At 39.0% G+C, this 140,666-nt stretch overlaps 13 protein-coding genes, 1 long non-coding RNA gene, 1 other non-coding gene and 1 pseudogene across 17 annotated transcripts; 5 read left to right on the forward strand and 11 right to left on the reverse strand.

The window, feature by feature from the left end:
* Positions 1–8,063: 8,063 nt before the first annotated feature.
* Positions 8,064–10,640, reverse strand: LOC122643840 (G-type lectin S-receptor-like serine/threonine-protein kinase LECRK2). Its single transcript, XM_043837415.1, has one exon. It carries the CDS (start codon positions 10,638–10,640, stop codon positions 8,199–8,201), a length of 2,442 nt encoding a protein of 813 aa, XP_043693350.1. The 3' UTR covers positions 8,064–8,198.
* Positions 10,641–12,913: 2,273 nt separating this feature from the next.
* On the reverse strand, positions 12,914–14,197 carry LOC122643841 (G-type lectin S-receptor-like serine/threonine-protein kinase RLK1). The gene is made up of 4 exons (XM_043837416.1): positions 14,146–14,197; positions 13,944–14,033; positions 13,705–13,813; positions 12,914–13,594 (listed from the first exon to the last, which is right to left on the reverse strand). Exons 1-4 carry the CDS (start codon positions 14,195–14,197, stop codon positions 12,916–12,918), a joined length of 930 nt encoding a protein of 309 aa, XP_043693351.1. The 3' UTR covers positions 12,914–12,915.
* Positions 14,198–16,614: 2,417 nt separating this feature from the next.
* Positions 16,615–18,207, reverse strand: LOC122642122 (3-oxoacyl-[acyl-carrier-protein] reductase FabG-like). Its single transcript, XM_043835540.1, has 3 exons — positions 17,830–18,207; positions 17,025–17,254; positions 16,615–16,924 (listed from the first exon to the last, which is right to left on the reverse strand). Exons 1-3 carry the CDS (start codon positions 18,191–18,193, stop codon positions 16,646–16,648), a joined length of 873 nt encoding a protein of 290 aa, XP_043691475.1. The 5' UTR covers positions 18,194–18,207; the 3' UTR covers positions 16,615–16,645.
* Positions 18,208–19,777: 1,570 nt separating this feature from the next.
* On the reverse strand, positions 19,778–23,331 carry LOC122642121 (3-oxoacyl-[acyl-carrier-protein] reductase FabG-like). Its single transcript, XM_043835539.1, has 3 exons — positions 22,885–23,331; positions 20,869–21,098; positions 19,778–20,114 (listed from the first exon to the last, which is right to left on the reverse strand). The coding sequence occupies exons 1-3, from the start codon at positions 23,285–23,287 to the stop codon at positions 19,836–19,838; spliced, it is 912 nt and encodes a 303-aa protein (XP_043691474.1). The 5' UTR covers positions 23,288–23,331; the 3' UTR covers positions 19,778–19,835.
* A 3,750-nt stretch (positions 23,332–27,081) lies between these two features.
* Positions 27,082–27,153, reverse strand: TRNAT-CGU. Its single transcript has one exon. It is a non-coding gene; the product is annotated as a tRNA-Thr (tRNA).
* A 986-nt stretch (positions 27,154–28,139) lies between these two features.
* LOC122642866 lies at positions 28,140–28,777 on the forward strand. Its single transcript, XM_043836469.1, has one exon. It carries the CDS (start codon positions 28,163–28,165, stop codon positions 28,754–28,756), a length of 594 nt encoding a protein of 197 aa, XP_043692404.1. The 5' UTR covers positions 28,140–28,162; the 3' UTR covers positions 28,757–28,777.
* A 2,537-nt stretch (positions 28,778–31,314) lies between these two features.
* On the forward strand, positions 31,315–36,722 carry LOC122643842 (probable serine/threonine-protein kinase DDB_G0280111). Its single transcript, XM_043837417.1, has 8 exons — positions 31,315–31,353; positions 33,620–34,105; positions 34,644–34,809; positions 34,903–34,953; positions 35,052–35,234; positions 35,369–35,465; positions 35,568–36,343; positions 36,450–36,722. Exons 2-8 carry the CDS (start codon positions 33,642–33,644, stop codon positions 36,720–36,722), a joined length of 2,010 nt encoding a protein of 669 aa, XP_043693352.1. The 5' UTR covers positions 31,315–31,353; positions 33,620–33,641.
* Positions 36,723–43,620: 6,898 nt separating this feature from the next.
* LOC122642480 (protein adenylyltransferase SelO-like) lies at positions 43,621–54,263 on the reverse strand. The gene is made up of 8 exons (XM_043835979.1): positions 53,839–54,263; positions 49,215–49,324; positions 48,804–48,860; positions 48,387–48,686; positions 47,532–47,779; positions 46,829–47,135; positions 46,462–46,735; positions 43,621–44,163 (listed from the first exon to the last, which is right to left on the reverse strand). Exons 1-8 carry the CDS (start codon positions 54,208–54,210, stop codon positions 43,909–43,911), a joined length of 1,923 nt encoding a protein of 640 aa, XP_043691914.1. The 5' UTR covers positions 54,211–54,263; the 3' UTR covers positions 43,621–43,908.
* Positions 54,264–71,533: 17,270 nt separating this feature from the next.
* On the forward strand, positions 71,534–88,604 carry LOC122642065 (protein EMSY-LIKE 3-like). Of its 3 annotated transcripts, none has more exons than XM_043835470.1 (10): positions 71,534–71,924; positions 78,893–79,098; positions 79,201–79,310; positions 79,431–79,683; positions 79,774–80,001; positions 80,084–80,152; positions 87,127–87,372; positions 87,460–87,528; positions 87,618–87,678; positions 88,172–88,604. In XM_043835470.1, the coding sequence occupies exons 1-10, from the start codon at positions 71,897–71,899 to the stop codon at positions 88,384–88,386; spliced, it is 1,485 nt and encodes a 494-aa protein (XP_043691405.1). In that variant the 5' UTR covers positions 71,534–71,896; the 3' UTR covers positions 88,387–88,604. The 3 variants fall into 3 exon arrangements, with proteins under 3 accessions (XP_043691405.1, XP_043691404.1, XP_043691406.1); XM_043835469.1 differs by having other exon boundaries at positions 71,535–71,924; positions 87,618–87,681; XM_043835471.1 differs by lacking the exons at positions 87,460–87,528; positions 87,618–87,678; positions 88,172–88,604 and having other exon boundaries at positions 71,536–71,924; positions 87,108–87,294.
* Positions 88,605–88,846: 242 nt separating this feature from the next.
* On the reverse strand, positions 88,847–96,105 carry LOC122642066. The gene is made up of 2 exons (XM_043835472.1): positions 95,734–96,105; positions 88,847–89,280 (listed from the first exon to the last, which is right to left on the reverse strand). Exons 1-2 carry the CDS (start codon positions 96,080–96,082, stop codon positions 88,958–88,960), a joined length of 672 nt encoding a protein of 223 aa, XP_043691407.1. The 5' UTR covers positions 96,083–96,105; the 3' UTR covers positions 88,847–88,957.
* Positions 96,106–97,838: 1,733 nt separating this feature from the next.
* Positions 97,839–100,560, reverse strand: LOC122643843 (zeaxanthin epoxidase, chloroplastic-like). The gene is made up of 8 exons (XM_043837418.1): positions 100,120–100,560; positions 99,692–99,854; positions 99,529–99,603; positions 99,349–99,449; positions 99,132–99,248; positions 98,822–99,032; positions 98,379–98,470; positions 97,839–98,037 (listed from the first exon to the last, which is right to left on the reverse strand). The coding sequence occupies exons 1-8, from the start codon at positions 100,539–100,541 to the stop codon at positions 97,839–97,841; spliced, it is 1,380 nt and encodes a 459-aa protein (XP_043693353.1). The 5' UTR covers positions 100,542–100,560.
* A 3,615-nt stretch (positions 100,561–104,175) lies between these two features.
* LOC122642854 (titin) lies at positions 104,176–107,715 on the reverse strand. Its single transcript, XM_043836453.1, has 3 exons — positions 107,196–107,715; positions 106,265–106,994; positions 104,176–105,367 (listed from the first exon to the last, which is right to left on the reverse strand). Exons 1-3 carry the CDS (start codon positions 107,543–107,545, stop codon positions 104,222–104,224), a joined length of 2,226 nt encoding a protein of 741 aa, XP_043692388.1. The 5' UTR covers positions 107,546–107,715; the 3' UTR covers positions 104,176–104,221.
* Positions 107,716–112,925: 5,210 nt separating this feature from the next.
* LOC122641385 lies at positions 112,926–114,205 on the reverse strand (annotated as a pseudogene).
* A 1,362-nt stretch (positions 114,206–115,567) lies between these two features.
* Positions 115,568–125,986, reverse strand: LOC122643124 (enoyl-[acyl-carrier-protein] reductase [NADH], chloroplastic-like). Its single transcript, XM_043836768.1, has 12 exons — positions 125,669–125,986; positions 119,004–119,113; positions 118,843–118,898; positions 118,659–118,743; positions 118,515–118,562; positions 117,724–117,798; positions 117,533–117,644; positions 117,346–117,397; positions 117,194–117,245; positions 117,049–117,106; positions 115,964–116,062; positions 115,568–115,876 (listed from the first exon to the last, which is right to left on the reverse strand). Exons 1-12 carry the CDS (start codon positions 125,943–125,945, stop codon positions 115,725–115,727), a joined length of 1,176 nt encoding a protein of 391 aa, XP_043692703.1. The 5' UTR covers positions 125,946–125,986; the 3' UTR covers positions 115,568–115,724.
* A 2,444-nt stretch (positions 125,987–128,430) lies between these two features.
* On the forward strand, positions 128,431–128,994 carry LOC122641457. Its single transcript, XR_006329907.1, has 2 exons — positions 128,431–128,556; positions 128,798–128,994. It is a non-coding gene; the product is annotated as an uncharacterized LOC122641457 (long non-coding RNA).
* Positions 128,995–131,811: 2,817 nt separating this feature from the next.
* On the forward strand, positions 131,812–138,746 carry LOC122642659 (zinc finger CCCH domain-containing protein 14-like). Its single transcript, XM_043836199.1, has 3 exons — positions 131,812–132,111; positions 133,227–133,287; positions 137,817–138,746. The coding sequence occupies exons 1-3, from the start codon at positions 132,027–132,029 to the stop codon at positions 138,574–138,576; spliced, it is 906 nt and encodes a 301-aa protein (XP_043692134.1). The 5' UTR covers positions 131,812–132,026; the 3' UTR covers positions 138,577–138,746.
* Positions 138,747–140,666: the final 1,920 nt, after the last annotated feature.

Consider the following 140,666-nt stretch of genomic DNA (forward strand, 5'->3'; position numbering starts at 1 on the left):
CCCTCTCTGTCGCCGATTGAGAGCCTACCATCACCTATCAGAGATGGATCCTTAACTCGGATTAAGATCCCACAAGCGGCGTACATCGATCAATTGGGCAAACTGAGGTTCTCCCTTTTAGGAAGGATGAACTTTCATTTCACCTCCATGGATAGAGTACGAGAGGCTGCACAATTCTGGGGGTTGAAGGAGGGGGTCTATCTGAAATCTCTAGGGAAGGGATTCATCCTTTTTAGGTTCCTTAATGAAGAGGACATGATGATGGTCTGGCATCGAAGTCCTATTCGCGTTGACAGCCAAGTGCTAAGATTCCAGCAATGGAAGAAAGATTTCATGGTAGAGGAGTAATCTATCACACATAGATTAACTTGGATCCGCCTTCCTAACCTGCCTCAAGAATACTGGCACGAAGGGATTCTGCTATCCATTGCGAAGGCAGTAGGTAGGCCCATTGCCATTGATAGAAGAACGAAGGAGTCGCACTATGGGCACTTTGCGAGAGTTTGCGTTGATGTGGATGACTCTTTCCCTCGAGTAGAGGAGGTCTATGTGGAACGCGAACAAGAGGGTTCAAGCGAGATGTATGTGTTTAAGCAGGAAGTGATCTATGAAGACCCACTGGCTCAGTGTGCGATATGTCGAAGATATGGGCATCGGATGGATGCGTGTACTATAGGAGAGAAGGTGCAGGATACAGCAACAGAGATCCCAGGAGCCACCTACATTGACTCTAATGGCCCTCTACTCCATCGAAAGCAGAGGTGGAGGGTCAAGCCTGCTCCGACAGGGGCTGGTACGGCCCCGGAGGCTGAGAAGGAGGGAGAGTCCAATAGGGACTGGGTTCTGCATGAGAGTCCTAATGTTAACCAAATTGCTATTACGCTACAACAGGAGCCATACAAGGACTCTTCTCCACGTGTTGAGTTAGAGGGATCATCTAACCATAACTTAGATAATTTAGATGATGATGCTGACGTGGAGCATGTGATTGAGAATGGGACTTTTTTAAATGCCACTAATCTGATCCAAGCTCTCCCACCTTGTGTCGTAGTGAATGAAGGCTCTCCTATCTCGGTTACCAGCAGAGATGGGGATAGGACAGCTGTGGTGATGCATAACGGGTCGATCCAAGAGGAGGAGGAAGCAAGCAGAGCTCCATTCACCGAAGTTACAAGGCGCAAAATCTCAAGAGAGAAGCACATTGAACAAGGCAATATTATCGATGGAACCCGGCATAGAGGCAAACATAATGAAGAGATTGGAGCAGTCACTAGCAGGTTGAGGGCTCAGCAGCAGGGCGCATCTGATATGCGCCTCTCACAAAATGGTTCTCAGTGATAATGAGGTTCCTCTTTTAGAACATTAGAGGGGTTGGAAACCCAAGAGCAAAAGCACATGTGCGACAGATTGTGAGTGAACACAAGCCAGATTTTTTATGCATTGTGGAGCCAAAAATTGAGGTAATTGGGTGTCCAAGGAGGTTCCTCTCTTCGTTAGGAATGCAGACCGACGTATTGACAAATTCACGCAGGGAGGGCTGCCCCAACATATGGTTCCTATGGAAGGAAGGGCTGGCTAAACCGAGTGTAATATTGGAATCTGGACAGCAAATCACCCTACAAGTGGAAATTAACAGAGTTAAGAGTGTGATCTCAGTGGTCCATGCCAGTTGCTTGCGAGCGATGCGCAGGCAATTGTGGGAAGATCTGGTGTCTCTAGCAGGGATGAATTGCCCTTGGTTAGTAGTTGGTGACTTCAACGCCTACCTTTATGCGTCAGACAAAAGAGGGCCTGGCAGGTTTAATTTGGGTTTGGCAGAGGAATTTGCTGCGATGGTTGATATGGCTTCTTTAATTCCGATCCCTTCTATGGGTAACAAGTCCACTTGGACCAATAACAGACGAGTAGGGAACGTCCAAGCAATTCTTGACCGCAGCTTTTGTAATGATGCTTGGTGGCAACACTATGTGGGTTGCGTACAAAGGGTCCTAGTGCAAGGGTCGTCTGACCATTCTCCCCTATTAGTCTTTAGTGAGATGCCACCTCGGCCTTCCAATGCCTCATTTCGCATGCAAAGATTTTGGGCTGAGCATGAGGAGTTCTGCACTGTGGTGAGAAACTCTTGGAATGCACCTATTTCAGGTACCCCTCTTTATGTAGTAGCTCAAAAATTAAAGAGGCTCAAAGGCCCGCTGAGAGTTTGGGCTAAAGGGGTGTTTCTGCAAATAGATCATGAAGTTCTTCGCACCAAAAATTGCATCGAAGCTCTTCAAGAGCAAATTGACTTGGAAGGATTTTTTGAAGACTTGTTTGATAGTGAGTTGCAAGCCAGAATTGAGTATAACAACACTATTGACCTGTAGGAGAAATTATGGAGTGAGAAGGCGAGAAATAAGTGGCTTAAACTGGGAGATAGATGCACGAGATATTTCCATGCCTCCACGAAGTCAAGGCGAGTTCGAAGCACTATTAGGGAGATAGTAAGGGATGATGGAACGAGTCTAGAAGACGCCAGAGAGATTGGTGATCACATAGTGTTCCATTTTGAGAATTTTTTTAAAATGGAAGCTGCATCGAGTGAGCCAGATTTATTTTCAACCATTCCTAATATTATCTCAGATTTGGATAATGCAATGCTCTCTAAGATTCCATTGCATAAGGAGATCAAAGCGGCGGTGTTCGACTTGGATCCCAACAGTGCCCCAGGTCCAGATGGGTTCCCAGGTACTTTCTTTAGGACTTGCTGGGATTTGATTGGCAGGGATGTGTGCAGAGGAGTACAGAGTTTCTTCAAGGAGGGAGTGGTCACAAAAGGGGTGAATTGTAATTTCATGTGCTTGATTCCTAAGGTCGATGGAGAGAACAGAGTGGGGCAATTTTGCCCACTTTGCCTTGGGAATTTTTTCTTTAAAGTCTTCCCGAAAATTATGGCAATTAGACTATCTTCAATACTGTATAAGCTGATCTCTCCTGAACAAGGCGCGTTCCAGAAGGGCAAGGTGATTATTGAAAATATTGGTGTGGCCTCTGAACTTACAAATATGATGGAGATTAAATGCAGGGGGGGAGGATTGGGAATGAAGTTAGACATCCAAAAGGCTTTTGACACTCTTGAATGGAGGTTTCTGTTTGATGTTATGGGCGCGTTTGGTTTTGATCAACGCTGGATTCACTGGGTGCATCAGATTCTACAATCCACTAGAATATCAATCTTGATTAATGGTGGACCGAAAGGGTTATTTGGCATGGAAAGGGGCTTGCGATAGGGTGATCCGCTATCTCCTCTCTTATTTATATTATCTGAGGAAATTTTATGTAGAGGTCTCAATGTGATGTGAGACAGAGGATGGCTTAAACTGTTGAACGGTCCTAGACAGGTATCTACTCCCTCACATCTACTTTATGCCGATGACTTATTTATTTTTATGAAGGCAGAAATTGCAAGCGTGAAATGAGTCAGGCTGTTCTTGGAGGCTTATGGACGATATTTAGGCCAAGTGGTAAATCTTGTGAAAAGCAAGGTGTTCATGGGGCGCATTACAAGCACAAGGAAACAACGGATACAGTCAGTGTTGCAAATTTCAGTGTGCTCATTCCCAACAAAATATTTGGGAGTGATCTTTAAAAGAGGCAGAGTGCAGCGAGATTTAATTCTTCCTCTCATGGACCAGTTCAAGAAGCGCCTAGCAGCGTGGAAGCGACGACTGCTTTCGATGGCAGGACGCATAGAGCTTGTATGGTCAGTGATGGGCAGCATTCCAGTGCATAACTTCTCTGTTTATCTTTGGCTTGTGAGTGCGATAGAGGTGATGGAAAGATGGATACGCAATTTCATATGGTCAGGAGAACTATACCGCTCCAAGGCGATCACGGTGCATTGGGACAACTTGTGTAAGCTGAAAGATGAGGGTGGGCTTGGTATTAGACTGCTGCGGGACCTAAACCTGCCACTGATCGCAAAGCTGGCGTGGACAATAAATTCAGACAATTCGGCTTTTACAAGTTTTCTGAGGGGGAGGTTTGTGAGGAAAGATGGGAAATTAAAACAACCAACAGGGACGTCTACGTTTCTGCCAGGCATTCGGAAAGTGTGGGACTTTATTAAATCAGCAGAGCGATGGGTGGTAGGAGATGGAAACTCAATCAATTTTTGGTATGACAAATGGATTGAGGAGCAAAACATAGCGGACTTGCTGCAGCCCAGGGTGATTACTCGCTCCTTAGAAGCAAAAATCTTAGATTTTGTGGAGGATAATCAATTATCTCTGTCGGCAATAGGTGATAATGGTCTTAAAGCATTTTCAACAAAATCCAAAATCTGAATATTAAGCCTTCGGATAGGGCGGACATGCGATATTGGGCTCATTCTGTAAATGGGAAATTCACGGTAAAGGCGGCTTAGGAGGAACTCAGAAGGAAGACGCCTAAGCCTGTTTGGTATGGGATGGTCTGGAATAGGGATTTGCATCCTCGAGCCTCAGTTTTTGGATGGAGGTTGGCATATGATGCACTGCCTACAGACAATAAAATAATTGGTAGGAAGATACCGCTGGTATCCAGATGTGAGTTGTGCTTTCAGGCATGTGAAATGAGCCAACATCTATTCATTGATTGTGCTTTTTCAAGCCATATATAGAGAGAAGTTTCATTTCTGTTTAATATTACTTGGAGCGGATTCCCATCAATGGAGTTACTATTCTCATGGTGGCGAAGAAAGGCCAGCATTGTTCCCCTACCGAAAGTATGGAAGACTCTCCTCATTATTGTAAGCCAACAAATCTGGATGGAACGCAACAGGCGTCGATACGATAACCACAGAAGAACTCCATCACAGGTTACAAAGATGTGTTTTAGAGAGGTCAAGTATTGTACTCGATTGCAGGGGGTCATTATTAACTCGATCGTTGAGCTTGTATTAGCCAAACGACTGCAGTGTGTAATCTCCAGGACCCCTGCAAGGAAGATCATTGAGGTGTTTTGGAGGCATCCCCCCCCCCCCCCAGGGTGGTGGAAACTAAATATTGACGGGTCATCTTTGGGTAACCCAGGCCAGGACTGATAGGAGCAGGAGGCATCTTTAGAGACCAGCAGAGTATTGTAAGATGTTTTGCAGTTTTTATGGGACTGGGGACCAACTACATGGCAGAATTGGGGGCCTTCTTCACTGGAGTTAAGCACGCTCAAGACCTAAACATTGATAAATTGTGGATTGAAAGTGATTCAGCAGCACTGGTTTCAGTGGTCCTGAATAGATCGTTCCCATGGCGATTCATGCAAGAATGGTGGAATGTCTTAACCTACCTTGAAGCAGTTCAATGGAGAATCACTCATTGCTTCCGTGAAGCTAATTCGACAGCAGACACTCTAGCGAACCATGCGGCAAAGGGAAGGACATCTCTAAGTTGGGATTCGGCTCCAAGTTTCATTGTACAGGTGGTGAGCTGGGAAGCTCAAGGAAGATCACATTACAAATTCACATAGGGTGATGTTTTGCATTTAGTTCCAGTCACTGTACATATCTTACATTATATTCATTAATACAAATTGCTGACCTTTAGCAAAAAATGAAGAGAAAGAAAGACGCAATTAATCTTCCCTTCAAATGGGCTAGCTTTTAACGCAACGTATGGAATGGAATGGTGGTTGATTTTGACTCTTAAATTATCTTTGAACAGCTTCAACTTGAATTTTAGGGTTCACATGTAATCTAGTCGATCGGTCTACTCCCATACCCAATTCCCATTTTCACATGGTCTGCGTTTGCTATCTTTCTACTTGGTGGTGTTTCCTACGCCCTCTCACAAGGCACCGTGAGATGACACCTCTGCCCCCTGGGTAGATACTCAGACATGCTCACCCTTTGGCCCCGACGCTTGTGTAGAGACCATGCGACCAAGTAGAGATCTCTTGCCCATATGTTTTGGCCACTTTACTTCTTTCATTTTCCACTATTTTGATTGCATCGTTCATGGAATCTTGGCCGATGAGGGTAGTAATAGTATAGCTTGGTAAACAAATCGAATCGGATACAAAACAAATTTGAATTTGATCTCAATTTGTATATATTTGACAAAGAACTAATCAAATTAAGATAATACATTTGTCAAACGAATTCAGATACAAATATTACCATATCCGTATCGAATTCGATCCGTTTACCTTACTAATAATTGTATCATTTCATATGTATATTTCAAAAATGTGCATAACAATGACACTTTTTAATAATGGCATAATTATATATTACTTTCAAATAATTTTTGAAAATCTTTTTATACCTCTATTTTAAAGAACTTTAAAAATAAGTCAAAAGAGCATTTAAAAGAATGTGTCAAGTTCTAAATACACTTATAGAGATGTCATTTCGAAACTCCCTTTTGCAAAAAAAAAAAAAAAAGAAGGAAAATCTCAATAACAAGTCAATGGGCAGAACAATGAAATCAAGTTGGAATACAGTGGAATGTGAAACCCAACGATCCAGTCTCAAAAACCCACGAATCGGCCATTCCAAAGTGGCCAGAATATGGATTGATCACAGTTGATTCGATCTAGGATTTTAAACTCGGAATTGCATATTGAATCGGTCTCTACCGATTTCAGTCCGGAACGAATCGATCCAAAAACCCTAGAATCAACCCTCAAATATGCTAACCTAATGATCGAGTCTCAAAAACCCTAGACTTAGCCTTTCTAGAACTATCGGAATCGGGATTCATGGCCAATTCCAATCCAAGTCAACCAATTTGACCAAAGATTTTAAACTTGGAATCAATTATCAAATCATGTATCAGAATCAGGAACGGTCACAACTAATTCCAACCTGAATCAACCGACTCGACCAAGGATCCCATCGACAGGGACCGATTCAATCTCCGATTATGAGTTTAAAATCCTTGGTCAAATCGGTTGATTCAAATCAGAATTGGCTTTGACCGATCCTAATTTTAGTCGTTTTAGAACTGTCAATTCTAGGGTTTCAGGGACTTATCATTGGACTTTTAAGATTTGAGGCCGAATATAGGGTCTTTGGGACCAAATCTGATTGATTCTGATTCGATCTCCGATTTTGAGTTTTAAATCCTGGGACAAATTTGCTAATTCAAATCAGAATTAGCCGTGAATGATCTCGATTTCAAATAGTCTGGAACGACAAATTTTAGGATTGTTGGGATTGTATTGCTAAGTTCTCAGATTTATAAACTAATTCTAGAGTTTGATACAACATCTTATTTCGAGTCACAACCGAGTGAGTCATTAGAGTGACTTATGTAGAATCAAATTAAAATGGTTTGGTTATGATTTCAAGATTGGGAAGTTAAATGTAATACTTTTTGTTTAGGGTTTCTATATTGGCAATCTCGAACCAAAGTAGATCTTTGATCGAATCGGCCTGTGCGCGTTTGTTTTGTTATTGGTCTTTACAATTCATAATTGGTTGGTGGGAGTAAGAACTCTATTTGGTTGCATGTGTAGTGTATATTCCACGCAATCGCTTTTAAAACCATTGGATTAGGATATTTTGGTAACTATCACTGGATCTAAAGTAAACATTAATTTAATAATTAAAAACTAAAATGAGGTAAATTTTGAATCAAACATATATAATATTCGCATAAAAAAAGAATTTGATTTAAAAGGTCACCAATATGGTGGGACCCACATCAGCTGCCTGCTGCCCTTTCTTCTTCGTCGCCATGAACACCACCGCCCCCAATCCCTTCTTCCTCCCAACCACCGCCCCACCCTTTGCCACACTACCCAAGCCCCTGTTTTTCCTTTGCTGTTTCCGTGAAAACTCTTCGTAGATCTGTAGATGATTCCATAAGTAATTACTTCTCCTTCTCGTGTTCTTACTAGTTTAATTTTGTTATTTCTCTCCATTAACTTATATCTTCTTCTTGTTTTATCTTTTTTCTGATCGCAACTCTCATGCCACTGAAAGAGGGAATGAAGATCAATAAAGAGAAGAACAAACTCTCTTTAAGCTTTCGGAATAGAGTATAAAGGTTGACAAGTTTTTTGAGAAAAACTCACAAAAATTACAAACTAATACAATAAATGCTAATACTAAGATAAACTTGATTACAAAATAGATATCAAAATTACAAACTAATACAATAAATGCTACATAAATGATGAAGCAACGAAATTAAGAGGAGTTGTGAGACATTACTTGGATGAAGAAAAAGAGAATTGTTTTAAGTTCCAACAGCTGAGATGAAAAGATAAGGGTGTGGGGGAATAGAACCTTCAACAATTCCTTCCAGCATCGGTACAACCTTCTTCAATGTGGGTCTTAGTGACGGCTCTTCTTGGATACACCAAATTGCTACCTTCAATAGCCTCTCTAGCTTTCCTATATCATTCATTGCTTCCATATCATTCTCCACCAGAGCATCTAGCCTTCCTTCTCGATAGCAATCATCGGCCCAATCAGTCAGAATTGCTCTCTCATCATCACCCATTTCCAGTTCAACACTTTTCCGACAACAGATGATCTCCATTAACATGACACCAAAGCTATACACATCTACCTTAACTGTGATAGGCATGTGCCTGAACCACTCAGGTGCAACATAGCCTTTGGTCCCTCTAATGGCTGTGCGAGTTCGACTCTGATCATTCATCAAAAGCTTGGCCAATCCAAAGTCAGAAATCCTTGCTGTATAACAGTCATCGAGAAGTATGTTTTGAGGCTTTATATCGCAGTGGATGATCGGGATGCTACAGTCTTCATGCAAATACATAAGACCTCTTGCAATACCGAATGCAATCTGGGTTCTTTGGTTCCAATCTGGCCTTGGAGATCCAAAAAGGAAGCTTGCTAAACTGCCATTGCTCATGAACTCATAGACCAGGAGCCTGTGCTGTCCTTCCTCACAAAATCCAACCAATTTGACCAGATTCTTATGATGGGTCTGGCCAATCGCTCTCAATTCAGTCTTAAACTCCTTATCTCCCTCTTGTACAACTTTGTCTAACTTTTTTACAGCTACAAGTTTAGAATCCAAACCCAAAACCCCTTTATAGACAACACCAAAAGCTCCCCTTCCCAGCTCTTCCTTGAATCCATCTGTAGCTTCCTCCAGGTCTTTGTAAGTAAAAGAATGCAGATTTGTTTCAAAAGAAGTTGGTTTTGGTACCTTGTCTTCTTTTAGTTTTTTATAATGCATCAAAACCCCCATAAAAATTGCAGCTAGAAAAATTAAATTGAAAAATATCGAGCTACCTAATAGCACAGCTGCAACAACACTGAACAAACCTTGATCTTTCTCCTTTCCATCAGGATTTGACCCAGGATTTACTGGAACTAAAGGAGGATTACCTGCTGAGACTTTGAGGAGAACCTTCGCCCTGTTATCACTGTTCTGTCTCCCATTTCTAACCGGTAGGCCCTTCTTCCAACAGTGCTCATAATTGAAGGCGGCCATGGCACATTGACAATCATACAAGCAAGAGTATTGGCACTCTGCTTCAGTATAAGGTGTCAACGTTTGATAGTCTGCTGAATTCGGCCAATCTGTGTTAAGCAACTCGTCCATCCTATACAAAATCTCAGGGGATTCTCCTGATCCATTTTCATAGCATCCTTGTTGTATGAAGTCAGGTTTGCAGCCACTCAATGTATTGTTTGGATCAATCAACTTATATTGAGTTGGGCATTCACAAACAGGTCGATTTTGCACAAGCTTGCAGATTCCATTATAACCGCAAGTCCCTTCGCCCACATTTGGACTACTAGAAGAACATATGTCAGCAGGAATAGACCAGATGATGGACCAACTTTCATAGCCATTGCTGCTGTTCGAAGAGGACTTTGGACGAGTATATTGCGTGAAAACACCATTAAAATCAATGGTTGCTCTGTGGTAATGGGTTTTGGTCGAAGGTATGCTCCCATTTGTGAGGTCCCATGATGTGATTCCATTTCTGCTTTGAATATGAATGGTAGCTGTACTCTCATCGAAGACAATTTGATAACCAGAACCAGAAGTGTTGCGTACATAATAAGACGCATAAGCATAATTTGTTGGTAATGCTACAGTATTCATAACGAGATTACCATCAGTAAGCAGGCGGAGCTGGAACCTTCCTTTGGAGTAATTGGTTGGTTGTCGAGAAGAAAGCATGCTACCCAGTTCTAATATCTGGGTAGGGAGAATGGTGTCACTTGGGTTTTTGAAGCTCTCCCATATATGAACAGAGTTGCTATCCACAAGCACAAAGTTGCCAGTGTCAAGCATTGCAGCATAGGTGACGACACCAAGAATGGATTGAGCCCTCCATATTTCTTCTCCTTGAGGGTTGTTAAGCTCTAGGCCACCATTAATGGTAAGCTGAACTTTTGACCCTCTAGGTGCTGGTTTATCTCCATTTGCATACCAAACTATAGTCTTCTCAAGTATTTTCTCATACCAGATGGCAAGCAAGAAGGCATCATCCGGATTGTTGATAGCTTGGAACCCAAACGCAAATTCACCTGAAGGAGAAAGCCATGAAGAGATTCTACCCCCGGCAGAGAGAGATTCTCCCAAGCTCACATTACTGTAAATTTGAGATGAGACAGAAAGGGGGTGAAAAGGAAGAAGAAGAAGAAGAAGAAGCGAGAGGGAGAAAAGTAAACCAAGATTGACAAACATTGCATGAGATGAGATGAGATGTTTGGGTAACTAGCGAGACGAAGGGAAACATGAAAGCAATTAAAAAAACTGAGCTGAGAGCAGCTTTTATAAAATAAATAAGAATCATAAGAACTTAGAGTAAAAAAACAAAAACAAAAGAATCAGTTGGAATTTTTATCCTCTCCAGTTCTTTAATCTGGCAGTTCTATTTTTACTGTGCGACATGTGGCATAAAATAATTGTGAGTTTGATGAAATGGTGCAAAGCAATCTCCACCACACGATTTTTTTATGCCACGCGCGTATCGCACAGTGAAGGTAGAACTGCCAGGAACTGTCAGATTATAGAATTGGAGAGGGTAAAAATCCTACAATAAGTGAGAGTGAGAGACACGCCCTTTTGTGTCTCACGTTTCTCTAAATCTACTATCGAGTAATTACCTTGAAAGTATGGTAGGAATTATATCTTATTTTTTATTGTTCTAATTTTATTTTTTTTTCTTTAAATCATTATCTCTTTTTTTTTAATTAGGAGTGACCTCTATTAGTGCATTTGGCATTTGTTTGAAATCTTTTTTTTTTATTATTTCAAAAGAGTATTAATTTGAAGGGTAGAATTAGATTTTAAAATTGTTTTGAAATCATAGTTTAAATATTAAATAGATTGAGTTGGCATGGAGAAAAGGTAGGAATGTAAAATCAAACTCTTTGTCTCATTTTCTCTTTTATTCTCACACAGCAATCAGATCAGATGCTTTTAAGTGTGAAAACTATGACTTTGTTGGGCTTTCGGTGCTTCAATGATCACGGGAGAGGTCTCAAGGACAGCCAAATAATTCTAAGGGAAATAAAATTCAAATGACAACTTTACCTTTCACATGATCTAAGTGGTGGTTTTAGCCAAGTTTGTTTTTTTTTACCTGAATATTACCTGAGACCCAAGACAGCCCCTGAGATTTTAATACAAAGGGGGGATATTCCTGCCTAACCCCAAGCCCAAATGAGAACAATCCACACAGGACTAAGCACACAAACACTCAAAGCAAAAGCTCACTCCCAAGCCCAAAGAGAAACCAAGTTACTGTACCACGACAAGGCCGTGGAGAAGGGGTCCTTGGTGGTTTCCGCATGTGGGTTTGATTCGATTCCAGCGCAACTGGGTTTGATGTTCAATTCCAGGCAATGGGAACAACCGTCAGTACCGTATAGTGTGATCTTATGAGTAATAACTTCAAAGTTCATGTTTGACAACATTGGTGATCAAATTTGGTGTGTTATGGAGAATCTCAGTTATCTCGGAGCTTGCAGCGAATTATTCGACAAGACCCGATGGGTTTTCTTGTGTTAAGGAAATAAGTTGTATTTTGTTTTTTGAGAATCGGGATGTGAGATTAGGGGCTGGCCCGGGTCCCAGTGAATAATCGGGATTAAGAAAAAAAAAACCATTGGTGATCATATTTAGTTTGTCACAAGGTCACACTTCCATTCCATATCACAGGTATAAAAGATCCACAGTCATTTCATTGGTCAAATTTCGATCTCAAATAAGTATAGGGAAAAAACCTCCCATAAAATTAAGAAAATTACAATTAGCCGGAATTTGAGCAGTAAGATTGGTGTGGGTCCTTTATGCCATGTGGCAAGGAGGTCCTCCATCATATGGCCCACCCTACATCCATGTGGCAGGGAAGTGTGAACGCTTGACATGCCAAGTGTAACTAAAATAAGTAATTATCTTTTCAAGATGAACTAGTGAAAGTAGACAAGGCTCTATATTAACACAACACCAAACCTCTTAATCAAATTCAGGGATCCAATGGCATATTTTTAAAGTCTCCTCTGGACTTATTTGATGATCCTATACTTGCAGATGAAGACCTTAATTAATGGTAATCTAACTAGCAATGTTGAAGGATTTCTTGAGACTTGTAAGATTCAAGCATACAACATTTTTTCAAAAAAATTGCATTAGTTAGTTTCCCCTGTTTCCCCTGATTCTTTCAATGAAGTTGCCTGTGTCATGAGAAATAAAAGAAATTGAAAGAATAACTTCTACACTGTAAGAAGCCCTAAAATGTTAAAGCTCAATCCTCTCCTTGGGATACAAAGTTAAAACTCACAAAAAGTATGGTATATATTGGGTTGTAGTCTCAAAACTAAGATAAACTTGGTTACAAAATAGATATCTAAATAACAGAGTCATACAATAAATGCTACATAAGTGATTAAGCACATAAAGAGGAGTTCTGTGACATTACTTATTGGATAGAGAAAAGAGAATTGTTTTTTAAGTTTCAACAACTGAGATGAAAAGATAAGGGTGTGGCGGCATAGAAACTTGAACAATTCCTTCCAGCATCTGTACAACCTTCCTCATAGTGGGTCTCACTCAGTGATGGCTCTTCTTGAATACACCAAATTGCTACCTTCAATAGCCTCTCTAGCCTTCCAATATCATTCATTGCTTCCATATCATTTTCCACCAGAGCATCTAGCCTTCCTTCTCGACAGCAATCATAAACCCAATCGGTCAGAATTGCTCTCTCGTCATCACCACCCATTTCTAGTTCAACACTTTTCCGACAACAGATGATCTCCATTAACATGACACCAAAGCTATACACATCTACCTTAACTGTGATAGGCATGTGCCTGAACCATTCAGGTGAAACATAGCCTTTGGTCCCTCTAATGGCCGTGTTAGTTCGACTCTGATCAGTCATCAAGAGCTTGGCCAATCCAAAGTCAGAAATCCTTGTTGTATAAGAGTCGTCGAGAAGTATGTTTTGAGGCTTTATATCGCAGTGGATGATCTGGACACTGCACTCTTCATGCAAATACATAAGCCCTCTTGCAATACCGAATGCAATCTGGGTTCGCTGGTTCCAATCTGGCCTTGGAGATCCAAAAAGGAAGCTTGCTAAACTGCCATTGCTCATGAACTCGTAGACCAATTCAAGAGCCTGTGTTGTCCTTCCTCACAGAATCCAACCAATTTGACCAGATTCTTATGATGGTTCTGGCTAATCGCTCTCAATTCAGTCTTAAACTCCTTATCTCCCTCTTGTACAACTTTGTCTAACTTTTTTACAGCTACAAGTTTAGAATCCAAACCCAAGACCCCTTTATAGACAACACTAAAAGCTCCCCTTCCCAGCTCTTCCTTGAATCCATCTGTAGCTTCCTCCAGGTCTTTGTAAGTAAAAGAATGCAGATTTGTTTCAAAAGAACTGCTTGGTGTTTTTTTTTTGGTACCTTTTCTCCTTTTAGTTTTTTATGGTACACCAAAATCCCCCATAGAAATTGCAGCTAGAAAAATTACCTAATAGCACAGCTGCAACAACACTGAACAAACCTGCTTTATCTTTCTGATCCTCTCCATTAGGATTTGACCCACCAAGATTATTATAACCTAGTGGAATTGAAGGAGGATGGGGATTTCTCTGGGAATTATCACCTTTTAAGACTTTGAGGAAAGACTTCACAAGTACATCACTCTTATGCCCAGTTCTTCCATTTCTAACCGGTAGGCTCTTCTTCCAACAGTTCCCGTCTCTCAAGCTGGCAATTGCACATCGACAATCATGCAAGCAAGCATCTTTGCTTCTTCTTCAGTAGAAGGTGTCAGCCTTTGATAGTCAGCTGAATCAGGCCAATCTGATCAATTTTCATGGCATCCTTGTAGTATGAAGTCAGGTTTGCAGCCACTCAATGTATTGTTTGGATCAACCAACTTATATTGATTTGGGCAAACACAAACAGATCGATTTAGCACAATCTTGCAAATGCTGTTAACTCCGCAAATCCCTTCTCCCAAGCTCACATTACTGTAAATTTGAGATGAGACAGAAATGGGGTGAAGAGGAAGAAGAAGAAGAAGAAGCGAGAGGGAGAAAAGAAATCCAAGATTGACAAACATTGCATGAGTTGTTTGGGTAACTCTGCTGCAGCATCGAAGGGAACATGAAAGCAATTTAAAAACAGAGCTGACTCGGTGAGAGACACGCCGTCTCGTTTCTCTCAATTTACTATCGTAATTACCTTGAAAGTTTGGTAGGTAGTCAAGGAGACGGGAAACACGAAGAAGGAAGCCAAGTAGAAATCACTCGCCCTTGGAATTAAAATCTTCTTCAATTCTTTATGTTTGACTGATAAAAATGGAAAAGATAAAAAACAAGTGGAAAATTTGTACTTGTTTCTAATAAATTATTATGAATGTCACAGTTTGGTTATATGACGTGAAAAATTTTTCATAAACTCGTTAGATGCATTTATTTCCGTCTGTGGAGATGGTATGCCTTCTTTTTTCTATTGTATTCATTTTCAAAGTCCTATCAATTTGATATTATGCATGAAAAAATTATTTTTGAGCCTATCTCTCCTCTTTTCCTATTTCTTTTTTTTTCCCATGAAATCCCACCCCATGGCTATTTCCTCTCTCCCCCACTAAATCTCATTCTACTACAAAATGCATATTTCATTTCCTTTTCTTTCTTTTCTTTTTCTTGTCAACCCAACCCACGACATATAGGATCCACCCTCACAAGTTTCCCATCCCTTTTTATCCGTCAAACAAATGGGGACCTAAAAGTGTAAAGTGGTTTAATTTGGGACCGAAAGCTCAACAACACGAGGAAGATGCTAAATCTAATGGTGCCGAGGTCGATTGACCCATTGTTTCTTTCTTCTCGAGGAGCTCTGCACTATTGGTTCTTTCTCAGTTGTTGATGTTTACCCTTATTTTGGGCCTTTGGGTTTTACTTTTTAAACTGGTCAATAAAAGTCATTAATTATCACAATAAGAAAGCCTGGACTCACTCACCACAGATCATACATAGTGTACAAGTCAAGGTGATTAAAAAATTGTTGAAGAGAAAGAAAGAAAGATGCCATTAATCTTCCCCCGTCAAGTGGGCCAGCTTTTAATGCAACGTATGGAATGGGAGTGGTGGTTGATTGCGAGTCTTAAATTAACTTTGAACAGCTTTAACTCTAACTTCAACTCTACTCTCAGACCCAATTCCCATTTCCACGTGGTCTGCTGTCTTCTATGCGTAGTTTGTGATTCCTTATAATACTGTCTGTTTGTTTTGGACACTTTACTTCTTTCATTCTCCACTATTTTGACTGCATCGTTCATGAAATCTCTGCCAACGAGGGTAGTATAGCTGAGTTCGGTTCCCCAGTACAGGTGAACGTACATGTGAGAGCTAACCATCTGTTCTATTTTTGTTATTTACAAGAGGAGGAGAGGTTTTAATAAAAACAAAATTAAAATGTGATTAACTCTGAGATGTACGTTCACCAGTGGTACGTGCAGATGATCCATTCTCAGTATAGCTTGGTAAACAAATCGTATCAGATAATATCCGGATAACTGATTACATGGAGTTATTTATTAATATTTCTAATTCTATATCCTGCTCTAATCATGTGGGCCCTATGTGCATGCCATATTGTTCCCCCCCCCCCTTCCATACTGGCATCTTGGGAACCCTCTTCCAAGGTTTTAATACCCAACAAGTGAGCTGATAGAGTCTATAAAGATTCGTGGTGGTGCTTGGTGTTCCCATCATGTAATTGAATCAGACCTCTCTTCTACATTTAGGTTTTAATCACCATAAGCTACCTAAGAGTCCTCCTTCTTAATCCAAGCCCTAATTAGCAAACCCAAATCTGAATTATCTTTATGTTTAAATTCTTGGGTTAGGTTTGGGGCGAGAATTGTTAAATGTAAGGTTGGATTAGAGTCTGACAACTACCGGGTTGTCCAGTCATTTCCGTCCAATTTATTATTAAACCTATGTATCACTTGGTATCAGAGCCCTCTGTCGGTCCTCCCTTGCATTATCTTTCCCCGTGTTACATGCGAAGAGAGTATTAAAAGTAGCCTCCGTCCTCCTCCAACATACGAGGGAATGTTAAGAATAATCCCACATCAGTGAATCAAGAACCAAGTCAATAAAATTTATTTATTTATTTTTGTTTTTGAGAGAGAAAGGGAGGGGAGGGAGAAACTCAGTACTAGAGGGAAGAGAAAATGGGAAAACCAGGTAAAGTGTTCCCTGAGTCAACAATAAACACATTGCCTGAGACATAACTGGAGGATTCATGGATCAAAAATCGAATAAGTGATGTCAATGCTGGATCAATTGTGCCAAATTTTCTTAGAGGTACAGTCCTTAAAGCCACATTGTTAAGCCAATCTTTCTGCAAAAGCCCTTGTGTGATTTCTGACTTGAATAATCCAGGAGCTATTGCATTCACTCTTATCTTGAGTGGCCCTAACTCTATTGCCATGATCTGTCCAAAACAAGAAATAAAAAAAAAATTCATCTTTTTGCCCTTTCAATCTAACAGATCTCAAATACTACAATCTAGGTTTGAAATAGAAGTAACTTACCTTGGTCATGGAAATTAGGCCAGCCTTCGATGCAACATAGGCAGTACCTCCAGGTAACTCCCCACGCTGGATTCCGCCGATAGATGTAATAAATACAACTGATCCTTTCAGGCCATTTTTGCGAATACGCCGGCCGACAGCCTTTGTTACTAGCCAGGAACCTGTTAGGTTAGTTTTGATAGTACTATTCCATTCCTCTTCAGACAAATCCAATGGGGAATTCACAGTACCTACTAAATCCATCCATAAATGGATATTAGATGTTAACCACACCACACACCACACACCACACACCACAATAAATTGAAAAATATATATATAGTAACACAAACACCCCTGTTTTGTTGGGCTGGATCCTCCAACTCCCGCCACGGTAGTCAATGAGGCCCACATGGTTAGGTGAGGAAAGAGCAATATACGATGATGTGTGGGAATCTTTATTTCCATTATTTTTTTAAAAGTTTGGTATGATATCTCATTCAAGAAAAACAATATTCTACTTTCAAGCATGGAATTAAATCTCGGCATCATGTCGGCCACCTAATACCGATACTGAGTCGATAATCAGAATAAAGATTTGATACGACCTTACACGGGCGATTCGATATCAATATCAGTATCAGTATCGAACCCGATACCATGATTTAAATCAATGTTTTCAAGTGATAGAGAGGATCTGTGGGCCTTAGGCCCACATCATAGCCCATATTGACTTTCCTGTCATGAACACATTACGTCCTCACGCACATGGTCATCTCAAACTCCAGGAATCCACGAGAGAGAGAGAGAGAGAGGCGGTGTTTACCTCTAACGCCGGCGGAGTTGACTAAGGCATCGATCCGGCCAAAGGCTTCCCAGGCAATCTGCACAGACGCGTCGATTACAGCCTCTGCAGCGCTTAAGTCGAGCTCTACCGCAACAGCTCTAATTTCTGCAGATGAAGTATTCGACTTTTGGTTGATTTGGTCACAGAGAGACTTTAATCGATCTTTTCTACGAGCGGCGGCGATAACATTGCAACCTGCCATGGCAAGATTCAAGCAGAACTCATGCCCCAGCCCCGAAGATGCCCCCGTCACCATCACTACGTTCCCATCCAACCTATTCCATTGCTCCATATTTCTCTCTTCTCCTCCTCCTTCTCCTCCTCCTTCTCCTTCATCCCCCATTCTTTCTTTGATTCAAATCCTATTGGCCCTCTACCAGTATACCTGAATATTTATTGTAACCAAATTGGGGTGTTAAGTAGTAATTTTACTTTTTGGCTTTTTTAAATTAATATATTATTTTTCCAGTGATGGCAAATCTTGTCATTTTATCATATAAATACTATATTTTTTTATCTTACACCTTATATTAATTTTATATTAAATAAATTTTTAAAAATAATAAAAATAAGGAATAATATTGTTTTTTGACTATGACCTTCGTTTGTCCATGCATGACTCACGTCAACTAAGATTAAAGACTAATAATAATGGACCGAATTTTCCTCCACCCACGTATCCCATTCAAAGAGGGGTGGAAGAAGACAGAAATGAACTTAGGATTGTGGGTGAACGGTCGGAAAACTTTATCCAATAATTTATACTACTACGACGTCCTTTTCTTTTTTGAAAAAATGTCAGTAACGTTCATTATTTCTAGCTTCTACACCTACCAAGCTATCTATGTTATAATTTGTCTTTACAGAACCTAACTACCAAGTTGGTGATGACGACACAGATTATGGCTACATATGGAGTCCAACAACTACGTGGACCACTAAGAGAATCTACATTTATTGGACCATGTTTTGGTAATTTTCTCTACCATACTATTAGGTTAAAGTTTGGCACGAGCCCGAACCCAAGCCCAAGCCCAAGCCCGAGCCCGCCCAAGTCTGCTCTAAGCCCGACTGGGATTGGAATGAACTTTTTAGCTTATGAGTTGGGCCAGGGCTGCGATTCCCAACCTTGGGGTTGGGCTGGGCCGGGACTGAGGCCTCGATCTAAACCCGGTCTGGTCTAAACTGACTTATATATATATATAAATGCCAACCTAGCCCAACCCACCCTTAACCAGGGTCAATTAGAGTTGGGTTGGAAAGGACATTGTACGGATTAGTAATGTGTCAAATTTCCAATTTTAATTCAATTAAACAACCTTATATGTATTGGCATGCATCCCTCTCTATATCCACGCACATCTATAATAGTACTCTAACCATTACTGTGTTCTCCCATATGATTGGATTTTTCAAAGCTCTACTACACAAGGGTGTACGAAATGACTGCCACACTCCTGATTATTTCCATCTTTCCAAGAGGTGCAATGGTTATTATGTGCGTCCCTGTGTCTGGGAGCAAGAGTGGCATGCGGTGCGCAACCAGGTGGCGTCCTTTCTCCCAATACATTTTTAGAAACTTCTAAACTTTGACCAAAGGTTCTGAGCTCTTGATACGACCCACCTTATTGTGCCACATGTAAGGTAATATAATAATTCCAATTATTGGATAGAGAGGGCAATCTAAGATGGCTAAATGTCAAATTTCATGTTCAAATACTTGGTGTTCTTCGAATTAAACTCTTTTATGTAATGGGATGTCAATAATACTGAAAAAAGAGAAAAATGCCACCTACGCTCAAACACATGGGTGGCAAAATAACCGTCCTGATCCCCATATTAGATGTTTGGGCGTATGCTCCCATTGGTCCCCGTGGTGGCGTAAGGGCCACGCAACCATGCCATTGCATAAATAGCAAAATAAGCATCAAGATACCAAGTTAATGAAATTTAACTTTATTTGAGAGAGAGAGAGAGAGAGAGGACTAAAGGGAGGAGAAAATGGGGACACCCGGTAGGGTGTTCCCTGAGTCAACAATAAATACATTGCCTGAGACATAGCTAGAGGAGTCATGAATCAAATATCGAATAAGAGATGTCAAAGCTGGGTCAATTGTGCCAAATTTTCCTAAAGGAATAGTCTTTAAAGCCACAGTGTCGAGCCAATCTTTCTGCATAAGTCCCTCTGTGATCTCCGACTTAAATAACCCAGGAGCTATTGAGTTCACTCTTATCTTGAGCTGCCCCAACTCTATAGCCATGATCTGTCGAAACAAAAACATTTCTGTTCTTTCAATCCACCAGATCTCAATGACACATAACTATAGTTTATTTGTCTAGAACGTAATTAGTTACAATTTAGAAATGGAAAAAAAAGAAAAAACGAATTTTCCCCATTAACTGTTTGGTTGTTTAAACAATTATAATTGGGTGGAAAGTGTTATGTGAAAAATAGCCTGACAGTCAGATTGAAAATGAAGTGGGAGATAAATCACTACCATTATTTCTACTTATTAAATTTAGGCTGTGTTTGGCATGCATTCTGGGTCAATTTCGCATTCTCGAATCATAAACATAGTTGTTTTTATCGTCCAATAATGTAAAATTGACCCAGAATGATATGCTTGTGAGTTCATTTCCATATTAGATAGGGGTGTCAAGTTTCAGACTAAACTGGTCGGACCGGATCGATCAAAACTATTGGTTCATGCCAAATCGAACCTTTATCAGTTTGGTTTCATTTGACAATTTATGAAACCAGTAAAAATTGAAACTGAACTGAACCCAAAAAAACCTATAAAAAATAGAAAAAACTAAAGCATACCGGTAACAACCCGATAAGAGATCGTTAAGGCAACCCAAATTATATATCATCCCGAAACCTGATTAACCCAATTAAAAGGATCGAACCGATCGATTGACACCCCTAAATTTATAGACTAACCATATATAAATTTCTTGAATGGACTACCCAAAACAAATTATGTTGCATGCATGATGAAATGGTAGCTAATTTACCTTGGTCATGGCGTTTAGACCAGCCTTTGCGGCTCCATAGGCAATACCTCCTGGTAGCTCTCCACGCTGAGTACCACTGATGGAAGAAATAAATATAACTGATCCTTCCAAACCATTTTCACGGAATCGACGACACACTGATTTGGTTACTAGCCAGGAACCTGTCAGGTCGGTTCTAATAGTATTATTCCATTCCTCTTCAGACAAATCTAACGAGGAACTCACAGTACCTAATACATGCATAAATTGGAGATTAATTGGATGTTAAGAAAGCTAGCCACCGCAATAAAAGTGAAGTTAAAGGGCAAAAAAAGAAGATAAAATAGAGGAATTGTGTGATTATCAAAAGAAAATTTATGTAATATTTAAAAGGGAAGGGATTCATGCACCTTCATATGAATCCCATCAAAGCTTCGATCAAATAGGGGGATTGTTTGGGTATTTCGATGGCCGCATGTTCTCATTCAAAGGGTTTGTGCACGGCCTTGCACCATGCACGGTCATACACAAAACCTTTGACCATATACATAAAACTAGGTGTAATATTATATAATCAGATTGAATTTAAATTTGAATCACTCAATATCCATTGGATTATCAAATGGGATCAGATCAGGCCAAGTTTGATTACACCTGGATCCAACCCGTCCATAACCCTCCTGCATACTGCTAAGTACTAATATTCCTCCACCCAACCCCAAGGGGCAAGGTAGTTAGCAAGGGACGAGGCCTAAGGAAGTTGAAGGTCCTGAGTTTGACTCTGCCTCCTCCCTTGGGGCCACCTGCCTAAGAGGAAACTCCAATGTGAACATGGTGGCATGGCCCTAGTATCTCCCAATTGGTATGTGTTGCAGGGTCGTGCATCAGCCCTGGGGGATTTAGTCGGCCAAAGGCTGGATACCTCCTGTAACCCAAAAAAAAAAAAGCATTCCTCACCCACTGTCCAATTTTTTTTTTCTTACCACTATCGAGGGAGGGGAGAGGCCTTTTTCTAGGACAAATATGCAATTAGGAGAGTCGATCCCTTGACCTCCTAAGGGGCATCCGCTTCAACTGGCAAGCCTACATCCAACCGAATTAGCGATTGTTTGCAATCCTCAATCTCACATAATGAGATGCAAGAGGGCATGAGAAAGAATAATAATGCATTCCAGATGGGACTTTTCCCCAATAACAAGTTGTCCACAAAATATTAGTTTTTACCCAAATATGGAAAACCCTAACAACCGATTGGGAATGGAGCATGATTTATTCCCTCTAGTTCTCTATCCGGTCTAGTTCCTCAATTCCCTTAACAAGGGGGCCACAATGACCACCCTACACCCTTGTCCGAACACTCTGCTTGGGTGAGGCGCACCTCCCCTTATTAGAAGGACTGGGATCTGGCCCAAGCAAGGAGTTAGAGAAGATAATTTTTCGAGAAGTTGTCCCTTAAGGCTAAAACATTCTTTCTCATGCCCTCTCACATAATGATATGAGATGTGAGAGGGCATGAGAAAGAATCAACACTCCAACCCACGTGGGAAAACCCTAACACGTGGTTGGGAACAGCTAAGATCTTGTGTCACCCTTTAGCACTTCCCCACAATCCAAGTATAAGCGTGTACATACAGTGATCCTTCTAACGAACACCCCTTTGTTACCCCAAAAAAAAATCTCTTTCTTAAAGAATTAGGTTATAGAATGCATTCTATATCCAAAACATATTCCCGGAATACATATCAAACTCAGCCTTGCCGTGTCATCAGTATAAGAAAAAGACTGAATAGTCCTCCTCAGCTACAAATTGTAATTTATTATAGCCTACCATAAAAAAAAGTGTGACCCGATCCATTTTGCAGAATGTATCATTTGTGTCATAACAGTATTCATCACGACTAGTTTATGAAAATTGGAATCTTATTAAAATTTAAAACATAAAGAAACAGTAGTAGTAGATCTATGTAACAAAAGGCAAGAATTCATCAGAAATTCATACGAGAGAGATCCGATCTAGAGAGGGAGATGAAGGTTTACCTCTGACTCCGGCAGAGTTAATTAAGGCATCGATCCGGCCAAACGCATCCCAGGCAATATGCACAGACGCGTCTATTGCAGGTCCAGCGGAGCATACGTCGAGCTCTACCGCAACAGCTCTGATTTCTGCGAAGGCTTTGGATTTGGAATCCTCCGATGAAGACGAAGAAGCTGAAGCTGAAGCATTAATATTCGAATTTTTCAGTTTCATTTGATTGATTTCGTCACAGAGAGATTTCAATCGATCCTTCCTCCGAGCGACGGCGAGAATGTTGCAGCCTGCCATAGCGAGATTCAAGCAGAATTCTCGCCCTAGTCCGGAAGAAGCTCCCGTTACCATCACAACCTTTCCTTCTAATCGATTCCATAGCTCCAGATTTCTCGCCCCTCCGTTGTCTGTCATTCCTTCGATTCTTCTGCTTGATTCTAAACCGATTTCTTTTATCCAAATCCTACCGAGAGCTCCAAGCCAAGTAGGCAACGAACGACCTCTGTTGCCGAATAATAAATAAATATCTGGAGAGTTTCGGTGGGTTCGGCCCTCTACACAACAAATCTTCACTGTTTCATTAATTCTATCTATTTTATATTTTGTTTTCTATCCGTCTTATGCGACTAAAGGACCCGAAGACGATTCATTGATCAAAGCATTCCCATCATCAGAGGATATGATGAGGTCAGGGAATACGTTCCCCCTGATGTGGCAGTTCCCTTCGGATCTGGCTTTCTCCGGATCAGGATCGTCTCTAGGGAGCAGGGAACGCCCAGGACATTGTCAGTCGTTGGGCTGTACCACACACATCTCTAGGCATGCACCGAGATGTGTGCGGCACAGCTCAACTGTTGGATGCCCCCTGGTAGCACCTTGGGCGCACGCCTCCCTGGAGACGAGCTAAATTCCTTTCCTCCAGCCATGGTGCCTTTGAAATGACCCAAACACCCCTCTTTTGGCTTGGTTAGATTCTTCGGCTTCCACCACGATCGGAGGAGAGCTGAATTGAACCAATACGGTCCAATCCAAATCGAAATTGTCCAAGACCAATCCTGATCTCGATACCAAACACTAAAACCTTGCATACAAGTGAAAGTCTAGGTACAAGTTTCTTCCATAGTTTGATTGTTAGGTGACATTGACATTTACTCTAATGACATGCTTGTAAGGGTGTCAAAATCAAATTGAAACCGTTTACCAAAATCGAATCAAACCGTTTAAATTGAAACCGCTAGACCGTTTAGTTAAATGGTCCGGTTATGGTTTTAGAAATGACACCATTTATTTAACCGATTTAATTCGGTATAGACCGATTAATCCAATCGTTTCAAACCGTGTAATCCAATTAAAACCGATTATAACCAAACCGTTTAACCGTTTAAAAACCTCAGTTTCAAGAGAGCTATTGATTCGTACTCTTATGTACTTCTGGGTCTCTGCATTTTGAAGCTCTAACCATGGCTTCCGTTGTTCCTATTTCATTCTTAATTTTTATATTTGTCTTCCTTAATAGTTATATACACTGCCAAAGGCCCCCATTTTCTATTAAAAAATGCAGCAGGTAACCAGTGTAAATTAGACTTAGTAAATGGTTTATAAAACCATCTAGTAACCGTCTAATGCGAAACCGTGTAAAACAGTTGAAAAACCATTTAACCGAAACCGTTTATTAAATGGTCCAGGTTTTGATTATGAGACCGTTTAGTTAAACGATCTGATTACGATTTCTACCCTCAAGTAGTCAAAAATCAAATCAACCCGTTTAACACCCTTACTTGTAAGTATGTTTTGGTGTGTTTCATGAATTCTTGGTATTCTAGCAAATAAATGTTGGTGCTCGAAATCCGCTATCCTATACGGTGGGAAATTACGGTGGCATAGAATTTGAAGAGGTAGGGAGAATTAGGTAAGCATAAAGTATGGCAACTACTTTGGACTCAGCTGAGCCACCAATATCTTCATTCTAGAGAACGTGGGAGGGAAAACAACTCCTTTGTCAACATGACAACATGTAGTTGGGCGTTCTTATTCAGTTAAAAGTAAGAGTTAAGGTTTGATTTGGTATGCTTTCTATTTTCAATTTCATAAGATGACTTCTATTTAAGAAATTTTTGTATTTTATTTTAGCGAAATAGAAATTTTTTTGGTGGAAGTGAAATAGAAATTTTGAAATAGCTAAGAACTTGTTTTAATTTTTAAATTGAATTTGATTTCACTCTTACTCTTTAATAAACACATGGTTAATTTTATGGGCAAAGTAGTAATTTAATATTAAAAATTACACATCACCTTTCTTTTTCTCCTTAAGGTCTCACCACCACCACTATCCCGATTCCCGTCACCTCCACCACCACCATCACCATCCTCTCCCAAAGAAATACAAGAAAATTTATTCTTGAAGCATTTCAGATTGATGCAATCAAAATAATTTCAATTTCTTAATAAAAAAATGCGTGGCCTGCGTCCAGACACATGGGCAACCTGTCCAGGGGGCAGGGTGATCATTATGCCCACCACCATGTGCCTGGGCACAGGCTGTGCTGCGGTACAGAGAACAGCGTCCCTAAAAAAATTTATTTGTTGAAAATCAATCTAAAATTGAAATGATAACCATACCAAATCTGCACCGGTGAAGAAAAAATCTCACCACTATTGGTTTTTTTTTTGGGAGAAAGTTCTCTGTCCGGGAGTGTGGCCTAGGCCAGCACTCCCATGAGTCCATCTCTCTCCTCCTTATTTGAAAAGACACTTCTACCCTCTTATTTTAAGGAGGAGAAAGATAGACACATGGGAGTGCTAGCGTAGGCCACACTCCCGGACAGAAAACTGCTTCCCATTTTTTTTTTAGGTAAGACCAATATCGGTTATTTGACCCTTTGATTGGACTTGAGAAGGGTGAATGTTTCATTATAACTCCCATCCCATCCCGTTCTTTTAATATGAAGTCAAAAATACCCTTTCTCATCCAACCAAGTGAATGAGTGATCAACTCTTGTTAGGGTTTGAAAAATTGAATACAGCCAATATGATACCGATATTAATATGTATCGGATATAGCCAATATGATACCAATACTTAAGTGAACACGTTCCATCTTCGTTCAATACCGATACATATTGGATGCAACCAATATGATACTGATACCTAAGTCGACACATTCCGGCCATGCAAAATGACCATCTCCAACCAGGGTTTCAAAAAATTAGTGAATTGGATCGGAAGTTGTCCGATTCATATCAGAATCAGAGATTCCCTTGATTTCTGCCATTCAGGCCGATTATAGGATTATTCAGACCGATCTGAATCGGGAATCCCTGATTCCCATCATCGAATGTAAATGGATATTCGTAAATCCGTATTCGATCCGCGTTCGTATCCGTTTACGAGAATCCGAATCCGTCCGAAACTAATCGGATACGAATATGATAATCCCCCTATCCGATCGATTATTATCCGATTCGTTTAGCAGTCTGACGGTAATAAAATATCTGAAATATAACTTTGTGTTTGTCTATCCTTTTAAGTTACCTTATTGGATTTTGTTATCTTATTTTTATAAATTTATAAGTTAAGATAATGTGATTCTTTTTCTAGATTTGCCATTGGTTTATATATATTGTTTTATGCAATGTGATACATGGAATTACATATCTATTAAAAAATCAAAAGTAAAAAATGTAAAAGAATAAAAGACTAAGAAGAGTAGAAGAAATAATAGTTACTGAACTCTCAAGTTTCAATCCTAACCCTCTCATAAAAATGGTAAATATATCAACGAATAGTCAAAAAATCGTATTCGATCGGTATTCATATCCATTTAGGAGAACATGTATTCAAAAAATCACTAATCGAAAATTATCCGAATCCGTCCAAAAACCGATAGGTTATTATTCGAATCCGTCCAAAAACCGATAGGTTATTATTCGAATCCGTCCGAATATAATCGGATATTAATATGATAATGCCACTATCCGACCGAATTCGTTCCGCTTACATCCCTATCGATTCTTGATTTTAAACCCTGCCTCCCACGCTACACTATCATCAAGAAAACTCTTTCAAAACAATTTAACGGGAGAAATATGGAAGGACTTAAGGAGGGAGGGCTCTCATTGAACGAGGAGTACTGGAGTAGTATTATCATTTATATCCAAAAAAAAAAATTGTATTATCATATATAAATTTTCCCCCACAAAAAAAAAAGGAGCTCCCAGCGAGGATCGAACTCGCGACCTTTCGCTTACGAAGCGAACGCACTACCACTATGCTATGGAAGCTTTTGTTCCTAATTACAAAATTTTTTACTTTGATTTTGTCATTCTGCCCCCTGGAAGGTCTGAATGACTTCGGTTCTGGAATCTGCACTCCCAATAAAACGTTGGACAGGTTTGGATTAGGTTGACTTAACCGCTTACGCCGTGGGTTTTGGTTGGGCCGGATAATCCAATCCGAAGCCAGCCTGATTAAGGAAGGCTTGATTTTGGTCTAATTTGGTTTTTTTTCTTTCTGGTTTTCAGTTTTGTATCGATTTCGGTTTTGTTTGATTAATTCGGTTGGTCTGATTTTCAATCAGTTTCATGATTTGGTTCGATTTGATTCAAATTTGAATTTGGGATTTTTTTGTTAACTATGAAGGAAAGTTTAAGGGGCATTTTGGATATGGACATTAGATAACTAGCAGTGTAGCATCTCACCAATCTGATTCTGGCTTTTTAAACCTTTGGTCTTGATCGTTGAGCATGAAAACTCAACATCACGCACCAAGCCAAACAGGGCCCAAGCCCAGTTACACAGTAAAGCTTGACCTGGTCCAAATTGGCCTGATATGCAGCTTCCATTGGGGCCCACTGTTTCATTTATTTATAACCTTTATCTTGTCTCTGTTTTTGCTGCATTTCCAGGCCTCATTGGATCTTACCCGTTTCAGTGTCCAGTCTATACTCCTTACTTTTACCCGACACAACCCGACCAAATATAAAAATGGCATCTTTACTCATTTAAATAAAAAAATTGCTTGATGCCTTCAAGTCTTCAACCAAACAAAGCCTTGGGTTTGTGACGTTTGTCAGTTTAAACTTTAAAGCACTAGGCCTTGTCATGTGAGGAACACCAGTAGGTGATGAGCAGAGTTTGTACAGTGTACACAAGAAAGAAAGCTTTGAACAAGTCCATAAGGTCATCAATGGTGATTTGGCCAAAACCCAATGGCAATTTAGTAACCTGACCCTTTAAATAGAGAGAGTCATTTGAGCAGGAACACTACCTTTGTACCTTGTACAGAAAAAAATGGTTGGCCCATCATATCTAAAACCTCTCCAATTTCTTAACCATCTCTCTGTGAAGACCCTTTCATTCCCAGACCCAAATTCCATGAAAATCAAAACTCTGATTCACTCTCATATCTTCAGACATTTTTGCAGACTTGTCTGTGCAGTAACCAAAGTCAAGTCCAAGCTCATTCAACTGCTCAAGGAGAACAGACCTGACTACTACATTGAAAGCATCAATAAGAGTATAAAGAACAAGAAGAAGATGAAGAAGCTGTTTGGTTCAATTGAAGCACACTATAGCTGGTGTTCTTCACATGTAAGACCCATGCCTATGCCTGTGACTGAGCCTTCTATGGATGGGTTCAATGCTAGTCATGCCTACTATGATTCAACATGGGACTCAGTTTGTGAAGAAGGAATGGAGTCACAACTATCAGGTTACCTCAATTGGCTTGAAGAAAAGGTCCCTGAGAGTTCAGCAGTTGATTTTGAGGTCGATGAGATTGATCGACTCGCCGCCAAGTTTATTGCGAATTGTCATGAGAAGTTTAGGTTAGAGAAGCAAGAGTCTTACAGGAGATACCAGGAAATGATGGCTAGAAGCATTTGACTGTGTGAGAGGGAATACTCTGTTTCAGAAATTGGTTATAGGTTGGGTTTGATGGGTCATGGAATTGGGTTTTTCTTTACTTCTTTTCATATTATCTTTCCCCTTGATGGCTTTGGAAGAACTGTAGTTATGGGTCACTGGAAAATGCAGATTTTCAAGTACAATTGTTGAATGATCTTCCAAGGCCCTTCAGTGAATTACTTGAACTTAACAATTCTTCTTCTTCTTCAATGACATCAAACATTATAAAATCTTTTCAGTTTACGCATTCTAATCATTTGTTTTCTCAGCTTTTAAGCCATAGAAACTTTAAGCATCATGGTTGTTAACAAATAATGTTGGTGTATGGTGGTTTTCAATTTTGCCCCACAAATCATTTCATGACTTTTTACCTTTTAGTCTCTCTCTCTCTCTCTCACACACACACATATACACAAACACACAAACACAGTGTGCAAAGATTAGAACTCACAGATGCTTATTTAATCACAAAGTTATTTCCTTTTTGTTCATATGAAATTCAAATTTGAAACCGAAAAAGGGAACTCTTTAGAATAAGGGAAGTTTGCCAATTGATGATGTCACTCACATAATCAAGGCATGCATTATGAGGTATCATACATACATAAGAGTAACTGCTCCCTCATGTCATCCTTGGTTACATATTTAGGTGATTGGGACCAATAATACATTTATACTTGATCAAGGCATGATCAAATGAGGAAATTGTCTCCATTCTCAGTTTCTTAGTTCAATAATTATCATATGAAGTGGTTGTATAAGCTAAGCAACCCCCCCCCTCCCCTTTAAAACACTCATTGAGTACAATTGTATATGTGAACATGATATCTTGAGATTGTATAAGCAAATCTTGAGGAAGAATCACATGTTACGATTGGATCAAGTAGTTGAAAAATCCCCCTCGGATCAAATATGATTTCTTCAGGGTCTCAAAATTATATGGAGAAAGTTTTTCTTCACCCACGGTGAAGGGTTCACCCACAAATCTAAGGTCATCATTACTCTCCTTATATGTTAAAAATCCAAAATACCCTTCACCGTTCCTGACACCCATCTGAAGTCCAATGATGGTTATAGGTGAAGGAATTCCTACTTCACCGTGGCTTAAGTTTGGAGAAATGTATTAATAATCATCTAAGATGATTTGATTCTTTTAATTTGGGAGGACCCTTAACAAGGAAGGCAGATCCAATGGAATATGATATAAAAAAACTAGAGCCTTTAAGTTGGGTAATAGTTATCCTTTAACTACTGAGAGCAGAAGTTAATCTAGTTATGGAGGGTAGACCAGTCAATAATGCTTTTTGGAAATTGTATGAAGGTGGAGAGACACTAAAGATGCTTCTTTTATTTCTCCCAGTGTTTCTTGTGTGTTTTTTATGTTTTTTACTTTATTCCCAACTTCTTTTGCTGCTTTTATGGGAGAGAAATGAAGCTTTATTAGAAGGCAACAGGGTTCCTTTGGTCTCTTTGTTCCTCATTTATGATTTACTTTATCATAAAGTGACTGAGTGAAGCTTCTTGATAGGGTTTTTATTCTTACCCAGATGGATTTTGGTCTCATCCTTGGTTGGTACTTGCTGTGTCTTTAAAATTTGAAAGTTAAATTTTGACAGAGATGCCAGATGCTACCTTTGGCATCTTATGTTTGAGTTCAGATGGAACCACAAAATTCATACACAATATGCATATAGTACCTGTACTTGGAAACACTCATTTGATGCCTCTACGGACACAGGAGCATATAAAATTACCGTTCTACCCTCTATAAAACAAATTTCACATCTATGTCAATGCCCCTATGTGTGTTCTCGTTGACCCCCATGTTGATGTAGGCGTTATACGACCAGACAACAATCTCTTGCCCATTAATTAATATGTGGTTAATCACTAATGACTTCCTATGTCGCCCTATGTATATGGCTCGACGAGTGCACTCAAATGTGTGGAAGTTTTGAATTAAGGCTTAAGTTTTTCTCCACCCACGGTGAAAAGAGAATCCCTTTACCAATGGTGATGTGATGCTATGATTGGAGTCTAAGTTTATCATTAACTCCCAACTCCCTATTGTTTATGGAAAGACCTTCTTTAGTCCAATCAAAGATTCAAATGGGGTGGATAAAGAGATTAGCTCTTTGCCATGTGTAGAGAGAAACCGGGTCTTTTGCTCAGATCACCACCTAAATTTCGGCATTTCTATGGGTGATGAATGATATAAAACGAACATGGGCAGGCCCATTCGGATCGAATCGATCCCATATGGAAACTAGGGTTTATGGGTTTTTTAATCGATTTCCATCGATTTTGGATCGATTCTGATTCGATCCGGATCGGATCCCGATTCCGGGTTTGTAATCCTTGTACCTGGCCTCTGGGATTTCGGCAAATGCCTCCCTTGTCCTCCTTTCTCTCCTTCATCACAAACTCACAAAGCTGCGAATCAGAAGCTCAATGAAGAACTGAAAAGATTGACGTTTAGATATAGTAAAGACTTGGATCTTGTCCATATACCAAGTATCTGAGCTTCAATGGCGTTATTTTAGTTGCTGCACTTGCCGATTCATCGAATCCTACAGGTACTGATTCTATTTTTTTCTTCTCTTCTTGCAAGATTTTGGCACCAAATTCGTCCAAAGACGAAGATCAGAAATTTGGTTGGAATTTTGCACCGTCCACCCCCCACCCCTCTTTTTCCTCAGCTTATGTGGATTACATTTTTCTTTAGATTGGTCGTCTTGATAATAGCGGGAAAGGATTATCTGTTTCGTATTTCTTAAGCGAGGATTTCAATACCTCTTTGTTGTGATTCCTTGATGAACTTTAAAGGATTATAGTCATTATACTGTATTATAAATCTGTAAATAGCTCAATTTTAGGCTTCATTTTTTTGATACTATGGCAAAAATCTGATCCTAAAGTTACACTGGAAGCTTGATCTCCTTTCTATAAATGAAAGCTCAATTGTTAATTGCAGCTATATCCATTATTATGAAATTTGCGTTTTTTAACATGCATGAATGAGAAAATATCAGGAGAGGATTTCTGGATGTAGGAAGCGGAGATTAGTCATGGAGATATAATTTGTACATAAGTACATAATTGGATGTGTTACGGGTAGGATGTCTTGTATTCTGTCGTTAAAAGTTCGTAGGGCCCGAGGGCTTGATGCCCAGAAATTTGTATCTCTCTGTTTCCCAATAAATCTTTGCGATGGGGGGCTGTTAGGGTTACTGGAATTTCTTTGTAAACACAGGCGTGAGGAAGAGAGCTTGTATAGCCCTTTCTTTATTGTTAGTGAAAATTGCTCTCATCTCTTTGTGGACGTAGGCATCTTGCCAAACCACGTAAATCCTTGTGTTGTGGTTGCATCTGATTGTTTCTCCTTTCTGTTAATTGTGTATTCTGGATCATGAATAGGTTTGGTGGGGGATGGGTATGATAAACCCTAGGTTCAAGTTAAACATCCCTCTTACAAGATCCCAAGTAAACCCAAATAAAAAAGCCAATCTTTTCAGATGAAGATCAAACTCTGGCAATCACTCACAAACAATTAGAATAGATAATTCTCAGAATACAGAAGAGATCCAAAGGTTGGATTAAGCACAATTAAAGAATACTCAAATCTGAAACCAAAATTCAGGAAATAGTAGAAAATCAATTACTCAGATCAGCCTCTATTTATGGTCGAGTGACACTGGGATGGATGATTCAATCCCCAAAATCTGGATCAAATCTACTATTCAGATTTAAAGTAATTAAGGAATCTTCAGGTCTGAATTTAAAATAGGACTGAATCAGGAGAATCTCAGGAAATCAGATCAGAAGGTCTTGAATGCCCCAAAAGTTGGTGTAGATCTGATGGTCAGATCTCACACAGATGGGGTCTTAAATTTGACCGAAAATTGCTCTAAAACAGAACATCCGCAGGTAATAAACCAAAATTGTTTTTTTATAGATCAATACCAACAGAACAATAGGATTATTAGTAGATTGTTGAAGGCTGAATTAGCATAAAACAGGGACCCAAACACAGATCAGCTATATCAGTTAAGGAACTAGAACTGCTTACTTGCAGAGAAAACAGAGAATAGAAAGAAGATAGACAACTATGGCTTTCTACCAAGAACAAGGATCAAAATCTCAGTGGCTTCCAAGGATCTCCCACCCTCTACTGAATCTCACAACACTCCATTGAAACAAAGCTCAATTCTATTAATCATAAAATCATATGGAGCCAATGGATCTTACAAGCTATTTATAAGAAAATAAATAACAATCCTAATCTGACTAGGAAAGTAATATCCTAATTCCTAATAGCAACATAACTCAAATAGGAAACATATTTCTGAAAGGAAATAGCTCAGGCACAGGTGTGAGAGTTTAAAACAGACTAGATAACTAAAAGTAAAAGACTAACTGAACTAATGAACTAAATCCTGTAGTCCTATCCTTCTACCCATATTTTAGTCTCATTGCAATGAAAACACATGGGGTAGGCCCAAAACATACATAACCAAACCTAAGGCTTATTTCTAATAAAATAAGCCCATTTATGTGATTTATCTGCATCAAGGTTCCAGTTTCTAGTGGATGCTTTGATCTGTACGTAGTACATGATGCATCAGAGTTTTACTTACAAAAAATGCTATTGAGAAGTTTTGAAAGAATGAGAACTTGATGTCCTTTCCAGAGATAGTACATTACAGAGCTTCAATTCATACATTATGAAACAGAATTTTGATCTCTGCATAGTACATTGCAGAGCTTCAAATGGCTACTTTTCAGCTTTTATTTTGGTTGTATTTAGTGCTTGGATATTTAATTGGCTCAACCAAAATGCAGGGCTGTCTACATTATTTTTATCATGTGGATGTTCAAGCCATTCACACAGAAGGAGCAGACTGGGTTAGAAGGCCGTACAATTGATATTGGTAATCTAAAGGTTCATGTCCGGAATGCTATCGCTGAAGGGGGGTTTTCTTGTGTTTACCTTGCCCAAGATGTTGTTAATTTGTCGAAGCAGTATGCGTTGAAGCACATCATTTGTAATGATGAGGAATCCCTGGAGTTGGTGATGAAGGAGATCTCAGTGATGAAATTGCTCAAAGGACATCCAAATGTTGTTGCTCTTCATGCTCATACAATCTTGGATATGGGGAGGACAAGGGAAGCTCTTCTTGTTATGGAAGTTTGTGAGAAATCTCTGGTCAATGTACTTGAGAACAGAGGAGCAGGGTATTTTGAGGAGAAACAGATTCTTTCAATTTTCAGGGATGTGTGCAATGCTGTATTTGCAATGCACTGCCAATCCCCGCCCATTGCCCACAGGTAATTATGCTTACTCTCTTAAAAAATAAATAAATAAATAATGATTTCTTCTTTGGCAGCTGATGCTTTGTCAAGTTCCTCTTTGTTGGAGATTTGGCAACACCGAATTTTATCATATTTATGCATCAGAAAGAATACCTGTACATCTTATGCTTTGTGAGAGTGTCTATTCGTTGCCCTTTTCATCACATGCACACACAAGACCTCAGCCTACTACGTTAGATGTTAAGAAGATATTACCCTATTTGGGAGCTTGATGATGTATGCTTATTAATTTTCGATTAACTGTAACGTGGCAGAGTGCTCGGAAAAAACTTCAATACTTATCTAAATCCACTGTTTGTCTAGGTTTCTTCATAATTATTTCATTCATCTTATGCATAAATATTTAGTGAACTGAGAAAGTTAAGAAGGTAGATAAATGCAGTAAGATTCTGGCTTTACTCTTTCTGCTGATGGCTCCTTTGAAGTTTCTTACTTTTAATTTGTTTTGCTGAAAATTATATTTTTACGCGTTTCTCCTCGTTGCATTCTTCAGAGACTTGAAAGCTGAGAATATTCTTTTGGGGCCTGATGGTACATGGAAGTTGTGTGATTTCGGGAGCACATCAACCAATCACCAGCGGTTTGAAAGGCCAGAAGAAATGGGGATAGAAGAAGACAACATCAGGAAGCACACAACACCAGCCTATAGGGCTCCTGAGGTTGAAAGAATAGTCATTCTACTCTGAATAACATAATATGATCCAGATGATTATAATGATCACTCTTATCTCTCTCTTTTTGCTTGATCTCAGATGTGGGATTTATTTCGAAGAGAAGTTATAAATGAGAAGGTAGACATCTGGGTAAGTCAAATATCTTTTAGCAGTAGGAACAATTTCAGTCCCTGGAAACTATAATTTTTGTGGCATAAGCGAGCTAAATTAATTTGATCCATTTGCAGGCTCTTGGATGCCTCATTTACCGGATCTGCTACTTCAAATCTGCATTTGATGGAGAGTCAAAGCTGCAAATTTTAAATGGAAACTACCGCATCCCGGAATTACCAAAATACAGTCCATCCATTACGGACCTAATCCGAGACATGCTTCAAGCATATCCAGATGCCAGACCGGACATCACACAGGCAAGGGCTTTGCTTGATTGGACATTCATCTCCATGAATCTAGGTTAGTTATAGATTGTTGGTGTCTGTGGTAGTCTTAGATACGAATGGAATTGTTCTGCTTGCTGATACTGGGGGGTACTTCCTTGTGGCAGGTTTGGTTTCGTGTTAATGAGCAATTACCTATAGAGTTGCAGAACTCATTACCGGACAGGACTCCAGACATGCATCTGCAAACTGCTCACAGTGATGGTGAGGAAATTTTTCCAAAGATCAGGGAAGCTATAAATGTTGGAATATTACCTACAATTTGCTTGCAGTTCAGGTAGTACTGATGCTTTCTATCATTTCCAGGGAGCATTCCAAATTCTGCAAACAAAGCTCCTCCAATGCCTCGTAGGAGTCCGCCGCCTCCACCTTCATCCCGGGAGCAAGTTCAGAATGTATCACCAGCATCCCTCACATCCAAGGCAGGTGGAGGGGAAGGACAATTGGGTGCATTCTGGTCCACCCACCTTGTTAAAGACTCACTAATTGTGAAGGACCAGGGTAGGTCCACTTCTAATCAAGAAGCAGCTAGCCAAAGCACATCGAAGCATGATCGATGGAGTCCAGAGAATCAACATTGTCCTGAAAACATTAGCCCTTCAAAAGAGCAAAATGTCCAATCACATACCTTACGGAGGAATATGCTTGAAAACTCCGTTAACAGATTTGAAGAGGGTCCTGAGGACTTTGAAATAAGGTTTTCATCAGATGATGTAGATCATGGTTCTGAGAGAACAAAATCATCAGTGTCTGCGAATGTAGCAACTTTCCAGAATGAAGTGTTCAACACCTTTGTAGCTGAATTCGATTCCAAAAAACTTGACTCTTTAAGTAATACTAAGAAATCAAACAAGGAAGAAGCATATGAGGTTGAAGTGGGTAAGCTGAAAGAGCAGTTGAAGCAAGCCAATATCAAGAAAGCTGAAATAACGTCCAAATATGAAAAATTGTCTTCTATTTGCCGTTTTCAACGGCAAGAAATCCAGGAGTTAAAGCAAGCTCTGTCTGTTAGAACTCTGTCATCCAACAACGATGCTCCTAAGAACCGAACTTCTGGAAATTGGCAGTCTTCCACTCCTCCGGTACTTTTTCATATACATGATTCTCCTTGTTATTTTGTTTTCTGGATTAGTCACGAATTTGTATGTTCTAATAGTTATTGTGTTGTGTTAATTCCTACCACAGCAGAGGGAGAATATTGAAGGAACTGTGAGGGAACTCCAGCAAGGGAGTCCAGACTCCAAGCCATGGCAAGCATTCCTCGAGGAGCCCAAGCCTCAGCCTCCTGCTGTGACTTCCAGCTCTCACACTTGTGGTTTTGAAACTGAGAGTTTCAAAGCAATCCCTGACAACTCTCAGATTTCCAGAATTCCTGGTCCGAGGAATAGCTCCCAGGTGTTTAGTGACTCAAAGATTGTGGAAACCAAGACTGCTCATCCTGCTGGGTGGGCGGGTTTCTAGTTGAAGTATTGTGAAAACCTTTGGAGTTATATCACAGTTATCAGTTATCACTAAGCACCCATTTGGTTAGAAATGGTACAGGATTGTTTCCATTATTGCCTTTTTTAGTTATGAGTTATAGGAAGGGAAAGAAGGAAAAAAAAAAATGTGAGAAAGGGACAGTTCTTGAAGAGATCAAGACAACGTAGCGAACAACAAATACCCAGTTCTTGCATGTCCACTTGTTGGAGAAAATGGTTTTGTTATATTAACTCCATCTTATGGGATTCTTGCCCAACCCCTTTTGATTTTTTGGTTCGTTCAGTTTAGCATCCGGATTGACTGTATCGGGTAAATGGGACATGGCTGATGCTGATGCTGATGCTGATACGCCCGTTTCAATACTGTTTTTTAAAATAATGCTCGTGACAATTGTTTAAAATATTGGTATTGCTGGCCGTATTGGTATATAGGCCGATATCGGTGTCAGCACAAATCGGTATTAGGTACTGCCGGTATAAATTACCTAACCATATAAATAACTAATTATTCATTCGTAAATATACAAATAATTAAATATTCATTCCTAAACATATAAATAACCAAATATTCATCCATAAGCATACAAATAAAAATATAAACCAAAGTACTTAAAAGAATAACTCCATTACGTACTAACCATACCAATAAATCCAAAATTAAAAAATCTACGGTATCAACACCAAATATATAATTAAATGCAAGTTAGAAAAGGGTCTTATCGTCTACATCGCCATGCAACCACTACTACAGAGCAACAAATCGTTGGAGAGTCCAACATTAGGAGGGGGGAGGGACCATCAGATACGGGCATGTCCACAATAGGGCACACAGTTATGCGGGCACACCTGCAACCATGCACACAGCGTGGGCGCAACCCAATTATAATCGTTTTGGGAGACCCATCCCAGAACCAACTGTCCTGTTTACTAATCAGAACCAAAATTTAGATTCAAAATCGGACCAATAACTTAATCAATGAGTCGGTTCCTATTTGAGACGGCTGCGCTGGTTGCTCCTTGCCCTCCTTGCCCGCCTCAAGTGATGTGGGCAAAGGGAGGGCCCTTGGAGTGTCATTTGGCAACACTTCCAACCTTTCCCATTACAACGGTTACATTCCTTTTGCTGGTCCATTAAGATCTCTTCATCCATCTTCTTCATCATCTTCACTTCTCTATTTTCATCTTCCATATTCTCTTCTCGACAGCAATTCCTGCTTTTCATCGGCTCCGTTTTTGCTACTTTTTCATTTTGCTTGTCCTTCATCACCACTTTCATGCTTTTTTTATACCTCCCTCTCCCCTGCGTCATGGGAATCATCTCTTCTTCACCATAATTTTCTTCAACTAATGACACATATAAGAGAGATTCAAAAAGTAAAATTTATTATAAAAGAAAGGGAAGAGGGTTCTCCAAAAGACAGTGTGACCCCTGCACCAGCATGGGGGCCAAAGCGAGCTTAACGGCATCAATAGGACGATCATTACCGTCCCTCATGGGGGGCAGAGCGGTTATTTCGCCCCCTCTGTCTGGGCGTAGAGGCCACACTGCCTTTTGGAATTCTTTTTCCCAAAAGAAAGATGTTAGGTATGCATAATTCCATAAATAGGACTAGGACATTAGTCTCATGTATGTTTAGAGATCTTATGTTAATTCAACCTCAAATAATACAAGTGAAATAAAAGAGTTCAAAGACATGACATACCTAGAGAAGGAGGAGGGAAAGTTAACATTGGCATGCCATTGCCTTCGGGATTTGAATAACATATATTCCTATAAGATTGCAAGGGAAACATGTTAAAACTTAGGTCATCATCTTGTGACAAAAAAAAAAAAAGAATGCACCAACAAAGTTAGTCTAAGGTTGTATTTGGTGTGCATCAAGATTTTAAACTCAGAATCAGGGTTGAATCTGTCCCTCCGATTTTAATCTAAATCGGATGAGAATCAGCCAGAATCAGTCCCCAAAAACCCTTAGAATCAGCCCCCTCATAGTTGAAAACCCCAAATCCGATCCTCAAAACCCTAGAATTAGTTGTTCTAAAACGTCCAAAATCAGGATTGGTCACAAACTATTCTAATCCGAATCGGCTGATTCGATCAACCCGATTCTCATTTATGAAATAGTGGTATGCATTCTCAGAACAGACTCACGGTCTAGAATGCATTCTAAAACTCAATTCTTCTTTATTTTCTTGTTTTAGAATGCATTATAGCCCATAAACTATTCCGATAACACATACCAAACACAACATAAGTTCCTGTACTGTTTTAATCTAATTCATTATTAAATGAGTAACGGTAAATGTTGCGTAAAAATACATCCATGCATTTTGAATATGAATGATCTATATCCAAAATTATAATCTTTTTGTGTGTGTGTGTGTGTGTGTGTCGTCATAGATCAAGGTATCAGTATTTCCAATACCTAACACTAATACGATATCGATACAAATTAGGAATATCGGCTAAAAAGCGGTGTGCTTTTTAATTTACGTCGTATCCATATCGTATCACTTCGGTATCCGCAGTGACCAATACAGCCACTGATACCTATATAACCTTGGTATGTGCATGAGAGAGAGAGAGAGAGAGAGAGAGAGAGAGAAGTTTACTTCTGATTTATGCAGATCGGAGTACTACTCTTCTTCTTTCTCCCCCTCTTCTTCCCATCAACAAGATCAGAGTGGACTGAACTGAGGCGCAAACTCATGAACAGATAACAAGCAAACCAAGTAATGCGTCTGTTTTCTTCTACCACAGAGAAACATCTATCACAGTCTTTCTTTTGTTGTGTTGGGACTTCTGTTGATGTCTTCTCATACTTCATTGCAGCAAGAGCTGCAATATTTTTCAAAAACTGTCCTCGGATCCTCATCTATGCTTGAGAAGTTTATATGGTTGAAAATGGAGAAATGTTTAGAGAGACAGAGGGAGGGAATGAAAGATGATTGAACAAATATGGGTGAGAGGGGAGAATAAGGGATGGGCATTTATAGACAAAAACAAAATAATTCCCTTACAATATGAATGGTAGAGGACTCAGTTACCATCCTATCGCCGCACTAATAGCTTATTCCGCATACAGTTTACATATGATATCAAAGCTGTTTTTAGTATTATAAACTTGGGAGAATGTTTTCTGTGTCGCGGCGCAAGCTGAGCCCAGACACATTATGGGTCTGCCACTTAAAGGGGTAGGGTGGTCATTGCATTCACTCCCATGTGCCTAGGTGCAGCCTGCACTGCCGCACAAAGAACAGCTGCGCCCGTCTAAACTTACTTACAACATCAGATAGTGTATCAACACCACACATAGTCAGTCTTTAGCGAGTGTGGTAGATAAGTTATTTCTAGTTTCCATACAATCACTACTACATTTGTTGGATTGATACGAAGAGATTGCGAGGGTGGAGATCGACCAATGTATACACCATCATTTTTATTTTTATTTTTATTTTTATTTTTTTTTGAAATTCTCAATGGATAATAAAACCTAGATGACCACCATTTCAAACTTTTCTAATTTAAAACTAGCGATAAATTTAAATTGACAATAACACGTATACTCCTATCTAGCTTACCTCTTTATAGCCATCCTAACAATGTGCATCAAGGTAACTTCCTCATTCATGAATCGTCCGCGTTAATTCTTCAGATACGCTATTATTTGGATCTTCGATGAATCTAAATATGCCTTTTTAATCATTTTTTTTCTATATAATCGATTAATATAATTAATCAAAGAAATTTCTAAGGTTATCCAAGTTTTAATGACGAGAATATGTAACCCTAAAGTGGGAAACTAGATAAGGATGCATGTCAAGAATTGATGGAGGTAAAGGGGCCTTAATTAACAAATTAAATGGAGAATTTCTCAAATATTCTACTTAATTTCCATGGCTACAATTGGTATTTTCTTTTGTTTTTTATTTTTCTCTTTTTGTTATCGGTTAGAAAAAACAAATGATAATGCCAATTGTTGTTCTATGTACGTATAAGAAATGCAATATTAATATATAAGTTACACTCTTGAATTTTGTTGGTACAAGAAGCAAAATATTTAAAAAATAAACGAGCATTTAAATTATCTTGGCCAATTAATTTCAAGGTTTTCCTACCCAAAGAATAAAAAAACATCGTAGACAAGGATATGATTAACAATCCTCAACCGGACCCGAATCCTCTCCAACGCGTTTAGCACACATCCCAATGCATTGCCAGCTGTCAGATGTGCGTTGGACGCACTAACACATTGGAGAGGATCTTGTTCCTCCTTAGCCTTTCCCGTCATCAATGGTCTCAATGATAAGTACGTTGTCTCTAGTATTTTATACGTACTTACGATAGTGAGTGCTCCATATATACATGCATGGTCTTTAGCAAGTATGGTAGATAAGTCGTTTCTAGTTTTCATAATCAGCATTACATTTGGTAGACTGATATGGAGAGATTGCCAAGGTTGAAACAAATATAGACGCCACCATTTCACCATTCTAGCAGACTTCTAACGACGGTGTTCACTAAAACCCTTATTCCAAGCTATGGAGCTACACTCACCGCATAGTATTGTCTGTCGCACAAGAGTCTCAAGCTCCTGTGTCCACGGGATAATGACATAATTCCAACAAGGATTACCACTTACGCCCTCTATCATGGAACAAAAACTCAATCGAAACCTATCAAAACCACCGAGTTAACTTGGTTTCTCAGGTTTTTCAGACGAGTTGAATGGAGATTTTATAAAATCCTTGGATTCAATCGGGTTTCAATGGTTTCAACCATATTTCGATGGATTCGACACACATGCCCATCGAAACTAGGGGAAACTTGGTTCGAAACTAGAACAGACATGTATTTATGCCAGAAACCAGGCCAGACACTTAGTTATGTCTAATGTCATTTAAATGTTTTTGTATTTAATTGTATTTCATTTACATTGTATTTGTATTTCATTTACTTAAGATATTATTCATAAATAAACAAATACCCCCTATTAGAATCCAATAAAAATAGTTAAAAAATCAAATTCCAAAAGAAAAAAAAGTCAACCTCCCAGTCCAAGAACAAAAACTGTATTTTCGATGGTATGTGCAATTTTCAACTTTCTGGGGTTTTTCTCAAATCTAAAAATTCCATAAATCTTAATATGGTAAAACATTACTAAAAACCAAAAGTGCGGTAAAATATTTATTTGTTTTGATGTTCAAAAAAATATTTTCATTCAGAACGATTTTGACAGCATTCGCAGACACTAAATTATGTTTGATCGGAACATAACTCCTTCAATATAAATCAGATGTAAGCAATCTTGGGCTTATTGGAAAACTATCAAAACAAATCTTTCTAACAAATCCAAGTTTACTTAAATCTCATTTATATTGAAGGAGTTATATTCCGGTCAAACCTTATTTGATACCATGTCCAAGAACAATATACAGTATCAAACTTGGATCAAAACCACAAGTAATATTTTTAGTGTTCTCTATGTAAAACTAATGCATGGATTGAGTTTAAAATGTAAAAAATATGCAGTACAACAAGAATCAGGGCAAAAAAAAAAACTTCTGGGCCCCGAAATCAAGGTTCGAGTTAGCCTGAAGAAAGTCCCAAGTTTCAATCGAGATATAGTCAACATCGAGACGAACTCATTTTCTGGCTGATCAAAACCTAGTCGAAACCCTAGTTTTGGAACCTTGCCCTCTATAACTTTAGTAGTCACGCATCCTACTCGGTCACAGTCATTAAGCACAGTAAAACTGATGCCCAAGCAGACATGTCGTAAACATTAATTCAATGCACAAAGATTGTCACTTTATGTCTTCTGTAACCTTGGTAGACTTGCACCCTACTCAACTCACAGTCATTAAGCACAACCAAAATTGTTACAATCCCATAAAATATCTTGTCACAACAACCTTACCCATAGAAGTAAATGTGGCACTGGACACAACTCTTAATCAAATACCTGATAGATCCAATATTGATGGTTCAAGGTATCGGTATTGTTGGTACCAATTCCAATACCTGATTGATACAATATTGATGTATTGGCCCGTATTGAGGGCAAAATTGTCCAATATAGACTGTGTTAGTTGATCGACCTCAGATTTAAATCCGTGGTATACATAGACTACAGAGGGAGAAGGAGAGGGAGAGGTCCTGATGGCTAGGGGTGTCAATCGGCTGGTTTGATCGATTCCAGTTGGGGCGGATTCGGTTGTGGTTTGATACTAGAACAAGTCGAAGTGAACCAATAAGGTAAGGTTCGGTTTGGCTTTCCATTTTTTGGTTATTATCAATTTGGTTTCAGGTTCGATTTCTTGATCAGTCAAATCGATTTCAGTTTCTAAAACCTAAAACCCAAACCAAAACAGAATACTTGGTAAATCATACACAGAAGCATGCATTTGGCCAAAACAACTCAAATGGCATTTTCGACCAGATTTCTCGGTCATCTGTAACTCCAATTCTGCAAAGCTCGTGTTAGTTATAGTTGATCTGAACAACAGCAACACATCCACCAACAAAGAACCAAATTCGAAACCATGAATTCATAGAAAAACCTGAGAAGAAATTGCGATGATTTCACAAAAGCTTGCTTGCTTTGCGAGCATAAATTCCCCGGGCAACTACTACAACCTGCAAACATGGCTCTACCAATACAATTCGCTGACCATTATCAATGGCATGCTTTACATCTCGCCAGGAGATCATCTAAGCTCTCACCTATTTTCTCAAATAGCAATACCAAACACCACCTCAATCAATCTGCCTAAGCAACCATCTAATCACCCAACCCAGCTTCATTTGAGCTATTCAAGTGATCACTTTCCATACCCATATTCGACTCAACAACTCTTCTATCTTCCAGTCCAGCTTCACAGAAAGCAATCATGTTAATTGGGGTTGCAAAAAACTAAAACTCAGTCATGCTCACGTTCACTTGTATGTTTAACAAGAAAGCTTTGTAGCCTCAGCTCCTTGCTGATTTGCTACGGTTGCCTAAAGAATAGCTGACATTAACACAAACAACAGGATGCTCCACAACGGGGAATGGGCGGGGGGGGGAGGCATTTTCAAATTTAATTTCAACCGGAACTTCAACTATTATATACAACAGAAGTTACATTTTCTTGAGAAATTTGTATCTGGCAGGGCAAGCCCCTTAGGATGAACAAGACAGCATGCACACACCAGGCCGATAAGCCCATGCAGGGGGTAATCGTGCATATTTCTCCATTCCCTGTTGATCATCATATGGCCGCTCCATAACCTTGAGCAGCCTACGGACCTCTTCAAAGTCACCTTGTTCAGCTGTATCAATTGCACTTTGGCATAAATAGTTCCGAAGAATGAATTTGGGGTTTACAGAATTCATTGCAGCCTTCCTCTGCTCATCTGGGATGCCACTAGCAGCAAGCTTCAGGAACAGAAAAGGTAAACATGAGAAGAATTAAAGCAATGAAAGAATCTACACTAACAAGTGACATTACTGACCTACACTAATACTAGTCCTGGGGAAATAAAAAAAATAAATAAATGGATCTTTGCATCATTCAGGAAATATGATTGATGACAACAAAAGAAACAAAAACAATTATCCAAAATCGCTGGAACAGTGGAGTCCTAGAAGACCACCAGACCCAAAAGATTCCAAAGAAACAAGCTCAAACTTCGTAACCAGATTTATATCACCAATTAAACTCTCTCTCTCTCTCTCTCTCTCTCTCTCTCTCTCTCCATAATGCGACCTACCCCACTCCCCCAAAAAAATCTCCTCTCGCACACAGAACACGAACACATTACCACCTCCCAATACATGTTTTTCTTAAAAACAAAGCCATCATTCCCATATCAGCCTCAGCCTCCCTTAAACCATGCATATATATATATATATATATTCATATAAAAAAGGTGTACCCAGTGCACGAGGCTCCCGCCACTGTGGGGTCTGGGGAGGGTCATAATGTACGCAGCTTTACCCCTGCTTTCGCAGAGAGGCTGTTTCCAGACTCGAACCCGTGACCACTTGGTCACAATGGAACAACCTTTACCATTGCACCAAGGCCCACCCTCTGCAAATATACATTCATATGTTATATATAATCACATGTATATGGCTGCACAGGTATTCCAAACTCTTGGAGCTTTTAATACTCAAAACTACTCCATGCTCTTACTTGACACAGCACTCTGATTACCAAGAATTCAACCCAACTGAAATAAAAAGTTATCAATACAAACTGCAAGCATATGGTAAATGTAGATCTGTTCTGACAATATCAAGTCTTACCCAAATTTTTTGCGGGCTAGGTTTACAATGGCAGATTCTGGTCTCAAATGCATTCACACCACAGGTGGGCATCAAATGGGTTGGGCAGACTGCAGTGTGGCCCAAGCACAAACTGAAGTCATGGAGGGGAAGCCCAGTCCAGGCCCACCTCGACCTCGGTTTTGAGATTTACCCAGACCAATACCAAAACCAAGCCCAACCCAAGAAAATTAGTTAGGCCCACAGTCAGGATTAGGTTTTCTCCCGTTAGTTCAGGCTCAAGTGGGGTTTTCAAGTTAATACATTGGGGTGGGGACGTATAGAAATACAATCAAAACTGATGCCAATTTAGATTGATGTGAACATCACATAAGCATAGGCGGAAAAATCTAATAACTAGTCCAAACACATATAGCCTATTAATCACATTAAGCACAAGACCCAAAATAAATTCCTCAACTCCATAAAAAAAAATAATAAATTTAAATGACTAAGTAACTTATGACCATAAAAAGAGCATACCCAGTGCAGGAGGCTCCCGCCACTGCAGTGTCCGAGGAGGGTCATAATGTAAGCAGCCCTACCCCTGCTTTCGCAGAGAGGCTTACCATTAACATTTATAGGATGTTCTGAAGTAATTTAAAATGTAATACATGGATGTAGGACATGCATATACATATATTATACAAATATACAAGCTCAGCTTTTATTTGGGTTTTTTCAAGCTTGAGACGTTTCTTTTGTTTTTTTTTTGGCGGGGATGTGGGGGAGATTGAGTTACCAAAGCATCAACCTGACCCAAACCATCCCATCCTCAGTTTTTTTTTTTCTTTTTTTTTTAAGCTCAAGCTCAACCTAGGGCACAAAATATCCAGCCCAACATTCATCAACCCCCCCCCCCCCCCATTTTGGTTGGAGGACAGGATTGGATAGACATGCCCATGTGCCCACCCCAAATTCAATGCAGAAAGGAGAAAAAGTGGATGTGCGGGAAAGTTTCCCAAAAGGATAAGCCCAACCATCATCAACCCCCCCACAACCTGGTTGGTTGGGGGCAGTATTGGATAGACATGTGCATGTGCCCACCCCAAACTATGCAGAAAGATGTGCGGGAAAGTTTACCAAAAGGATAATGGAGAAGAGAAAGTTGCCAAAATGCACCTAATCCCAAACCTCTGAAGCAAAATTTAATAATATTTGTCATCTTTTTGGTGGCTGTTCTTCTTTGTTAACGCTAATAAAGACCTATAGGTTTGCCTACTTGACTTATGAAAGAAGGTTGTTAAAACCACAGGGAAAAAATAACAAGAGAATTTTAAAAAATAAAAAAAAATGGAAAATGAAGTCTCCACTCCTCACATTTAAAATTAGAATCAAACAAAACAAAAGACAAATAAGAGAACCAAGAAACTTCAGCTAGCTAGCGCCACAGCCAAATCATTATACCTCTTGTATATAGCTCTTTACCCAGTTAATCCATGCCTCCTTGCGCTCCTTGCCAATATCTAGCAAGACAGACTTTAGAGGAACCAACAGCTGGTCTTCTGGGATATTAGGATCTGCTTTAATATTAGAAAGCAACCGAAAGAAATTCGTGTAATCAACTTTATCAACTGCCATGTTGTTGAGAAGTTTACTGATTAACTGTTTATTGTACTTTGGCAGACCAAGTTTACGGGTCATTATAGACTGATACTCATCCATGAATTTGGTTCCATATCTGTTAAAAATCAAAGAAAAGAATCATCATTAGTAGCCAATTAAATTTCAATTGTCTTGCCATTAGACATGTGTCAAATTGTAATAAACATACCTCTCCATGGCATAGTTTGCCTCCTCATCATTTATCAAATTTGCAGCTGATAGAGTTGCAGTGAACTGTGCAACATTCCACAAGCCAATGTCTGGTTGATTTGCAAAACAATACCTTCTCCCAGGAAGATCTGTAGTATTTGGAGTGTAACTCGGATCAAAAGCATCCAGAAAGCCAAAGGGACCATAATCAATGGTGAGACCAAGCACGCTCATGTTATCAGTATTCAGCACACCATGAGTAAATCCGACACCCTGCCAGCTGGCAACCAACGAAGCAGTTCGCTCCGCAACTTCGACTGCCCAAGCTGATAGCATCCAGAATTGGAAACACAGAACTGTTTATATGGAATCCTCAAGAAAACTTATTTTTTCACGCATACATGTGGACTTTGAACATGAGAGAGGAGGCAAGTAGATTGTTTTTCTTATTTCAGGGACAAGTTCTTACTTTCCTCCTGTACCCCAGTCTTTGTGGAGCTCAGAGTCATCTCCTTCCCTTGTGTGAAGCAGATGCAAAGATGTGAAATATGTTTTCCTCATTTAAATGTCATTTAACTCTTTGGGCTGAGGCCCTTCAATATTCCCTGATGAATTTAGGGAGTACCAGGAAATATTTAAACTTCCCACTACTTCCTGAAGACCTAAATCTTTTTTATGTAGTAAGAAGCCAACTAAGTGAAATATGCAAAGAAGAAAATCACCTGCATACTTGTTGGACGTCAAATCCACAACTGAAGAACCTTCCTCACCAGTCTGAAAAGACAGGCTCTCACTCTTACTCATTTTGTCAATATGAGGAAAATGATGCCGGATGGTATAGTCCGCCAGAACTCGAACAATGTCAAGGTCTTCTTTACCTCTGGAGGCATGTATCTGGTATGAACCAAAACGCAAAAAGGACTGAGCAACTCTACAGACAATTGCACCAGGTTCTTCCTTCGGATTACCACTGCACAAGAAAAGAAACATTTATCAAGGTTTGGAAACATTAAGAGAATAATGTAGCCTTCGAGACTAGGGTTCAATCAGTTCCTGTTAAGAGATTGATTCTAATACAAAATTGAAACAGATGCAATACACTTATGCCAGCAGGCCATTCTAAAGGTTTTTTTTTATGGGCCAAATATCTACAGTTGGGGCTCAAATTCTCTGACCATGCTTTTCACATTATCATCTATCCATTTGGTAAACTTCAGCCTAATTTTGTTTTCCCACACAGATATATAACGTTCTAAATTGAAGAATTCAACTTTGGTGCAACTTTGATTTCACCATTGAAAATGTTGATATACGTTGTTGTGCACCCTTCCTAAATAAGCAGTTGTAACAGAAAATATAGGGTTTAAGTATGAACATGGTGGACCATATAGAGGAGATACTTGGCATGGGCTAATCCAAGGGAAGGACTTCCCCTCGAATGGTAGGTTTAACCAAAGAAGACCTCTAAAAGGCTCAAAACAGAGGAACAAATAAAAGAACCCTAACCATGTAAAAAAATGTTTTTCTAAGAAGGAAGTAGCCCAACAGCAAGCAGATTCAGACTTTCTGGGACTTACTCATAGAACATGTCCCTGGTTACATATTTTCCAGTTGTGACGAGACACAGTGCACGGGTCGTTGGGATTCCCAAGCTGTGCATTGCTTCACTGCAGAGGAACTCCCGGATGCTACTACGCAGAACTGCTAGGCCATCTGCAAACCTGCTGTATGGAGTCTTACCAGCACCTTTGAGCTGCAGCTCCCACCTCTCACCTTGAGAATTCAGAAGCTCTCCTATAGTTATTGCACGACCATCACCCAACTGACCAGCCCACATGCCAAATTGATGTCCTCCATAGCATTGGGCATAGGGCAACCTTTAAAAGTGGAATGTAATTACATAAGAACAATCCTGGAGAAGTAATGCATAGCCAGAGTGTTTTAAATTTATGGAATTGTCCTATGAGAAAGTAAATATAAGTCCCGAAACTTACCCTCCCACCAAAGGAGATGACCCTGAGAATATAAGTGGGAAATCTGGCCTTGAAAATCTGAAACCCCGGCATGTGCCAATATGTCACTGTTAGTCCCATTGCTAATGATGCACCATTTCACAAAGAAACAAAATTTTAAGAAACTCCATGGAAAATTGATCACCCAGAAAATCAATATAAAAGGTTTGTTTATTTGTCATTAACTCTTCTAGGATGCATGGAGTTGGCATCATGGGACGCAAATCTGAGTCACTGAGGTTAAATGAACAAAAACTCTAGTGAATAGCCATAACATGGCAAATTTATTTTATAGTTTGCCAGCCATAAGAAGGGTGTGATAATTTTGACAATCTTGTGTGTAGAATAATAGTAGTTAGCAAGACTTGAACTTCCAAAAAGCAAGATGCTCACTCTTTAGAATCCAGATCTAGCAAGTCAGCAACTGATTCTGACCACGCAACAAGCTGAGGGTTCTCCACTTCAGCAGATGGGGACACTTTCGTATAACAAGCATGTAGTACCTGAAATCAAAGATAAAACAAATGCAGTTGAGATATGAGATAATAAATGAATTTTCATTTATCTGGTCTATTGACCAATTCATAGTCTCTAAGCTTACCATGCAGAAAATCCAAATCAAAACAACAATCACTGCAAGAAAACAAAAGAGGACTAGTAATCCATGACAGGCAATGAGAACAACCAAATAATGCAAGACAGATATAAGACCTATCCAAATCTTTAGGTTACAACAAAATTTGGCTTAAGCAGCTTGCACTTGCAGACACTAAAATTAGGTGCCCTTCTGTGAGCTTAGAGAAATTAAATAGGAGCAGATATTAAAGAAACTAAAGTATTTGCACAACTTCCAATCAATCAACTTCAGACAGAATTCCAGACTAAAGGGGAAAACCTAGATGTCTCTGCTGATTCTATGAACTTTGGAGATTTTAGAAAAATACCAGCAGCAACCCCAATAAGCACTTCGCTGCCCAGTTGGATCTATATGAGCAAGAAGTGACATCAAGCTAAGCTCATAGTTCAATGGAGTGTTCTAGAAAGATAACATCAAAGAAGTAATTCCCAGCAGAAGTTAAGAGCAAAAATAACAGTAAAAAGAATCAAGTGTGCAGTAAATAAGAGAGCCAAATAAAGAAGATCTTCAAAAATACTGCTGCAAAACAAAAAAAACCCATAGAAATTTAACCCCAATTTTATATCAATTGTTGCGTTCTCTTTCGAAATGCGAAAGAAAAGCCTCTACATTCCCTATTCCTAAAGTAATTGGAATGTAGCTTAATTGCTAATTTTCTAAAGATCCTGAATGCACCCTCAAAACAGGAGTGTTAGCGGCATTATTTTCTTAAAAGACATAACCTAAGGATAACTTAGCTACTCCATCATAGAAATGTTTCAAAGAGTGAAAATTCCATTGCTTTCAGCGGTCTAAGCTTCTTATTTTACAACACACACAAGTTCATTCTTTTGGGGTCATCAGAAAGGTCATTCAATCGCTTTCCAATGGAGTAACCATCCAGAGAAAAAGGGGGAAGGAGAAAAAAGCCTTTCCAATGAGCTTGAAATCATCTGATCTGCATCCAATTTTAGCACAATATGGCCAATTTACATACACGGTACACATTAATGATTAATTACTATTTCTGGTCATTAATGGTTTGCTACTTATTTGAGTCCATCCAAGGGTATAGCAAATTTCCTCCATATGAAACAGCTCTTGATGTTACTACTCTAGCAAGAAAACTTCCTCTTTGTTGGTCTGTGCAGCACAATTTTGCTTTCATTCCCTCTTGTTCTTTCATCTTTTCCTTCTATAACCTTAATTCTTCTAAGGCTATAACCAAACTACTGTTTGATGATTTCGTACCTGCTACATCACACAGATGTAGAGCTACCCACTTTGATTGTTAGAACTAATGAAGAAAGAGAATAGGTTCAAGATAAATAGCAGATGAAATGTACGTTACCTGCTACAAATAAATGATTACATCAAATAAGAAACAAGACAGCAGAAGAGCAAATAACTGTTGCAAGCTCCCATCCAAATCCGAAAAAGAGTTCAGAATGCCATTGAGTTTGGTGAACTGTTAACACAGCTTCCTTTCCCTTTCATCCCATAGCAATAATGTGAGACAAATCTCTTAAAGGCTTTTAAAGTTACCTTGGTGTTTTATTAGTCTGAGGATGGTAGGAGATTCAGCACGAGTAACCATATTCAAGAAACATTAGCTGGTTTAGCAATTAAGACCAAAAGAAACACAGACACAGTAGCAACAAAGAGAGAGAGAGAGAGAGATGCACACATATATTTAACATGGTTTGACAGCTGCAAAAAGAGCCCGTCTGCAGGATCAGAACCAGTTTTCGCTAATCCTGTATTCAGCTGTCACGAAATAGGGAGAAAAGCAAATTTTAAGTGAGAACCCATCAGAAAATTGAATTTTTTATTCTCCTTTGGCAAGAAGGTTCTTGCCCAAAAATCAAGGATTTGCCCCCCTGTACAACCATTTTTGGAGTTTGCACTAGAGAAATCTTGTCAAAACGGTTGGACTGCCAACCAAAAGAAATACATACAAAGAAGCAACAGAGAGAGAGAGAGGGGACTTACCATTGATGGTCATCATTATGGTGACAGAAACCAGAAACTAGTGAAATGGCAGTCCAACCATTTTGACGAGATCTCTCTTGAGTGCAAGATCATACAGCTGAACACAGGATTAGCAAAAACTGGTTCTGATCCTGCGGACATAGGCACTATTTGCAGCTGCTAAACCATGTTAAATATATGCATGCATCTCTCCCTCTCTCCCCCCCCCCTTCTCCCTGTTTCTCTTCATGTTCCCCTGTTCCGTAACTAACTAAACTCAGCCTAAGACCACAAAACAGAACGTGGAAACAAGAGATCTAACCACAAAGACTCATTTCTCTCTCATCATCTTTCTCTTTTCAGAGTAGGTTTCATTTATAGACTTACAAGGAAACCGTAACTAATCATTTACAGTCTCTCCTTTTACTGCTTTCAAAAATCAACCTCAACCCTGACATACAGACATTGTTAATACCGACATGTTCAAGAAACGAATATATCCATTCATCTGCTTACACGTCCTCTTGCAATAACATGCACATGAGCGAGAGCCCAAAAATCAAGGATTTGCCCCCCTGTACAACCATTTTTGGAGTTTGCACTAGAGAAATCTTGTCAAAACGGTTGGACTGCCAACCAAAAGAAATACATACAAAGAAGCAACAGAGAGAGAGAGGGGACTTACCATTGATGGTCATCATTATGGTGACAGAAACCAGAAACTAGTGAAATGGCAGTCCAACCATTTTGACGAGATCTCTCTTGAGTGCAAGATCATACAGCTGAACACAGGATTAGCAAAAACTGGTTCTGATCCTGCGGACATAGGCACTATTTGCAGCTGCTAAACCATGTTAAATATATGCATGCATCTCTCCCTCTCTCCCCCCCCCCCCTTCTCCCTGTTTCTCTTCATGTTCCCCTGTTCCGTAACTAACTAAACTCAGCCTAAGACCACAAAACAGAATGTGGAAACAAGAGATCTAACCACAAAGACTCATTTCTCTCTCATCATCTTTCTCTTTTCAGAGTAGGTTTCATTTATAGACTTACAAGGAAACCGTAACTAATCATTTACAGTCTCTCCTTTTACTGCTTTCAAAAATCAACCTCAACCCTGACATACAGACATTGTTAATACCGACATGTTCAAGAAACGAATATATCCATTCATCTGCTTACACGTCCTCTTGCAATAACATGCACATGAGCACACACCGACATTTGGTTTCATCATGATGGACAAAAACCAAAACAATACCACTATTGTATGTCACCTGAAACATATTCTTGCAACCCTGTTCATCTAGAATTTTCTGAACTCTTCCAAGGATCATATGTTACATTGTTACCCCTCTTTTCCCCGTGCAGTAATAAAATAGGAGGCTCGGTCCTAAAAATCCTAAAAACCATGACAAGCATTAAATTTTTCAGGAGATCGGCAGATTGTTGATGCAGATTGAACAAATGCATCATGAGATTCACCATTTCCTACAGAGTCTCATCATATAGGCTGTTAAAATCAGAACCACAGAACCCAAACTTTATTAAGGTTATCCATTAACAGTAACTGTCTCGTTACTTACTCCCATTCACCATTTGTTTTACGATTTAGTCCTTTAATAGTTATACTATCCCTATGTTTTAGGCACATGACCACAATCTGAGTTGAATTCACCTGGAACAGCAGTTGTGAGTTGTGACCATGGAAACCGAAGAACCACCAGTCTCAACAACAGCTCATTAAGACTGCAACTGACTTCCAACCAAGCACTTAGTTTAGCTGCACAGAATTTCTTTATCAGACTACTCGAATCCAAATCATCTATAGGAGACTGGGACAGGCATTGCAAGTAGCATGTACAAGAGTAATCAATATAAAATCTTTGTAGAATCAAGCAACTAACCAGCGACAGAAGGCTTCTCAAGCACATCAAGCACTTGTGCAAGACCCCCTACGACCCATAAGTAACGTAAAGGCATGATTATTTCAGGTTCCAGTATGAATCTCTCAAACAGAACTACTAGAACAAAAAACTATGTTGTCAACTAATGGCTAAAAGTACGTTATTTAAGATGTTTGTGATAATCCCTCTTCCGCCACCACCAGGAAACATATTAACTTACAGAAGGGATCCAAGCAGTAGCTAATCGATTATGAAATCCAGTAAACGTCTAAATACAGTAAAGACCAAAAACCTACAAATTGCGATTCCCCTCTGGTATTCGATGTTTTAATTTCTCAATCAATTAATTTCATTGACAATAAACGTCGATCATTAACAAAGAGTCTTCAATGCAAAGAGAACATCACACAAAACCCTGCTATAAGATCAATCCAGGGCGACCAATGATTTGATTCATAATCCGCCAAATCCAGAGAAATAAAGCAAAAAAAATCAACACAGGTATGCAAAAGGGACTTCTTACCTGTCGCGGAATCGAATCGGTTCTGGAATCCCCAGGCAAATCTCTGACGAATGAATTGTCCCAATTAAGATCTTCGAGCGTCAATCGAACCTTGTTTTCGCCCAAACTCTGGTTTCTAAGATTTTCGGTGACCGACTCCACCGACAAACTAGACTCAGTTGCAGAAGAATCCATTGAAACGCCTCTGGAAAAACCCTTTCGAGGTTCACGTGCAAGATTCGATCTCAATCGGTCGTCCGAAGAGATCAACGTTTGCCGGAGGCCGAAAATCGCCGGAGAAAAACGATGTGATAGCTTCGGAGAGAGAGTAGAGAAGACGGCGGAAAAGAAGCGCGAAGAGCTCGGGCGAGGCGTTGATAAATGGCCTAGCATCGTTCACACTCTCTTTTTCTCTCGACTCTCTACCGTTGTTTGGGTACGTACGTTACTAAACCCGAATTCCATATTGTCGGTCAAACAGATCAGAACCACAGACCTATAGAAGTCGATAAAGATACGATAGGTTTCATTGTTGGATTTGAAATGCTAGGCTGCTGCGCACTCAGAGAGAGTTTCCCTTTAGGCACTGGATAGTCTTGATCCCAACCGCTGAGAAACAATGGGACCATGGTTCTAAAAATCCAGAATCAGGATCCTAAGCTGTCCGGGCCAATTCTGATTCGATCCGAACCGGCTGAAACAATGGGATCAAGGGTTTAAACCCGGAATTGAGATCCGTGTCAGATTGGAATCTGTCATGATCAATGAGGAATCGGTCTGAATCGACCCAAATATGCCCTAACTCTAGATTTTGGAAGGGGATCCAGAGCCCACTGTTTCAAGAACCGGAATTAGACTGGTCAAATTGACTTATTTAGATTGGAATCAACTATGGCATTTTGGACGTTCTAGAGCGGGCAATTCTATAAATTTTGGGATTGAATCACTAGGTTTCCAGGGACCAGTTCTGGGGTTTTTGGGACAAATCACGGTCAATTCATATTTGATAGGGACTCATTCGACCCCGGTTCCGAGTTTAAAATCCTTGACCGAGTCGAATCGGCTTTAACTTGGCTAGCTATCATCAAGATTGGTCTCGAATATTCTAATCGAAATTGGCAAATCTGGCCACTCAGATCCCAATTTCTAAAATCCTAAGGCCTTCTTTGTATACAAGGGTGTAGGGATGGGATAACCTGATATGTGGGTCCTATGGTGTAATGGGGTAGAAGACAGAAGTGGGAAAGTGCGGTGAGATTACTGTAGCATCCCACTCCACTGTCGTTTGGTTGGATAGGATGGAAAGGTTGGAGAGTCGAGACTAACGCAAGAGGGAGAGTGAAGAGAGGGAAAGAGTGATCTAGAGAAGGTAGAGGAGAGAAGTTGGGGTAGAGGACCTTGGAGAAGAACTTGTTTCGAGAGGAGGAAGGGTGATGACAACATTGTTGAGGTATAGGGAACAGGAGCGATTGGCTGAGGAGAAGGGTGAGAGATGAGGGTTTAGCAATGGAGGATCATGGCATGTACAGGTAGGTTACAAGGGCATTTTCAGGAGGGCCTTGAATTGGATGGGATTTTGGGGGATTTTCAGGGCACAAAGATTACAAGGAGAGGGGACAGGTGGGGGCACATGATGGGCGATGGAGGTTCCAAGGTGTGGCAATGGAGATTCAGAGGTGTGGTGGTGGTTTGGGCGATTATTGTTAAGAGGTGAGGCAGTGGTTCGGTAGTGTGCGATGGAAGTTCAAGGGCATGTCGGTAGTTTTGGCGATGGAAATTCAGAGGTGTATCGGTGGTTGGGGCGATGGAGGTTTGTGGTGGGGTCCTCGTATTGCAGGCTTGCAGCGACGTTGGGTGGTGGGGTGACTTAACTCAAACAACAAACACATGCAACAGTGGGATACCTTGAGCACCGACACGAAGCTCTCAAAATATTCAATTTCTGAGAAATTACAGATCCATTGATTCCAATCCCAACACAAAGAAGAGCGTGGCCTATTGCAACGGCAATAAAGCATACAAGTATGATAGTTCCCCTAATGGGTTTGCGAATAACCGAATGCATATAGCTTTGACTGCTTCCTTTCTTGGTGGAGAAATCAAAACACAAGTGTTTGACCTGATGTAGTTTTACGAGGATTGCAAGTGCTCACGGATGCGAATGAGTGCTTGTAGTTGGGTAGCAATGTGCGAGCACAAAACTGCAGTGATGGTGATGCACAAGGGTGGGTGCAACGTTTGGGCAGGGGTGTGTTGGCAGATCTTGAAGTGATGGGTAGTGCGTGGTGTTTGAGTTAAAATAAAACCGCAAGCGTACGGGTCAATCGTAGCTACGGATCGAACACGAGGAGATATACGCCACTCTATTTAACTAACTTAAAAGTAATGCAAAATGAACCAAATTAAAGTGTTAAATTAAACTAATTAAACTAACGAAAATCAATGCATCCTAACTCATAAGCATCTAACAAAATTAAGGGATTAAATCGGCGTCCTAACACATGAGCATCTAACCTATCAAACTAAAGCGAATTAAAAGGAATAAAAATGCAGCCACACATACTAACCACATAAAAAGAAATAAGGGAATAAAAATGCATCCATAAACCACAACCATATAAAATTAAAATAAAAGAAATAGAGGGGGAAGAAGAAGAAGATAGAGAGAGATAGAGGAGATGGAGAATGAGATTGAGCGTTTAGATAGTAAAACCGGGATGTGCTTGCATGAATGTAAATGAAAAGCTTGAATACTTGCATAAACTTACCATGGCCTCCTCTTCTAAATCTTCAAGTCTTGTCATCAACTTAAGAACTTAGACTAGAAGGCTTAAAACCTAAACTAGAATTAAGAAATTACAACCCAATTGAAGACTTAAATTGAAATTAAAGCATAAACTAAACCTATTATAAGCATTAACTAAAAATTATAAAAGCAAACTAGAACTTAGAAAAGCCAAAAATCACAAATTAGAAGGAGAAGAAGAGAAGAAATTTCACTAAGTGAATGAGCAAATTTTTACAAAAGAGGTAGGGGGTATTTATAGGTGGAAGAGAGGAGAAGAGAGAAGATGAAAGTGTATGAGAAATATTACTAGAAAAAGAATATTCTCTTCTCTTTCCTCTTTTACAATGCCTTGAATCCTCAAGAAAAAGAAAAAAATAGAAAGAAGAAGAAAGAAGATTGTTTACGTAGCTTCTATTTACAGAAAAATAAACTTTCAATTTTAACAAGTCTTCATTTTCTTTGTAGATATCTTTCAAGCAATAAAATCAAAGCATCTTTGATTTTTCAACCTTCCATAGATGAGAAAATATAAATCTATCCCAAGTAGAATTTCAGAAGTGCCCTTGAGAAGTTGGAGGAGAGAGAGAGTAAAGGTGATGACTAGGATTCCTTCAAGAATAAATAAAATACCCATTCTGTCCTTCAGAAAACGTGGAGCATGGGGTGCTTATATAGGTCTCACCATTGTGTTCCTTGCGAAAAATCACACAAAATAGATCCAAATTTCATCCAATTCGGAGTTGGGGAGCCCAAGATATCTCAAGTTGAAGTTGGACTGTCCAGAGCCTTCCAAATAGAATCTTTCGGGTACAGTAAAGTAACTTTTGATAATTTCATTAAGGCCCCTAAATTCCGAACTTCCATTTCACTTTGTCCCCATCCGACTATCAATAGTTATAAATAAACCCCTGCAGACCATTTTCACGCGTCGTTACGGAAACGGCCATAACTTCTTCGTTTCAACTCAGAATTAAGTGTCGTTTGAACCATTGTGAAGCTAACTCGATGGGCTATGCATCCATTTACACTTCTAAAAAGCTTAAAAACATACCTTAGCATCATCTCCTTCATTTTCACAAGAATTCACCTAAACCCTGAAAAGCACAAGAAAGCACCGAGTAACTCTGTCCAATGTGGTAAAATGTATAATTTATGCCTTAAAATTTCACACATAAATATGCTCATCAGATTCCCCCACACTTGAACGTTACTTGTCCTCAAGTAAAGCAAAAACAAAAACTAACCTAGAATGCAGAAAATCCTAACTCACTTTCGTAGGAATCACGGTTGCACTTAGCATGTGCAACAAGCCTTTAAACCCCTAGGTTACCCCTAGTGGACGAGTTGTGTCTCGTGGGTGTTTGCAGTGAATATACACCCAAAATTCAATTGTAAATAAATATTACAAATTTTAATCATGGCATAAGTAGGACAGTGCACATAATCCCAAAAAGTGTTCAACTAATGATCAAGGAGCCAAAGGTTCCCCCACACTTGAATTTTATCACCCCACATCAATTCATGTAACAAGCATGCATCAAGTTCAAGGGATCTCCTCATATTTTCTGAACACTACTCATTTTTAAGTAAACCCCCCATAGCATCGATGGAACCAAAGACTTAGGCATTGAGTATTGTTGACCATACTTTTTTTTTTTTTTCCAGGCATTAAGGCAAAAGTTTTTTTTTCTTTCTCAACCACAAACTCTATTTCTACTCCACTACTGTTCTCTGAATGACATGGTGGAGCATACACCAGACACCCAAATACTTGGTAGCTTCGCTTTTTGCATATATCCATAAGACATTGAGACATTGATGCAAGAGTTTTTTTTTTTTTTTTGAGTTTCCTTCCAAGGAATTTCGATCAAGTCACCCTGCTTCATGAGGCACAGTGCCCTGTCTAGTCCTAAGGAATTCCACTTTCTTTTTTGTTCCTTGTTTTTTTTCTTTTTTTCTTTTTTTTTTTTCATTCACTTCTACTTTCATGCCTTGCCTTGCCACAAACAAATTGGTCTCAACTACTAGCCAAAAGATCAAAGGGGTCCATAAACACATAGAGGAATCTAACCATCACATGAAGTAGCACTCATATTTTCAAACTCAATCCCCATCACCGGATACAAACCAACTACCATCCTTGAAAAGGGATTTTTTTATTATTTCGCATGCTAGGAGGGCACCTAATTCCCTCTCACTCTCGCTTTGTAAATCGAAGAGACTTATGCACATACCCAAAAACTATCGCCACAATCAAAATTCACAAAATTCACAATTAAAGTCCAACACCCCCCCCCCACACTTAATTCATGCAATGTCCTCAATGCATGCAGAAAAGAAAGAATAAGGACAAGGGAGGGGATACATACCAGGATATCAGGGGTCAAGGTAAAGAGGCTCATGGAGATTCATGACCTCTTCGTCAACTGGAGTAGGCATCTCTATGTACGGCTTCAATCTTTGGCCATTGACCTTGAAAGTAGCTCCTGTACTTAGATTGAGGACTTCAACAGCCCCATGAGGATAAATTTTTTGAACAATATAGGGCCTATCCCATCTAGAACGCAGCTTACCTGGAAAGATATGCAAACGAGAATTGTACAACAAAACATTCTGGCCTACCTCAAAAGATTTTCTCAAAATGTGCCTATCATGGAAAGCCTTGGTTTTTCCTTGTAAATTCGGGCATTCTCATATGCCTCATTCCTAAGCTCTTCCAACTCAGATAGTTGGAGTTTCCTATGGGCACCTGCAGTGCGTAGGTCAAAGTTAAGCTTCTTGATAGCCCAAAAGGCCTTGTGCTCAATCTCTACAGGTAAGTGACATGCCTTTCCATACACCAAACGGTACGAAGATTGACCAAGATCGGTCTTGAAGGCTGTCCTATGGGCCCACAACGCATCTACCAATCGGTTAGACCAATCCTTGCGATTCGGGTTGATGGTTTTCTCAAGAATTTGCTTGATCCGCCTATTTGAAACCTCAACTGCCCTTGTGCAGGGATGGTAGGGTGTGGCCAACTTATGGACGACACCATACTTTTTCATGAGGGCCTCAAAAGGCCGATTACAAAAATGCTTGCCCGATCACTAATGAGAGCCGGGAGTACCAAAACGGGAGAAGATGTTCTCCTTCGAAATTTCACAACCACCTTGTGGTCATTGGTCTTACAAGCAACTGCCTCAATCCATTTGGACACATAGTCTACAGCAAGTAATATGTACAGGTTACCAAAAGAGTTAAGGAAAGGCCCCATGAAATCAATACCCCATACATTAAACACCTCAACCACCAGAATTGGGTTGAGGGGCATCATATTTCTCTTAGTAAGATGCCCTAAGGATTGGCATGAAGAACATGCCCTGCAATAAGTAAAAGCGTCTTTAAAAAGACTAGGTCAATAAAATCCACACTGTAAAACTTTGACCGCAGTCTTATTAGGCCCAAAATGGCCTCCACAAGCCTGATCACGGCAAAAAGATAAGACAGATTGTTGCTCATGATCAAGGACACATCTCCGGATTACTTGATCCAGGCAGGTCTTAAAAAGATAAGGATCATCCCAAAAGAAATACTTAACTTGTGAAAAGAAACGATTCTTATCTTGGGTGGACCAATGTGCAGGTGTCACACCCGTAACCAGATAATTATCAATATCGGCAAACCAAGGTTCACTAGACACTGCCATCAGATACTCATCAGGAAAATTCTCGTTTGGAGAATCAACGATCAAGGAATTAGGCAATGAGGATAGATGGTCCGCAACCAAATTTTCACACCTTTTCTTATCCCTAATTTCAAGATCAAATTATTGTAACAAAAGGACCCACCTAATGAGGCGAGCCTTGGCATCTTTTTTCGCACAAGATATTTGATAGTTGCATGGTCGATATAAACAATCACATGTGATCCAACCAAGTAGGGCCTAAACTTCTCTAAAGCAAACACAATGACTAAAAATTCTTTCTCAGTGGTGGTATAATTAAGCTGTGCATCATTAAGAGTCCTACTTGCATAATAAATCACATGGGACAATTTATTGATTCTTTGCCCAAGAACAGCCCCTATAGCAAAATCAGAGGCATCACACATAAGTTCAAATGAAACTGTCCAAATTGGAGCTTGAATAATAGGGGCTGAAGTCAACGCTCTTTTCAATTGCTCAAAACTATCATGACACTCAGAAGAAAAATCAAATGGGCAGTCCTTTGCCAAAAGAGAGGTGAGAGGTCTAGCTATCTGGCTAAAGTCCTTGATGAATCTTCTATAAAAACCTGCATGGCCAAGAAAAGATCGAATGTCCTTCACACTCTTGGGTGGTGGTAAATTGGCTATAAGGTCCACCTTAGATCTATCAACCTTGATCCCTTCTTTGGACATAATGTGACTAAGAACTATACCTTGCTTTACCATGAAGTGGCACTTCTCCCAATTCAGGACCAAGTTCTTTTCTATGCATCTTTTAAGAACCAAAGAGAGATGATGCAAGCAATTAGAAAAAGTAGAGCCGTGAAAAGAAAAATCATCCATAAACACCTCTAGGAAGTGCTCTACCATATCAGAAAAGATACTCATCATGCACCTTTGGAATGTAGCAGGGGCATTGCAAAGCCTAAAAGGCATACGCCGGTAAGCAAAGGTTCCATAAGGGCATGTGAAAGTGGTCTTGTGTTGGTCCTCTAGAGCAATAGGAATTTGGTTATAGCCTGCATAACCATCAAGAAAACAATAATATTCATGGCCAGCTAGTCTCTCTAACATCAGATCAATAAAAGGTAAGGGGAAGTGGTCCTTCCAAGTTGCCGCATTCAATTTCCTATAGTCAATGCACACTCTCCATCCTGTTTGGATACGGGTTGGAATCAACTCATTATTAGCATTATTAACTACAGTGACTCCTCCTTTCTTAGGCACAACCTGCACAGGACTCACCCATTGGCTATCAGAAATAGGATAAATGATGCCATGATCCAAGCATTTTATGATCTCTTTCTTGATTGCCTCTTTCATCACAGGATTAGCCCTCCTTTGGGGTTCCCTAGAAGGTGTAGAACTCTCCATCAGATGTATATGATGTTGAACAATGGAGGGGCTAATACCTTTGATGTCAGACATGGTCCAACCTATGGCTTCCTTATTGTCCTTTAGAAGCTTAATCAACTCTTCTTCCTGAATAGAAGTCAAATCAGAAGCAATAATAACAGGAAGAGTATGATCATGTCCTAAGAAGACATACTTGAGGTTGGAGGGCAATGCCTTCAACTCTAATGTGGGGGGCTCAATAATAGAGGATTTGGGAATGGAAGTGGTTAGGGGTCCAAGGGGCTCCAAAGGTGGTTGGATGCTCCAGACCTCAGATAAGGGAGTATCATCAACACCCTCCAATTCTTGCATACATTCTTGAAATCCTGAATCAAAATCAATCTCAAAGAACGTATCAATATCATCGGGAAATCCTTGAAGCATATGCACCTCTTCATCAATGTCAGGCTGCTTGCCCAACCTAAACACATTGAAGTCAACAGAAGTATTGCCAAAAGATAATTTCATGAGACCATTCCTGCAATTGATTAAAGCATTACTGGTAGCTAGGAATGGTCTACCCAATATGATTGGGATTTGGTCTTTGAAGTTGGCAATGGGTTGGGTATCTAAAATAATAAAATCTACAGGAAAAATAAATTCCCCAACCTTCAACAGGACATCCTCAATCATTCCCTTAGGAACTTTAACCGACCGATCTGCAAGTTGAAGAGTAATTTTGGTCGGTTTCAGTTCTCCCAATCCCAGTTGTTGGTAGACATGAAAGGGTAAGAGGTTCACACTTGCACCAAGGTCCAATAAGGCATGATCAATAGTAGTATGGCCTATAGTGCAAGAGATGGTGGGACTTCCCGGATCCTTATGCTTAGCTGCTACTGACTGTGAGATTAGAGAACTAATGTTAGCAGCCAAAAATGCCTTTTTGGGCACATTGGTGGTCCTCTTTTAGGTGCATAAGTCTTTGAGGACTTTAGCATAAGCGGGGATCTGGGTAATAGCATCCAACAAGGGGATATTCACCTGAACCTGTTTGAACACATCCAATATCTTCTCCACAGAAGAAGACTTCTTGCTAACCAACCTATTTGGGAAAGGGGCGGTGGGATATAAATTCTTTCGGGGTTGGTCTTTTGAACTTCCTCACAGAATCCTCTTTGGTTTCCTCAACCAAATCATCGTATATCTTTAGGTTCATCAGACGAACCTAAAGCGTAGGCACTTCAATGGCCTCTTCAGAAGGGGGAGAGTCAACAGGAGTATGAGATGATAAAAACTGAGGTGCACTAGTCTGTTGATACTCACGGCCACTCCTTAAAGCATAAACAACATTTACCTGTCTAGAGGGCCCTTAGTGCTATTGGCCTTGTGCAACATTGGTTGGAGGAGCTTGGGTACCTTGCTGAATATGAACCTGATGCCTAGGTTTTGGCTCAGTGGCTAGGTAACTTCCCTGTTTCCCTCTCATGCAGGATTGTGACAAGTGGGTGAGTTGTTTTTCCATGTTATTGTGGCTTGTCATGAGAAGAGCTATCTTGTTGTCCATCTCATTCAGTCTTGTTGCCTCTCCTATATTGGTAAACCCTGGGGGTTGCTGATAAGGTGCAAGGAGAGGAGGCCTAGCAGAATTAATAGAAGATCCTGGATGAGGACGAGGGGGAAAGGGGTTAGGAGACATTCCTTGGCTTTGTGGTACATAGTTGGTCCTTTGGGCACCAACCTGGCCTTGATGGTTAAAGTTGGATGGGCCTGCTTGGTTCCCTTGATTCCATGAGAAATTGGGGTGATTTCTCCATCCTGGATTGTAAGTATTACTATATAGGTTATTTTGGTAGAGAGCACTTACATTCTCGGTCTTTGAAATTGCCCACCAAGGTGTTGGGGCATTCCTCGAAAGGTGTCCGGGGTTTGGCACCAAGCGCATACCGACACATGGTTGACTGGTTGACCGGATTAAGCGGTATAGACTCTTTAAGAACTATGGACTCCAACCGTTTTATGAGGTTATCAAGTTTGGCCTCCTTGGCTGGCATACCCTCAATGAGATACCCCTTAGTGGTCCTTTCAGCCTCTTGGGAAGATTCTCATTCCCTAGTCTTATCAGCCAAGTTGGTTAAGAATGTCCATGCATCATTCTCCTCAGAAAAAAGAAGTAAAGCCTGTTGGACACATAGACTCTACAAGTTGCTTGGTCTGATAATCAATACCCTCATAAATAATTTGGCATAGCTGCCATAAGTCAAAACCATGGTGAGGGCATTCTAAGAGGAGGTCTTTGAATCTTTCCATGAATTTAGAAAAGGACTCATGTGGTTTCTGCCTGAACTGGAGGATGTCACTTTTAAGCTTATTGGTCTTGTGAAGAGGGAAGAATTTTCTCAAAAAGACAATGGTGAACTCATCCCATGTATTAATGGAGTTTGTTGGCAGTCCATAGAGCCACTTCTTGGCCTGGTTTTTTAGGGCAAAGGGTATAAACCTAAGCCTAACTGCATCATCAGTCAAATTCTGGACCTTAATTAGAACACAGACCTCCTCAAATTCCCTAAGGAAGAGATATGCATCCTCATTAGCCATCCCATGGAAATGGGGTAGCATGCTGATGAAGTTGGTTTTCAGTTCATAGTTATTCCCTGTAACAACAAGCAGACTAATGCATGAGGGCTGTGCAGCCCTGGTGGGGTAAAACCTATCCTTAAGAGTCTTGGGTTGTTGGTCACCCATGGTTAAAGGTGGTAGAGAAGGTGGTCTTCTAATAAGACGATTACTTGAATCACGAGTCCACACCTTAGCCATCTAAATAGATATGATGTCTCCTTTAGAAAAATTAAAGAAAAATAAAACACTTAAAAAAAAAAAAAAAAAAAAAAAAAAAAAAACAAGAAACAAGAGGGACCCCAAGGTATATAGTGCATCTCTATCCCTCAAAAATCGAAACAATGGTTCAAAAGCTGTAAGGATGTCATATAGGTTGACAGCAAGGGAACCCGTATAGTCTTCTATAGCCACCTACGTACGACTCCAATATGGATTCTGATGTAGAATGGAGGTCTACTATACGTTTATGTTTCCAACACTCTCACTATGTCGCTTTTCTGTTATCAAGAGTGGTCACCTCCAAAGATAAGTCACATGTCAATCCACCCAACCAAGTCAAGATGTAACGTCATAGGTAACTTAATTCTATGAGGGACACCAAAAGATGGAGGGTTGAAGCATATGAAGGACTTTAGATTGGGCGCACACTATTTGAAACAGAAGAGAAACAAGAAGAGGTTTTCAAAAACTGGTTTTTTTTTTTTCAAAAAAAAAGAAGAGAAAATAATAAACCAAAACACTTCGAACTACTTAAAAATCAGATAAATAAAATGGACAATAATCTCCCCGGCAATGGCGCCAAAAACTTGTTTGAGTTAAAATAAAATCACAAGCGTACGGGTCAATCGTAGCTATGGGTCGAACACGAGGAGATATACGCCACTCTATTTAACTAACTTAAAAGTAATGCAAAATGAACCAAATTAAAGTGTTAAATTAAACTAATTAAACTAACGAAAATCAATGCATCCTAACTTATAAGCATCTAACAAAATTAAGGGATTAAATCGACGTCCTAACACATGAGCATCTAACCTATCAAACTAAAGCGAATTAAAAGGAATAAAAATACAGCCACACATACTAACCACATAAAAAGAAATAAGGGAATAAAAATACATCCATAAACCACAACCATATAAAATTAAAATAAAAGAAATAGAGGGGGAAGAAGAAGAAGATAGAGAGAGATAGAGGAGATGGAGAATGAGATTGAGCGTTTAGATAGTAAAACCTGGATGTGCTTGCATGGATGTAAATGAAAAGCTTGAATACTTGCATAAACTTACCATGGCCTCCTCTTCTAAATCTTCAAGTCTTGTCATCAACTTAAGAACTTAGACTAGAAGGCTTAAAACCTAAACTAGAATTAAGAAATTACAACCCAATTGAAGACTTAAATTGAAATTAAAGCATAAACTAAACCTATTATAAGCATTAACTAAAAATTATAAAAGCAAACTAGAACTTAGAAAAGCCAAAAATCACAAATTAGAAGGAGAAGAAGAGAAGAAATTTCACTAAGTGAATGAGCAAATTTTTACAAAAGAGGTAGGGGGTATTTATAGGTGGAAGAGAGGAGAAGAGAGAAGATGAAAGTGTATGAGAAATATTCCCTAAGAAAATAGAATATTCTCTTCTCTTTCCTCTTTTACAATGCCTTGAATCCTAAGAAAAAAGAAAAAAAATAGAAAGAAGAAGAAGAGAAGATTGTTTACATAGATCTTCTATTTCTAGAAAAATAAACTTTCAATTTTAACAAGTGCTTCATTTTCTTTGTAGATATCTTCTCCAAGCAATAAAATCAAAGCATCTTTGATTTTTCAACCTTCCATAGATGAGAAAATATAAATCTATCCCAAGTAGAATTTCAGAAGTGCCCTTGAGAAGTTGGAGGAGAGAGAGAGTAAAGGTGATGACTAGGATTCCTTCAAGAATAAATAAAATACCCATTCTGTCCTTCAGAAAACGTGGAGCATGGGGTGCTTATATAGGTCTCACCATTGTGTTCCTTGCGAAAAATCACACAAAATAGATCCAAATTTCATCCAATTCGGAGTTGGGGAGCCCAAGATATCTCAAGTTGAAGTTGGACTGTCCAGAGCCTTCCAAATAGAATCTTTCGGGTACAGTAAAGTAACTTTTGATAATTTCATTAAGGCCCCTAAATTACGAACTTCCGTTTCACTTTGTCCCCATCCGACTATCAATAATTATAAATAAACCCCTGCAGACCATTTTCACGCGTCGTTACGGAAACGGCCATAACTTCTTCGTTTCAACTCAGAATTAAGTGCCGTTTGAACCATTGTGAAGCTAACTCGATGGGCTATGCATCCATTTACATTTCTAAAAAGCTTAAAAACATCTCCTTAGCATCATCTCCTTCATTTTCACAAGAATTCACCTAAACCCTGAAAAGCACAAGAAAGCACCGAGTAACTCTGTCCAATGTGGTAAAATGTATAATTTATGCCCTAAAATTTCACACATAAATGTGCTCATCACGTGGTGATGCACAATGCACTGAGGTGGGATTTAAGGTGGTGCTAGTGTTGTAGTGGTACTTATGCCGATAGTGGTTGAAAAAAGGTGGAGTTATTGCACAAAAATCCCATGGTGCGAGAGCTCTTTCGTTGAAGCCCATAGAGTCGTTGTACATTTTCGTCCCATGAATAGTGACAAAGTCCCACCAATTTGGTTGGGCTTGGGAGGGGATGGGGTAGATGCCACGTCAGTAGATAGTAATAACTCAACTCCTAATGTTGTCTGGGAACTTTCCCACCCCACCTAACCAAACACCTCACTTTCTCATGCTTTTGGGAAATTAAGTACAACTCTCCCGCCCCTTAAATCCCACATCAAAACCCATCACAATGCATGGTCTGCTTAGGCATAAAGGTTCAGATGTCGGATTCGATGAGTATCGATGTTGTCTCTGTGGATGTTGGAGCAGCCCACTAGGCGTGGCAAAATCTGACCCTACCCACCAATCCATCCATACTGCCCAAACTTTTGATTGGTTGGGATATGATGTGTTGGTTGGGTTAGACCCATAAACTAAGCTAGGCCTTCTATTTTTTTTTTTTTTTGGTGTTAAGCTCCACATTGGGGGCATGCCAGGACTCACTGGGGCCGAATAAGGACTCACAAGGGGCCAGCAAGGGGATCCATAGGGCCACACTTATTACTACTAATACATACAATACTACTATATTTCCAAAAAGGGTGGGTGAGGGTAGTAGGGTCAACCTTGTGATACCTACGTTAGACCCAACTATCTAGTCACCTACCACTGAGCTAGAAGCTCATCCTGTGAGTTCCTATTGGGTGCATGGAAATAAATGAGAGGGTGTATATGATGAAATTTAAGTATAATATCCAGACCATTCTCTAAATATTCAATGATCAAAATTTCCAGATGCTACAACTAGATGCATCATATATAAATACTTATGGACGTAAATCTTTTGCCTTTTCCCTTTCTATTTTTTCCAACTAATAAGTTGTATGTCACACATGACAACCATTCGGTGCCGTCATGGTTCAAATAAGCATAATAGGCTAGGGATTCAGCTTCCATGGATTTTGATTATAATTAAGTCAAAATCAACTGTAAATGACCTAAATCGAAAAAACCAAGTACAACTAGACCATCTGAATTGACCGGAATTGGAATCGGAATCAAAACTTCCTATTTAATTCCAATTCCGCAAACCATGATTGGCATTACTATCAAATGTGGGTCCCACAAAAGATAATAGAAGTAAAAGGAAAGATCAATTAAAAAAATTAATGCATGTCCCCAAGCTGCCTCTAAATGAGCAGTGAGATTTTCCTTAATCTTTTTAGAGCAATAGAAAAAAAAAAAAATTTCCTTTATTTTATAGGTAGACTGGTCAATGGATGGTCAAGGGATAAATGCAACATATGTAGCATCAATTTTTTTTATTGATAAGTTCATTGCCCATCTTAAAAATTTGATTTCATAAATGGATCATTGATTTAAAATCGCATGACGTCAGAGTATTATTTTCCTCTCATCTGAGGTTCTTCATTATTTTCTTTATCCTGCTCTAACCATGTAGGCCCCATGCCCCCCGTGCGGATGATATATATTGTTCTCTATATAAACATTAGTGTGGCATGCAGATTGTTTCTCCCACAGTAGTGTCATGAGGAACCCTCTCCCTTTTTCTAAATTATCATTTAACTTTCAATGATGGTCCTATACTTTGAGATAAATAAGTAAATTTTTTTTAACCAATATGTCAGTATATAAAACACAACATTACCTGTTTACAAAATTTGCCTATTTGATAATTTCAGCTTCATTTCTTATGATTTATGTTAAATAGTGAATACAAGTACTTACATTTAGATCTCCAACTACCAAGTTTGCCAAGATTAGTAGTTTGTTTTTACTTGAGATTCGAATCATGGTTTGAGAATAGAGATTAGACAATTAATCCATGTGCATAATTCAATTGTCATTCATTTGTCCAGTTTGTAGACAATTATTTGTTAAATTAGATGTTAAATTCCCCAATGTAGCTTTTTATTTTTTTGTATGAATAATAACCTTATTGTATTATTCACCCAAAAAAAAAAAAAAAACCTTATAGTATGGTATACCAAAAAAAGATTAAAAAAAACTTACTGTATGAATTATGAATAACTACACTCTTTAAGGTGTTAAACAACTTGTAAATTGTTTACCAAAAAAAAGAAACACAAACAATTTGTAACCTTATTTTTTTCATCCTCTTTAGTTTAATACACATATTTTTTTCATATGTATACTCGAAAAAATGTATGACACAATGACAATTCTTGACTGACACTATGGCAAATACATTTTTAAATTATTATTATTATTTTTTAATCATGTGAGAATAAGACAAGGCAATCAAAGATGGCTATAAGTTCTAATACACATGTAAATGTGCAATTTAGTCAAACCCTGATGAAATAATCGTAATAACTTTAATTTAGGCAGTGATATTTTTGTACACAGCAAATTAAAACAAAAAGCCCTAAAATTTTTTGTCAAATAACTCTAAGTGGCCACCCTCCCCCAACTACCATACAAGGGAGAAGGGAAAAAAAAGGACGGGCATAGTGTTGGCATTAATATCCTAGAAGTCATTATGGCACTTAGGCACAATAAACTTATGGGGAAGCTTTCTGAGCCTAAGGCGTACACTACACCTTCTCACATGAATTATAATAATAATTTTTAAGAGTGAGAAAAATAATAAATATAAAAATACATCTGAGAAGGTGTAGAGTATCCTGCTTGCTTAGGGGCTTGCTTAGGGATCCCTTTCCCTAAGCTTATTTACCCTTTGGAAGTTTTCGTTGATTTTTATACTGTTCATATCACCTCTACTAATGCTTCAAATCTCATCTATATAAGATTTTTCCATGTGTTGAAAAGAAAAGAAAAGAAAAGAAAAATACATTGAATAAAAGAAAAAAGGCATACCTAGTGCACGAGGCTCTTGCCACTACGGGGTTTGGGGACAGTCATAATGTACGTAGCCTTACCCCTGCTTTCGCAGAGAGGTTGTTTCCAGAGACCCCAGTAAGAAAAAATGAAAAAAAACTCATTTCAACACTCCATCCTTGGTAGCCTTTAAACAAACTGAATTGTTGAGATAATAACGAGAAAAATCCTATTCACAATGTAATAAATGATTTGGACGATTTACTTAATTTATTATATGATCAATCTGGGGAATTCATATATCTTATAGTCAAGTAATAATCGTCTTTGTGGTAGAAAATAACTAACAGTGATAGTTTATTTATTTTTTTAATTTTTTTCACATTGGAAAGAAAAAAGCCATCAACTTGTTTTCTTGGCATGGAAAAGGCTAAATGCTAACTTTATAGTTCACACTTCATACTACCATGTTTTGGATTTCGCTTATCCATAAAAGGGATTTTTGTTTTAGGGAAAAAGAAAATTCTAGGTCGCGTGGCCCCTATGCCCAAACATAGGAGTGAGAAAATTATCACCCTACCTCCAATGAAATAAAAAAACCCATCCATTTTGATACCCTTGTGTGCACTTCTACGCTAGTGTATGTTACACGCGAAGGCAATGATCTCTTGTTTTTTAGGGGCGCTGTTCTATGTGCCGCAACGCAGGCTGCGCCCAGACACATGGGGGTGGGCGCAATGACCACCCTGCCCCCCTGAGTGGCAGGCCCATGTGCCTGGGTGCAGCCTGCGCTGCGGCCCAGAGAACATTCTCCCTTTTTTTAAATGATGGGTTCATGGCTCTTCGTGTGAAACCATAGGCCAGCATGACCAACCAAGTGTACATCTTGTTATATCCGAAGTAGTGAACTGAGAACTTATAATCTCTTTTTTTATTAATTTTAAATTATTAATTTTTTTTTTAAATAATAGAAATAGAGCAATTTACATAAAAGAAGGATTTATGCTCATTATGGAAATAATAATTTATCTTAGTATGACCCTCCCTAGAACTCATAGTGGTGGGATTATCGTGCATTAGGTAAGCCCTTTTTATGGATTATTCATTTGTTGCACTAAAAGATAACTTCAAAAAATTTGCAACAAATTTAGACAATGATTGGCAAGGGATCTATACTTCAATGTAGAATCAGAATCTTAGCTTTAATATCATTAGATGCAACAAGGATTTAAGTTTGGGATCAGCTCCCCATATGTGAAGTGTAACGATTCTTCACATACGATTTCAAGCCAACATGTGTCTTTTTTCTTCTACAAATGCACATTTAAACACTCTCAATCTATCTGTGACATATTGATATTGAATATCAACAATACAAATATCCATGGTTCTAAGTATCGGTATCGAATCGATCCGTACCTATTTTGCACCTTACTGATTCTGATACAGTGTCGATATCATATCCATATCGATGACACAATACAGACAAGGGGTAAAATAGTCAAAAACATATATTTAAAGGAGGATTAGAGGCAAATTTGTCCAATATGGCTGATCCTTGCTGATTCCAGTTGACCGATACCCGTTCCGGATACCGTGCACTAAAACCAGTAACATGGAAGGTGAGATACTCTCAGCTTTGATCCATGGATCCAACGCCAATCCAACTATATAAGCCCATCCATCCGACGTGTAATCCAGGTAAAGGGCCCCGCTTTTCAACTTAAAAGGTACAGACTTCTAAAGCCCTAGATCGCGCTCGCAGGGGAAACCATTTAAAGTGAGGAGAGAGGGGGCGGACATCAAAACCAATTATAACGAATTAAAAAAAGAGTCTCTATAAAATAGATTTCAAGTCCGGGTTTTTCCCTTGCATTCCCCCTCGCTGCCCTTACCTGACTCTGGTCGGTTTCGCTCCTTTCTCCCGTCGCTCGGTGTTTCAAGTTGATTTTTTGTCACTATCGCATGAGAAATATCTCTCTTGCGCTTCAAAATCTCGTTTGAATCTTCGCTTCGGAGCTGTATAGGTTATTGGAGTTTCTACCAAGAGGAATGTAGAGGGAGATCGATAACATTTCGGCCATGCTCGATCACAGCTTTTCTTCCTGAAGAGTCGTCATCCCTTTCCTCGGCTATTTTGGCGTTCGGGGTGAATCCTGGGGTGCATTCTGTCGGAGTGAACATCTGGTTGGTGGAACCAGGCTATGGACTACGGACTTTCCGACAGCAGTGGTGAGTTGCTTCAAGATCGTATTTTTAACGCGTTTAATGTCCTCTCAACAGCTTCTGCTGCCTTTTTTCATGTTTTGGGTTTAGGGTTTGGGAAATTTTGCGAGCATTACTGTTTTGGCGATGTTCTATTGCCAAGGCATTGAACAAGGTATGGTAGCTGGCAGGTGAACTGGGAGGACGGAATTAGGGTTTAATGCTCCTCATGTTTGATAGCTAGGTTTAGGGTTTTGAGCTGAACTGAGCCTTTCTAGGAATATGAAGGTTTTAGCTAGTCGTAAGCTTGGGTAGTTACCTTTGCCTATTTGAGTTGAAACCAGCTCGAAACATTAAAACTAAGGCTAGGGCTTTCCCTTGGTCACTTCTTTTATTTGATAGGATTTTGAAGATTACAAGGACGGCGTTATATTGGTCCTGGTGAGTCGCATTTGATTGCCTTCTTGTGTTTGGAGAAGTCAAACTTTGATCTAAGTTGGAATCCTAATTCCATATAAAAGAGAAAGGTTTTGTTTAAACTAATCACTACCATACATATCTTTATGGGTTACTGGTTGGGGGTTAAATGCCCTGAGAGAGGGGAGGGGAGGGGGGGGGGGGGCGCTGCCGGGAGTGATTTAAATTATTGTCAAGCTGATTTTAAGCATTTGCTGCTTCACCTTGAAGACTGAGAACTTAATGGATTGTCTTCTCTTTTCATTTTATTCTGACGACTGTTTATGCACTCCCTTAATTTTTTCCATCTTTTGGGACTTGTATCAGATCATTAAGATACAGTACATATGTCTGATCTTGTAAGGGTCAGTGCTCTGAAAAAAAAAATGATATTAATGGTTATGTAGAACGTCTTGTTATACAACCCAATAATTTGTCCGCATAACTATTGTTACAGATTAAAGATATCAACAACAGTTGGTGTCGTCCATTTTCTCAGTTTTATCAATTGCCTAGGTGTATGCCCAAATTTCCCGCTCAGTTGAACCGTACAAGGAAAAAAACAATGGTAAGTTGAAAGTAAGGAAAAATAAAACCTAAGAAACAAGATGACTATAACCGGGTAGAAAACATAGTTATTGTTATTTGAGACAAGTACGAAGTTGTAAAGAAGAAATATTCGTGTCTAGAAGTCTTCTTTTGGGCAGTAACTTCTTAATTTTAATAATTCTTTGCTAAGAAGGTTTTTTTATTTTAATATGGGCCTGTAGACCCAATCAACAGGATGCACATAAGTTTTTAATATACTGTACAGGTAATGTAGTCCTAGGTAGGAGTCGTCCCACTAGGAACCAGGGTAATAGGATCACCAAACAAGGCTGGCCGATTGGGACAGCTTAGGCTAATTAGGGCAGAATTAGGGTTAGGATTAACTAATGGTAATGGGGTTTATAGGGTTTTAATATGCAGGTTTTAAGGGTCTTAATGCTCTAGGTTAGGTTAGGTTTGAATAAGTTTCTAAAATTTCAGAAATTTAGGTTTAGGGTTTCGGGTTTCAGGTTTTGGGAATGAAGGGGATGATGGGATTTAGGGTTTTTAGGGGGAATTAGGTCAAGGGGTTCTGGCTGAGTGTCACTGGTATGGAGAGGGTGGTTCGGTTGAAGTTTGGTGTGGTTTGGATGGTAGGTTAGGTCTGGGCAGGTTTTAGAGGCTTTAGGTTTCAATGGGGAAGAGGGGGATTAGGGTTTAGCTGTAGGAATGGGGGCAGAATGGGGGATCGAATGAAGGAGATGGCCTGCAGGAACTGTGGTGTAAAATTGGGACAGATCTGATGGAGAGAAGGGGCTGGACAGGTTAACTAGGGTTTAAGATAATTAAGGTTTAAGGGGGAATCGATTAGGGTTAGGTTGGAAGGTTAGAAGGAGGAGGGGAAATACTAAAACAATAAAATAACTTACTGAATTGCAGGTTCTTCAATGGCAGCTTGGAGAAACTTGATTGAAGAAGAAGAAGGACCTCTCGATCTACAAGATGCAAGGAGTCGTCGGAGTCCACCAGCCCTAACCCTTGATATGACTCACAAGGGGTCTTGATATGACTCACAAGACATGTCTCTAAAGAGAGAATCAGCAGTAGCAGCAAAGGCCAACAGCAGGAGATCAATTTTTTTTAAACATAATAGGTGGGGGAGCCTCTTCCCACGATTCTTATTAAATACGAGGCCAAGGGCTTTATTCCTACATTTATTACAATTCAAATCTCCCACTTAAATCGTGGAGAGGTGGACCAATTTAAAAACAATTTAAAAGCTTAAAAGAAAAGACTCATCTACCCCTAATGACTTAAAAACAACTTAGACTACTTAAAATAAAGAAGATTCCCTAGTAGCCAATAGGATATAAGAACCTCTTAGCCAATAGGATCACTTCACTTAAAATAAAAGAAGATTCCCTAGTAGCCAATAGGATATAAGAACCTTTTAGCCAATAGGATCACTTCACTTAAATTAGACCAATTGAACCAATTGGATGCAAACAATTTAAATCGGTTCAATTAAAAACACAAAATAAAAACTAAGTATAGAAATAAACTAAACTAAACTAAGGCTCCTACTGAAACCCTAGGTTTAGGGTGGCTTCTTCAATTCGAGGAGGCTAGGATCTGCATCAACAGGTCCAACAGAAACAACTATCGATAAGAACTACTACAGCTACATCTCATGTGAAGTCCTTGAAGCTCCTTAGCTTTAACAGCCACCCAATATGCTAGCAGTCATCAGCCGGCGAAAGCTCTTTTGGTTATGTTCGAGCAACATATGCCAAATCATAGTAGGAAGGATCAATTTCCCTTTCGATTTTCCTAAAAATAAAATAAAATAAAAAATGCTATCTTTCCTTCGCTGAACTTTTGACCCAATCGCTTCACAGTAGCTGCACCTGAAAATCTGGTATACGTTAGAAGATCATTTATAACTGGAAAGTATGCAATGGATAGAGAAAGTCAGAAGAGCAACAACAACTCAGCCTTATTCCAACTAGAGGGGGTAGCCTCTATGGATCTTTACCCGCCAATCAGCTCTGTTCGAGGTCATACTTGAATCTTGATACAAGGCCTAATTTATGCATTCCTTTCTTCACTCCCTGAGTCATTTTAGGTCTGCCCCTCTTTTAGCTCGTTCAATCTGAATCAATCACTTCTTCGTACTGGAGCATCTAAAGGCCTCCATTGAACATGGTCATGCCACCGCAAACGACTTTCTCGTAGCTTATCATGTATCGGAGCTACTCCCAAATCAGCTATAATTTAATCATTTCTTACTTTATCCTTCCTAGTTTTGCCATACATCCATCTCAACATCCTCATCTCAACTACATTGAGTTTATGATGCAAGTGCACTTCCTTGGACCAGCCCAAACCTGTTTGGGAATCCTAGATGGAGATGAATTGGGTCCAATGTGGGTCTTTTGGTTCAGTTGAATATTTAGGGTATTTTATCTTCATGGTTTATCTTGTAATTGGAAATTTATTTTATTAGACTAATTGTATCGACTAGGAGATTGAGTTAGTTTCCCTTTTAAGTCAATCTTAGGTTTCCTTGTTGAAATCGATTTCGATTCTTAGAGTCTAGGTAGGATTTTTTTTATTTTCCCCTATAAATACAAGTTGTAACCATCGTTGATAGGAGATTGAAGATAATGGATTGAATTTTGGTTGTAGTCTGTGTGGCGTGTTTGTGCGATCTTTCTTCCCCCCCTTCTTCTATGTGAGCTCTCTCCCTTATATTCTTTTATGTTACTTTTCCTGCACGACTGGTTTGATCTCCATCACTTTCTTCCCTCTCTCTTTCTCTACAATTTAGGGAGAATCATTCTTATTCGAGCAATTCAAACTCTAGAAGTCCTGACCTGGGATTGATCTCTGCTGTGAGTTACAAATCAAATTCACATCTGGATTGTTGTTCTTTCGCAGAATCCAAGTTGCAGCAATTTTATATCATCGTTGACTCCTGTTTTAGAGGACCAGCAGTTGCATTCAAGAAGATAAGAGGCTTGTGATCCTTCAATTGAAGTTTTGTGTCCAGATGAGATCCCTTGAAGGATTTCTAATCTTCACTGGGTCTTAGTTTCCGCCACTGATTCTGTTCCTGGAGGTTGAAGATAACCCCAAACCTGTCTTTTAATTCTCTTTTCTACCTGGTTTCCCATATTACCCTCCCTTTGTTCCATTATTACCTATTTGCCATATTTTGCTTTCCATTCCAAAGTTACCGTTCTTCATTCTTGCTACTTTCCCCTTATTTGTTCCATTATCTTTTTATCTAAACTTCCACTGATTACAATACTGCCATTGCTTAGTTTTAGTTGGGTTTATCTGTTTGGGTGGACCCATAGCGAACTCAATAGGGTATTTTGTGACCCAGGTTGTGCATCGGTTTATTTATATCATGCTTCTTAATTGCCCAACATTCATGATTCCACAATATACGTAATAGCTGGATCGTATGATCGTCCTATAAAAATTTCCTTTGAAGTTTTAATGGAATACGTCGATTATGCACTCCGGACACACTTCTTCACTTTATCCATCCTATTTTATTTCTCTGTGAAACATCATCCTCTATATCACTTTCTTTATTTATGGATTAAGCCCAAATACTTAAAATGATCACTTTGCGAAATCTCCCTCATCAATTTTAACCACCTCATCATCCATCCTAGTGTAACTAATGCTACACACCATATATTCCGTTCTCGTTCTACTTATCTTAAAACCTTTCGATTCCAAGATTGATCTCCATTATTCCAATTTGTTGTTAATACCTGTTTTTGTCTCATCCACCAAAACAACATCATAAGCAAAAAGTATACACTAAGGAACTTGATCTTGAATGTTTCTGGTTAAATCATCTATAATAAGCACAAACAAATAAGGCCTAAAGCTGATCCGTGATGTAACCCCATTGTAATTGGGAATTCACTACCTTGATCCCCATAGTTTTTACACTAGTCACCACACTACTATACACATCTTTAACTATGTCCACCTATTTACTTGAAACACTCTAGATTAACTCTCTAGAAACTTTTTCATAAGCTTTTTCTAGGTCAATAAAGACCATATAAAGATCCTTTTTGCAATCTCTAAATCTTTCTGTGAGTCTCTTAAGTAAATAAATAGCTTTTGTGGTGAATCTTCCTTGTATAAAATCAAATTGATTCTCCGTAGTAGTAGTTTCTTGTCTCGAGTGAGTTTCAATAACTCTTTCTAATTTCATAGTATGACTCATTACTTTTATGCCTCTATAGTTATTATAGCTTTGAATAGCACCTTTATGTTTATGGGAAAAAGAATGCTGCTTGGTCACGTGGCCCCTGCACCCAGACACAGAAGCATGCGAAATCATCGTTGCACCCCTCCTGAAATAAAAATTCCCATCCATGTTGATGCCCCTGTGCGCGTTCTCATTGGCTCTCGCACTGGTGTAGGGACCACACGACTAGCCAACGATCTCTTTCCCTATTTTATATTTTGGAACCACAATGCTTCTCCTTCATTCATATGACATTTCTTGGTGTTCATAATTTTATTAAACAGCTTGGTTGGCCAAGATAAACCACAGATTCCTAAAATCCTTATCTCTTCCACACTTTTATTTGGACTGCATTTGGACTTGTTGCGTTGCCTACTTTCATCTTCATTAAAGGTTCTTTTACCTTAACACCCTAATTTTTTGTATATATCTATAACATTTGGTGTCTTGATGGGGTGATACTGCCTTCCAAGACACTAGTACTCGAAATTTCTTCGTTAGTATGGTGTAGAAATAATCTTTTCATGTATCCTTAATGTCCTCATTACTTGATTGTTACTTTACCATCTTCACTTTTAAATTCATCTAACATGGTCGAAATATCTACTCCTTTCCCTTATTTTAGCTATCTTATAGATAGCTTTTCCCCCTTCCTTTGTGGTCAGATTGTTATAAGATCATATTTCTTTGCCTTGTTTTTCCCACAATCTTCTTAACTTCATTTCTGGCAAATTTATACCTTTTAAGATCCCCTGACATGTCATAAAACTTGCTTTCTTAGCCTTAATGGCTGCTTGAACTTCGTCATCCCACAACCAAGTCTCCCTAGAGGAATGATGTTTTCCTTTCGATTCACCTTTGACGTCTTTAGTAACCTTCTTAATGCAAGTAGGCATCTTGTTCCACATCGTAATAGTGTCTTCATCAAAGTCCGAACTTCCTTGTTTGATTAATTTATTAGTAAATGACTTCAAGATATCTTCTTTTAAGCTCCACCACCTTCTCCTAGGACAAAGAAACTCACCTTTCCTATGATTGAGCGTAATGAGACACATATCTATGACAACTAATCTATGCTGTGTGGTTAGGCACTTTTCCTTCTCAAAAAGGGGCTAGGCCCCGAAAGAGTACTTTTACTATGGTCTTTCATTGTCTTTTCTTTCCCCAATATAACCTTACAATATTTATATAACAACCTATTGGACCTTCTAGTTAGAAAAAAATCTATTTGGTTACTATGATGCCCATTTTTGAAGGTAACTAAGTGTTCCTCTCTTTAACTAAATATTTATATAACAACCTATTAAACCTTCTACTCCTTTCTTGGAGTAGACGATTTCCTTGAGTTCAGTTAGTTGCCATATAGAATCTTCAACAGACTTCCTAGATGAGGTTGCGCAATTGAAGAACTATTACCATGATAAAATGATCTGCTTGTGGGGAAGAAGAGATGTAGGCCTCGGTCGTTTGGGCTTATATACCCAACCTGTGGCCTGTTGAGTGAACTGTCATATTTTGCTTCTGCCAGCTGCACGTAACATAACTGGATTTTACTCATTCCTGCCTTTTGTGTGATAAAGTCTGTGCGTAATCTAGTTAAATGAACCGTGTTGGTTTTTCATACTCAAATACTCAACTTGAGTATCTTAGCTCCTTTGTACCAAAACTAATCTTGATGCTGTCTCATGATCTTATTCAAGTTCTGTGTTTAATTATGAATTAATTGCAGGAACCGATGATGATTTGCCTCCATCACATCAGAACAGGGTTCATAGAGGGGGTCGTGTTGCGGGGAATGGGAGGTCTACTGTTGTTGGTTCTGTCCCTTACCCTAGAATTCATAGTGACATGGAGACACAGATCCACCAACTTGAGCAAGAAGCATACAGTTCGGTCCTACGGGCTTTTAAAGCTCAGTCTGATGCCATTACTTGGGTGTGTATTTTCTCTTAGTTTCCAATGCCATCAAAATCTATTTTTTTATGCTCTCTGCTGGTCAGGTTTAAATGATAACATTATGAAATGTATTTTCTCCAGGAGAAGGAAAGTTTAATAACAGAACTTAGAAAAGAGCTGAGGGTATCAGATGAGGAACACAGAGAGCTTTTAGGCAGGGTAAATGCAGATGATATCATCAGGAGGATAAGGTCTGATAATATAATGAAACAAGCTTTGTTATATTTATCTGAGACCTGATTTATCAGCTTTCCGACAAGTTTTGGCCAATTCCTCTTTTAATTGGAAGCTGTGTTGCATTATGCCTTTAGGGAGTGGAGAAAATCAGGTGGACACCAAACTGGCTTGCTCAGTAATGCTCAACCTGTTCATGATTCGATACCCAGTCCGTCTGTGTCAGCATCTCGCAAGAAACAAAAGACATCACAGTCTGTACCTTCTCTATCATTGGGTGCGCCATCCCCATCTTTGCATCCTCAGACAGTAGCTGGGTCGATGCAGCCATCATCATCTGCTGCAAAACGAGGAGCTGCGGTAGGAGCTAGGGGCAAGAAGCCTAAATCAGTAAGTTAAATATTTTCATATATTTTTTACACAAAAGCTGTTAATTGATTTGCATTTGTATCTTTGTTTTGTTTTTGTTTCTTTTAACAGGGTCAGACAATGCCTGGTGTATCGTCAATGAAGTCCATGCAGTACCCCTCTACAGGCCCAACTGGGAGGGGCCAAGTTCCTAATCGTGTTTCCTCTGGTGCCCTGGTTACAAATGAACCAGCTGAAGCAGCAGCATTTGATCCATTGATTGGGCGGAGAGTGAAGACAAGATGGCCTGAAGATAACAACTTCTATGAAGCTGTCATAACCGATTACAACCCTGTTGAAGTATGTTTGGCTGTTGAATATAGATGGCCTCATTCTTTGGCAGTTCCTATAACTGGCCTTATTATTTCTTAATTATTTTCAGGGACGGCATGCTCTAGTCTATGATATAAATACACCAGATGAGACGTGGGAATGGGTTAACCTCAAAGAGGTACTTTGCGGCCACAGACTGAAGTTTCTTTTCCTTGTTTCATAGTTATACATCTGTGTTGAAACTGTTATTAAGTATGCACTAGTCTTTAAAAATCAGTATTGTAAACAAAAGAAAGTATTTTGACTTTATATGAAAAAGTGCTTTTATTTTGTGTATACAGAAAGCATGAATTCATGCACCTGCTTCACCTGTCTTTTTACATATGTGAATACCCCTCATGTATATTCTGCTGCTGCCTGTATGCGAACATGGTTTATTCCTGGTTTGTATGTGTATGGATAGATCATGGATGCTATGTCTTTATTCGTTTTCTTTCTCTCTTAGTTATGGTTTTTACTGCATTAGTGAAATCTAGGTGAATGCGAACATGGTTTATTCCTGGTCTGTATGTGGATGGATAGATCATGGGTTCTATGCCTGTATTCTTTTTATTTCTCTCTTAGTAATGGTTTTTACTGCATTAGTGAAATATAGGTGAATGAGAATGCATCAAGCGTTTCTTTGGTTAATTCTTCATGATTCTCTTACTGGGAACTATGAGGACAAATGAAGGAAATGGCTTGGAAGAGAAGAATATAAAGACCCATCCAATTTAAATAAGTAGAAGCAATTTAAGAAGGGGGGAAAACTATGTAAGAAGAATTGGCAATTCGGTACTGCATTTTATGCAGTTTGAGTTTGGGTGTCAATTGTCATTAACTTGACGTTAGGCATTGTAAATTTTTCATTAGATCTGTAATTGGATGATCCTCTCCTCCTAATTGTTAAAATTCAATGTTCCAGAGTAGTGATATTTTTTGTTTCGCTTCTCTTCTTCTGTTGAGAGTTGGGAGAAATCTGACTTGTGTCATTTAGACACTAGCCACCTTTATTTATAATAAAATGATTGAAGGTACAAGTACATTAATGTCCCTAGGGCAACAAAATAGAAACCCTAATGACATAAATATCATTATACCCATATTACAACACTCCCCCTCAAGTTGATGCATGAATATCATAGATGTCCAACTTGCATAAAATAGGATGAAAAACCTTACTAATAAGAACTTTAGTGAAAACATCTGCTAACTGATCACCAGTCTTCACAAAAGGTATACAAATAAGTCCTCACTCCAATTTCTCTTTGATGAAATGCCTGTCAATCTCTACATGTTTCCTCTGATCATGTTGAACTGGATTATGGGCAATGCTGATGGTAGATTTATTGTCACAATACAACATCATCAGCATTGGAACACAAACACCCAAATCTTGAAGAAGACACTGAAGCCAAAGTAACTCACAAATCCCATGTGCCATGGTCCTGAATTCAGCTTCAGCACTTGGTCTTGCAACTACTGCCTGTTTCTTGCTCAGCCATGTAACAAGGTTGCCACCAACAAAAGTATAGTACTCTGATGTGGAGTGCCGATCAGCGTTAGTGAATGCCTCCTCACACATATGACTATGAGACGAAAATAAGATACCTTTCCTGGAGCTGATTTCAAGTATTGTAAAATACGATATACTACCTCCATATGAGAGGAATAGGGATCGTGCATATACTGACTAACCAAACTAACTGCATATGCAATGTCTGGGTGAGTATGGGAGAGTAAATGAGATGACCAACCAAGCTCTGATAACTGCCTCTCTCAACTGGTTCCCCATCCCTGTTCTTGAGCTGAGCATTGGCCTCAAGAGGAGTGTCAAGGAAAAGGGGGGGGGGGAGTTGTACGACCAGCCAGAGGCTTTCCAAACTCAACTTTTCAATTCATTCTCAAATCTGTGTACTAATTGCACAATTACATGGTATAAAAAAAAAAGAAATCAAAACACTCCTATTCTAACTCTAAAACTGGAATCTAATGGAACTCTACTACTAGCTAGCCTATTCAAAGCAAAACAAAGGTCTAAAGGATAAATCCAAATAAATAAATGGACTACTAATAGCCTACTAGACCCAAGACTCAAACTGGACCTGGTTCATCTCCGTCTTGATACCCAAACGGGTTTGGGTCGATCAAGGTAGTGCACATTCATCAAATCCTCCAAGCAATATATCAGAACTATGGATGATTGAAGGAAAACTATATTTTGGAATGATAGTTCTGCTTGTTGTTCCTCTATCTGACGCCTTCCAATCCATGCCTTTTCTGCCTATGTTTACCTGGGTACGACAGCAGGTACAACTTGGGACATCAAAACATTCCTTTTATTGCATTCTCATTGGTTTACATGAATTGTCAGACGTGGGTAGTGCTCATAATTTGAAGTGTCGTGGTAACATAGATTATAGAAGTAACATAGATTATTTCTGATAACGAAATAAAGTTGCCAAAATGCATTCCATGGAAGTTGTGGTAATAGTGATGCATTAGCACTCGACTGGTTGGACAAACTCGTAGGAGATGGGCTAGTTAGTTTTGAATCTATTTTAGTTTTAGAGTTGGAATAGGAGTCTTTGTTTTTTCTCTTTAAATACTTGCATGTACCCAACGATAAAACGGAATTGAAATAGAAAGTTGATTGGGTTTACGGAATGTGAGTGAGGCGTGATTGTGATTCCTCTTCTCCCCTACAATTCTGAGTTTCCATCTTTGATATCTCCCGTTCTCTTACTTGCCCTATACCAATTTGGTCTTAGAGCCAAAACTCATCCACCTTCCTCCCCATCTCTCTCTCTCTCTCTCTCTCTCTCTCTCTCTTCCTTCCACTAAGGTCGACCTCTCCCTCCTCTCTCTCTCTCTCTCTCTCTCCATGTTTCTCCTCTCTCCTTGCTGTTTGTTATTCCCTCTCTCTCTCTCTCTCTCTCTCTCTCGCTCTCGCTCATTTCTCTTCTTACATCCGATAAACCTTCTCGTGACCTATATCTAAGGCCTAAGGGAATGAATCACATTGTTTTGGGAACTCAAGCCTTAGATTCCCATCCCAAAACCCTACCTTGCTAGGAGGTTATTTGAGTTCCTAATAGGTTTTGCCAGTGGAAAAAAAAAATCTCAACTCTGTTGAAAGTAGGGTAGTTGAATTGGTCGTACTTGGTTGCGTTTCAAATCCTAAGCCCCAAGTTGATTGGCCTTTCCCATTGGAGCCAAACCCCAACGTTGGTTTTATCATTTTTCAACGGTTGAAGACAGTTCTGTTTCTTCCCCCTCCCACACATATTGATGCAGGGCCATCGGCAGTCCCTACCAGGCCCAAGCCAGAACCAGTCAAGTACCCACGAGGTACCAGCTTAGGTCCAGTCCCAGGCCTGTCCCTGCCCAAGCATACAGCCCAGTCCAAGCTCAAGGCCCACCCCAAGTTCAAACTTGGTCCAGCCATGGACTAAATTTATTTCTATCTTGCACAGTCCAATCGTGGACTCCTTGGAGCTGTCAAGCTGGCCCCACAAAGCTAGCTTTATTTTTGTGCCTTTTCATGTTTCTAGGCAGGTTTATTGTTTTCTTTTATTTTGGTTTTGTTTGTAGTTCCAAGGACTTGGAACAATTTTCTATTTTTCTTGGGTGTAGTTTCTATGTAGTGGGGTTTAGTTTCTAGGTGTTTGAATCCCACTCAGCTTTGGAATTCCAACAGTCCATTTAATGTCAAGTGCATGTGTCCAAGAGGTAGTTTCACCTCTTTAGAAAAAGGCATACCCAGTGCACGAGGCTCCCGCCACTGCAGGGTCTGTGTAGTTTCACCTCTTCCTCCCCTATAAATACTAAAATGGTGGATGCTGTTCAGGCATTCCAAAATTTTCAGAAAAACTAAGATCTCCTATCTTGAGAGAATGCTTGTGAGTTTATCAAGTGGCCTAGGTGGGACTCATAAGGTGAGACGCTAGTGGGACTGTAGTTGTCTAAGCTATCTTCTTATCTTTTCTAGATTAACATCTTCAGTCAATCAACATCTCCAACTGCCGTAACAATCAAGTAAGTCAGCAAACATTTCAATCATCTTGCTGCACAACCTTTCTCTTCCCCTTCTCTTCACTTGCAGCCTTTCATTCTCTAAAACCCCCCCTCAAACGTGGCCTTTCCCTACCCTCCATTAAACCAGATTTCGATCTTGGCAGCAGCCATTTTGGTCTGCACCATATATCCCCTTTTACCCCTATTCCCCATATTGCTCCCTTTTATTCTTTATTCCCTTTAAGTCTTATTTCATTTTTATTTCTACAATACTCCCTTTCTATATACCCTATTCTCACCCACGACAGTGCATTAAAAGGTTTAATTCCATTTATGATTCTCCACCCTCTACTCTTTAATTGCATATAAGATTCCTTTTAATTATTGTTGTACCAATGCCGTCTCTGAAGATGCCGTTCGCAAGCTCGGTTTGAAGACAGCTGCATCCTAACCCCTACAAAGTTGTGTGTGAACAATACTAATCTCGAGATCAACGATCAATGTTTGTTCACGTCCTCTGTTGGTGGGTTGATTGACATCGTACAATGTGATGTCTTACCCTTAAAGGTTTGTCACATCCTCTTAGGGTGATCCTTCTTGTTTGATAAGAAGGCACAACATTATGGTTATGAGAACACTTGTTCCTTCAAACACGGTGGACTTGAGATGAAGTTCCTTCAAGCTAAGGACCTTCCGACGATCAAGCTTCAGCGGACAGTAGGATCTTTTCTCCTGCAACGTATCAACTCAGATGGTCTCCTTGGTCCTTATCCAAATTTGATGGAGTTGAGTTCTTGATGCAGATCCAATCATCCACCAGCTGAAGATGCCCCCCTAATCATAGGGCCTAGTGTTGGAGCCTTAGTCTAGTTTCATCCTTAATTATTTTAGCCTTAGTTTATTTTCTTCATTCTCTACTTAGTTTTTTTTTGTTTTTAGTTTAAATGTAACTTAAATTGAACCAGTTCAGTTTTGGTTCAATTTAAGTGATTAATTCTTATTGGTTGTTAGTGTTTATTTCTTATTGGTAGATTAGGAATCTTTTGTTTTAAGTGTTTTAATCTCATCCCTCCATGATTTTTAGAGGGAGAGCTTTAGATTTGTAATAGGATTGGGCCTTAGGCCATATTATTTATTAATGAAAACGTGGGAGGCTCCCCCACAACTTAGACTTTGAAAATTTCATTTGTTGTTGCTGCTGCTATTTAGCTCTTTGAGAGTGTTCCTTGTGGGTAACATCAAGGAGACCTTGTGAGTCATATCAAGGTGGAAGGGATTGGTGGACTCCGATCGACTCCTTGCATCTTGTAGATCGGGAGGTCATTCTTCAAAGTGTCTTCTTCAAGCTGCCAAATAAGATCTGCTCAATCCAGCAAGTTGATTTATAGTTTCAGTCATCCCCTTCTTCTCCTAACCTTCTACAGCCAACCCTAACACCCCCTTTTATTTTCTTTGAGTTCCATAAACCCTAATTCATCTAAAATCTGTCCAGCACCATTCTCTCATTAGAACACCACCAGAATTGCATCACAGCTCCCTCTCCTCACCCCTTCCACTCGACCTGAACCCTAGGGCCATCCTCTCGTCAAAACCCTAACTCCAACTCTAAATTTGACCTAAAAACCTCAATTCTGCCCCCATCGAACCAGCAGTTCTACAGCTTCTGGTTATCTGGCTCCTAGTGGATCTCCTATCTATCTAGGACTACATTACAATTCCTCAAACCTTACTTGGATCTGAATAAAAACACATTTTTTAGATATGGGAATTGGAAAAATTCATTGAGAAACAAAATCTCATTTGCTTCTCTAAATGCCTTTTAACAGCATGCCCTTATCCCCCAAATGTTTTTCACTCATTTCGCACTTGCTTCTACAATGCATCTCATTTGCTTCTCATGTCTAGAATCCTAAGTTTACGATTCTCAGTACCACTTTCTTCCCACTTAAGTATTTCCTAAGCCCTTCCCACTCAATTGTTTCATGAGGATGGAGGAATTCGGGTTTGCTAAGTTGCATCCTTTTCTATTTGTTCATTACATGCTCCATCAGTTGAGATCATTATTTCCCCTTGCAGTGTGACAGGGCTCATCTCTGGTGGTACAGGAAGGCTGTTCCTTGAGTTTTTATAGGACACATAGTGATGTAATTTAGTTCTCCGTTCTTCATCAACATCTCTGTTAAACTGTGATTGGAGATTTGTAGAGTCTGTCCTTAGTACTGCAACTCTTTGATCCTTCCTGGGAATTGTGAAGTTATGCATTTCAGTAGGTCTTTCAACTGAGCTTTCATATGCTTGCTGACATTGCCAAAGCTATTCCTTTTTAGCTTTAGCTGGTCCTGTTTGTTTTCGATCATGGATTTATTTCTCTGTAGTTCATCTTTTTGATTTGAGGATTAAATTTCTATACGGTCTGTGGCATTGCCGAGTCTTTTTGGTCTGGACCCGGGGCTTGGGTATAGGAAGGGTGGTCCCCAACTGAGCTGCCACATGGCAGTTACACAGCCATTGGAAAGAGAAGTTATGTCCATGGACTTTGTAGAGAACTTGCTCTCTTTTGGTCTGGACCTGGGGCTTGGGTATAGGAAGGGTGGTCGACAACTGAGCTGCCACGTGGCAGTTACACAGCCTTTGGAAAGAGAAGCTATGTCCATTGACTTTGTAGAGAACTTGCTCCCTTTGTTTAATGTATCTTCCAACTCAGAAACTAAATGGTGTTGGCTATACAAGTTCTCTTTCATCTTTTGACTTTTAAATCATATTTGTTATTCAATGTCTCTCTCGTTATGAAAGAAAAGAGGGGCTATTTTAGGATTGTAAACCGTACAGCAATGAACATTGAAACTTTGGATTTAGAGGTCAATTGGTGAAACTATGTGCTTTGAGGAATGAGATGTAAAGATAAATTCTTGATTTTTTCCCCCAGTGCTGCATCAGTAATTGCATTTTGTAGCTTCTAACACGGAATATATTCCTTCTTTCTTGTATTCCGTCAGCTCGACTTGATAAAATCCATTGTCTTCTTAAGAAAATGATTTTGTTGAAATTGTTTATGTGCTGCTTGTGACATTATACAGAAAAATTTGTCAATGGCAGATCTCAGCGGAGGATATTCGATGGGAAGGTGAGGATCCAGGAATCTCTCGTCGAGTGGGCCGTGGTGGACCAGGCCGTGGGGTTAAGAAGTCCATTGGTCGTGGTGGTGCTCTTCCAGGTGCAGGAAGAGGGAGAGGGACTGCAAAGGGTCAGTCCAAGAAAGACTTCCCACCTTCTCAGAATGGAATTGGGAAGAAAGCTTCAGATGATATTGAAATACTCCACACGGATACTCTAATTAAGGAGGTATGCATGAACAACATAAACACTCGTCTACTGGATAGGTGTTGATTGTTTTATTTTCTTTATTTACTTCCTGGTGTTACTGAGCAGGTGGAGAGGGTTTTTAATGCTAGTCATCCTGATCCTCATGAGATGGAGAAGGCTAAAAAACTGCTAAAAGTAAGGATTGCAATGGTTCTCTTGATGCTATACTCATATTGTACACTCCATAGGTTAGTAACGAGCTTCTTGTGTTTTTGATATTGCAGGAGCATGAACAGTCACTTATTGATGCAATCGCAAGACTGGCAGACGCATCGGATGGAGAAAGTGGTAATAACAATATTTAAGACATCCTCTCCTTATGTTGTATATAATTGCATCTTTTGTGTCCGAGAGCTTGGGATGCCATGTTTTGGTCTTGTATAATTTTTACGAACCTGTTCTGCATCAAATTAATTAGTTTCTCAGAGAAAGGAAAGCATTTTGCTGTTTAATTTTCCTCCGGTAGTTCAATGCAAGTCCCCAATAAGAATTTTGAGGGGAAAAAATGGTTGTGATTCCTATATTTGTATAGTATAGCAGGCCGTCATGGACTACCTCAGGCATTGTTGATAGAATTAATATTTGACAAAGAACGAGTAGAATTAATATCAAACTAGGGATTGCTTTTCTTTGTTGCAGAGTGTTATTCTGGGGATTGTTCTTGATATTAATGCTTAATACCTTCTTTTTTTTTAATTGGAAGCTATATACAATATGAAACCGTTAAAATTTAAACCTTTAACTAATGCCGTGTATATCTTGTGCCCTCATTTAACAGATGATGGTGAACACTTTGGGCATGAGCAATCAATGGACAGAGAGCGAGGGTGGAGAAACAGGCCATATGGTGGTAAACAGCACACAACAGATTTTGATGATGAGATGGGCAGGGCAGGCAGAGATGATGGTTCAGATGGTGATAGAATGGCCGGTGAAGGTAGAGTTGCTTCAGATGATCGCCACGACGGGGATGATGGTGAAGATGACGTCTAATTTTTAGTGGAATTGACACCTTGGGTCTCTACATCCACTGTATAATGCCAAAGTTAATGTTTTTTTTATATCCAACCCATGCGGAAAAACCTCTCCAGTCAGTAGCAAAAAATGTGATGGGTTGAGATCTCATTTATCCAGTGGAAAGTCAGTCACCAGCAAAGCTGGGATGCCATGTAAAATTATTTGAGCAGCGAATAACCTGCGACTCTGTAGCCTTTTTGGTGTTGCAGGTTGTACTTATTTGGCTGGCTTAGCTGTCACTTACCCCCTTTAATATTTATTTTTCTGTACGTTGATATGGTGGTCTAATGATAACATGTTTGCAACCGAGTGTATCCACTTCTAAATGCTTAACTCCATGGTAACCAACTATAAAATTCCTGCAAATCAAAGAAATGGGAGAATTAGGTTCAGGGAAAGCAACTTCCTGTACTGACTGTAGACAACAACAGTCCATGGGCACAGATGAATCTCATTTTCTAAACCTAACCCAGAAATCGTCTACACACTAAATCCTATATTCTGTAACCATCTGCTACGATGTGTGTTCTGCAACTGCCAACTGGTATCACAAGGATGTAATGAACTGAAGAATCAGATCCACCATCTGAGAATCGTAACTGGGGCCTTCCATCTGAAAGTGTCCTACTCCTTCAAGTAGATGGGTTTCAACTCGTCCAGCTGCAGATTTCAGCTTATTCTCTAGCTGTTTGACACTTGTAAACCCATCGCTGGTTCCCATAACAAAGAGTTTTGGTTTTGGGGACTGTAAAATGGTTTTGTAGTGTCTCCCGAAGAGGATTGAAGAAAGCATACCAAAGGGGTAACCCAGACTCACATAGCCCACGACTTCTTGTACTTGATCAACTGCAGATCCCGAAATTGGAGCACCTGTGCCAGAAAAAAAAAAAAAAATGATATCTCAAGGTCATAATAATAATAATCCACCTCTTTCAATAAATAGAGAACCAATCAAGAAAAAATATTCATTGACGAGTGCAAAAAGAAACACTAGGGAATTTTGAAGTTTAAGCAAACCAATGCCCTAAATAGTGTATGCTCCATGCTGGGAACATTTAAACATATCTATCTCAAACGTTTGGCGAGATTGGGGAATTCCAAACATCACAAGGAAACTCCTGGTACAGGTCATTCGTAGCAATGGTACCACTAAATATTCAATATACAAGTAGCATGCATAGAAAACTATCAAGTACTTTTGTATGTCATCTATGTGTCATATTTTAAGATGATTTTGCTGACCTAGTTTCTACACTGAATCATTTCAAAATCAAGGATAAATTATAGAATTTATTAATCTTACATAAATCCCATGCCAATATGAGTTCTGAAAAACAGAGAATTTCAAGACAAAACTGTCATAAAGCACTCCTCTCTCTTGAAGAGAATGAAAACAGAGAATTTCAAGACAAAAAGCAAAGTAAACTTCTCACAGACGCCTCAGGTCCTCATAACAGTAATTTTCACCCTAGGTTCTCTGGATGACCATCAGTTTTCTAGCTCTTCTCTTGCAGAGCCCAAAACAACTTCCAGTCCAAGATAAACAAAACAGCATTATATTGCATGCATGTTGTTACCTAGAGAGAGATAATGACAGTGATGGCTGACACGCGAGAGAGAGAGAGAGAGAGAGAGAGAGAGAGAGAGAGAATGCATATTTGCTGGAAATGGTGAATAAAATGGAAATAATTTATAGGGAAAAAGAACGCTAACCGGCGCTGTGTGGGCGTGTACCTGCGCCCAGACACAGCCCGCACGAAAAGACTGCCACACCCCCCTGGAAAGGTGGAAAGGTCCAGGGGTGCAGCGGTCTTTTCGCACCGGGCTATGTCTGGGTGCAGGTACACGTCCACACACAGCACCGGTATGTTAAAACCCCCAAATCAAATCCTGAATTTACATCTAGTGTTTACAGTGAATCTGCTCCTTCTACATATCATGGCTTACTTCAAGATATGAAAAAGTGATATATGTTCCTCCTCTCATTTAAGCTTCCAAATGATCCTATCAAGTATCATCCCTATTCCTATCTATTGAAAAGTGACTATCAAAAGAATTACTAATAAGAAGCCTTATTATCGGCAACAATCTTAGCATAAGTTGCTGCATGTCCCACTCGTATTGATATTCGAGCCACATCCTTGGCCTTTTGTCATCAGCCAAGGTCAACATCTTTCTCCATATAAATTAAAAAAAAAAATCCACCATAAAACTGCATTTTTTAGAACTAATAATATCTTAACAAGAACAAACCTGATATATATTAATCTTTCCTGGATTTCACAATTTATTACAAGTTACAAAACTTCCCCCACAGTTTCGTCACATTAAGTCCAGTAGGGTTCTAGAAACAGAGTTTCAGAACAGTAATCTTATAATAGCAGTACTAATGGTCTGAGCTGACAAATGAATAATAATATATCACTGTAACAGCGCTAGCATAAACCAAAACTGGAAAATCATCTATAATCTTGAAGAATTCAGAAAATGCTAATGAGAGAAGGATTCCTGGAAATCAGTAAAATAAAATTTTGAAAACAGAATTCAGTAGAATTTAAGGTACGATTACTGTTCCTCAAAACAGAACTGAAATCTCAGGTCCAGAACTCAAGAATCAGAAAATTCCTATTAAATGTAGGAAAACTCTGAAACCAGTTAAGGACTTGAATTTTAATGATCAAAACAATAACTGAAACTAAGATCTGATTTAAAGAAAGTACTGACCAGGAACTTAAAGAGAGCAATAATTCAGACAGCACTTAAGAGAATGATTGTCTAACAGAATGTCTGAGTAAAAATTTCAGACAGCACTTAAGAGATATCTCTGATCTCTCCCGATTATCGACCCCTTCTTCGGCCATGGCACCATCTGCCCCTTCTGTGCGATAGGAGGCAGCAGTGGTGGCTGGTGCTGCTGGCGGAAGAAGAAGGGGAAGAAACACAGACATGATGAAGAGGAGAAAAAAAGGGGTTTTGGGGGAAAAAGATGAAAGAGGGGTTATGGAATGGAAAGGGTAAAATAGGAATTAAATTATATTAAGGGTAATTTTGGATTTTAGAAAAATTGGACATGCCCACGTCATCACTTAATGGCATTTTTTAACGGTTAGGGTACGGTTGATAGAATCTTTAAAAAGTAGGGGAGGGCATTATCATTTTTCAAAACTTAGGTATTAGATTGATATTAAGGAAACTTAGAGGGGAGGGGGATGATATTTTCCCTATTCTTTATTTTGAATTTTTATTAAAGTGCTTTAGTTGGGCTGGATTAGGACTCTATAAGTCCAGCCTTGTTATAAGCTGTTTTCTTTTATTTTAGTGTTTAGTAGCAATAGACTATCTCCAGGGTAGGATATTGGCTGGAGGAGCTTCAGGCCTACCTTGATTCCTGTTTTAATTTTTTTATTTAAGCATATTAAGGACTATGCCTTGCTCACAATTTTGAATAATGAAAGATTGGCTTTTGCCTCCATTGTTCTAATAATCAGAGTAACTTGCTGTGAGATGCAGTGAGATCCTTGGTGAGATGCTAAGGTAGGCTGGTGGGATTCCAGTTTCAGTTATTGTTTTGAAATATTCTCACCAAAATAAACAAACTTCTGTGTTTATCTGCATCACTCTTGCTCTTAATCAAGACTCCAAAGCCATTTATATGCTTCAAGTTTCTTAGACAAGCTCTCCATTTTTATTTGGCCTCATATATTTTTTCCCATTTAACATTGTCCAATCTTCTCTTCTAACCTCGGTCTCCCAAAACACTTTGTTCTTTTTAATTTCTCTTCCTAACCACCAAGTTTAGCATTCACATCAATGACGCAGTACAATAGGAGATAAGTCAGTGCACTTTTGATCAATGTTATTTGACACATTTATTAAAAAACAGCTGAAGACAACAACAAGAAGAGCCAGCCTATGGCCAAGAAATAACAGAAGGGAATTACATTGCAGGGTACTGACCTTTGCACAAAGAATGTCTCTCAACATCCCTCCTGGCAAGCTCATCAGCCGTTGAGTTTGCTGACCTAATTTTCGAGTGAAAGAAAACTCCCTTTGAACTGTTATTATCCTGTCTATTCTAAGGCCCTCTCTGATCAGTGTAATTTTTCCTCCACATCCTCTTCTAACTTCCAACTTAACTTACATTTGCTACATGATAACATTCCAAATAGGCAAATACTAAAGAACCTCGACAGAGAAGCCATATGCCAATAATTGTGTTTTGAACTTACCCAACATCATCTGAATTTCCACAGAACTTCTTTTTGTTCATGATATTAAGTTAGTAAAGATGTATTCCCCTAATCCCCTTAAATAACGGGGTGGAGATATCTTAGGCCAGGTTTTCATAAGGTGAATTTGTATAGAACTGCAATAATTTCTTCTTTGTCCATTCTAATATTCTTTCAATTTAAATTTCCATCATATGCTATTCCCCGTACTCAAAAAGGTTTTGCTGCATTCAGAATCTCAGATCTTACTCTGTATGTGTGTTTTAGAATACACCGGGATTCAGATATAGGATAATTTGGTTAATAGCATGTAGCATCATCCAAAGGTCCAGATCACTCTAGACCATGGACCATAATCACTAGAGAAATTGATAGTTTTATCTGAAAAAGATACCTGTTACGGTAATAGGCAGATTAGATAATCTACATAGGCAGAAAAGAAGAAAACACGTTCTCTCTTCTTTTTATTCTTTTGCGTTCCCAGGCTACTCAAAAAAAGTACGCTCTAAACAACAAAATAGAGATCGAATCCATTCTACTTGCATAAAATACACATTTCACCACAAATAATGAGGCCCTCGCCATGTTACTACACAGAAGTGCATACTGAGGGATTGTATTACAAAAGAAAACAACATAAAGCTGGACCAAGCCGACCAACAACAAATCCCAGCAGTTTGAAAAAAATGAATAAGGAATTTCATGGAAAGAGAAAACAGAGCTCTCTGAGAGCTGAATGAGGTCAGTAACCAACTAAAAATAACGAAAAAATTATTCAATACTAATTTAAAAGAAAACTTTGGATCTTAGAATTAGAACCATATATTGCTGCTGGAAACATAACTTGGAGTTGCGACATAAAATTTACAAGTTGCTTCAACTTCAACAATTCTGTTATTAAACAATTTCTGTCAAAATTGTTTTTAACATAACTCCTATTCTTTTTCCCTTCAAAGAAAATGGATATCGTCTCACCCACAAGATCAACCAACTACCACATACTACACTGTCACCCACATGCTCAATGATTCCGTTGCCTTATTGGTGAAGTATGAGACGAACTGGGCGAATGCCTTAACATTGTTAAGCTTAATTAACTATTGATCATCATGGTCTCGTAGCCAAAGGGGAAGGATGTTATGGAACCTACTCTTAGCCAGACTTTGTTAGTTAACTTGGAAGAAAGCACTGGAGTTTTTATCAACATATGGAGAGAAGTAAATTGGATAAAAAAGATTGTTAATATCACTCAGTGCTGTAACAATTCAATGGTGAGATATTTCTGTCTTCAACAGGCATTGGGAAGAAAAGAAATTGATGATGCCATTTTTTTTATGTATTCTTGGAACTGATCCCTCTCTCTATGACCAGTCTTGGTAATGTGTTATTTTTCCAATTTCTTAATAAATCATCTAACTATCATTGAAAGAAAAAGGTTGTCCATATAGTATGATGCCAATCATTTTTGTCTAGACACTTCACCTCCCCACCCCAACCCCTATATGCTTTCTGTCCAATTTTTCCATAAATCCACTAACAAACAGTGAAAGAAAAAAGGTTGCATATAAAGCATGCTGCTGCAAATCAGTTTGTCTAACCACCTTATTGCTCCTGCCTAACATGTTCTCTTTCAAAATTTATGATAAATCCTCTAGCTTTGAAAATAAGTAAAATTTTCTTCTAGAGACAGGTCATAGATCAAGTGATCCTTAACACCAACTGGATAAATTAGCCAAACATGTAAGTACTGTAATGTTTTGTTCACTGTGCTGAGTGTGGTGCTCAAGCAGACTCACGGTCCACAGCCGAGGTCGTTAATCATGGTAAAACAACTAGTCTAAGTATCATGAAGCGATAAATAGCTTAAAATTTGCATCATGGATTGTATACTCTATCTGAAGATTATCTTTTCATAAATTTAAATCTGGGATTTTTTAATTTTATTTTAATGACCCCACCGATAAATGAAAATGTTTATCTAAACCTGTGGAAACTTTCACGAAATAATTTCACTTCTCGATAGGAAAATATACACACTTAGAAGTTGCAAGACTTTTTCCATCACATGTCATGGGCAATCAGCTATATAAAAAAATCTTGTGTCACCTCCTCTACTTTGAACTTCACGAGGGTTCCACTGTTCTTTTACTAAGTAAATTACTATTTGTCAAGGTCTGTCTTCAGAAACCAGAACCTATGCCTCATAGATCCCCATGCTTTGTTTCCAAGATAGAGTAATTAGGAATCTTCTTTTCCTTAAACATTCTATGGACCCCTTACTGAAACTCCAACAAAATATGCAGACAGGTTGCCATCAAAGACCTAATATGTCATGATAACCCACCAGGATAATATGTATGGTTACATGATCCATCAATTTCTTGACTCCAGTTTACTCGAGCAAAACGATTTTGAAGAAATTCAATGCTTTCTAAGTATTAACCTGATTTCAATTCTCTCTGTCCATCTTCAAATCATTGAGGATGTACTAGCCTACTATGAATTTTTTAAAGACCCTTTCTTGTATGCACAGATGTTGGTTCCATGTAGCTACAAACGGTTTACCTAAATAGGGGATTCATGAGCTTAGTAACAGCTCACAAGACATTAGAGCTCCTTCTAAATCTCGAAGAACTTCCAATACTTCAAGCTTTATCATGATGCCTTCAAATGATTAGTATGAAAATGACTTCAGACAACAAATAGATCGGGTATAGATCTCTACAGGACTTGCAATAATAGGTCTAATACCATGTCAACGAAGCAGAAAATAGACGAAATTCATCACACCTAACTATAGTTCATCAGAACAGTAGTTTAAAACATTCAATATATGTCAAGAAAAGGAAAATACCCATTGAATTGTACAGAACTCTTAAACCCCAAACAATAGAATTAAAAAGAGTAACACAAACATTTCCCCGACATGCGAAGCACTCCGGTAATCTCATGGCTACTTTCCAAGAAACTAAACTCATACATTAGAGCACCCAAGATCCATCAATCAAACAAGCAATCTAATTCTAATCACAGAAACAACCCCTCCCCCAATCCCCAGAAAAAAAAATAAATAAAGGAGGTTAAAAAATTATACCTGCAGAAGAACCCACCAACAAAATCCTATCAGTGGACATGTTTTCACAAACCCAATTGCAAATAGCGATAACATCACGGATTTCGGAAGAACCCGTGAGAGAAGCTCTCCCGGTGGATTTACCCGCCCCTCGCATGTCGAAGGTAACAGCTCTGTAACATCTCTCTGCTAACCCAGTTCCGATTCCTCTCAACAACGCTTGACAACCACCCAAGACTGAGTAGGGATGAACGAGAACAATTACCAAATTATCCTCGGACTCTCGTATGGGTTTGAAGATTCGCGTGTGAAGCTTCACGCCGTCGCTGGTTTCAACTGTACAGGATTCCACAGTACAACTCGTCGTCATTATGTCTATGTCTTTGCTTCTGTCCGAAAGAGAGCAGAAACCAAAATTGCTGAGCCAGGGAAGATGCAGATGGAGAGAGATAAATGCTTTCGATGTTTGTTGTTGAAAACAGAAAAGAGAAACCAACCAGTGATAAAAGACAGCAAGACTTTGGGTCCTCCCAGTTGTTGACCCGTTTTAGTTTAGAACCTCTCAAGCCTTCTTTGCTTACAATCTTGGGCTTATGTGATCATCCACCATTCCTCAAACATTCCCTACTTTGTGCTGTGAGGTCCACCACCCGATATTCCAATCATGTTAATCCTGACAGTCGATCAATCCAAACACAAGAGTAAGCTATTGCGAGATCAATATATAGGACCCACAATCCATGGACGGTGTGAGATCTATCCCCACCTATCCCCACCTGAAGACTACCTCCGCTGCTACAACATGTTTATGATCTAAACACACGATAATCCTATGTGGCAATCTGTGCCAGTAAGTCTAAAGGTGTCAATCAGTTCTGTTTCGATTTTTTATGTTGAGTTTCAGTTTGATTTAAGATACATCATGTGGAAATTGATGCAGAAACAAAACGGAATAGGAGTATGCTTTCCACACTAGAACCGTGCCAGTATGATTTGGTTTCAATTTCATTTTTATTTGGTTCGATTCACTGTTTGGTTTTGGGTAAAAATTCTTTAGAAATTCCCATTCACCGATGAGTGGGAGAGGGCAAGAAAAAGTATCGGGAGGATATTTTGGAATATACAAAAAATCCTAGAAAAGGTTTGTGAATCTTAGGATGATGGGTGAACTGTTCTCTATGAGTGGAGGGCTATTGAGAAGATATTTTGAAACATACTAAAACCCTAGTTAGGGTCCCAATCCAAGAAACTTTTTTAAACTTTAAAAAAGAATATAATTTAGCATCCATATTCCATATTGTTTAAAAGAAAAATCTTAGAAGAATCTTATTGTAACCAAGGTTGTTGAAACAAAAAAATCACGACCTTACTAATGGTAACCAAGGTTGGTGGCAACTCGACCACAAGGATAACGGGCAGCAGATACCAATACTAATATAGATTGGAAGTATCCGTTAAAAAATGACTGGTTTTTTAATTTTCTCTAAATATGGAACCTATACGGGCTGGTACAGTCAAACCTGTATTGTCTCGGTATCGATACTAACGATGACCGATATGTCACTGATACCTGATACATATAACATTGCTTGCAACTCCTCTCTATGGTTTGAGGGAAAAATTTTTGTCTGCAATCCATGCTCCTGCTGCCCCCAATCCTAGGCTTAAACTTGGATTACAAATACATTTTAGGTTTTATTATTTTCCATAATACCCTTATGGAATCCAAATCGGCTCCTTCAATTGGGGCAGTAGGAATATAGCTGTAACCCGGGCAGCAGCCAAATTTTATTCAGTGTTTTGAGGTATCAGTCTTCCATTGGCACAAGCAGATCCTGATACTTTGTCGGGCATTAATGGAGAACATTTTACCGACAAATTTGATGTAAAATTAACCAATGTATTTACAGCAAAATGAGTAATTTTTTGTAAAATTTTCCGACCAAAGATTTCATACACGGTTGTGCTCTCTCACATGAATTGGAAAAAGACAAAACCCCCCAACCTCTATTTAAGCCTCAAAACTTCCGCCTTTGTAAATGTACAAAAGTTCAAAACAAACGATGGAAAATCCAAATGCAATACGTTTTGAAGCTTTTCTTTCTTATCAATGGAGGAATTCACTATCAAACCCCATCACCATTTATAATCCAATTCATCATCCGTTGCATTACAAGCCCAGAAACGAAACGTGCAATATGAAAAGCAGGGTCTCTTATTCTCCACCCGAAATTTAAGTTAGGAATGTAAAAGGAGACCATTCTTAATGCCATCCGAGCAACTGCATGTAGGATACCATTACGGATCACTCTATTTCTCTCATACCTACAAAGAATAAAAGTTAGCCGCTCTTCGTTTAGACACATACTATGTTGAGATGTTGAGAATTACGAAGATATAGTCTTATATCGATTATCTGAGACCTTTTGAACGGATGAACCACCAGTTCTAAACCGTTCAAAAATCGATAGACATGTAAAACAATGAAACCAGAATAAAACCCTAAACCTAATATCCAAGTATGTTGGCAGAACATTTTTATGTTCTAGAAGCTTCTAGCTACCTTGGATTCCTTCCAAAAATTAACAAGATGAAGATAAGATTCATTTTCACAACTTTGCTACTACATTGGCAATCACAATTTAAAATCACAGAAACAAAAATACCTTTTGAGTGCGTGAGAGATTTCTTCTGACATTTTAGTACCAGAGTTGCTCTCAACAACCTTCTCAAGTTCAACTATGAGTTGGTAACAGTCCTGCATAATCTTTCGCACACAATTAGACAGAAAGCAACACAAGGGCTGTTGGGATTTTCAGAGTTCTCTTTATAAATTCTGAATAGATTTTGGGTCTAGAACGCATTCTGAAATCTGATTTTTTTTAATTGCATCCAGACTCCAGAATGTGTTCTTGACCCAGAATCTATTCCAAGTGCATAGCAAACACAGTATATTAGGGCTGTGTTTGGTTTGCATTCTTGGAATGCATTCTAACTCGATTTCGCATTCTTGGGTGATAATAAAACTATTTTTATCATCAAGAATGCGAAATCGACTTAGAATGCATACCAAATGCTGCCCAGGAAAAGCTAACATCATATAAATTACCTCAATGGCCATACAACCCCCCTGGCCAAGAGTTGGATACATAGGATGTGCAGCATCACCTAATAGAGTCACAAGTCCTCTGCCCCAGCAACAGATCATATCTCTATCATAGATGTCTCTCTGTAGAATTATATGTTCTGGTGTTTCTGCAATTAACATAGTAACTTCATCACACCAGCTCCCAAACAGTTCAAGAAGTCTCTTCTTCTTCTTCTTCTTCCCTGCAGAAACCAACAACATAAATACTACAATTATGGGATACAAGAATCTGGTTTCAAGAACCTATTTCACAGTTCAGAGGTCTTTCTTACCTCCTAAAGGATCAGTATTCCTTGGAGGTTCTTTATGGAAGCTGAGCCATTGCATCTTGCCACCCCCAACATCCAAAGCAACAAAGAACTGATTCAAGCCCAAGAACACCCGTAATCTTTCAAGCGAAACACCGAAGATAACAAAATAGTTATTAGCATTACTGAAGCACAAATTCCTGGAAAGATGTTTCACCAATTAACAGCATAAACACATACCCAACAGTGTCATTGTATGGTGGCACATAGTCCAGTAATCCACTATAGCATGTATAATTTGAATATTTTGCTTCTTTCCATCCAAATAGTTTTGAACGAACCTAATTATATCCAAATGAAAATTAGAATACAATCCCCAAACTAAGATTTAATTCAGGGAAGCAAGACTAGTTAACTAACTTTAGACCATATTCCATCTGCCCCAACTAATAAATCCCCTTCGAATCGTCGACCATCTTCAAGAACTACAGTGACCTGAAGCCACAGAAAAGTTATAAATCAATTAAGGAAGATTTAAACTCTATTGAATCATACACAGAGACTACATTAGAACCCTTCAAACCTTGTCAGGTTCTTCTATAATGTCGACGACATTAGATCTGTTATACACTATATCTGATCCAACTGCATCCATTAAAATGTCTTGTAAAGTCATCCTACAGATCACTCTAGTAACAGGGAGCCCTCTTGTTAGAGCAGGAGTTAGGAGATCAATTTTTGTAATCCTGAAAATCAAAAAGAGATGACAATGAAAGGCATAATTACTAGAACTATTTTGTTTCTTTTCCAATGGAAAAACTGAATGGTTCTTTAGTATTGCAAGAATGTTTCCTACTCATATAGTTTTTGCCTGGCACCGTGACATGGTGTCTGACTCTGATATCAAATGTTAGGTACTTGATCGATACACCAAAAATTCTACAGTTGATAGGAAAATATTAAATCAAGTTCTTTAATTGGAATCACAATTAACCTTAAAGCAAAACATACCATTCACCTGATCGACCATCAGCCAGGCCATTGATCCTATTACCAGTGATACAACCTGCATCCCTGATTTGCTCTGCAACATCCTTATCAATGGCTTCCAATACTGCCAATGCATTGGTCTGAAGCTGAATTGGGCCACGATGCTGACCTTCCCCTCTCACTGCACTTAGTTCCTTCTCAAACACTTTTACTTCAAATCCTCTGTTCTTTGCTGCCAGAGCTAAGACCAACCCACCAATACCTCCACCTGCTATAAGAATTTGAGGTTTCTTTCTATCATTTTCTTTGTTTAAATTCAGAGAACCCACTTCTTCACTTCGGATAACAGAGCTACCTAAGCTGAACTTGTTTGTTCTTGCTTTAGGAACTCTGATAGAGTTCCAGTATTGGTTGGAAACACAGAAAACTTGCAGAGATGCCATGGTTGTTGGTTGCTGAGGAGAGTTAGACTGTATGGATTTGACTTTTTGTGAAAGAGGAATATGATTCCTATTTATAGGAAAACTAAACTCTATTGGCAGCATATCCAAGCTTACGATAGGATTAAGTGGTCCTTTATTTGTTCCATTTTCAAATTTCTTGGGTTTGGGGGACCAGTGGTGTAACATTATTCATGCTTTAATTTCCTCCTCTTCCTTCTCTATTAAACTTTCTTTTTTTAACCCGAACATTCACTGGGACCCGGGCCAGCCCCAAGTAATTTTATTAGAAGTAGCACAAAAATTGATTACACAGAGAGACATAAGCCGCCTGACCCCAAACCCACAAGAAGAACAATATAATTTTCTCACACAAGACACCTTGGAAAACCCATACACAAGACCAAAAATCAAGAATTACTTTCTAAATACTGGCAAGCCAGCTTTATCCTCACGAATAATGCGTCTTTCTCTATTAAACTTAATAGGAGTCCTTTTGATCTTTTCAAAGGAACTAGGGGTATTAGACAGGGCTGTCCTAGCCTCTATTTATTTATTTCGGCCATGGAGGTGTTGTCGCGTCTTTTATTTGCTTACAGGGAGTTGGATATGTTCAGAGGAATTAAGATTGCTAGATTCGCTCCTGAGATTTCTAATTTGTTATTTGCTAAAATTTGACTATTGATATTATGTAAATCCATGTGATAGAGGACCCTATTTTTTATTTTTATTTTTCTTATATTAGTTATAATTTAACTAGTAAACTAGTGTGGTGGTATTATGGTAATCAATTGCAATTTATTTAGTAAGGGATTTATTAGTTGGGGCAGATGAAGGAATTCGGATCAGCTACCCACATGGGGAAGGGTGGGAATAGATCTGACCCCTCCATGGGGGTATGGTCTAAAGTAGGTTAACTAGGGGTTCAAAATTAATGCCCCACCCTTCATGAAATCAAATACCTCATCCATTTTGATGTTGCTGTGTGCACTCTCATTGGTCCCCACGTTGATGTAAAAACTACATGACCATAAAAATACAACGATTTATTGCCGATAAGTTTAGAGATCTAAGGTATTAAGGCCATCCACAAACATGAAACCAAGAAGCTACATGGACATACATGAGAAGGTCTGTGATTGAATTTGACAATAAATTTAACACAAATCATCACATAAATATTAATAACTAAAATCATCACATCAAATTTCTTTTAAAAAAGTAAAACTAATGTTGTGTTTGGTATGCATTTTTAGAATAGATTTTGGGTTTTGAACACATTATGAAAGTAGAAAATTAAAAAATATTAACTAGTAGAACATGTTTTAGATAGAGGTCGCTTATTCAAGCACCCCCATTGAACATTAGGCATCCTTGTTCCCTTGGCCCCTTCTCCTCTTGGAGTTCGGTACAGGTCATAGCTTCATAAAGTCTTAAATGACTGGTTTGATCTTATTGCGTGTTACTTTCTCCTTGTTGAAAAGGGGAAATCTAGATTGAAAAACAAATTACACGCGTCATGTCCTCATAGATTATAATTTGTGGGCGCACGTTCTTTGTTTGGGAGCACATTTGGACGCATGCTTTGCTCAAACACATGGGGCGGGATATGGGAAAGGTTTGGGTCATTCAGGAAGTGGGCCGATCATTTCACCGCCAAACTTTATTCCGTAATTTATATATGAGCAAGTGGTATAGAGGAGTGAATTAATGAAGTGCGGTAAAATGATATCCTACATTGAAGGACAACAAGATCATTTCACGTGAGGAGGATAAAGACACCGAAATGCTAGTGTACCATACCTAGTGGTTCAGAGAATCTTTTTCATTTATAATAGGGAAGTAGTTTTCTGTCCAGAAGTGTGGCCTATGCCAGTAGTCCCATGTTTCTATCTCTCTCCTCCTCAAAACAAGGGGTAGAAGTATCTTTTCATATGGGGAAGAGAGAGATAGAATCATGTGAGTGCTAGTGTAGGCCACACTCACGGACATACATCTATTTTCCTTTATAATATTATAAAGAGTAAGGAGATGGAGGAAGCAGGGTGCTCTACATCCTCTCACATACATTTGTTTTTGTAATCATTGTTTCTCTTACCTTAAGTTTGGCTAAGTGTACACCTTAGGCTTAGAGAGCATTTTCCCTAAAGAGTATCAAGCAATAAGTAGACAATGAAAGATCAAAATGGCCTGGTGATAACCATTGTGCCGAGGTTAGACATTTTCTTAGACGTGCCTCCAGCCGAATTTTTATCCTCTCAATTTGCTTGCCCGTACTTGATGTCAAGTACATCTAATAGAGGGAGGTGGATCCCACATGGATCCCACCTCGGGCAGGGGGTAGGATAGTCATTTCTACCCCCTCTGTTAGATGTACTTGACGTCAAGCACGGGCAGGCAAATTGAGAGGATAAAGATCCACCCACCAATGAGTTCATAGACCGAGTGGCCTACACTAAAATACTTGATCTCAATGATCTACCTCTACAATCCGTTCTTCCTAAGTAACATCAACAAGAGACCTAGTCTTAGTGTGACTTTAGAGCAATGGATTTTCTTTAGTAACGATTATACTTTTTATATGTTGCTTGGATTTGTTGTTTGGGATGAGATATGCATATTAATATGTATTCATAGATGTTGTATTTTCTTTTAACTTTCGATGCAAGCATTCAAACAATAATTGCTCGATTTATGTATGTATCAATATTGCCGTTTTATGGTCCTTTACTCCTTTACTTGAAAAATCTAAACATTAAATGTTAATTTTTATGCTTTTAGTTGTTTCAAAGTTTCAAAATAGTTCTCCTTGTTTCTGTTTTTCTCTTCTCTTGGTGAACTTGTAGTGTTGTTAATGAGCTAAGTAGCATATGTAAGGGAACTCCTTTAGTCCCACATTGCTCAAAAACAAAAGTGAGGACAATATTGTAAGTATCTTTGGGATTTTAATGTATATCGGTTTCAAAAGAAAAGTAAAGAAAAGTATTACTCTTTGAAGCTTTTCACACGCTCTTCTGGCTGGGCCATGGCTAAGGTCGGGTTCAGGTGCGAGTGTGGGTCAATCTATGTTTTTTTTATATATTTACACAAATAATAGTAGATGAACCCATCTCTGCCAATGAACTTATTGAAGACATGGTTTAGATTAGCAACATATCAAATTTCAGAGACTAATTCAATCAAATACCCTTTTTGTATTGATATACATCCCTTATATGTCCATGCATGTGTGCTAACACTCTAAATATTATTCTGTATTCTCCTACTTTGAGTGAAAATAGATGATTTTAAAATATAATAAATCAAAAAATGGATAAATCATATTTATCTTGTAATTTTGAGAAACATCACCTTCCAAATTTTGGTTTTGGCTTTATTCGATCTCCTTCCATTTGGGCCCTCTTTCTGAAAAGTGAAAACCAATCAAATTACTTGAGGCATTCATAGAACAAATTTCGTGACAGAGGGATCCATGGTTTATATATAGTTTACAACAACCAAGAATAGAAACAACCCAAAAAGAGGTATTTAACAATTTGAGTGGGGAAAAATCCAAATAAATTATTACAAAACACAAAACCTTTAAAGGGAAGAGTTTTCCGCCACCCGTCGAGGAGGGTTTACCCACCCACCATTCTACCTTTAAACGCTACATAATTTACAGAATACAGCTATCAATACCATCACCTCCTTGCTCGTTTCCTCGACTGCCTCGGAGCCGCCGCCACCACCTCTGTATCTGCCGCTTCCCTCGCCCGTTTCGATGGAGCTTGCCGAGGCAAAGGCGGCGGCAATGGCGCAGTCGCTCTCTTCGGTGGTCGTCCAACACTTCTTTTCGCCGGACTGCTCTGCTCCGCCGCTTGTTTCCCAACGGAGATTTGCCGACCACCATGGTCCTTACGCCCATCATTCTTGCCGCCACCTCTCTTCTGCTCCGCCCCCAATTCTCCACTACTACCACCTTTGCCATTATTAGAATTATTCACTGAGTTCTTCAACGTCTCTAGTAGCGTTCCATTAGATGACGAATTCCGTTTCATCCTATTCAAGAAATTTGCGGCGCTTCGTTTCTTGGCAACTGCCGTGGTAGTGGTGTTGCTTTTTCTCTCCGTCTTGGGTTCTTCGTCATGGGCCGACCCTTTACCGGCCGAGCCAGAGTTTGGACCAAGGGTATGGTTCTGGTCTGAATCCGCGCTTGGATTCTTGTTGGTATTGTTAGTATTGGTGCGGCTCTTGCCACCTGTTCTAGAGCTCCTAGTTCCCAACCCTGACCTCTCTCGTGTCCTCTTCTTCGCGAGGCTCTGTTCCTCCACCACATTAGGGAATGGACCGGGTTGTTTCCGATCAGGAACTGGCTTCTCGTCGGCCACTGCTGAAGGTCTTGGCTCTACTTTCTTATCAATCACTGTAGTCGATGGCTTTGTGGTGATCGAACTCCGCTTTCTGCAGGCGATGATCGGACCAGAGGAATTGGGTTTCGCAAGCTGAGAATCCGGAGGTTCCACCTTCGCTGGAGGTGGAACAGGTGGTTCGGGAGCTACTACTGGTGGTGGTGCTGCTGCTACTGCTGCTTCTTCTTCTTCTTCTTTGGGCCGACCCAGCTTCAGGGTTCTGATAGCCAACTCCTTAGAAACTAGCTGCCGAAGTGCAACAGCAGCGACACATTCGTGCGAAATCTTGGGAAAGAAGACGCTGGCGTTGTTGAATAGAAGAAGCAAATCACGAAAGAATTTACGGTTGCAGCCGGAATAATGACCTTCTTCTAACCTCGTTCGAACCATCTCGAGATCCACATGTTGCCTGATTAAGTTCCTGTACTTGACAGTTTCCTGCAAAGTTAAAAACCAATTCATCAGCATGACAGCATCGATTTCGAGCTGCTTCACGGGAAGATTCGATGTTTCTAATTTTCTGCTATTAGTGACTGTTCATTCACAAGGGAAGAGAGGGAAAGGATTCGATGAAAAGGGTAAATTCCAGTTCATACTTTACGAGCAAAGTGCATAAAGGAAATTTATTTGTTTATTTGTTAACTGTTGGTTATTGGTGGAACCAAAATCTTAACATCAAAGACCAAGCCCAGCGTAAAGACCGCTTTCACAGATCTCGAGTCTCACCCTCAGTTCACGTAATCAAGGTCGTGGGAGGTGGGTCCCAGTAATGGATGAGATTAATAGGTCTATTTGACCAACATGGAACCACACAGAACTGGGATCCGGATCGGTCAGTTGGATTTGGCTCACCGCTCACGTCTCAAATATTGAAATTGGCCGATTCTGATCAGATTCTGCCGATTCTTGCCCATTCGAATCGGAATTGGCAATAACGGATTCGAGCTTTTTTACATGAGATAAATCATCGATCACACTTGAACAACAACGTTCTTTTTCTTTTTCTTTTTTTTTTGAAAATTTCTCCCCTTAAAAAACAAGGGAAAGAAATAAGGTTCCTCTCTACCACGTCAAAAATATGATCTCTAAGTCCTTTGGTATGAAATGAAATCATCCTAACCGTTCAAAGAATACAAAAACAAGTGGGCCCTCCAACTCAACGGTGAAAATTGATGGAAAATCGTCTTTCAGACCTGATGATACTTTCGGCTATATGGTCAAAATCAAAATTTAACAATTAATTATTTAAAAACTTAAATTTGGAAAATCGAGAGGAATAACTCAATAAAGAAGATAAAGAAAAATGAGAAAAGGAAATGTTAATGTTGGGAATACCTGACTTTCCAGCCGGCGTTCGAAAACGGAGCCGTATTTGTGGGACCGGATAATCTCGAGGAAAGTCATCAACGGCTGTGATTTAACAGCAATCCTTTTGATGGCGGGAGAAACCTCATCAGCCTCAGGTTCTTCCCCGCTGCTACTCCCCGAAATCGTCTTTTTCCGGCGGTTTTTCTTTGATAAGCTCGCCGAGCTTTGCACGTCGCTGCTCTCCTTTTGGCCGCCTTCTCCGCCACCTTTGGACTCGGACACCGATTCCCATAACTCGGGCGATTCACCGGCTTCCCTTGCCGTATTAGCTCCCTGTGAGTTCCCGACCGGCTGGGGCGCCGACCCTTTCGCTATCGTTTCCGAACTACCATGATAAGAACCCTCGCCGACAGGTTTCGATTCACCGGAAACCGGATCAGGTCGTCCCACGACGGATTCCACCGGTACAGGTTTCTTCTCCGCATCTTCGACGATGTTCTCTCGATTCTGAACCTTCGGATCGGTCGAATTAGACTCGTTGAACGACTGGCTTTCACGGTCGGAATCTTCGCCGGGGACTGATGCTCCGTCGACGTTTTCCGGCGAGGATTTCTCCGGTTTTGCGTCCCTCTCCTCCTCTTTGACTCTTTCTTTGTCAGAATCAATTTCTAGATCTGGTTTCTGTTCGTCGTTTTCCTTTTCTGTTCCGCTCTGTTCACGTTCTTCCTTCAATTTCTTAACTTTCAATTGCAGGGAACTGGAGAGAAACAGAACAAAAACTCTTAGATCTTGGGAGAAAAAAACATGAAGAACAGAGATCCTAATCCTACGCATCCAAGTGAAAAGGAAAAACGATACTGATATTCAAATTCAGATCTTCAACAAAAAAATAACGGAAACAAGATCGATAGCACCGGAAAGGAAAGAATTTGTTCGAAAAATAACACGAGAGATTTACACGATTGAAACATCGTAACGTTGAACCTCGCGTCTAAGCTCCGCCACTCGAAGTTTTCTCAATTCTTCGAGCCACGGAATCTCATCTTTCTTATTATCGAAGGGTTCAGATTCGTCATCACCGACGAAAGCTTTATCGTCTTTGGCAATGAAACGGCGTTTAAGGTCAAGGTACTTGTGTTTACAGTTCAGAGGCGTGAGGAGATGAAGGGAAGTGGTTGTGCTTCGGTTCTGTATTTCCATAGCGACAGATTCCCAGCAATGAGTTCCATGACGGTTAACGGCGCAAGCCAACAAGAGCTCCTCCCAAGTCCCCCATGATTCCTTCATAGTATCGTCGGGTTTCGCCATAGTTTCTCATCTCTCTCTCTCCATCAAAGCTACCAACCTTAATCTTTCTGCAATTCCTCCATAAAATTTTTCAAAACTAGGGTTTTTCCTTTTTCATTTTCATTTACTTCTCCCCTTTTATTTGTCTTCAGATTTCTCGTCGTTTTTCCACACCTTTTTTTTTACTTTCTCTCTCTAGAGTCCATAGACTCCATACACAGTCTCACACCGGCTTGGCTCGTCTCGTATATAAGGGATTAAGGGTTCGATCTGGAGTACTTAAGTTGAAGTTACATTTATGCCCCTGAGAGTTCGATAAATTCCTACATCGATTCAGATTTTTATGGTTTTTTCATTATTATTTGCTTTTATATATCGATTCTATCTTGTGATTGTTTATAGCCCAATTAGTTGATTTGCCCGCTTAAATCATTTATGGTCCAATTAATCAATTTAAAGCCTGATTATGGATTGACAACCAACCAACCAAATAGAAATGAGTCCATGCCTATGAGGGCCGATTACTCAAATAAGCGAAAGACAATGCAAAGTCTTAAATTGGTGGAGACCAATTAAGCCCCACCAAAGCCAACCGGATCTAACCGGTTGACACCCATAATCGAGACAATTAATTGGCAATGATTCAAAACATAGAATCAAGATTGGAATTGGCATGCATCTAGGGTTTTTCCATATAAGTATCCAACGAGCCGGATCAATTAAAATCAAGATCGGCCGATCTAATCGATCCGATCTCAATTCTTGAAACCATGCTAATGGGATTTGATCCTAAGAGGCCATCATAGAATTGTCTCATTTATTAAAAAGTTCTAAGACTAGGATCTCATTCTATTTAACAAAGGGACAGCTTTGCTTTGGATTCTGATTCCGAAACAGTTTTGGGCATTCAAACACTCAAATAAGTCTAAAATTCTTAAATGTACAAATAAGTGATGTATATTCTTAACCATACAAATAATTAGATGTCAATCCTTAGTGTTTTTTTTTCTTATTAACTACAACATAAATATTAACTATAATTAAGTATGCATCTTAAATCTTCACAATTCTGTTCCAATTCCTATCAATTCTTTATTGATCTTTTGTTCTGGAACAATTGGACAAATGATTCCAGAACATCTATTCCAATGTCTCATTTAGCAATCGATCACAAAATTAGCTCCCAAAATCATCACATTTAATAACGGGATGGATTAGTTTCGCGATGGTTCTTGGTTCTGATCCCAACTAGACACCCTTTTAGCTAAACCGCACAATGGTAGATTGGGTGAAGGCCATATCAACATGCTGATTTAATTAGTTTGGTTCAACTTGAAGTGATATGCAACTTGAACTACAAATTTACAATGAGACATCACCTCACTATGTGAAGGGAAAATTCAGTACTCAAACTCTCTTACCTAGATTTTTTTCCTCTTCTGATTCCCTTTAAAGGAAAAAAATTATTTCCATCTCTCTTTCTTCCCAAGTATTTTTAAAATACTTGAATTACCACTCTATTGAGCAAAATAATTTTCTATCTATTCGGGCTGGTTAATTGGACCAATACACAGTTTCTTTTTGGTATGAGACCAATACACAGTTAAGGATATGAAAAATATAGTATCCACATTACATTGTGTATTGTTTCGTACTTTATGATATATATCGGAACTCTAGTTATGATAAGTTTTTTTTTGGGTGAATTAGTGGTATGTGATAAGTTCCTCTAACACAATAAATTACTATCATCCTATGTTTTCTTTGAGGGAAAAAGAACACTAACTAGTCATGTGGTTCCTGTGCCCAAACACATGAGTGTGCGAAAAGACCGCTCAGCCTCCAGTGAAATTGAAAATCTCATTGAAACAAATGCTTCTGTGTGCACTCTCATTCCCCCCCCCCAACTTGTACAAGACCTACACAACCGAATTTTTTTTCATTCAAATAATGCTATAGCCTCCTAATTGTGCAATAGTATATTATCTAACTACATAGATACTGGACCAATTAAACCACACACATAAATTGAACCACCTAAATTAGATATGGGAAAAAAAAACCGGTTGCACTATTCAATAGAGGGGTAATCTAGGTATAATAATATACAAGAGAAAAAGAGATTGAAAAAGTTTGCTTTTATAAGAGAATCAGAAAAAAAAGTTTCTTGGCAAGGGAGTATGAGTAAGAAAATGAAGGCACGAGGCCACCAATTATTTGTTATTAATGTATCATGTGTTAGATCAATGCTTGTGCCAAGAACCATCACACTATTACTGATTCTTATTTATTCGGATCGGGATCTCTCCAATGAGGTGATCTCCCAATGAGTATCCAATGAGACATCTAACGACTGGATTGGCTGGGCACGCTGACTAGGCACACACTGGCACACATCTTGGTGCTTGCCTAATCAGCACACCCAACCAATCCAGTCGTTGGATGCTCATCAGGTGATGCCCTCATTTGAGAGGATCCGGATCCTATCTACTCGATTTGGGGAAAAAGGAGAGCATGAGAAATTCTTGCCCAGCCCCTACTGAAATAAAAAATCTTATCTGTGTTAATGCCTTTTGCATGTGCTCTCATTGACCCCATACTAGTGCAGGGACTACACAACCAAGCAGCGAATTTCTCCAAACATTGAACGAATGATCAATTTTCTTATCTTCATGTTCCAAAGTTAGTTGAGAACTCGGCATCTAACTTTGGAGGGCAGCTACTACTACCAACTTTTCTAATTAAGAATCTAATTGTTGGATCAAGTGTCATATGGTATTTTTTTACAGCAATAATTAATCTAACAGCGTAGAATACTAGTATTTCTATATAATCACCTCGATAGAAGAGAAGCTACTTAGTAAAGAGATCTCTTAAATTATAGAATTATTACATGATTATATTTCTTTGTTATGCAGCATAGGTTGTCTTTGATATACATTTTAGGAATAAATTCTCAATCTAGAACACATTTATAAGGTGAGAATATAGAGAAGAATCGTGTAGACCAGAATTTATTCTGAAAATACATACCAAACACAAACTAAATGTGCAAAAGAGTTACAAATCATATATCAAATTCATCACAAATCAATCCTTAGATAAGGTGAACTAAGAAAGGATATAAACTTGGGTAGTTATCCACTGTTAGATATGTGCCTCAACAAGAAAGGATTGGAACAACCAATTAATAGGTTGCATCGGGGTTTCAAGAATCGGAATTAGATCGATCGAATTGACCAGAAAATTTATTGACAACAAGTTGGCATAAAATGATTTATCATGCTCAAACATGAGCTAAAAGTCTTGAGCTTAGAGAAGGTTATAGGTATTGGTATGGAGGTTGTATCAGTCTTCGGTAATATCGATACCTACAGATCGGTATGGTACAGGCCATATCGGTCCAAGATCGAACTTTTTTTTTTAAATACCATATATCAATCAATACCGCTGATTGATATTGATCTCTAACGATACTGATATCATCCAATACGGCCGATACAATACCAATACCTTGATCCATGGGCTTAGGGTTACTCAACCTATATATTGGCATAGCTGCCAATAAAATGCCATGTGTCAAACACTCAAAGGATCAAGATTGATAATGAATAGGTCAAACCCAAAGCTTTTTTTCATTATTTGTATTGTTCCTTGTAGTATTTTGAAATTATATATATTTTTCTCTTAACCATCCTAGTGAATGTTAAAAATATATCATGAGGTAAAATAATTCTTGCTGACTTTTATTCCTTCTAATCTCTTAAAATGGGACCAATCTAGCACTGGCTATTGATGATTTGAATATTGCTCTTGTAGTCATGTGGGAAAATAATAAGGGCCATGTTCATATGGAATGGTTTAGATACCCAGACCTCACACTTTCCCCTTTATGACAATTTGGTTAGGGTTATGGAATACTTTAATGGGCATTCTCCCTCTCTCTCTCTCTCACACACACACACACAAGTGCATGCATTATTCATGGCATTAGATGGAAGCATGGTTTTAGGTATCGGTATCGAATTGACTGTATCAGTTGATTCATATTAATATCTGATCACCTAACCTAATGTATTGGTGCTATTTGTCGAAAAGGTGCTGTTTTTTGAATTTTTTGATCGAATTGATCTCAATATGGTTTGATTCATATCGATATTGACAGTGACTCATACTGATACCGTATAATAAAACCCTGGATAGAAGGAACTAGTAATGAAGTATCAACCAATCTTTTCTCATTTGATTATTTTGGAAAAGAGGATTGTTCCATAGTTTTGGATGATCAAATTTTAAGTGTTTTCTAACTCCTGATCCAAAAAGATATGGTCTTGATTATCTGGTTTTGGGCCCTTAAGAAACCATTTGTTTTTTTTTCTTTTTTTTTTTTTTTTTTTTGTAGAAAAGAGATTTACTGATTAAGATAACCATGTGTATAACCTATAGCTTCATACTCACAAAACCTAGAAAACCAAAGAATGGAATGTGTCTAGTCTATCTTATACACAATGGATAAGGCCTTCATTGCCAAGGCACATGCAACACCATTCATAGCCCTTGGAATAAAAGTAAAAAAAACTAAACTAAAAATACACATTAAAAAGTAATATCATGCAGTACTGCATCAGCCTCCAAAGGCGGAACACGTGACTGATCTTGACACAACTCAATAACCTCTTTACTATCAGATTCCACTTCGAAACCAACAAAACCCAATTCTAGAACATGATAGAGAGCGCTCCTAATAAACAGGGCTTCACCTTGACCAACTGTTTTAAAATAATGTGGCACCGATATAGCCTTGACAAGCTTGCCAATGGTCCCCAAAAACATAACCCAAACCTCCCCTTGACGAATTATTTGGTAAGACAACATTACATTTGACCTTCATAAAACCTGTGTTTGTCATGCAATACACCCTCTGGCCTCCAAGGCCACTCACTTGGAATCTACTCTTTTCTATGGGTCCCATAGTAGATTCCATGTAACTGGCCCTAGAGGATTTTGGACGATACTCGCTAGATTTGTCAGGAGACTCGGGACAGTATGGACTCATTAGTTACTACATCTAATTGTAATTTGAATTTTCGAAATTGAAATTTTGAATATTTTGAATTCGTTTCTTAGCTGAACAAGTGAATATGTGATACGGCCAAAATCTCGTCTCACTGTACTCAATTAAAATCACCTCTTCCCGCCAAGTTGAGTATGATTCAATCACAACCATCCAATATGGATAAAAAACAGAACACCAATGGCAGATTGGCAGTTGGCAGTTGGCAGTTGGCAGCTTGCAGCTTGAAATCGACATAACAGTACTATCCGTCTGAATCAAGGAAAATGATGTCAGAATTAACGATTTACTTATTATGTATATTAATCTAAAAAAAAAAAACTAAACTCACACTAGGGCGATCCTACAATAGCACCTACGAAACATGAGATCCAACGGTAGGGATTAAAGAACGCTCCATGCCTTCCTCTTCAAGACTTCAACTCGTCATTCACAACTACATCTCCGTCCATCGTTTTCCCGGCAGGCCCACCAAATTCCGATGACTTTCTCTCATCATTCCGCCGTTCTTTCCTTCCAACCGGAGATTTCCAATCATTTCTCTCGTTTTCCCTATAATTCCCAGAATCTCGATTCCCTCCGATCGAGACTGAGTTTCCCCCGCGAACATCTGATCGGAACTCCTCTACGGCTCTTCTTAGCGAGATGTTCTCTGCCTGCATGACCTCCACCTGACGCTTCACAGCCAAACAGACCGCTGCCACGTCATCTTCTCCCCTGGAGGTCTTCTCCTTCTCCGACTTCGAGCCCTCATCCTCTACGTGTTCGACGGAGATTTTGCTCATCACAAGGAGAGGAATCTTCCACAGCGAATTCCTGACCGTTGATTCCGTGATTCTATTCTCCACGAAAGTACCTTTGACGCCCCATCGGAATTTCAAAACGGCGCTGTCTCTGATCGGCAAAACTGTTCTCGCGTTCACCGCCATATCTGAAAATAGGTTAGAAATCCCGCCGACGGCAGTAGTTTCCGGTGAGAGTCCGTTCTGTTCCTTTCCCGGAAAGATGCTGTTTTGAGTAGGCCCATGAACGCCGTTCTGCAACGGGCTCTCGCCGCCGTCAACCGATCCGTCCCGTCCGCGATCTCTTTCGCGTTCGATTTGACCTTCGGGATAGGCGATCGGTTGGACTTCCTGATCGAGAAATCGCCAAACTGAGGCTTGAACTGGAGAAAGAAGCTAGGGTTTCCACGGCCGATGAGATTGAACTCAGCGCTCATCGTCATAGGAGCAGAGAACGGCGACCCAAAGTGCCCGATTCCGGTTTTAACGATGAGACTGAAAGGGTTCCATGAGTCGTTCGGGCGATAAGCAATTCTGAACGAAGGCCCTGACTGGAAGAAGGTACTGAGATTCAAGCAGAGCTCTTTTGAGTCACCGGCAGAGATTCCAGATTGGAAAGGAAAACCCAAGATGTTGAGTGGAACTTTTGCTCTGAAAAGAGGCTTTTCTTCCTCCCGAAACTTGATAGAAGCTTTCATCTTCGCTAGTAGACTGATAACCCTAAATCTCCATCATAAAGGAGACTATTTTTGAATTACGGTTTCAACGAAGACCAGCAAGTACGACTCTGGACTCTCTCAAAGTGCAGTAGTGAGCCGGTAGAGAGCTCAACTAAATCTGGAGAAGCCAGGGCAAAAGGCACCGGCAATTCCGTCGTTTTTGGCTGGATTCAACATTTGAGCTTTCAGAGTCCACAGTTGGCATCAACTACGGTTGACCCAGCAACGAACATCAGTTCCTCTTCTTCTCCTAAATTACAGTAAAAATAGAACAAGGAAGAGTGAAATATCTGACCTGGGATAAGGATTACTGAGTACTGACAGTAGGGTTGTTGGACAAGTGGATAGATTCCAACCGTTAAAATTTAAGATTGGTTCACATGGAAAGTGTACGTGGACTTTGATCCAAGTAAGCTAAAACGTAATCGGGGTGATCAAACGGTCGACTGTTGTATATATGTTGACACATGGCAGACATGCACACAACGGTTCCATGGTGTAGGTGGACCCTTTATAAGATCTCACCATTAAAAAGGCCCTCAAAATGGTAAAAACTAACGGATTTTAAGGCGATCAAGAATTCGGTAGATTGGCAAAGGATACTAAGGCTGCATTTGGTATTCATTCTTGGAATACATTCTAGATTGATTCTGCATTCTGGGATGATAAAAATAATTATTTTTATAGTTTAAGAATGCAAAATCGACCTAGAATACATAACAAAAACAGCTTACATTAACATCATTCTTGGAATACATTTTAGATCGATTCCACATTCCCGGATTATAAAAATAGTTTTTTTTTTTGTTTAAGAATGCAAAACCGACCTAGAATGCATAACAAAAACAGCTTACATTAGCAAAGAGTTTTCTTTCACAGGCCATTGTGTAATTATTTGTGGCTTTAAAGCTTTACATATTTTCGATTTCATTCACACCTTCAGTAGAACTTTTATACTTATCTATCTTCTCTCCTCAATTTGTAATGAGATTTGCAGTTATCAACTTATCATTAGTTCTTAACTCCATGACCTGAGATGAAGCAATTCAATGAGAAACCATAGCTTTGAAATCCTCTTGATTTTGAACTTAAATTAAGTAACCCATAGCTTATAGACATGTATCAGTATGGAAGGAAATTTTGAACCAAATTACAAATAATTCCAAGTTAATCAACCTTTTTTGTTTCTTTCTTCCTTTCTGTTTTAAACTTTTTGAACAGCTTATGTTGCTAGGATTTATATCTTTGTTCTCATCGAACATCTCAGAGATTTGCATCCTAGTATGGCAGCAACTCTGACATTAATATGGTAAGCAGCACAAAGTGAGTAAAATAGAGGGTGAAAGAGATCAGGAGGGCCACAGCCAGAGACTTCTTTCAGTTCCAGGACTATAAATGAATTAAAATGGCCTCAGGCACAGTGCTATCAGGTTAGACTGCTGAAAGCTCAATCACTGTTTTTCATATAAAAAGAAATAACCTGTGAATTTCTCATAACAAAATGGGAGATACCGACCAAGGAGTTATCCTCGGATGATAAACCACACAAGAACTATATTCCATCAGCTAAACTCGATCCTAAATGGACAGGCTCTGAATCCATCTAATTATGGTGATCTCTAAGCTCATTTTTCCTTTGGAATGTTAAGTACTCCAAATATTGGACTGTCAATCCCTACTCCCATTGCGTTCAAACCATTGTCGACGTACACAACTGCACCTGTGATGGCTGAAGACAGTGGTGATACGAGGAAGGCAGCAGTATTCCCCACTTCATCTGCCCAAATTTATTTAACAAACCATTTAGAAAATGTAAAAGAGCAACATAAACATGAGTCCTTTAGAGATAGAGTCAAATTCTCACCTGCAGAGAGTTCCTTCTGTATGGGGGCATTGGCAAATGAATATTCAATCATCTTGTCAATGAAACCAATGGCTTTTGCAGCACGGCTTCCAAGTGGACCTAATGAAGTGGCATAACAAGGCAAGAGAAATAAATTACATGTTCAATAAATGTTTCATTAAACCTATCGCTGGACCTTCAGTTGCAAAGCACACACAAATATAAAATGTTACCTCTTTTTTTTTTTCCTATGGGTGGAGAGTGGGGGAGGGCAGGGGCAAGTAACATTGAAATCATAGATATAGTATACAATCGCTACAACTGTTAATGAGCTATACACCTATACCCATACACACTTGTGGCAATTGTATGTGTATAGCACATACAATTAAAAGGAAATCCATGGGAATTTGAAAATTCATCTTTTCTGGTGTAAATTTTCTGGAATGTGGTCATAATGGAAGAGTGTTTTAGCCATCTAATATACACCTGCTAGTACTCATACACCATTTTCAATCTGCACTTAATTCTAAGAGCCTTATATGTTTTCCTTTCCCACTCCCTGTTCCTCCCTCCCCCAAAAAAAAAAAAAAAAACACTATTCTAAGAACATTATCATTTTACATTGAAATCAACTGCATGAATAAACATGCTTTGGGTTTTCTCATCGTATTGGCATCAGATATTCCAGTTTAAGACTTCACAAAGGTTAATGTATTATCCTACAAATGGGGTGCGGGGTTGCCTCCAGTTTTTTCATCTCTTGACCATTAAATCTGGTGATCCATGCTGAGAATCTGAGAATGAAGGTTTACAACCTCATATTGTATCACATGTTGCACTTATAGGAAGAATTATCATTTGATGCATAACCATCGTAAATATTTACCACCCAGTAGAATGCAGTCTTTCGTATGGTCGACTGATTGTAAGAAGGGTATGGTAGTTAGTCAAAAGAAGAATGTGGTGGATAGTCAAAGTTCTTTGATGGTCCAACCTTCAATTTATTTCTAAGAAAATGACAAAAAAAAACACCCTGGAGCACTCTGAGCATGCACAAGTACAAGGAAAACAATATTGGATATTGCAAATATGGGAGTACGCACCAGCAGATATAGTGTTGACTCGAATTTTTTGTTTTCTTCCAGCTTCAAAAGCAAGCACCTACATCAAGTGAAAAGATATCAGGGACAGTATGTAGTGACCGTAAATTGATGCAGCCATATGGTCGGTAGAAGGACAGAAACTTACTTTAGTATCACTCTCCAGAGCAGCTTTTGCTGAACTCATGCCTCCACCATATCTATATGTAATTATGTTTGGATTTTAGAATATCTACCACTATGAGGACTCTTCAATATGGAAAGACATCAAGATGAGTAAATAAGGCCTCATAAACATACCCAGGAATGATCCTTTCAGAAGCAATGTACGTCAGAGAAATTGAAGCACCACCTGGACAGTAACACCAAATAATGTATTCTAGCAATACGATTTACTATTGCAAATAATACTTGATAGGAAAAGGAACCAAAATGAGAGAGAGAGAGAGAGGGAGGAAGATTGGAGTGGTGTAGTGAGAAAGCGTGCCTGGATTCATTATTGGAAGGAAATGCTTGAGCAAAGAAACAAAAGAGTAACTAGATGCAGAGACAGCAGCAAGATATCCTTTCCTGGATGTCTCCAACAGGGGTTTACTCACCTGCACATGAGATGTTTACTGATTTGATACGAATATAGATTGTGAAATAGAAATACGACACAAATGAGGAAGACTATACCTCTGGGCCATTGGCAAGCGAATGCACAAGGATATCAATGCTCCCAAAATCCTGCTTCACTGACTCAACAACTTCCTGAGAGATGTTTATAACCACTATGAGATCGATATGTTTTATGCTCACCTTGTTTGCAAGGAAAAACCTCCCTGACCGACAAGATTCAAACTGTTTTATACAGGGAAACTATGACTCAACTATGTACATTACAAAATCCCATGACGACAGATAAAACTATTAAAAATGTAACGGGCAGCAAAAGCTAGCAATTATTTCATTGTGGCAAGTATGTTCTTTTTTCTGTTTCTGAGGTCACCTGAGTTTCTGCAGATTGTTTGAAAAATATTTAGTCAATGAGAACTGATATGGGCCTATAGCACCCAAAGCAGGATGACAAGGACTTGCACACCATTCTTACTAGTCGTCACCACTAGAAATCCCTCTTTTTAAATTACATGCTACTTGTATTACCGTAACATACTTTTGATATAGAAACTGAGCATGCAAGCCTTTCTATTACATTTTTGTATGTACACATTTATATTATTTTCCATCTAGATCTATGGATTATAATTCAATACACCCAAATGCATAGACTGTTGACCTTACATTCAGGCTGTAATTGTTAAAGATACAAGCTTTGAAGTATCTGCCACAACAAATTTCCAAGGTTGCCAAACAGTTAAGATTTTTTATTTAGAAATTATACAATATTTTCCTAGGTTGCCAAATGGATCATTTTGAAATGTCTGCCATAACAAATTTCACTCTGCATCAGAAGGAAATTGAGGTACCTGTACAGTCCATTTAGAAGATCCTGCGTATCGCTTATTCGTTTTTATCTGCACAATAATAACACATGATACCAGCTTAAACAGCAAAAAAATTTCATCTTAAATATTAAGCATTGGAACTATGCAATGGCTCTGCATATTTACGTCTTCAGGAACATCCTCAAGGCTATCAAATACAGCATCCAGTGGGTACACTTTTGTAATCTCCATCAGAGAACCATCTGGTAATCTGAAACGTCAAATTCTATATCACAGGAGGCAATTATAGCAGCTATCAAACCATTGGAATGTGACTCCTGAATGAGTAATGCTTAGTACAAAATCTTACTTGCGTGATTCATCAAACTTCCCGCGTCTTAGACTGGTCTCAAAAATATTCAGTGCCTGCATAAGGATAAGACATCTACCAGGAATTCAACATTTTCATAGGGCTAGAAAACCTCTGCAAATGCATACGAACAACTATGGAGGGCAGGTTATTTAACATACAGGTACCCATGTACCGACAAGGATTTCAGCACCTGCCGCAGCAAGAGATTTCGCTATTGCCCAACCATATCCATTGTCATCAGCTATCCCAGCAATAAATGCTCTCTTACCTATAGAGTAAAAAAAAGTCAGACAGTAAAAATCATTATTGGAAGGAAATAGTTTCGCTATTGCCCAACCATATCCATTGTCATCAGCTATCCCAGCAATAAATGCTCTCTTACCTATAGAGTAAAAAAAAATCAGACAGTAAAAATCATTATTGGAAGGAAATAGTTTCACTATTGCCCAACCATATCCATTGTCATCAGCTATCCCAGTAAGATTTCAATTTTTCAATTCACCGTGTTGCCAAGTAATTATTTAGAGGGCAATGCTTATTAGATTGTTTCCGACCAGACAGTAAAAATCATTTAGTCGGTCCACAGCAAAGGGTGGACCATCAGGCCCTTATTCACATGCATGCATGCAAGCACAATTCGTCAATCATTGACATCTTGGAACTCATGATATACAAGTAATTAATAAGATTCACCTACAAACCAAGTAGCAAAACATGAAAATGGGTGAAGCTTTCAATAGCTCATGAAGATTAACTATCAAAAATATTTCAAAATTGCAAAGATCTACTAGTTTGAATTTCATACTTTATTTATTCTTTTCTTGTACGGGTATATCCTGTTCTTTAATCCAGATGCTGCGTTATGCCAGAGTTGGTTTTCAGTGATGCAAAACCATGAAACAGAGTCTCATGACTTCCAGGAGGAATGCCACTGAAAAGTGAGTGTTGAAGAAACAAAACTGCTCATGGCAGACAGATAAGAGTACTGGTAATGCAACCTAAGATTTCAAAACCCTAATTTTGGGTTGCTATGGACCCACACTGAGTGATAGAAACTCAAATATTATGGATAGTGCAAATTCTGTAAATTCTGGAACAGTTTAGGACCATTTGGAAGAAGTAAACGGATCTTAGGATCATTAAACAGTAAATAAAATTGAGGAGGAGGATGTTACTGGAATTAAATGAGTGGAGGATCAAACAGAATAAAACTCAGCAAAGGACGGCCTTGATGTAATTTCTAAAGAAGCTGGCTTTATTTGTAAATAAAAGAATTCAGTTACTTCAACTTCTCAACTGAAACACAACTTCTAATATCAGTCTCAAACAAGTCTGAGACTTAGCAACTGGATTGCCTAGGTCCTTAGGTGTATCCTAGGTCAGAAAACAATATTTTAATAAGGTTATCAAAGCTGTGTTAGGTAGTCGCAGTGATTAAACCAGAAACAGGGCATGGGATTCAGTTGTGCAATCCAAGCATTAAAAATCTGAGAAATAATCTCAGCTTCAATAGATCAGCAACAGAACCTAAAATACCAAATCTGAGAAATCTAGAGGTATAATAAGGGAAATATAATCAGTTTAATAACTCAGATAATTGAACCCAAAACAGGGGGTTCCACCTAGTATAAACAGGTAATGAAAGAAGAAGAGAAAAGGAGAAATAAATAAGTAAAGGGGGTGGTATGGAGGAGGATCTCCACAGAGAGAAGAGAGATGAGATTATAAAATAAAAGAGAGAGAGAGAGAGAGAGGAGAGAATGAACAAGATCAATGAATAAGAGAAGGACACACAGCCAGTAGTTACACCACAGCAACAGTAAAAAAAAAAAAAAAAAAATTCTCTATTCAACTCCAATCTGATCATAGTTACAGCACATCTATAGCCTCAAGATTGTTTACCAATGTAATCTGAAAAATTAATATTCTCTATTCAACTCCCATCCGATCATAGTAACAGCACATATTCAAGATTGTTTCCCAATGTAATCTGAAAATAGACTTTGAAACTAACTGAAACTCAATCTCCTACTGCTATTAACGTTGTCAAACTTTCATAAAATAAAATAAAATTCAAATTATAAAAATTACCATATAAAAGAAAAATAACCTAAATATCCCTATTGGACTGACATCCGGGCTTTCACCCGGTTCTTCTTAGACTGGGTTCCAGATTAAGTCAATCCGGTCCAACCAAGCATATGTTACTGCATCAATTGGGTCCAGGAGCTGAAGTCTGACACCTTCACAATAAAAAGTTAGAGAGATGAAGGGAACTGGGGTGGTCAGACAGTGTAGGATGATAGCATTTATCTCTCAATCTCTCCCCCTCACAAGATGAGGTGAATAAACGTTCATCAACACTGCATTTAAAATTGTTTTATTCATATTTTGCATCAAATGCACTTTATATGATTTGAATAAGATACATGCGGATCTTACTGTGTTATAGATTGGGAAACTCCCCTATTCATCTAGTGTGTAGCAGTGTCAATTTCTGACAAAACCTCCGAACCCAACCAAAGTTGTCCACTCTGTTTTCGGGTTTAGGGTTGATTAGTCCCAACCTCATTACATTTGGGTCAGATTCGGATCAGTATTTTCCCTCTCATCCAGGACCAACCTGCCATGGATCTGGTGCAGTCTTTGAAGAAAAACAGAAAGCAAAACAAAAGGACATGCCAATCTCGTTGCTTCTTTAAGATATAGGCTTGAGCCAATAGACCAATCCTCACCAACTTTAATTTTGAGCAGCATCAGGGTTGGGCATTTATTAACACTACCAGAATATGAGCTGACCCAAGCTAGACCAGACAGGCCCATAGCCACCTTTACCTGGTTGCTGTACCTGGTTGCGTTCGGCAGGTGGTAATTCTATCAGCATTGGCAGTCAAGGGCCAGGCTGTGTCTTGCCTTCTCCACAGGAAATGAGACCCATTTGGATTTTTAATATATAAAATAAAAGAATCTTTAAAGATTATTTATAAAGTTTCCCATCTATTTATCTTTATTTGCATTCATGTACTTTATGCATAAACCCCATACACCCCTTATTTTATATAGCAACAAATTGTACGATAAGGCGCCTGCCATTCCTTTGATCATGGAACTAAAACTCGCGAGATCTCGTTTTTTCCCACGGTCGAGACAAGATGGCATACGAAACAAAAAAATGCAATATCTCGTTGAGATCTCGGGTCAAGACGAGATCTTGGGTTGACCCAGATCTCGATCCAACTCAGCTTATAAAACTTCCAGATCTTGAGATATCTCAACCTGTCTCGAGATATCTCGACCTCTCTCGAGCTATCTCAACCGAGAGGCTGTTCCATGAGCTGCTGCCTCTGGTTTTTCACCATTTTTGAGCTGGATTTCATCAGAGAAGCTGCTGCCGGCATCATTCAGCTACACCACAGCAAGATTAACGCATGATTTGTGGTTCTTTACATTTTATGGGATGATAGTTGTAACATTGTTAAACAGATTGATGTATTGTACACTTTAACATTCCTAATGCTTATTTAAGTTGTTTTACATTAATTGAATGTTTTGATTGCTTTCTATTACCAAATTATGTGTAGAGTAGGTAGTTTAGTATGTCGTCGCCTACCAACCTAGGGTCCAAAGTGAAACTCCTATTTGGACTTTGTTTTTGCAAAATCTGATAGTGCCATTGTGTTTAAATAGCCTAAAATAGGCTGAGTACCAAGTTTCAGACCCAAACTAGGTCTAAAACCCACTGAAACCAGCCTTCGAGTTGAAAAAACAAATACACCAACTCGACCTCACCAGATCTCAGTTTTTTCCAGGTCGAAACCTGGTCGAGTTCCAAGTTTTAGTTCCATGGCTTTGATTACCATGGTGCCATTACAACTATGGTTCATAATACACATTTAACTCTTTTCCATATAATCACCCCAATTATTTCTAATATTTGACCTCTTTTTCATTAATATGTTGGACTATTTGGACTCTACAGTGGGGTAAACAGTTAAGACTGTTTGATTGCCAACAGAAGGGTATGAATATTTCAGTCATGTTATAATTGGGGACCGGGGTGTATTTTTTTATTATTATTATTATTTTTTGGGGGGGGGGGGGGGTGGTTTACAAGCTCAAAGAAATTGTGCACAAAATCAAGAGTGGTGTTTTTGGTAGTTTGACATGCAAACATGAAAATGAGCTGGGATTTACTACCATGAGCTTTCACAGGATACTAACACATGATGCAAGATCGTATCATGAGAAGCAAACTTGATCACACGCAAGAACTTTCTCAAGCATCCATTCTTTGTACATGGATACCAAACAAGAGATTCTGACACAGAATCCAAGCTACTCTAGCAGTTGAAAGAGAAGGAAACAGGATAGAACGGCCTGCGGTTGGGTTTGTTCACTTTTGAACCATATTTCTTGTTCCGTGGACCAGATTTTGGTTCACCCAATCGTTAATAATGTGTGTTAGTTAGGCCAGATTAGGACTCTATAAGTCCAGCCTTGTTTGAATTATTTTATTCAGTTGCTGAGTCTGTTAAGGAGTACTATTTTTTATTATATTGCAATAGTTGGACTGGATTTACATTGCTATAAATCCAATCTAGTTTCAATTTCTTTTCTTTACAAAATTATAGAATCCTAGTCAGTAAAGACCACCTCCAAAGCTAGCTATTCGCCAGAGGAATTCTAAGTTTAGTTCTGAGTCTGTTTTAAAGTTTTATTTAAATATATGTACGGGTTATACCCTACCCATGAATTTAGTAAAGAAGACAAAATTTACTCTTGTGTGATTCAAGGGTGTTTTACTCCTGTGGATTAAGGAGTGGGATACTGTGAGATTCAGTAGCTGTAACCTGATGGATTCCAGGTGGGGTTTCTGGTGGGATTCCAGACCTATAGATCAGGTGGATTCCTATTTCCTAATCATATATTTCTTTTCTCCTTCTTCAATCTAAATCAGGTCAGATTCTTGTAAACTTCTCTCTTGCAATTTATATTTCTGTTATTCAATTTCAATTCCAGATTTCAGGTTAGTTCAAGCCTTAGTTATTGAGTTAATCATTGAATTATCCTGGTTCCAGATTACATTGTTAAGTTCAGTCTACTGTGTATCCATTAAATAAGATCAATATTAGTTTACTGTCTTGAATCTCAAATCCATGCTATCAATCCTGTTCTCTGACTGAATTTTCAGTTTCCTTCAAGAAGGAAACCTTCGTAACTTCAAATCTGGCCATCAGTTTTTAATCATCTTTTGCAGTACTGTTTATCTACCCGAATGGAGTAGTTGACCAGAGTTTCCTCTTGATCAGATCTGTTTTGATTAAAATATCAAATTTCTCTGTTTTCTGGTTTGGCTCCTACCTTCCTGTGACTTTGGTTACTGAGGTTTCTTACTCAAAGTCCCTTAGGTCCCTACAAACCCCATCAGATTCATACCCATTTTTTATTTGATGAATATCTAATGAGAAATTACAAACCTATACAGAGTCTACAAGCATTGAACTGGCTACCTGCTCACCTAACTTTTATTTTCCCATTCATCTGTGTGTTCTAATCAGACACCGAGAGTTTAGAGCACGGCTCTGGAAGAATCCAACAAGGTAGGAGACTAGTGGACAAAACACCCAGATTTCTGTGTCTCAATCTATCAGTGGCAGAAATATACAGCATGACAGGAAACATTTAGGAATGATGTGCATGAGAAAGATTTTTTATTTTGGAAAACAAGTACCTCCTTTCTAGTGGCATATAGAGTGGATATAGGTTGAAATAGTAACTCCCACGTGGTATATTTTCCTCAGTGGAACAGGATATGATATGCATGACAAAAACCCCAATTTTCACCATACCCATCATTCAATTAGTTAAACTATTGTTGCTGGATAATAAGCAACATAGTAAGAAATATGCAGCTCATCAGTGTTAAAATCAGTTTGGTTCCAATCAAAGGATTACCCCAGAACCATAATCTGTCTTTTTGGCATTTGCAATTCCACAAAAAGTTTATGGAAAAGTTGTCTTCTATTGCAGTTGAGCATCAAATATGAAAAGGTTAATTACATACATAGCTATGGACCTATGTGTAGCCAAGTAATTTATAATAGTTTAACCCTTTTCTTTTTCTTTTTGGTTTAGATTAATTTTAATCAATATAGAGCGTGGACCTTGGTGCAACGGTAAGGTTGCTCCATTGTGACTAAGTGGTCACGGGTTCAAGTCTCTGGAAACAGCCTCTTTGCAGAGCGGGGGGTAAGACTGTGTACATTATGATCCTCCCCAGTACCAATTAGCTCCTTTATATTGGTTACTCCAAATCCAACCAATAACTCCTTTATATAGGTAAAATACACTGCCTGCTCCAAAATTCGGTGAAGGGAGCAAGGGTTCATGATAGATCCTTGCATTTTGAATGCAGCAGCCCCACTATGCGTGGTTCCAGTTACTAAGTACTGGTGAGGGTCATGCCTGGAACATTGAACACAACTCTTCTAAATCCATGCCTGGAACTGCCAATCCAAACGACTGCTGGGTTTGGTGGCTTTTATCTAAACCGGTTCAAGGTTCAGTTCAATGGTCTAGATGGGCTAATGGAGAAGATAGAGAATTTGTTGGTGTTGGACCAAGTTTTAAGGTAGAAAATTCTCAGACTACACAGCTACAGGAACTGTCAAAGGCAAGGTAAATCTTTTTCAGGGTTCAACGAATAGACAACCACAAGGACACTGTGAAAAAGAGAAGTCCAGAGGGCAGCATTGCAGAAAATTACAACTTTACATAATAGAGAAAATATTTACATCAGGAAACAGGATATAAGATACCATACCTCGCAGATCAATGGGCAAGCCTGGAAGGGGCTTATTCTCAGTTCCTTCAGACGTTGCCTTTGTAACGACCTTGTTCAATCTTACAGGACTAAATGTGAAGTTCCGGAAAAAAGGTTGCGCAGACGAGATATGAGAAGAGCTTGTAAGCTTAGACCATAAGGTGCCTTTGGCTTCTGAGGCAAAAAATGCGGTGCTTGCTTTGAAAATTCTAGGAGAAGGAGAAATACTAGGCCTCGCTGCTGCCATTTGCAGGCCAGAAGCCGCAGTTGCCGCCATCTCCAATAAACTAAATTCAAAAAACACAGTTAAAAAAAAATGCAAACTAGAACAGTTAAAATAAACAACTTTTGTAGCATAACAGCGAAAAATGGAAAATCTTACCAAAATGAGAGCTCAAATGGGGGGGGACTTCATTTGCAACATTTTATAGTGAACGTCAAGAAAATACTTATTTTTCTATGAGAATTATAAAACTAAGAACATAGATGCACTAAGTATGCGGTCAAAAACCAAAATCTGCACCGTGTCGTGGAGATTTATTCTTAAAATCCAAAGAACAACAGCATTCAACAAATCTAGCAACGAAATATTCCTTTAAAAAAAAATTCGAATAACGGAATGCACATGAAGAACAATAAAAACATTAAACAAAATCCAGATCAACAGAAATCATAAGCACATTTATCCGAACAAAATCAAGAGCTCAAAACCCTTTGTCATTTTTTCCCAAATCTCACCTCTGTGGGAATGAAACGGCTGCTATCGACTATCGTCAAAGTCCAGGAAATCTTCAGCAGCCCCCGTTTTTTAAAGCGATTATCTTCTCCTAAGCTCAAAGCTTCAGAAGCAAGCAATCAGAGAGAAAGAACTAGTGATCTACTACTATATATATATATATAAGTTTCGATAAGACCGAGGCTCTGTAGCTCTTCTGGGATTGAAACTTTTGCAAAACTTTTAGTTGCAACTGTTTGAACTTAAGCTTTGGGAGTGTCGAGATTAATAAAACAAATCACACAAGAAATTAAAAATTGGATCGGATCGACGGATCCCGATTCCAGTTTATTGATCTACATTCTACAAGCCTATTCCGATCCGGGTTTCCCGATTCTGGGTTTTTAAGCCCTGAATCACACGCTCAGTTAGGCTCCTTTCGTTTGACGGATAAAAAGGGGTGGGAAACTTGTGAGGATTTTGAGGTGTTGTTCGCAATTATTAATGGCTACAGAGTATGTGTGTGCGCGTTTGTGTGTATCTCAGCAAGAGTCTCTCTTCTTTATTTCAAGGGGTGTTGTTCTCTGTGCCGTAGCACAGCCTACGCCCAGGCACATGGGGGTGGGCACAATGACCACCCTACCCCCTGCACAGACTGTCCATGTGCCTAGGCATAGTCTGCGCTGCGGCACAGAGAACATTCTCCCTTCAATTTTCAACAATCCTTTTTTTTTTTTGGTAGAATTTTCAACAATCCTTTCAAAGGACTAGTGCCTAGTGGCTTGGGCTTGGGCTTGGACTTCATAAATCACATGGGATCATAGTTTTAATAAATTTGAAAATGGAAAACATAGGGTAAAAGATATCCATAGACAACATTTTTCAATCCAATTGTCCTTAAGGTACTTTTTCCTGATCAAATTCAAAGCTTCTCAGTCTTTTAGATTTGATGTCATGTTGATGACTCACCCCAATTGTAAAAAAAATAAATAAATTGAAAAGGAATGACAATGCTTTCATACTGGCTTAGTCATATTTAGGGTTTGTCAGAAACTAAAGGTTGTTCAAACTAACCTTAAATCCTGGAATAAGACTGAATTTGGTTATGTGGAAAGACCACATCAGGAAGTTAAAATTTGAGCTTGAACTTCTCCAAAGCAACCCCTTGATCATTCAAGAATGAGTATATTTACGTACTAATCTTTGCCGCGATAGAAAAATGTTCTATCCCATTAGATGCCTAATTATCTCCATTAACAGATAAGGTTGTGTTTGGGCCTGGCTGGGCGCATCTGAATCAGTTGTGCAACCAAAATCTAATGTAGCCCATGGGCTAGAATGACTAGCATATTCCAGCCCAATTAAATGAGGTTGTCCTGCCGTACACCTTGGGAAACCCTATATAGGACAAAATGTAGGCCAAAGGCTTCCATTGGTCCACAAAGTCTCACGCTGATGCGGTAAATATCAGAAGCCCACAAGTGAATGGGCCTTAACTCTGTTGGCTTAAACTATGTGGGCTAAAGAGAAAATTGACGTTAACACAGATACAAAAGGTATCAATATCAATAAGGGAGAGTGAGATCTACGTGAACACACTGCTCGCCAAACCAATAGTAAATAACAAAATGGTATATTTAACAAGAGAGAGTGAAGCCCACATGAATCGGGATCCTCTACTGCCGTCTGCCCGTGTGGCCACGTACAGTTTTACACAGGCAGGGCCTGGGCCTCACCCAGGCAAAGTGCTTGGGCAATGGGTATGGCGGTCATTTTGCCCTGCTTGTGTGAGGCTGCACACCGGTCGCACAGGCAGCAACAGAGAGGATCCAAATTGCATGAATAATGAGGGAGGAAGGGATGTACATGTAACATGTGCTTCCTAGTCAACCGTTACTTCTACTAAAGAGAAGGTTAGCAAAGTGACCAGTTTTTACCCCAAAAAAACAAAACAAAAAAAAAAAAAGAAGTAAAGTGACCAGCTACTATATTCTAAAATTAGGGCCAATGACTTTTTCACCCTCTGCTCAATCCATATAAGGAGAACTCTGGCATTGTAATCAACTTGTATGAATGGAAGAGCTGTGTTGGGGAAGAAAAATGGGGTCCAAGGTTGTCTCTACACTCCTCATTTTCTTTGTTGTCATGGCAATCGTATCGTCTGCTCACTCCTGTAAGTTGTAACTCTCTCCCTCTCTCTTGCGTGTATGTAGGTTTTAATTCATGATATCGGTCACTATTGATATTGATATCTATATATATTGCTTGAGTAGATCCGTATCGATCTGTCTAATTCTAAATTAGAAGATCTAGATCGATATTGGAATCGATTGATACCGATACACCAATATGATACCTCTCAATAACTCTCTTTTTTTCTCTCTCTCTCAAATTTAATTTTGTTAATTGTGTAGGGGGAGATGTGAAAGTGACAAGGAAGATTGCTCAGAAGAAAGATCAGTATTGTGAACATCAATGCCCTTCGGACAATGAATGTAATGTGTTTTGTGTTCAAGGTGGACACTCGGGGGGCAAATGTACTAAAAGGAAAGGTTGTTGTTGCTACTGAATCAGTCAATTTATAGGAATAAGACGTGGGGAAGTTCTTCTCCTTTGTTTTTTTTTTTATCCAACCTAATCGTCATTATCTTCATTGTTATTTGCATCACCATATTACCTCGGATATGGAATAATTTGGTCAAAGAATTCTCTCCACTGATAAGGAAGGTGGTTTCTCTTTAGAGATTTTTTTTCTTATGATTTGCTTAGCATTTAGATGGTTAAGGAAAAGATTCAAATAATAGTATCATATAATGATTTTAGCTTTTGAAACTTGACAAATGACTAATTCGTGTGGTTTATCTAAAGGAAAGCTAACTGTTGCTATGCATGGGAGTGTATCTGCACTCAGACACAGTCCAACATGAAAAGACCCGTGTTGCCCCTGGTACTTTTCGTCTTTTCAGGGGGCAATGTCAATCTTTTCTCATTGGACTATGTCTGGGCGCAAGTACATGCCCCAGTACAACACCGGTTGGTTAACGTAATTTCTCTCTTTTTTTTTAACTTTTTTACAATCACCAGTCACTCAGTCAATAATCAGCGGTTACCAACATGGCCGTTCCCGTAGCGAGCCTTAAAAGTTAAAACCTTGCATAAATTAGGGATAAGGTGGGACTAGCAGAACAAACATTAAAATCTTGTTTGCAACACCCGATGGTTGGGATGTTGGCCGTAAAATAGGCCCCAAGGACCAACATGCTACATGAGTGGACCCACTATAAAATGTGCATCTCATCTAACAAGTTTTTACACATGCTTATCATCAGTAAAATCTCTCCTTATCAAAAAAACAGTTACTTAAAGTAGGGTTGTCAACTGGTAAGGCCAGTTGGATTCAATTGGGCCTAATCAATCCCCACCAATTTAAGGACTTGCACTGTTACAAACCGTTTAGGTACTTGGGCCTCAAAGGCCAAAGCATGGACATGTTTCTATTTGATCAGTTGGTTATCGGTCCATAATTGGGCAGTGGGTAATAAAACTAATCAAGCTTTAAATGGGCTAAAAACGAGTCTTATGTAGGCATAAACAGCCTATAATCAGGCTAAATGCGCTTAAATGGGCTTATATAAAGGAAGTTAACTGCGTTAGCCGATCTCAATTGGGCACCCGCCGGGCTAGGCCTAGCATCGGACCGTTTCCTAAATGGTTGGTCCAGTCTCGGGCTTTTACCGCTCAAGCCCTATTGGGGCTAACCTACTGACTTGGGCCAACATTTGACAGTCTAACCCAAAGGACCATAAATTCCATACTCCTCATAGACGACCTCGTCGATGAGGGTCAATCACTGATGGGACTCCAGTTCTAGTCTAGACCCAATCCACTAGATCTCCAGTGATGTAAAAAGTAAGGCATTGATTGGTAACACTCTGAAAAAATTTGATTTCAGTGTTTTTTGATTCACGGGAGTAGTTTGGGAGTGAAATTCTACTTGGTGCATCCAGTCTAATTCCATGCTCCCACGAATTAAACTGGCTCCAAATATGCTCTGGGAACATGTTTACAGAACATTTGTAAAATGTTTCGTGATTCGGAATCATAAAAGGAGGACAAATAATCCATAAAAGCCCGACATTTTGCTGAACACAACCTAACTCTGAAGATGCAAAGTGTAGAGGATCGACGAACTTGAGGAGCCACATACCATCGTCTTCCCCAACACAACCCTAACTTAGACCGATGAACGTGATCACTACTATGGCCTCTTCTTCTTCTTCTTGTTCTTTTTCGTCTGCTACTCCTCCTCCTTTTGTATACCATGCCAATGTTTTAATGAAAACCATATATTAGGTATTTTTTTTTAAATTAATATCATCTTGTAATTTATTTATAATGTTACTTTTGGAGGGAATTAGAACCCTTTTCAAATCAATTCCACCAGAGCATCGATTCATTTGGTAGGTATCTCAAAACCTAAAATTTCAATTATTTCCCCTTTTAATTCGATATGTAATTGAAATGTATGATAGAACTTGAGGAGCCTTCTATCGTTGTCTTACCCAACACAGTGAGTATTGCTACCGCCTCTTCTTCTTCTTTTCCTCTGGTCCTCGTTCTTCTGTAAATCTTGCCATTGTTCGAATTAAAACCCTGGAACGATGGAAAATTAGGCTTTTTTTTGGAACTTGATGTCAACTTGTAATTTGGGGTGAATGTTATTTTGTAGGGAATTTTTTCTTCGGATTTCGAAACCACCATTCCACCAGAGCATCGATTCATTTGGTAAAGATCTCTCAATTTGAAAATTTTAATTTCCCCCTTATCATTTCGGTATGTAATGGGAATGTATGATAGAATCCCAAATACTTGATTATGTCCTTGATTTGAACTGGCAAATCTTAAGTTGTGTTTGGTATGCATTCTTGGAATATATTATAGGTCGATTTTGCATTCTTGAACGATAAAAACAACTATTTTTATCATCCAAAAATGCAAAATCTACTTAGGATGCATACCAAACACTGCCTTAATCTTCTTTTCATAGAACTAAGGTTGCTGTTGGAATTTATGTTAGAATATAGCTTGTAATTGGAATGTATGATTGTTTACTAACCGGTCAGTTTGTATCGGGCTTTTACCTGTCAAGCCCGTTTCGAGCCTAACCTGTGTGGGTCGATCACTGATGGGCCTCTAAATCCAGTCCAGGCCCAACCCACTAGATCTCCAGTAAATTTATTTTTGTTGGTAAACGATGTCCAGTGATTCGGTGACGTAAAACGTAAGAGTAATAAAAGCTTCGCATCATACGCCGACTCGTGCCAACTCAAACGACAGCAAATCCAATTTAAACCCTAAATTCCAAATCATTTTTCATTGGCTTTATTTATTTATTTATTTATTGCAACTAATAATATATGTACCCCTCAATCAAGTCGGTCTTCTCTTTTCGAGACTCTTCCATTCGTTGCGTCTCCTGCAAACCCTAGGGTTTTGCCTTTCCCTTCCTTCTATTTCTAAGGTTCTTACTTTGTAGGGTTTAGCGTTTTTCCCTACTTCCTGTAGTGGCTTCAGTTCTATCGTACTCTCTTTTATTCGTTTCTTTGTTCGATTTCTTTCTATTTCGATCTGTGCTGGTAGAAGATGGATCATTTTGGACCTGCTCGTAAGAGGGGGAGACCGGGCGCTGCTCTCAATGGCAATGGAGGACCTAAAAGATTCAAGCAAGGTTCGTGCTTCTTCCATCTTTGTATTGTTTGTTTTTGCTTGTAAGGTTAGGGTTTTCAGTTTTTTTTTTTTTTGGTTCACTTTTTTTTATTCCCTTTCTGGTTGCTGCTTTAAGTCCTTTGGTGTTGCCAGGATTTGCTTTTCAAGTGACTGAAGTTTAGTATTTAGGTCTCTTCACTTCTGAAGAATGCTTTATTTGTCATGTTGGGAGTATTTGTGGTGTTCGTAGATCCATTGGTTGTTTAGTTCTTTTGTGTTGAGTTTTAGATTTCCTTTTGAGTGAGGTGTAGGAGCATTCAAGTTTTTCGAGTGATAGAGGTTCTTTGTGACTTGAATCTGTGTGTACGGGTTATTGACTGCTTAGATTCTGTTTGGCCATAGCTTGCGGTCTTTGATTTCTGTTTATCCTCGTCGGTATATATATATATATCTATATTTTTGTTTGGTTAAGACTAATGTGTTTCTGTTGCAGCTCCAAGATTCTATCGGTTTCCTATGTATGCATATTAAATATAGGAACACTGTTCTCCTTTTCTAAGACTTTAACATGGTAAACGGGGAAGCAAGTATTTATTGTTGTCGTTTGCCCATGTCCACTTGTTTGCCCTTGTCCAATTGTTTGATGCCGTACCTTAAACCCAAAACCTTTGAAGGGCTTAATCACCGTTTATTTCATAAACAATGAATGAATGGAACTATATCATTTGAAAAGACTCAAACCTTCAGGCCTAAAGTTTGGAGATAATTCTATCAGATTGTGAATCCAACATGGAAAAAAAAGTTCTTGAACCTTCAAAGTACACTTGCTTTTCTATATTGTATACCACGATTTTGGGGCCTTATGTGGTGGGTCAAAGCTATTATTTGTATCATATTTACGCCGCTTAATGGAAATTTTGTGGACTTGTAACTTGGGTTAAAACGGGATGGCCTTTGCCTTCTAAATCGGTGGTTATTTTTTCCCTTCTGTTGAATATTAATATTTGTTAAATTGTAGAAAAGGTCAAATTTGCCGATAATGTTAAATAAAGTTTCGTATTGAATATTCTTGAAGTTGCCAGATTAAAAACTCACTGAAATTTTAACTGAAGAATAGTAATTAATGTTCTGGAACAGAAATGGAGTCTTTTCCAACTGGTATAGGAAGCAAATCGAAGCCATGCACCAAGTTTTTCAGGTTCTAATCTTAACTTATCTAAAATAAATATTGTAAACTCAATGTTATCTCCTTTTAATGCTTACTATATAATTCTGGTAATAATTTCATTTTACCTTTCTCATAAGCAATAACAGTCATCCAAGTCTAATGAATTGGACATCTAAGTTGCTACACAGGTTAACATTCATGTGCTCTAATCCGGCTAAAGAAGATGATTGAACTCAGATAACATGTTGATCAACAATAGCAGTGTGGTATATAATCACGTGTGAGGCTGTCTGTAGATCAAGATCATTTCAATTGGGATGGAAGGATATCTCTATATAATGGTTATATTTTGTAGCGTATGGTTTAAATAATTGGTACATGAATTTAGTTATTTGCGTTTCAGATTTAGTGGTTTGAGACAGTTTTCTCAATTCATTTGATCCACTGCTTAAACAGACTTAGTTGATTTAGGTAGGAACGTTGATTAGTTCCGTTCTTCAGGTAATAGACACCAAGATCAGAAAAAAACTTCAATACATATATATTTTTTTATCACATTGACTATTTGTATTTTATTTAATATGACGAAGTGTGAGACTGGTTAAAGGTAATGCCTCAATTTCTTTATGAATCTTTATTCTCTAGTATCTGCACATTTCATACCGTTAATGATTTTAGCAAATGCAGAAGGTTTTTTACACTACTTTTGTTCCCTGTATTTTCAGCTTTCAAACTAGTGGAGGGTTGATACTTATCTTATAAAAAGAAAACCCAGTGACGAGTATTGGACACATAATTAGCACAACTATAATGTAGGGACCATGTAGATTGGACTTCTGTTAGGTTATGAATCTAAGCTGTTATCATATTAATTACTGTATATTTTTCCTTGCCCTGAGCATTGCCACCTTTGCTACTTCATGTAATTTTTTTGAGTTTAATTTTGATTGGACTCGGGGTGATGTAGATGTCTCATCTATAGAATTTGAGCTCCAAGATGCTATGTGTCAGATGGAAGTGCATATTATAGCATATTGATGATATATCATGTAGATTAAGAATGGTGATGATTCTGTTAAGAGGCAAAGAAATTTGTGGTTGGTTGGTTTATTTTTATTTTTTCTTTGTTATCCAGAAGATTCTGTGCACTTGTTAATATGCAACAGCCTTTGATTGTTGCTGGATTGCACATTACATTTGGTACCATGCCAATTGTATTTTCTGTAATGTTTATATTATACATATTGCTGATCCTTGCTATTTTCTGTGGACAACAACAAAGTTTTCTTTAACATAAGATTGTGTTCCAGATTAAAATGTATGAGCATAAGCTTCCAATGGTGGCAGTGGATGTATAACAAATATCTGAGACTCTTACAAGATTTTAAAATGTAGTGAGATTTGTTGTAAATATTTGCATTGAATGATTTAGTTTACCGTTGACACCCAAGACTGTGTGAGGGTGTTGTGTAGTATATCTATTGCTTATTTAATTAGCTGCTTATGTACCAGTGATGTGGGTAGGAAATATTGAAGCCTCCTTCCAGTTACATGGAAAAAGTAGGAGCTGGTAAAAAATAAGTTTTATCTTTACATTTTGGAACTTTTAAGATTGCTGGTCATTCTTGCTAATATGGAAGTCTAGAATGGCTTGGTGTTGATGTGAATTCTGTTGATTATAAAACTTTTACGATAGGCATATTAATTATAAACTAGAAAGTATAATTTTATTCGCTGTAAAGGGAAGTATAATTTATGCCTTGGGAAGGGATTCCATCAACGTGATTAGGGTATAATTTATTCCGTGGGAAGGGATTACATTAATGTGACTAGGGTAAGCATTGACATAAAATGTGGGTGCAGGTAGAAGTAATTTTTTCAGAAGCTATGATCTTTGTCAAAAATTTGCCTTGTCCAATTGGGTTTGGGGGTGGGTAGTGTGTCTTCATTTGAAAGCATCTCGAGGACATGTACGTTTTAAGCAATGCCTCTCACGTTTATCTAGATGCTTTTACCCCTATATTAAGTCGTTCTTTGCAAGCCACTGCTTTATATGGGCTGGATTTTTTGCAATTTATGATTTGAAAGTTATGAAATAAACTCCATTATTCATTAATCTCATTGGGTAAAATGATACGTTTTTTTTTTATGACTTGATTTACTAGTATATGTGCCTCTATGTGAGTATGCCTGCTATTTACTTGATCTATCCTTACTGTTGAGAATTTGTCAAATTAGACGTTCATAAGTATAGGAAGAAAAGGCACTGGCCGCAATTCCCCGACTGTTGGATAGAGAGGATGTGATCTGGATTAGCCACGTTTCGGATTTCAGGGCCTGATTCTATCAATGCTTGCCCCTCTATTGGCATGCATCCCCATGTATGTATATGCACACCTACAGTAATCCAACCACTACTATGCACTCTCCCATAGCCCTGGGCTTCAAAACTCTATTTGGCTGACACTTGACATGTAAGCAAGGGTCCTATGAGTCTACCTGTACACGTTTTTTTTTTTTTGGGGGGGGGGAATTGATACTGAAGTTTATGACTGCTAGCATTGCTTTGAGAATCAAGATGATGGAAGGGGGAAAGTAGAAAAAGGAAACGAAACCAAATGCAAGTAACAATGTTTGATAATGCTGTGTCTTGTGTTTTGAAGACCAATCCTCTGTTTTATGCAAGTAATAAGGTGCGTTGCTGCTTTAATATGCCTGTGCAGACCGTTGTGTTGCTTGCTAATGTTCATCAAATGAGTGATCTTCTGTTTTGAAGACCAATTATCTGTTTTATCTCAGCTCTTCTGCCTTCTTAAGACTCTTGCATTGCTTGCTAGTGTTCATCAGATGAGTGATCTTCTCATTTTGAAGACCAATTATATCTCAGTTCTTCTGCTCTCTACGAGTGTAGTGGTAATGTTCATGATGGGTTTGAAAAATAATTTCATGTGTGCGGTATCCAGATTAGTTGTTAAATTTGTGATTTCCTTTTGAAGGGGCTCACAAATGGTATAACCTGAGATTCATAGCTCTTCCATGTTCATTAGGTAGTGTAGAGCTGATGGAATTTCTTATTACATTTAGCTGAAATCCATTTGTGTTGGCCCTCTGAAGTAGTTTTGAGTAAATGATGCAACAAGATGCTTTGTCTAAATATTAGTTTTGTGACTGAATGATAGTTGCTAAAACAAATCTGGTGTTATAACATAGTTCAAAAACTCCCCGAATTTTCAAAAATTCCGGTGATTTTGACCAGGCCAAGACAAAATAACAGGCGAATCAAGAAATCAGCACTATTTTGGAGAAATTTCGGTAAATTTTGGTCATTTGGTCATGTCTACATCATTGATAAAAATGTACAGTTTTGTCGAGAGACTGTCAGTTCAGTAAATTTTGGTCGTGTCTACATTGTAGGCAAAATATGCACTGTTTTGGCCAAAGTTTGCCAATTTCGGTGCATTTTGGTAATTTTAGTCATCGAAATGGCCGACTGAAACGAGTTTTTGAACAATGAATTATAATTTATAAACATGATGCTTTTGCTGGACATGGCATTCGTTAACCATTTCCTATGTATTGAATAAAACACGACAATATATTACTTGGCAATATGTTAAATTTTAAGGAAGTTGCATTGATTGTCGTGTGATGTATTAAATTGTTGGAGAAGGTTTAGAAGAAGCTTGTGGAGCAACTCTTGTTTTGTTAATAGGTTGTTTAGTTCTATGTTTCTTGGACTTTAGTTTCAGGCATTATGCTTAGGTTTCTTGTGGTGATGTTTCCCAGTTTTTTTCTCCTTTTTGATGTACGTTTTTGTGCATTTGTATTTATGCTGTAATTTCTGTGATTCAGAGATTCTGATTGGTGTTTTGAGGTAAGAAAATAAAGGAATCTAATGTTTCAACTCCCTTTATGGATTGGACCATTACTCTCTTAAGGAGTTCATGGATGTTGATAGATTGGCTTTTGGGAGAGTTCTGAACTCCAACCTTTGGGGATGTATTTTTTAGTTTTTGTGAATCTTTAATATTGGAGAGGGTGAAGGACCATAGTAGAGACTATGATGTCCATACATAATTAAGTATATGAAAGATAATTGTTTGTCCTCGGATGGGTGGGATTCAGCATTGAATTTGCCCACTATTATCGGTTCTCACATGAATGTTGGTCCAATGCAACCAGTTCTGTATTCAACGGAGCAACACACTCGTAAAACCAACTATTTAATGAGACAATGTTCATGTATAGCACACTCATTATTTGTGCTTTTGTTTGTTTAAGTTGATAAGTTGATTTCAATTTGTTTGAGCGGTTTTGACAAACTTTTTTCCGCTTCTGTTATTAATAATGTGGTATTTGCTTTGGTATTTTGTCTATTTTTTTAAGCTTAGAAATGCGGGAGTCTCCTTTTTTGTGCGGCTGCTTCATGTAGGGTTAAAAGATATTTGGTTTTATTTTCGTACCTATGCACATTATTTTGCAAAGATTGACTAGACACCTATTGTATTTGATTCTCTCCCAATGGGCTCTGAAATTATTGGATCATGGTTTGGATGCAGTACTGCTGGATGCCCCTTTGGTGAAGGCTGTCACTTCTTGCACTATGTTCCAGGTGGCATTAATGCTGTCGCGCAGATGACCAATTTGGGTGGCAACCAAACTTTACCTCCCCCCTCAAGAAACCCAGTGGGCCCACCATCCATCCCTGATGGTAATTCACCAGTTGTGAAGACTCGTATGTGCAACAAGTTTAACTCTGCAGAAGGTTGTAAGTTTGGGGACAAGTGCCATTTTGCCCATGGTGAGAGGGAGCTGGGAAAGCCATATGCACCTTCACATGATGACCCTCGAATGATGGGGCCGATGGCAGGCAGGTTGGGAGGGCGAGTGGAGCCGCCTCCACCTGGTCTTTCTGCTGCAGCAAGCTTTGGTGCATCCGCTACTGCCAAGATCAGCGTGGATGCTTCCCTTGCTGGAGCAATCATTGGAAAAGCTGGTGTCAACTCAAAGCAGATTTGTCGGTTCACTGGTGCCAAGCTTGCTATTAGAGAGCATGAGTCGGATCCTAATTTGAGAAACATTGAGCTGGAGGGAACCTTTGATCAGATCAAGCAAGCCAGTGCTATGGTAAGGGAGTTGATTGTAAACATTGGTTCAACAGCTGGTGCCATGAAGATCTCTGGAGGTACCGCACCTCCTCCAGCAGCAAGCAATTTCAAGACAAAGCTGTGTGAAAACTTTGCTAAGGGATCATGCACTTTTGGTGATCGTTGCCACTTTGCTCATGGAGCCAACGATCTTCGTAAGCCAGCAGTGTGAGTGCTTTTCTCGTCTCTCATCCTCCGTTGCATTTTCCTATGGATGGCGACAATTTCTTCAAATCTATATTGTAGTTGTGAGAGCCCGGTATGAGTATTGGTAATGATGAGCAGTTTTTTTAGAGGAAAGAAAATTTGACAACTATTAACGGTAGTAAAGATTTCAAGGTTCTTCACCCTCCAAACAAGTGATCTTAGCTCTATATATATTGTGTTAACCCCTTTATCTCATGGTCCTAATTTTGTGATGTGTCTTGATTTTGTACAACCAAACCTGGATTGATCAAAGTAAGAAAATTCCATTTTCTGGTAGTATTAAAAAAACAAAGTGATGGGAATTTATTTGCTTGGTATTTTAAACATTTTAGATCTGAATTGATCTATACTCCTTTGTTATTCCATTTACCTCCTGTCTGGCCAATTCTGATTGATTTGAATCAGAATTGATGGATGCCTGTTTCTGAGTTTTAAAACCTTGGTCGTACCCTGTAACTTGGAGGAACAAACTGCTAAATTGGATCGAGGTTTGGTCAAGGGTACAAAATTAGAACTCAGCCCACATCCTGTCCAGGTCTTGAAGCTTATTTTAGTTTCAAATATAAAATCCTGGTTATGGCTTTTAAGTTGAATTGTGAAGTAGTGTTGTTAACTGGAATTGTGACGGTGTGTTAATCTGAATTGTAATTGTAGCTATTGGTCATAGGTCTGGCTTCTTTGGTAATGCTTGTGAGATGCTTCTAATTGCTTTAGAAGGTTTAACTGTTTAAGGCTAGTGAAACAAACATGATTGTTAGGGTCGGAATATATGTGGCAATGGTCTTCCTTAGTCCTAGTGATTGTTTTGGATTGGGGAAGGGGGGGTGGTTGATGGTGGTGTTTCTATACTAAATTAGGGTTATATATCTTTTTGGGTTGTATATCTTTTTCCTCATATTCCAATGAAAATGCACCAATTTATAGCTATAAATTGTGGTTTTGCTGCCAACTCTACGGAAATGAACTTACTAGTTGTGTATCATGGTCCTATCCGAAAGTGATTGGAAGACAATACATAGGGGACCTGGGCCTCTAGAGTCTGCACGTGCACACAGGACAATGGGAGCATGCACACAAGCATCACTGGGTGGAATTTTCTGCCTTTCCATGGGGCAGTGTGGTGCTTTTAAAAGTTTGTGTGTCTAGTCGTAGGAGCCATGTGGGCTACGAAGTAGTATTCTTTTTCCTTAAAAAATGTTAAAAATAAAATGCATTCCCACATTGTTCTCCTTCTCACTTTAGGCTTAGCGGCTCAACTCTCTCTAAGTTCATTTCATTTGCACTCAAAGGACATTTTTCCATCATGGTTATCAATATCGGTATAAGGATCCTTATGGTCTTGGTCTACCGACGTAGGAGTATTGATGGTTTTTTTTCAATTTCAATAAAAATTATTTTTTTAGACAAATTTGCCATTAATAAGAACTATTATGCCGGCTAGGTATTAGCCTATTTCATAATAGCTTGGGAAAAAGGACTGCCTAAATGTATGGACCACGCAGCTTACTCGAATAGCCCAAGCCCATGCTGCAAAAGCCCAACCCAATGTTGGGGTGTGATGGGCAGGGGTTGGATTGATGTGTTCCCTCGGTAATTCGAATCCGCCCAAGCATGAGCTTAGAAAGATGCCTGAGAAAAATCAATGCCTTTTATGTACATATTTATGGTATTACTTTAGATGTTATATGTTCCAATGGTGGTGGAATTTATTGATTTGGATTTTATCATTTCGAAGGAAAGGCTGAAATTCCTCATTTAATTAGTTACATATTTCAAAAATCAGATTGGAATCGGTCAAATTCGAGTCGGGATCAATTAAGGTTGATTTCAATTTCAAATAAGCTTCTCTTGATCATGTTTCTCTTGAGATGAAAGGAAAGATAGGCAATTTCTCTTTTTAGGGTTATCGACCTACTACCTCATGATGTGCTTGACTGACGAGTCTATTGTCTCCACAACTTTCCTTTTCGCGGCCTGCTCTTCAAAAAGGCCTTAAGAGTGCCGATCTTTGCTTAAGGCGGCTCTAAGGCTCTATGTGCATCTTCAAGTAACCAA

This window comes from Telopea speciosissima, chromosome 10, assembly GCF_018873765.1.
Source record: "Telopea speciosissima isolate NSW1024214 ecotype Mountain lineage chromosome 10, Tspe_v1, whole genome shotgun sequence".
Taxonomy (NCBI): domain Eukaryota; kingdom Viridiplantae; phylum Streptophyta; class Magnoliopsida; order Proteales; family Proteaceae; genus Telopea; species Telopea speciosissima.

What these genes read in the sequence shown, in the direction of transcription:
- LOC122643840 (XM_043837415.1), bottom strand. Translation starts at nt 10,640, where the DNA reads ATGTTTGTCAATCTTGGTTTACTTTTCTCCCTCTCGCTTCTTCTTCTT.
- LOC122643841 (XM_043837416.1), bottom strand. Translation starts at nt 14,197, where the DNA reads ATGTGCAATTGCCAGCTTGAGAGACGGGAACTGTTGGAAGAAGAGCCT. An exon ending in TGTTGCAGCTGTGCTATTAG is followed by an intron (nt 13,814 to 13,943) that starts GTAATTTTTCTA and finishes TTACTTACAAAG; the next exon opens with ACCTGGAGGAAGCTACAGAT. An exon ending in AAACTTGTAGCTGTAAAAAA is followed by an intron (nt 13,595 to 13,704) that starts GTTAGACAAAGT and finishes TCTGTGAGGAAG; the next exon opens with GACAACACAGGCTCTTGAAT.
- LOC122642122 (XM_043835540.1), bottom strand. Translation starts at nt 18,193, where the DNA reads ATGGGGGATGAAGGAGAAGGAGGAGGAGAAGGAGGAGGAGAAGAGAGA. An exon ending in CAACTCCGCCGGCGTTAGAG is followed by an intron (nt 17,255 to 17,829) that starts GTAAACACCGCC and finishes TGGATTTAGTAG; the next exon opens with GTACTGTGAATTCCCCATTG. An exon ending in GCCTAATTTCCATGACCAAG is followed by an intron (nt 16,925 to 17,024) that starts GTAAGTTACTTC and finishes TGTTTTGGACAG; the next exon opens with ATCATGGCAATAGAGTTAGG.
- LOC122642121 (XM_043835539.1), bottom strand. Translation starts at nt 23,287, where the DNA reads ATGACAGACAACGGAGGGGCGAGAAATCTGGAGCTATGGAATCGATTA. An exon ending in TAACTCTGCCGGAGTCAGAG is followed by an intron (nt 21,099 to 22,884) that starts GTAAACCTTCAT and finishes TGCATGTATTAG; the next exon opens with GTACTGTGAGTTCCTCGTTA. An exon ending in GTCTAAACGCCATGACCAAG is followed by an intron (nt 20,115 to 20,868) that starts GTAAATTAGCTA and finishes TTGTTTCGACAG; the next exon opens with ATCATGGCTATAGAGTTGGG.
- LOC122642866 (XM_043836469.1), top strand. Translation starts at nt 28,163, where the DNA reads ATGGTTGGCCCATCATATCTAAAACCTCTCCAATTTCTTAACCATCTC.
- LOC122643842 (XM_043837417.1), top strand. Translation starts at nt 33,642, where the DNA reads ATGTGGATGTTCAAGCCATTCACACAGAAGGAGCAGACTGGGTTAGAA. An exon ending in TCCCCGCCCATTGCCCACAG is followed by an intron (nt 34,106 to 34,643) that starts GTAATTATGCTT and finishes TGCATTCTTCAG; the next exon opens with AGACTTGAAAGCTGAGAATA. An exon ending in CCAGACCGGACATCACACAG is followed by an intron (nt 35,235 to 35,368) that starts GCAAGGGCTTTG and finishes TCCTTGTGGCAG; the next exon opens with GTTTGGTTTCGTGTTAATGA.
- LOC122642480 (XM_043835979.1), bottom strand. Translation starts at nt 54,210, where the DNA reads ATGCTAGGCCATTTATCAACGCCTCGCCCGAGCTCTTCGCGCTTCTTT. An exon ending in CTAGATCTGGATTCTAAAGA is followed by an intron (nt 48,861 to 49,214) that starts GTGAGCATCTTG and finishes CCGGGGTTTCAG; the next exon opens with ATTTTCAAGGCCAGATTTCC. An exon ending in TAAAGAGCTATATACAAGAG is followed by an intron (nt 44,164 to 46,461) that starts GTATAATGATTT and finishes CTGTTCCTGAAG; the next exon opens with CTTGCTGCTAGTGGCATCCC.
- LOC122642065 (XM_043835469.1), top strand. Translation starts at nt 71,897, where the DNA reads ATGGACTACGGACTTTCCGACAGCAGTG. An exon ending in CGGATACTCTAATTAAGGAG is followed by an intron (nt 87,373 to 87,459) that starts GTATGCATGAAC and finishes GTTACTGAGCAG; the next exon opens with GTGGAGAGGGTTTTTAATGC. An exon ending in AGGCTAAAAAACTGCTAAAA is followed by an intron (nt 87,529 to 87,617) that starts GTAAGGATTGCA and finishes TTGATATTGCAG; the next exon opens with GAGCATGAACAGTCACTTAT.
- LOC122642066 (XM_043835472.1), bottom strand. Translation starts at nt 96,082, where the DNA reads ATGACGACGAGTTGTACTGTGGAATCCTGTACAGTTGAAACCAGCGAC. An exon ending in GTTGGTGGGTTCTTCTGCAG is followed by an intron (nt 89,281 to 95,733) that starts GTATAATTTTTT and finishes TTTCTGGCACAG; the next exon opens with GTGCTCCAATTTCGGGATCT.
- LOC122643843 (XM_043837418.1), bottom strand. Translation starts at nt 100,541, where the DNA reads ATGGCATCTCTGCAAGTTTTCTGTGTTTCCAACCAATACTGGAACTCT. An exon ending in TTATAGAAGAACCTGACAAG is followed by an intron (nt 99,604 to 99,691) that starts GTTTGAAGGGTT and finishes CTGTGGCTTCAG; the next exon opens with GTCACTGTAGTTCTTGAAGA. An exon ending in GGGGTTGTATGGCCATTGAG is followed by an intron (nt 98,471 to 98,821) that starts GTAATTTATATG and finishes AAGATTATGCAG; the next exon opens with GACTGTTACCAACTCATAGT.
- LOC122642854 (XM_043836453.1), bottom strand. Translation starts at nt 107,545, where the DNA reads ATGGCGAAACCCGACGATACTATGAAGGAATCATGGGGGACTTGGGAG. An exon ending in CGTTACGATGTTTCAATCGT is followed by an intron (nt 106,995 to 107,195) that starts GTAAATCTCTCG and finishes GTTTCTCTCCAG; the next exon opens with TTCCCTGCAATTGAAAGTTA. An exon ending in AACGCCGGCTGGAAAGTCAG is followed by an intron (nt 105,368 to 106,264) that starts GTATTCCCAACA and finishes TTAACTTTGCAG; the next exon opens with GAAACTGTCAAGTACAGGAA.
- LOC122643124 (XM_043836768.1), bottom strand. Translation starts at nt 125,945, where the DNA reads ATGGCGGCAACTGCGGCTTCTGGCCTGCAAATGGCAGCAGCGAGGCCT. An exon ending in AAGTTTGATGAATCACGCAA is followed by an intron (nt 118,744 to 118,842) that starts GTAAGATTTTGT and finishes TTGACGTTTCAG; the next exon opens with ATTACCAGATGGTTCTCTGA. An exon ending in TCTGAAAGGATCATTCCTGG is followed by an intron (nt 117,246 to 117,345) that starts GTATGTTTATGA and finishes AATTACATATAG; the next exon opens with ATATGGTGGAGGCATGAGTT.
- LOC122642659 (XM_043836199.1), top strand. Translation starts at nt 132,027, where the DNA reads ATGGATCATTTTGGACCTGCTCGTAAGAGGGGGAGACCGGGCGCTGCT. An exon ending in ACCTAAAAGATTCAAGCAAG is followed by an intron (nt 132,112 to 133,226) that starts GTTCGTGCTTCT and finishes GTTCTGGAACAG; the next exon opens with AAATGGAGTCTTTTCCAACT. An exon ending in CCATGCACCAAGTTTTTCAG is followed by an intron (nt 133,288 to 137,816) that starts GTTCTAATCTTA and finishes GTTTGGATGCAG; the next exon opens with TACTGCTGGATGCCCCTTTG.